Source organism: Dromiciops gliroides, chromosome 2, assembly GCF_019393635.1.
Source record: "Dromiciops gliroides isolate mDroGli1 chromosome 2, mDroGli1.pri, whole genome shotgun sequence".
In the NCBI taxonomy this organism is placed as follows: Eukaryota; Metazoa; Chordata; class Mammalia; order Microbiotheria; family Microbiotheriidae; genus Dromiciops; species Dromiciops gliroides.
In genome coordinates, this window is record NC_057862.1 from 242,901,483 (window position 1) to 243,023,378 (window position 121,896).

General features: G+C 39.8%; 1 protein-coding gene and 1 pseudogene across 2 annotated transcripts; both read right to left on the minus strand.

Moving 5' to 3' along the window:
* Window positions 1–10,262: 10,262 nt before the first annotated feature.
* On the minus strand, window positions 10,263–116,676 carry LOC122740857 (cytochrome c oxidase assembly protein COX16 homolog, mitochondrial). 2 transcript variants are annotated; one of them, XM_043983653.1, is made up of 5 exons: window positions 116,395–116,676; window positions 84,406–84,464; window positions 69,766–69,777; window positions 44,981–45,043; window positions 10,263–10,628 (listed from the first exon to the last, which is right to left on the minus strand). In XM_043983653.1, exons 1-5 carry the CDS (start codon window positions 116,465–116,467, stop codon window positions 10,512–10,514), a joined length of 324 nt encoding a protein of 107 aa, XP_043839588.1. In that variant the 5' UTR covers window positions 116,468–116,676; the 3' UTR covers window positions 10,263–10,511. The 2 variants fall into 2 exon arrangements, 1 of the variants encoding a protein (XP_043839588.1); XR_006354777.1 differs by lacking the exon at window positions 69,766–69,777 and having other exon boundaries at window positions 84,393–84,464; window positions 116,399–116,674.
* LOC122740854 lies at window positions 18,684–19,814 on the minus strand (annotated as a pseudogene).
* Window positions 116,677–121,896: the final 5,220 nt, after the last annotated feature.

Below are 121,896 nucleotides of genomic sequence, written 5' to 3' on the forward strand. Positions count from 1 at the left end.
GGGGCAGTTAGGTGGCGTAGTGGATAGAGCACCAGCCCTGGATTCAGGAGGTCCTGAGTTCAAATCTGGCCTCAGACACTTGACACTTACTAGCTGTGTGACCCTGGGCAAGTCACTTAACCCCAATTGCCTCACCAAAAAAAGAAAAGAAAGAAAAAAAAGAAATTCAGCGGAACCAGCCAACAGATCAACAGTGTTTGATAGCATTTATAACATTCCATAACCATAGTCCCACACCTCTGCAAAGAAGGGAGGGAAGTCCATTTTGTCAATTCTGTTCCAAGGTCAATCTTGCCTTTAATAAATACAGTTTTGTTGTTATGTTCTCTTCGTCGCTGTAGTTGTAGATATTGTTTTCCTTATTCTGCTTACTTCACTATATATCTTACTGCACATTTAAATCATATGTCTTTCCATGTTTCTTTGAATTCTTCATGTTTGTGGTTTCCTATGGTACAGTGATATGGCACATTCACATGCAACAATTTGCAGAGCCATTCCCCAATTGATGGTTTGCAGCCTTAGTATCATTCATGAGTCCTTGCTCTCATTCACTTGAATTAGAAAATCTGTTGCTAAATCTTGGCATTTCTGTTTCCACACATCTCAATTCTGCCAATTTCTTTCCGTTCTTATAACCATCATGCTAGTTCAGGCCTTTATCCCCTCACAATTTAACCTCTAAGTGCTTCTCTCTAAGTAACTCTCAATTCTCCTTCACCCAGAAGGGTTTTTTTTTGTCTGTTTTGTTGTGGTTTTTTTGCAGGGCAATGAGGGTTAAGTGACTTGCCCAGGGTCACACAGCTCATAATGGCAAGTGTATGAGGCCGGATTTGAACTCAGTTCCTCCTGAATCCAGGGCCAGTGCTTTAACCCACTGTGTCACCAAGCTGCCCCCTGAGTAACTAAGACAAAGGTTCTTAATCTTTTTTTGTATTATAAACCCATTTGGGTAGTCTGGTGAAGCCTTTGGATCTCAGAATGTTTCAAATAGATAAAATAAAATTCAGAGGATTACAGAGGAAACAGAAACCAATTAAATTGAAATGAATATATTGAAACAATGATATTGAAATGACAGTTATAGTTATCAAATTTAAAAAACAAAAACAAGTTCATGGGCCCAAGCTTTAAGAATCCCTACATCTGATGGCAGAGGAAAGACATTAAATGTACAGAGCTCCTGACACAATTACCCCCCCCAAACAGCAATAAAACAACCCCTGGAGCAACAAAACCCACAAAAAGACTGGTTGAGATTATTTTCCAACCAAAGAAAGATTAGAGGGGGCCATGCTGGGCTGCAAGAAGAGTCCAACCCTATGATTGCGCCAACAGAGACCCCAGGCACACTGTGCCAGAGGAACTTGCCCCCAAGACTCCAAATCAGCTGCAGCACCAGCATCTTAAGGAACTAAGCTTGTGTTCAGGTGAGAGGAATGAACGGCTGACCAGGGGGGAAAATACTGAGGTGTCTGTAGGACCTAAGGAGGAATTCAGCTATCCCAGCCCAGCAGGAAACCCGAAAGAAATCTTGAGTGGCGGGAGGCTCTAGGGGTGGGGGGAGGGGCTCAGGCCTGTCAGAAGCTAAGAACCACAGCACACAAAGTTCTGCCGGCTGGTTAATTAGCAAGTTGGCTTGAGGTTATCTTCAGACCAGAGAACAGGCCAGGTGAGAGAAGAACCTGCCCTCCCTCAAACTGAAGCACATGGGATCCTCTGAAGCTTGGGACAGTGTAGCCTGGAAGTAGGGGTCCACTGTAAGAGGGAGTTAAAAGTCAAGTAAAAAAACTGCAAGATGAGTAAGCAAAGAAAGTTGAGAACTATAGAAAGTTTCTTCAGCAACAAGGAAGATCAAGGTGCACCCTCAGAAGAGAATAACAACCTCAGTGCCCCTATGTCCAAAGCTTCCAAGAAAAATATGAATTGGTCTCAGGCCATGGAAGCACTCAAAAAGGACCTTGAAGAGAAAGTAGGAGAGATAGAAGGAAGATTTAGATAGGTGGAGGAAAGAATGAAAGAGAAATGAGAGCGGTGCAGGAGAGTCATGAGAAAAAAAATCAACAGCTTGAAAAGCCAAATGGAAAAGGAGATACAAAAACTCTCAGAAGAAAATAATTGCCTTAGAATTAGGATTGAATAAATGGAAGCTAGTGACTTTATGAGAAATCAAGACACAGTAAAGCAAATCCAAATGAATTAAAAGATAAAGGGCAATATGAAATATCTCCTTGGAAAAACAGTTGACCTGGAAAATAGATCTAGGAGAGATTATTTGAAAATCATTGGACTACCGGAAAACCATGACCAAAATAAGATTTTAGACAGCATGTTCCAAGAAATTGTCAGGGAAAATTTCCCTGATATTCTAGAAGCAGAAGGTAAAATAGAAATTGAAAGAATCCACTGATTACCTCCCAAAAGAGATCCCAAAAGGAAAACCTCCAGGAATATTATAGCCAAATTCTAGAGCTCCCAGGCTCAAATACTGTGGAGCTACAATAAGGATAAAACAAGATCTAGCAGCATCTACATTAAAGGACCAGAGGGCATGGAATATCATATTCCAGAGGGCAAAGGAACTGGGACTACAGCCAAGAATCACCTACCCAGCAAAACTTAGTATAATCTTTCAGAGAAAAAAATGGGACTTCAATGAAAAAGAGGACTTTCAAGCATTTGTGATGAAAAGACCTGAACTGAATAGAAAATTTGACTTTCAAATACAAGACCCTAGAGAAGCATAAAAAGGTAAACAGGAAAAAGAAATCATAAAGGATATTAAAAAGTTAAACTGTTTACATTCCTACAAGGAAAGATGAAACTTCTAACTCATAGGAAGTTTCTCAGTATTAGGGTAGCTGAAAGGAATATACTTAGAGGACACAGGTCTGAACTGAATATGAAGGGATGATATCTGTAAAGAATTAATTTTTTGTTTATCCTTGTTTTTTTTGTAGGGTAGACAGGGTGGGGTGTCTTATGTCTGGGGCTGGATTTGGGCTCAGGGCCTCCTGGGTCCAAGGCTGATACTTTGTCCACTGTGTCACTTAGCTTCCCCATGATGACATCTTTAAAACAGGGTTGAGGGGTAAGAGGAATCCACTGGGGTAGGGGGAAGGGGAGAGGTGGACTGGGGAGAGGTGGCTCACATGAAGGAAACAAGAAAAAGCTTATGGAGGGGAGGGGAAGAGGGGGAAGGAGTGGTGGAGTGAGTAAACCTTACTACCATCAGAACTGGTTCAAAGAGGGAATAACATACATACTCAAATGGGTATAGTAATATATTTTTCCCTGAGGGAAAGTGGGAGGGGAAGGAGATAAGGTGGGGGAGAGAAGAGGGGAAGGAAGAAAGGACGGATTGGGGGAGGGAGCAGTAAAAAGCAAAACACTTTTGAGGAAAATGAAGATGTTCTGCATAACTGCATAAGTAGGACATATTGAATTGCTTGATTTCAGAGAAGTTGAGGAGGGAGAGAGGAAGAATATTTAGAACACAGAATTAGCTCAAAGACCTTAATCTCATCAGAGTCTCAAGGAGGGAATAATATACACACCCAATTGGGAGGAGTAATCTATCTAACTCTACAGGAAAGTAGGAGGGGAAAAGGATAAGGAAGGAAGGGTTAATGAAAGGAGGGCAGAGCAGGGGAGGGGGCAGTCAGAAGCAAAACACTTTTGAGGAGGAATAGGGTAAAAGAAGATAGAAAATAGAGTAAATATCACAGGAAGGGAATAGGTGGAGGGAAATAGTTATGATGACTGATTATAATGGCAAAACATATGGTACCTACTTTGCAGGGCTATTGTGAAGAAAATTCTTTGTCAAGTTTAAGGAACTATATAAAAGTTATGATGAACAGGAAGCTATCAGAAAAACCTGGAAATACCTACATGAAGTAGTTAGCTGGCTGTATCTCAAGCCAAAATCTTGCCTGTGAGTTTTAGTTTGTCATCATCAATTGCCTCTTGGACATTTCAAACTGCATGTTCTAGAGACATCTCAAACTCAACAGGTTCATATTTTCCCCTCCCAACCAATCCCTTCTTCTAAACTTCTCTATTTCTGTCAAAGTCACCACCATCCTTCCAGTGTCCCAAGTTGTAACTTAAGCATTATTCTCGACTTCTCACTCTACCTCACCCCACATATTCAATTAGTTGCCAAATCTTGCTGTTTTTATCTTCATAAAATCTCTTACATTTTATCCATTCTATAAAATCCCCATCCAAGATCAGGCCCTCATTACCTCTCACCTAAGTTATTCCAAAAGCCTCATAATTGGTCTCTAAGACTTCTTCACACTTGCTGCCAAAATAATTCTCAATAATCTCTCTCTCTCTCTCTCTCTCTCTCTCTCTCTCTCTCTCACACACACACACACACACACACACACACACACACACACACGCGCGCGCGCATGGAGTAAATTTATTTATTCAAGCAAATAGTAAACAGAAATTGGAGAAATTCTATAGATTAGAGTATGTCCAAAAATAAACAAGAATAAATTAGTTCTTTAGTTGGGAGCAAGATACAATCTAAGTTCAAATCAAGAAAAAAACCATCTCACCAAAGTCCATCTAAACAGTTTCTAGAGTTCAAGGAACATGATGATGCCAATTTCCTAAAAATGTCTTGTGCTCTGAGGGATGCAGTCAAATATTCAAGAGTTCCCAACTTATCTCTCTCTGGCTCAATTCCCTTAAGGTCCTCTCTTGAAATGTCTCTGCAAGCAATTGAAGGGAAAGACCTCTCCCTCCCCTATCTCCTTTAGGTGGGAGCGGGTGTTACACTGACATTACCCGCTTCTCTATCTAGCTGGTCTCAGGCTCCCAATGCTTCACCATCACCATTTTTTACCTTGTTAATGATATCTCTGCTACTACTACTGTTCCTTCTTGTCTTGGCAGATGACAGCTCATCCGATGCTGTTAACCTACTTAACCATCTCTAGTGGCTTCCCATTGCCCTGATGATAGAATAGAAATTCTTCTGCTTAACTTTTAAAGCCCTACACAAAGTGGCCCCAGTTTCATAGGACATCACTTCCCTTCTGGTCCAGTATTCTGCAGTCCAGCTAAACTGGCCTTCCTTAGTTTGTCAAATAGGGCAAACTATTTCTCATCTTCCATCTCTGTTTCTTCACACTGGCAAGACACAAATGTAACTCCACATGCCTGAAATGCACTCCTACTTTATCCTTTACCTTACAAAGTGCTTCTTTTCCTTGAAGAGATAATCTAAACACCATCTTTTGGTGGTCTTTCCCAATCCTCTGCCCTTCCCTGCAATTGCTAGTGTTCTTCCTCCCAAATTCTCTTGTATTTAATTACCTTGGGGGGTGGGGGCAATGAGGGTTAAGTGACTTGCCCAGGATCACACAGTCTGTCAAGTGTCTGAGGTTGGATTTGAACTCAGGTCCTCCTGAATCCAGGGCTGGTGCTTTATCCACTGTGCCACCTAGCTGCCCCCATATTTAATTACTTTTTATGTATTTGTATTTATACATTTTATATTTATGCTGTATATATTTATATACATACTTGTCTCTCCCATTAGAGTGCAAACTCCTTTAGAGTAGGGATTGTTTCATTCTTTGTACTTGTATCCCCAGCACGTGACACACAGCACCTGGCACATAGTAGGCCCTTAATACATATGCATTGATTGATTCAAGTCATTTGTCCCCTGAGCTCAGATTTTTCATCTGTAAAACGAGGGGGTTGGAATTCTTGTTTAGTTGTGTCTGACTCTCTGTGACCCCATTTGGGGTTTTCTTGGCAAAGATACTGGAGTGGTTTGCCAAGTCCTTCTCTAGCTCATTTTACAGATGAGGAAACTGAAGCAAAGAGGGTTAAGTGATTTGTCCAGGGCCACACAGCTAGTGTCTGAGACCAGATTTGAACTCAGGAAGATGAGTCTTCCTGAGGTCTGGCGCTCTATCCACTGTACCACCCCTAGATGATCTCTAAAGTTCTTTCCAATTCTAAGTCTGTCTCCTTTAAAACCTCAGTTATCTTTTCATTCTTTATTCCTGAGATGGCTCAATCTGGATCCAGTCTATTTATAATTTAAAAGAAAAAGAAACTGTATGTGAATAGAGGTGGGGCAAAGGATGGGGGAGCATTATTTCATTATTTTACTGTCAAGGGCTTGATCATTTCTTAGCTTTAGGAAGAAATTAAAGGGGCTTTAAAGGCACAACAGTGGGAACAGGAATTGTTTGCTCTATGAAGAAAATTTCCTTGGAAGTCGTCTAAAATAAACATCTGCCCTGGGCTCCCGCTCAGCCACCTGGCTGCCTAGAAGCAGGGAAGGAAGCTGTTTCTTTACTTTGTAGACCTGGATTTGTCAGAGTCTGGGCTGGAACTAGTAGTTAAAAGGCTCCAAAGATCTAGACATACCCTAGGGGTATAGACTTGGTTGCCTTGGCAGAGTATAACTCCCTTTCTAAAAGGTAGTGCCTGGAGGCAGAGACTATGTCCTCCCTCGGGAAGAGGAGGAGAGTCTAAAGAAGAGACCACCTTTCAGCAAAGTTGAAAGATGGAATAGATTTATGAATAATTCACAATAACTGGGGCCCTATGCTGTGACCCAATGGTTAAATCCGTCTGCAAACACACCATCAAAGGATAAGCATTACTAGCAGGTAATCCAGTCTCCTTTAATTATGGAACTAGTAAGAAGTTGGAAATCTAGTGAAATTTTGCCAGTTCCCAGTAAAGTGAAAAAAAAAATCGTCTTATACCTTGAGGGCTATGTTTGCAGCAGGTAAGACTACAGTGGGGTACAGCTGCATCTTACAATGTAGATGTATGGCTATGACATACAGAGCCAGAGATTACCTGTCTGTTTTCATGTAATAATATTCATATGTAATCTCAGTGTTTGAAGCAGGAAAAAAGTGGATGGGTTTGGATGCCACGTCCACTTTTTATTTTATTTTTTTTTGTGGGGCTATGGGGATTAAGTGACTTGCCCAGGGTCGCACAGCTAGTGTCAAGTGTCTGAGACCAGTTTTGAACTCAGGTCCTCCTGAATCCAGGGCTGGTGTTTTATCCACTGCGCCACCTAGCTGCCCCCCATGTCCACTTTTAATCAAATAGAATGGAAGCTCCTAGCAGGGAAGGATGAGTTTTTCTTTTTTGCTTCTGATTCTCCAGTACCTAGCCCAGTGACTTCCACACAGTACTTTAATTTATATGTGTCTTTAACACATGTATGTTGAATTTTATGTAAGTCTTTTGTTATGGGGGAAATTGATGGGGGTTTGGGGTAAGGTTCTTAGGAATTCCTCTTCAAAGAATTATACCCTCTTGCACATAAATTAAATTAGAATAAAATGATATTTTATTTAGGTGCTAGGGAAAGGAAACTAAGAGAGAAGTCCTTGGACTTCTCATGGGGAGAAGGCATGACACAGAGGCGTGGCTCTCTGAGATACCTATCTCCTCAAGCAGAAGACAGGTAGATACTTTTATAGAGGACCAATGGTGGTTCGATGAGGTGATCATCTGACTGTGGAAAGTTCCCTTATTGGGGGAGGACCATCCCCCACTTGTGGTGGCTGGGGGAAGTTGGGTGAGGGGCAGCTCTGGATCTCTCAAGCCATCTCTGACCCCTCATCCCACAAAGGCAGCATCCATATCTAATCTTATCTCCCCAATGGGTGGGGGAGACTGGAATGAAGGTTGGTGGTCCTGGAGTTAACTTAGTCCAAATCTGGTGCCATTTATCTCTTTAGGTGTGTCTGTCCTATGGTTTAGTTTCTCAAGGAGAAGGTTCCAGAAAACTTTAGAGGTACCCCAGGTCCGTAACACTTTTAATATATGTATGTTGCATTGAACTACCATTGGCCCTTGCCATGAATATTTACCCCTGTGAGGCCCCTATTTTCCCCAATTCCTCCCAAGCACCTTGATCACCACTACTAGGAATTCACAGTATATCATGGTAGGCAACTTTTAAGAAATCAGCTGCCATATAGTTGATCTCAGTTTGGAGAAGAACAGAGAGGATAGTAGGAACTTGTTAGGAATACAGTGGCAGTTTTCTAACTCTTTTAAGTATGAAAATAACTTCCACCCTTTCTAACAATTAAGAGATACATTTGTGTAGGCAATTGCTTTTTAAAAATGTAACCCCCCCCCCCAAAAAAAAAAACCAAACCCAACCCTGAGGAAGGTATGGTCTATAAATGGTCTATTTGTTATTCACACTAAAGTGTAAAAGACTAATATTCTATTAATTAATTTCTTTTTGGTGAGGCAATTGGGGTTAAGTGACTTGCCCAAGGTCACACAGCTAGTTAGTGTTAAGTGTCTGAGGCCAGATTTGAACTCAGGTACTCCTGAATCCAGGGCCAGTGCTTTATCCACTGCGCCATCTAGCTGCCCCAAAAGACTAATATTCTAAATCAATAGTTTAACCACAGTGCTTTGGACAAATAAGTTTAATGTTTGTTAAATTGAATCATCAAGGCAGGAAATAGAATACTGGGAAGAGAGAAGAATGGTTTGGCTTGAAATAGAATTCAAGTAGGGAGTAATGGATAATAAACCTGGAGCCTATTAACCGTAAAGGCCCTGTTCTCCTGCATCTGGGAAGCCCTGAACTCTGTACAATCTCCAGTTCTAAGTGATTATCTCTGAAAAGACCCTCTCTCCCTCTATTAAAAGAAAGTACCCCCCCCAAAAAAGACAAAAAATTGTGGGTGTCCCTCAAGGCTCTGCCAGGGTTCTCTTCTCCCTTTATACCATTTTGCTTGGTGATTTCATCTGCTTTCATGGATTCAATTATCTCTATGCAGATAATTCTCAGCTCTGTCTCAGTCTTGATTTGTCTAATTTCTATTCTGATCTCCATTCTCTCATCTCCAATTGCCTTTTAAACATCTTGAACTAGATATACTATAGATATCTTAACTCAACGTGTCCAAAACCGGGCTAATGAACTTTTCCCAAACAACCCCCTTCCAAACCTCCCCATGACTGTTGAGGACACCATCCTCATAATCACATAGGATACAAACCTTTCTCACTCCTCATATTATCGGCACCTCAGTTGCCAAGTCTTGAGTATGTCCCTTTCTCTCCTCTGATACTGTACCACCTAGGGACAGGTCCTCATAATCTCATGCTTGGACTATTGCAATAGCTTGCTGGTAAGTATCCCTGCCTTAAGTCTCTCCCTATTCAAACTTCTGCTCAGCTGTCAGACTGATCTTCCCTATGCCCAAATCTAACCATCTTGCGTCATCCAATAAATTCCCCTGGTTCCCTATTACTCCGTTTGGTTTTTTTAAAGTCCTTCATAACCCAGTTCCTTTCTACCTTTCCAATCTTCTCACACCTGACTCCCCTCCACGTACCCTATGATCCAGGGGCCTCCTTGCTGTTCTTTGTACCAAACACCTCGAGGAATGTTCACTGGCTGCACCCCGTGCCTGGAACTCTCTCCTTCCGCATCACCCCCTTCGGCCTTCCTTCAAGTGTCCACTAAAGTTCATTTTCTGCAAGAAGCCTTTCCCAGTGCTCCCTCTGAGTCTTCCCCCTGAGATTATGACCAATTTATCCCACATATATCTTGTTTGTTTATAGTTGTTAGCACGCTGTCTCCTCCGTTAAACTGTGAGCTCCTTCAGAGCAGAGACTGTTTTTTTGCCTTTCTTTGAATTCCCATGCTTAGAATGGAGCCTGGTACATAGTAGGTACTAAATAAATACATGTTGACTTGATACTGAATGCCAAAAAGAGGATTTTGTGTTTGATTCTAGAGGCAATAGAGAGCCACTACATCTTAATACCAAATACTAACATTTAAATTTCTGTGGATGCTCATTTCATCTCAATTAGCAAAAAGCTGAGTTTTGCTAATGAATGTAAAGCTTTTTCAAAGTTATTTCTTAGTTCCAAATATTACACTAAGAAGCTCTACAGAGAAACGTATAGCCTGAAATAGTCTGTAGATCAAGTACTCACAGAGACTGATCGCATTTAAATGATTGCCATTAAACAATCACTTACTGACACTGCTGTAACTGATAAATAAGCCGAGTTCTAAAAATAAACCAAGAACGTTAAAAAAAAAAAGTGTTCAATGGTGCTTCACAGAACAGGAATAGCCACGTCTTCCTGGTTTCTGTAGTTTCTATTAGTACCCAGAATGTTCTCATTACAAAGAGGTCTGAAGTGTCAAAATGTTGTCCCAGCAACTCGAAAGGGGAAAAATGGAGAAAGAGCCAAAAAAGTCCACATCCTTCTCAATGAAGTAGACTTATTTATTGAAAAGTGCCCATTCAGTGCAATTACTTCCATTTGCAAATGGGTCAGATGGAAAGTACAAAGAACTCTGCTATTTGATATTTTTTTTAGACATGTTTGCCATTCAATTACTCATGTGTTGGCTTATTCCGGAACGTAATAGTCTCTTCCTTAGACACAGGAGCAGATGAGGATAGCTAGGTAATGGCATTCTGATTTAAGAAGAGCAATCTGAGGCAGCACACTCAGGCTTGCTTGGACTTAAGAGTTTGTGGGTCTCGTCCTTGGAGGAGGTCAGGATCTTCCCATGGTCGAGGTCCTCGGATGTTCTGCCAGTCATCAAAGGCTGAATCTTTTATTTTCTGCAGGAAAACAAAAATGAGAATATGCGTATTAGTTCAGGAACTCAAGGGACTGGAAGCATAGACTACTAAGGCTTTCGTTGTATTATAAACTATTAAGAAATAATATCACGAGGGTCCTTGTCCTTGGTGTCGCTTGAATGAAAGACCTAATCAGTCTTCCATGAATAGATGACTAAATCAATTTCAGGAAGGCATCTTGATTCCCTAAAACTCAGGGACGTAGTCTTGTTTATGGTGACCAAACCGAAGAGTGAAAACGTTTTTATTTAATGCAATTAAAAGGGTTCACCTTTGACAAAACTGAAAGGAGACTAATTTAAGAATGAGCTACCTTAATATTATTATTGTTTGGTAAACTAAAACAACAACAACAACAACTAAAACTAACCTTAAGCCACATACCTTTGTTTTAGTTTACTGTAGGATTCTTTTATTTTAGAATTTCTATAAATTTAAGTGGAAATTCCTTGGGTCATAGAGAATTCCAATTACCTGAAGAAACTCGGGCCCTTTGGACCTCTCCTTCAAGCAGGAATGGTTGTTTAGCTAACACATAGAGTGTATAGTTTTTCTTCCACAATGGCTTTCGAGGGTAAGTCTCTCATATATGTTAAAGGTCAATGTCACCTCAAGAAATAAGAGAAGCCACCATGTGGCTCTCCACAAACCAGCAGAAGGTCAATTAATAGGTTAAGCAAGGGATACTTATTCTACATGGAAAGATGAGACAGCGTTCCAGCAGAATACAAAAAAAGTTTTAGCATTTTTTGCATCTGGACCTAATCCATATTAGTGTTTGAACCATTCTATCTTTTGCTTTGTTCTAAGTGGTTGACCAGCACAGGGCTTGAGGTGAAGAAAAAAAGAACCATGATGTTTCTTCCCTTCTCTTTTCTTCCTTCTGAACCAAGTATGATTGATCACCTAACTTTCCATATCTCGCCTCTTTAGTCTTCATGGTAGGATAAAGTAAGAGGAAGAAAAAAAATAGAGCAGAAAAGGATGAGGCTTTTTTGACATTTGGTACAAGTGGACCCGTTGAGAAATAAAAGAAGAGAATTAATGCTACCAAGAAATCTGGGTTTTAGTTCCAGCTCTGCAACTTTGAGTAAGTTAGAAATCAGAGTGAATAGACCACTGGTCTTGGCTGTGTGACCCTGGGCAAGTCACTTAACCTCTGCCTCAATTTCCTCTTCTGTAAAATGGGGATAATAATAGCAAATACCTCCTAGATTGTTTTGAGGATAAAATGAAGTATTTGTAATGTGCTTTTCAAACCTTAAAGTTATCATATAAATATATGATATTTGCATATATTAAGCTAAGTATAAATCCTAGCTACTACTAGAGACCCTTCAGAGGTAAAAAGGACTTTATAATCTATCTTATCCATTTCCTCACCCCTCTACAATATTCTTGGTATTCAGCCTGTGCTAGAACACTTCTGAAACTGGGGAACTCACTACCTCATTATGCAAGCCATTCTATCCTGGGACAGTAAAAGATCTTCCTTATCTTGAACTGAAATCTACTTCCCTATCACTTGTCAAGTTTTGTTCTATGGAGCTATGCAGAATAAACTAAATACCTCTTTCAGATGACAGCATGACAGATATTTTAAGACAATCACCACATCTCCCTAAGTCTCCTCCTCTCTACAATAAACATCTTCAGTTCTCACACCACCTTTAACTTCCTTGGGTTTCAGTTTCCCTACCTGGGTTGGGGTTGGCCTCATTTTAAAATTTTTATGTTTTCATATTCCTTTCATTTCCAAATATATTTTCCCCCCTCTCCCCTATCCAAAGAGCAATCCCTTGTAACAAATGATGGACAAATGCTTTCTAAGACCCTTCCCAGCTTGAAGATTCTGCAGTTCCTTTCTCCAGAGCCTTCTCTTTGCCAGATGGTTGTCCTAGAATTGGTGTTGTAGTTACCTATTGGCAGGTTCCGGACTAGAAGAAGAGGAAACAGCAAGTAGCACTTTTCACCAGGATTATGCAGTTTGTACAGGGTCATTGTGAAGATCAAATTCGACAAGGTGTGCAAAGAGAAAGCCATAAAGCATTATTTCACTAATGATGATAATTCCATCACTGCTTTGTCTTGCCTGACTGGGAACTGGATCTGTTGTTATACATGGTGGATAACTACAGTGCCACTGATTCACACTGACAGTTCAAGGGGAAATTATTTCAGGCACAGTTATTGAATCTCTACATAGAGAGGAATTTCGTGTTCTTATATCACAGAAGAACAAGGGAAGATGGTTGCCTGGTGATCAGAGGAAATAGGAACTGCTAAGATTCTTTTGGTGAGATCAACTATAAGAAGGAGAGAAGAAGCTCCGTAAGCCCCATCCCCCAACCCTGCAAAAAAACCAAAACAAAACAAAACAAAAAACTACCCTTGAGTAAATACCTATGACTATTGTTTATAATTAACTATGATTTATTGCTTTAGATCTTCCCAATGGTTAACTGCTACAGAACAACATAATTACCACTAGATATAAAACATCATAAAGAAAAAGCCAGAAAAACAGTATAAGATATTTGTTTATGTATTTATTTATTTTGAGGTTATTTAATTAGGCAAAGAGGGTACATTAGTATCCAGCTAAGTTGCATGAATAAAACCTTTCCTCTAAAAATGACCTTCTCTAATGTGTGTGCTTGTACTGTTGCTCTATTTAGTTTTGTCTCCCTCCCCTCCTAAGCTGTCACTAGTATAGGAGTTAAATCCTTACTTCCACTTTCTTTTCTTTTCTTTTTTTTTTTTTTTGTGGGGCAATGAGGGTTAAGTGACTTGCCCAGGGTCACACAGCTAGTAGGTGCCATGTCTGAGGCTAGATTTGAACTCAGGTCCTCCTGAATCCAGGGCTGGTGCTTTATCCACTGTGCCACCTAGCTGTACCCCACCTTTTTTCCCTTACTTCCGCTAAATAGAACTACATATATGTACTACATCTGATTTTCAGAATAACTACCTCAGATGTATCAGATATGGGGGAAATGCAAGAGACAACAGCAAAAGCTCGGAATTGTTTTATTGACTTGATAAGACTTCCTGACATCATCAATAAAACTGGTCTCTAGAAGCTAAGTAAATCTGGCTCCCCTGGCAGGCATGGTGGGAAACATGTAGCATTAATTGTCAGGCTCTACTATTAATTAACTTCATGCCTTGGGTACAACTTCTCTGGCCTCCAGTTTCCTGAGGTATAAAAGCAAGGAGTTTGAACTGGAAGAGCTCTAAGGTCCCTTTCAAAATGAAGATTCTAAATGTTGTGATCCCCTAAGTTATCATACTGAAAAAAAAGGGGGGGGTTTGAAATGTTAATCATTCCTGTCTTTTTTGAAAATAGAGAGTGGAAGTATTTTGTGAATCCCTGAGAAATAAACTATATGAACCCGGTGAGTTATAGCTGTACAGTTGTCATTTAGGAAAGGAAGGTTGCTGGTAATCTATTACTGATCAATAGTATGTATTGTGCTACTTGCACACCTGGAAAACACAATGTGATTATTCATAATTCTTTTTAAAATAAATTTTTGTTGATCTTTTGTTTCTAACCTCACCTATATTTCCTACTGAAACCTTCCTTCCACCCCTTTCTAGAGAGCCATTCCTCAGAGTAAAGAATTTTTTTTGAAGGGGCAGAAAGTTTAGCAACACAAGTCAGCACATCAATAAAGTCAGACGTTATAGTCTGTGTTTCACACTTCAACAAAGAAGGGAGAAGTATCTTTTTTTTTCTATCTCTTCTTTGAGGACAAGATTGGTCATTATTATTTTTTGCACCCAGTTTCAATTGCTTTGTTGGTTTTTTTCTGTTTATATTGTCGAAGTCTCTGTGTACATGGTTTTCCTGGTTCTAACTTACTTCACTTCCCATTGGTTCATATAATTCTTTTCATGTCTCTCAGTATTCATCACACTCATAATTTCTTAGAGCACAATAATATTATGCTACATCATGTACCACAACTTATTTATCCATTCTCTGACTGTAGAAACTGGACAACCACCTAGCAGTTATGTTTGGTGGGTATTCCTTTGTGTATGAACTGGCTTAAATGGCCAAATTCTCTGATGCTGGGATTCCGATTAAGTTGAACTTTCATTTCCACCAGAAGGTATATGAAATAACAAGAAAAGGAAAATAACAAAGAAAGTTTAGCCACCACCATCAACAGCCAGAGCCAGAAAGACATACCTGACTCAAAATGGGAGAGAACCATAAAAAAAAGCTTAGTGATTTACAGAATTAAACTATTAGACCTGCTACCAGTGAACACAAGCATGAGCTCCTGCATGTTTTGATCCTCTCTCTGTCCTTAAAGAAGACAGAAAAGCACCTCTTTATAGCAGGTGGCCATAGAAATCACTAGCAATCCTAAAAAATGCTTTCAAAGTATAATAATTAAGGCTAAAATAGATCACTTTAATAAAATATATATGTGTGTGTGTATACATACATACACACACATACACATACACATACACACATTCACAGAGAGAGAGAGAAAGAGAGAGAGAGAGAGAGAGAGAGAGAGAGAGAGAGAGAGAGAGAGAAATGATTACATCTTTGGTGCCTCAAGCTACATGGAAAATAATTCCTTGAACTTCTTTCTTCTAAAGAGTCCAGAATACTTTGTATACATTATCTTAGAGAAGAGATTATTTCTTTCACTTAGATACAGAAACTGAGGTGCTGAAAGGTTAAGTAACTGGTAACTGACTATAAATTTACTAAATTAAATTCCTTCAAAGTAAGGGCCATGTAGCATCTAAACTTTTTATCTTCTCTCCAGTGCCTAGCATGATGTTCTGCTCAGAGCTGGGATTCAATATTTCCTGTACTGTACTACAAGTACAAATTTCTAAGTCTATAGATTTCCATAAATACCAAGTTCAGTTTTTTTCCCACTTGTGTTGGTTCTGTGTCCCTGATGTCTATGATTTCTCCCCCCTCCCCCTACAGAACCTAGGAAAATGCTTTGCATGTAGTAGTCACTGAAATCATGCTGAGTGACAAGTTATCAGATGCAATAATATAAAAATTCCTCCCTTATTATATAAAAATAACGAAGGTATATTAATAATTACTGTATTCTTGATCTTTTTAAAGGACTTTAAACTATAAAAGACATACTTGAGGGGCAGCTAGGTGGTGCAGTGGATAAAGCACCGGCCCTGGATTCAGGAGTGCCTGAGTTCAAATCCGACCTCAGACATTTGACACTTACCAGCTGTGTGACCCTGGGCAAGTCACTTAACCCCCATTTCCCTGCCAACCCCCCCCCAAAAAAAACCACAAACAAACAAACAAACAAAGACATACTTGAGGACCTTTTACTTAAACAGAGAACCATCATTGGCCACTCAGGTTATTTGAGTTTCCTCAGACTTTTTCAATGTGTCTTTCTCCCACCCTGAGGAAGTTGGGGAGAAGGATGGAGTCTAGAATAGGCTCTAGCCGTAAAAGCACTGAAGAGTAATTCCTGGCTGATACCAGCAAGGAAAGAACCATACAAAAGCCACCTTTGTGTTGGGAGGCGTAGAATCATTTCTCAAATTACCCTAAGAAATGAAAAACTCTCTTAGAACTCATTCAAGCAAATGGACAGTACAAATATTGTATCTATATTCCTATCCTTTGCTTCAGCTAAATTATTTAGGTTAATGATGAACAGTTCTTGGTTGGAACCTTTTCTGAAAGCAAATACAGATGACCAGTGAGAATAAGGCTGCTACAGTGCCTTCCCTCATTCAAGCACCATGACTAATAGGCAGAGGTAGGAGAGAAGAGTACCAATAGTTGTTGTCTTAAAGGAGGGTAAATTCTTCATCTGGAATCCATGAACTTGTTTTTAAAAAATATTCTGATAACTGTATTTTAATGCCATTGGTTTCTTTTGTAATCCTATTTGTTTTATTTTATGCATTTGAAAGCATTATTCTGGGCTTTTTTGTTTGTTTTGGTTTGTTTTTTTCGGGGCAATGAGGGTTAAGTGACTTGTCCAGGGTCACACAGCTAGTAAGTGTCAAGTGTCTGAGGCTAGATTTGAACTCAGGTCCTCCTGAATTCAGGGCCAGTGCTCTATACACTGCACCACCTAGTTGCACCTGAAAGCATTATTTTGAAAAGAGATCATTGGGCTTCACCAGACTTGCCAAAATGATAACCCAAAATTAAGAACTCCTTTCTTAAGATTGTTTTAAGAGATTCTTTCCTACTCCTTACTGACAAGAGGGTTCAAGAGATAGTATTGACAGTAACCAGGGAACAGGGAAAGTGACAGGAATGGATAAGTCCCACAGGAAAGAAGGTGGAAGATGAGAGAAATGGAATTGGCTGGATGACACTGGAGGCCCTCCCCATCCTTTTGCTGCCATGTATGGAAGAATCCTTGCTCTACTTTTGTCTACAAGTTGTCCTAAATGGAGTACAATAAAATGAGTTTGATGTTAAGCACAGTACTTTCCATAATTAATTTTACCTAGAGTACCTCTATTAAAGTCCTACTGTAAGGTCTGTGGACCAGCCAAGCTAATCATGGGAGACTCATCACCAGGTTGGCTTTAGGCTCACAAATTCTTGACCAGAATTATTCTTGAATTAATCAATAAGCATTCATTAAGGCACCTATTTTGTGCTAAGCACCTGCTAGGTTCTGGGGATACAGGGGCTTACATTTCCTTCCTTCCTTCCTTCCTTCCTTCCTTCCTTCCTTCCTTCCTTCCTTCCTTCCTTCCTTCCTTCCTTCCTTCCTTCCTTCCTTCCTTCCTTCCTTCCTTCCTTCCTTCCTTCCTTCCTTCCTTCCTTCCTTCCTTCCTTCCTTCCTTCCTTCCTTCCTTCCTTCCTTCCTTCCTTCCTTCCTTCCTTCCTTCCTTCCTTCCTTCCTTCCTTCCTTCCTTCCTTCCTTCCTTCCTTCCTTCCTTCCTTCCTTCCTTCCTTCCTTCCTTCCTTCCTTCCTTCCTTCCTTCCTTCCTTCCTTCCTTCCTTCCTTCCTTCCTTCCTTCCTTCCTTCCTTCCTTCCTTTTTGAAAATGCAAACCACCTCTATTTCATTTTAAAAGGAAGGAATCACCCCAGTGCCACCCCACCTCCTTCTATAGAACTGGTGTCTGAGAACCCTGAACCTTCACTAGATGCCCAAATCAGAAAAGGTTCACGGGATAGGGAAGGAACAATGACCTCAAATACCATTTCTCTCATTCCCTCATGCTGGAAGTTGTTTGTCCTTCATTCCTGAAGAGGACTATGCTATTGGGGTTATGTCATGACTTGCACTGAATTGGATTTAAGTGAAGCAGGACTGTGCAAAGTCACCAACCTCACTCTCTCCTCCAGAGCCATCTGGGTCCAGTAGCAAGATATACATCGGGATGGCTGGAGATGGCCCCAGATGTTCAAAGCAATTAGGGTTAGGTGACTTGCCCAGGGTCACACAGCTATTAAGTGTCTAAGGTTAGATTTGAACTCAGGTTCTCCCAACTTCAGGGCCAGTGCTCTATCCACTGCACCACCTAGCTGCCTTCTCATGCTGGAAAGGAGGACACTGAAGCCCACAAATAGAGCCTGCTTCACTCATAGAGCCCAAAGGATGCCATTTTCTAGGCAGTGGGAGTGGGGGGTTAGGGAGGCTTTTGGAATAATCCCTTAAGGCCAATATTCACAGCAAGGTCACAAAGTAGATAGAGCACTGGGCCTAAAGATAAGATCAAATCCCACCAAAGACATCTACTAGTGGTATAGCCCTGGGAAAGTCACTTCTCTCTTTCTCAGTTTCTTCATTTATAAAATGATAAAAGGCCCTACCCCTACAGATTGTTGTGATAACCAAGTGAGGTATATGTAAAGTTCTTAGCACAATGCCTGGCACAAAGCGAACACTGAACAAATGCTCCTTGTCTCCCTTTCTCTAGGCTTCTCTGAAAGCTACACTAGCCAGACAGCAAGAGTAAAGGCTTTTTGAAAGAACCAGGGCCTGATTCAAGAACAGAAAACAGTTTGGTGGGGACTGAATCTCTCTCATCCTTCACTCTAAACTTCTGTCCCTTCTTTGCCATAGATCAAGTTGTTGACATGGAAGTTATGAAAGCTAGTGACATGAACATTCATGGGTTGGGACTGAGCCTGGGGACCAAGTTGCACGCCATACCCCCATGGCAGAGCAAGCTGGGAAGGAGCTGAGGCCAGAGCTCACCTGCTTCCCCAGTGCTAAGTCTCCCATGGGTCCCCTTCCTGCTACTGGGAGGTGCCTGGGGAAAGACTCCACATGCATTAGCCAGGGGCCCCATGGTGGAAGCGAAGTCAGAGAAGCAAGAACTGGGCTCTTTAGCTAGCAGGGAGGGTTTAGAGTCGGGCCCAGAGCTGGGTGAGGTGAGCAGCTCTGGGGAGGTGGAGTCAGTGAGGCCTGGGTTCTCCGCTGGGCTTTGGAGGGTCCCAGAGCTACTGTCTTCAGACTTAGAGAAAGCTCCTAGTGTCCCTGTCCCATTGGGGTCCCCTCCTCTTTTCCTCTTTCTCCAGAAGTTTCCATGATGATCAAACATTTTCTCACAGTTTGGGTCTAGTAATTTCCTTTCCCTAGGTCATCTTCGTGGTGGGGCACCTTCTTGAAGCAGTCGTTGAATGAGAGGTTGTAGCGGATGGAGTTCTGCCAGCCAGCCTTGCTCTTCTTGTGGAAGGAGAAGGTGCCCTCCACATACTGATAGATCTGGCTCAGAGTCAGCTTCTTGTCCAGGGCATTCTCAATGGCCATGGCGATCAGTGCCGAGTATGAGTACGGCGGCCGCATGACCTTCAGGAGCTCCTGCTGGCTGGACAGCGAGAGCCAGGTGAGCTCCGTGGTGAAGCCGGGCGAGGTGTGCAGGAACAGCCGCTGTCCAGGGCCACCATAGCCGGCCAAGTACGAGGACTGGCCGAGGGCCGGCCTAGGGCCGGCGGTGCATTGAGACACAGGTCGGGGTGGACCTCCGACCCGCCATAGTCAGAGAGCCCGAAGCCGGCCGAGGAGGGAGCTGAGGGGGCTCTCGATGGGCCGTGAGGGGGCTGGGGGAGGAGGCTCAGCTGGTCTCCGTAGACGGCCACGTCCAACAGCTCCTGGGTAGTGGGGACATGCTGCTGGCCCGAGGAGCCCGGCGGGCTGGCTGATGGCTGCCCCGGAACTTTCATGATGGTCCCATGGAACCCTGTCCTGCTTTAACTCCTGGTCACGACCCTGGGGTGTGGGGATCACCCAGAAGATCCGGGAGCTGGCCAGAGGGGATCGACTACAGAGAGGATGGTGGCGACCTCTGTCCCCTGGCTGAGCACCCGGAGCAGTGCCGGTAGGGGCCAGGGGCTTACATTTCTAAGTCCATGACAATTAAGTCACCCCATCTTTGCTGACACTAGTAGTGTTCTAGTGAGGCTATACGGTTATAAATCTTAGAACACCTCAATCTATGAAGAATCAAAGTTGTAGGTGACACAAAAAGAAAAGTGAGACAGTTTGGTGGCCACATGTAGGGTACACAAATCTCCAACGATAGCCCCCATGCAAGAAATAAATAAGGAATGTTATTAAGAAAACATATGGGGGCAGCTAAGTGGCACAATGGATAAAGCACCGGCCCTGGATTCAGGAGGACCTGAGTTCAAATCTAGCCTCAGATAATTGACATTTACTAGCTGTGTGACTCTGTGCAAGTCACTTAATGCTTATTGTTGTTTGTTTGGTTGGTTGGTTTTGTGGGGCAAACAAATAAACAACAACGACAACAACAAAACTATATGATCAGAAGAGAGATGGGCCACTCATGTAGTCAGAGGAAGGGATAAAAGATGAATAATAGTGTGTTTTACTAGAATCCATGTTATATAAAAAACCTAGAAGAAGGCCTCTGGTATAATGGATAAATTCTCTGTAGAAGTTGTATAAGAGAATATGGCCAAGAATCATATGGGATAAAATATTGGATGGCTGTGATCTATACCAATGGAAGATATACCAATATTAATAAAATAACATACCTCTGAAATAAATCAGAAGACCTGGGTTCAAATTCTTTGTTTTTTTGCAGGGCAATGAGGGTTAAGTGACTTGCCCAGGGTCACACAGCTAGTAAGTGTCAAGTGTCTGAGGCCGGATTTGAACTCAGGTCCTCCTGAATCCAGGGCCGGTGCTTTACCATTGCGCCACCTAGCTGCCCCTGGGTTCAAATTCTAACTTTAGTTTTGCTACTTGTGTAACTTTGGGCAAGTTACTTAACTTTTCTGGGCCTCAGTTTCCTCCACCATAAAATGAGAGGGTTTGACTCTAAAATGACTTTCCAGTTCTAAATCCACAAGCCTAAGAATGGCCAGAGCTGCAGAAGGGATAATGGAGTGAGTTATTTTCCTACCAAAGGCATTTCTTTTTTGCCCTTTCGTGTTCTTCTTGTATATCTGAGTTGACAAGGACTTGAAATATTGATAGGAAGGAAAATTCAAAGTATAGGACAGAAGATTTTCATTTCAAGATAGGAGCACACGTCTGGAAATGCTCTGTCAGAAGGAATATGCTTCACACGGCTTTGCAGAGCCAGACTCAAGAGGGGCTGGAGCTCAATTTACAGGAGTAACTTTTAAAGCATATTATCATTCATTCATTCAACCAACAAATATTTATGAAATAGCCACTAGATGTGAAGTACAAAAAGATTCCCTGATCTTCCCTGCCTGAAGCACTTTTGCTGGTTGGTTTAGAGGGAAGGTCAAGGAATGCTAAAATCTACATAGACGTGAGGGCATTAGAAAATCAAGTGGCAGTGGGAATTGGGTGAACCACATCATCTCTATTTTGTGACTCAATTCTGTAGGTAGCTCAATTCCCTTTCCATTCAGTTATGGATCTAGTCCAATTTCTGTCTTATGAGGAAACTTTATTCAATTGGGAGAATTGGGAGAAAACCTTATTGCATTGTTTGAACCTAGCCCAATGTGGCCAGGAAGCTGAATCATCTCTGCCTGCTGCTTAGAGACCCTTAGCTAAAGATTTAAGTTTTACTGACCAGAAACCTGGTCAGAACTGAAGACTGATGCAGAGGGGTTTTTTCCACAATTATACATCTCAAGCAACCCATGTGTCTTATCTGAAAACTGTCCCTGTATTGATCAATTGATTACTGTTTCCATGTTCTTTATTTGTTTACAGACACTTGGGGGGAGAGTGGGACACCTCCTTTTCTGATTTCAAGGAATTGTACCTGTTTACTTTCCCCCTCCCAACTTGGAGTCCCTAATCTTTCCTCCATTTAGAAATCAGATTACTTCATTTTGTATCCTGATTGCTTCAATTAGTTGGTCTTATTTGATTAATTGTTTTGAATATATAAAATCTGTCTCTGTCTGTATTTGTGATCCAGGGCTAAAGCTGAGAAGGCCTGGTCCTTGTATGTTGAGCAATTGGCATGCTTTGCTTAATAAATCGATATGCTCAATATACCCTTTGTTTCCTCAATCATTTCATCTTTCACCCACAACAAGCATAATTAATATGCATTTAAATTCCTGTGGAATAAATGAATTAATGAAGAATAATAACACATGGCCTATATGATAAAAATAGTGTGGTAGATAATGCCCAAAATTAAGACTCCCAAAGGTTAGGAATGAAAAGTCTATTTGTATTTAGGTCTAGAAACACAGTGATTACTTAGACAAAGAGGTGGAGCAGTAATATGCAATGCAAAGGGACTAGTAGTCCAGAAAGGCCTCTCCCTTTACTCTCAGATTTGTTTGGGGCTCATCATAGATATAGATAAATCTCTGTGTGCCTCAGTTTCTGCCTCAAGGCTTATCTGGCCATTATTTTTAGTCTCCACCCCCTCCCCAAAAAAGCATTATGAATGCATACAACAACAACAGAGTCAACAACAGATCACTCAGCTTGAAGATTGTATAATGTATACTTCTTGTTTTTTTGTGGGGCAATGAGGGTTAAGTGACTTGCCCAGGGTCACACAACTAGTAAGTGTCAAGTGTCTGAGGCTGGATTTTAACTCAGGTCCTCCTGAATCCAGGGTGGGTGCTTTATCCACTTCATCATCTTACTTTGTGTGTGTGTGTGTGTGTGTGTGTGTGTGTGTGTGTATGTGGCAATTGGGGTTAAGTGACTTGCCCAGGGTCACACAGCTAGTAAGTGTCAAGTATCTGAGGCCAGATTTGAACTCAGGTCCTCCTGAATCCAGAACCAGTGCTCTATCCACTGCGCCACCTAGCTGCCCCACACTTTGTCATCTTCATGTAGTGGAAAAAGCACTGGACACAGAACCAATCAGACACTAAGCATTTATTAAGCACCTACTACGTACTGGGCCCTGTGCTAAGTGCTGGGGATACAAAGGCCCTGCTCTCAAGGAGGCCGCTTATCTAATGGGGGAGATGACATGCAAACAAAGGTATAAACAAGTTATCTACAGAAATAAATAAGAAATAATCTACAGAGGGGAGGCTTCCTGTAGAAGGTGGGGTTTTAGTTGGGACTTGAAGGAAGCCAGAAAGCCAGGAGGCAGAGATGAGGAGGGAGAGATTTTCAGATATGAAGGACAGCCAGAGAAAATGTGCAGAGCTGAGAGATGGAGTGTTTTGTTCTGGGAAGAGGAAGGAGGCCAGTATCACTGGATCAAAGAGTATGGGGGTGGGAGGGTGGGGTCAATTAAAAAAAAGAAAAAACCCAAGATAGGTGGAAGGGAGGTGAGGGAATGAAGAGCTCTGAACCCCAAAGATTTTATATTTGATTCTGGAGGTAACAGGGAATTATTGGAGTTTATTGAGGAGGAGAGTGGCAGGAGTCCTGCCCTGACTACTTACATGGCTTTGGGAAAATAATTTAATTACTTGCAACCTCAGTTTCTAGATATTTAAAATAAGGGTGTTAGTGGAGATGAGCTCCAAGATTGCTTTTCCCCATTAAAAAGGTTTCTCCCATGATCCCACTCCTGAGTCCACAAATGAGCCATTCCTTTCCTTTGAGAACCTTCACTGGAGAAGGAATGAGGTCAAGAAAGAGAGGTCAGACTCAAAGCAGGCAAAACAGGTCAAATCTGTGGCAACTGTCAGCAGCATTTGTGAGTATAGAAAGCAGAAGGTGGGAGAGAAAGGAAAAGGGGGGGATGGCTGAAACCAACAGCTAAAATGAGGTTTCAGGGAGTTTTATTTATTCCCAATATTCCCCCCTCCCTCAATTATCTGTACCACAGACAACTGAGAATTGACACTATGTCTAAACAATATGGAAAAGCCAATTCTTTATTTCATATTAGACAGGAAAAACCACAACAGCTAGGCTTAAATACAAGAGCGTTTGCTGATTTCACCATGACTGAAAACTCTAGATTTAAACTAAGGAAGAACTGGAAGAAATTATACTAGTAATATGGAAGAACCCAGGCTTGGGACCAGAACAACCTGAACCCCAGACTCTACCTGACCATCAGCTCCCCGAGTTTAAAGTTAAAATCACTTCACTTCAGCTTCCTCACTACATGAGTTTTGCTATTACAGTTCTCACAAAGCCAAAAGCATAGGGCTTCAGTGCTAGAAGAAAATGTAGAGTATCTTGGAAAGAGTAGTGGTAATGTGGTGTAACAGAATGGGTGCTGGCCTTGTGATCAGGAAGACCTGGGTTCAAATCCCACCTCAGACAGTTACAGTGTGTGGCCCAGGGCAAGTTGCCTCTGTTTCCTGTGATTCAGTTACCTCATCTGTAAAATGAGAAGGTTGGACTCATTAACATTAAAGGTTCCTCTAGGTGTAAAACTATGATCTTATGATCCAGATCAATCCCTTCATCATTTTAGAGATGAGGAAAGTGAAGCCCAGAGCGATGAAGAGACTTTAAGGTCATGGTGTTCTAGTTTTTTAATATGAAATGTCATTTTCCCCATTAGAACTATGATTTATTTGGTGTGAGGAGCTCCCAAGGAGGAATTCCCTCTACCAATGCAGACTGTCACCTTCTCTGCAATAGGTGGTCTTAGATGGCTACCTTGTTATGGCAAAGAAACTCAAATGACACCCAGAATTAAGAAAAAAGCTGGTTTATTATGCATGCGGGCTCAGAGGAGTAATTCTCCTGGTCTGAGCCTCGAATGATTATAGAAGCATGTTTATAGGAGTACAGGGCAGGAAAAAGAACTATGGTGGTATAGCTTCTGTATTCCAAGGGGTTAACACATACGTGATGTTTTTGCAACATATGTTGCTCCAAGGTCTTGCTACAAAAAAAGGGGAGAGTCTAAAGATATCCGGGCTCCAAGTTGCACCTGGTAGCTGACAAGAGGAGGGAGTCTGATGTTAATTTTAACCCTGAGTGCCTCTACACCTAGGATGTTAAGAAGTTAAGGGTCAGGGCAGCTAGGTGTCACAGTGGATAGAGCACCAGCCCTGGAGTCAGGAGTACCTGAGTTCAAATCCGGCCTCAGACACTTAACACTTACTAGCTTTGTGACCCTGGGCAAGTCACTTAACCCCAATTGTGTCACTTCAAAAAAAAAAAAAAGAAGTTAAGGGTCACAAGGTCAGGATGTACCAAAGGCAGGACTTGAACCTGGGTCTTTCTGCCTCTGAGGCCAGTTCTCTATCCACTACATCATGATGCTTCTTATGAAGTATCTACTTTCTCTATTTTATATTAAACCACCAGCAGTGTTATGAAACTTTAATCAAACCCTTTACCACTCATTTTGATTTCTATATCCATAAAACAAGCTGCCAACAGTACGGCGGGGTTGATCTGGAAAAGACAAAAGAAAACTAAAACTAAAAAACAAAAACCTAACACTAGAAGCCAGGAGGAGGAAGAGAGAAGACTTGATTTAAGTCTTATATGTCCCTGCAGATAGCAAGTATTCAAACATTTCCCCAAGGAATTAATGCATATACAAAATTAATTTCCTTGAATCCAATGTCAATATCAAGCTGGAAGAAGTGTTTTGTGGATTCGTAAAAATCGTACTATTTAGATTTTCCAGTTTATCCTCCAAGTTTACTTTTCAGTTTCTCTGTGGTTTTGATTCAAAGGTTTCCAACAATGAAGCTTCCTCGCCTTCTTTGTAGAGTCCAAAAATAAGGTGTCTTATTGCTAGGAAAATATTTACAGAACTTGGGCCCAAGTTTTCCACTCTCTGGAGTATCAACACTATAAACCCAAAATAATCTTGGCTTGAAAAAGATGTCATAATTAACCAGCCCACAAAAGACAAATCTTTAATTTTACCTCTCAAATCATTGTGTCTCTGGATACATAGATTCTGTTTATGTGTGTGCAAATTATGAGCTAGCCTTCTGAGTCTGCTCAAGGGGTGCCATTCATTCACACAACTTTCTACTGGGGATAGTGTAGAAACGCACCCTGCCCTTCCAAAAAAAGGGAATTTGGCCCTTTTTGGATCCTTTGGCTCTGAGAGGTACAGCTCATTCTTAGACTCCAACCTGACAAAATAAGGGGAGAAATAAGCCCCAAATGGCTCCCAACAGCCATAAGGTGAGTCCTTTTGCAGTTAGAAACATATGCCTATCTTAGGATGTGCCCTTGGGTCCTTTCCTTTCTTCCTCTGGACTCTGCTTTTTAAGTTTGCCAAGTGAAAATAAGATATACAACTGACCTCTATTGCCCAGGACTGTCCTATACTATTAACCTATATCAAGGACATTAATGAAGCAGTGTTGTCTACAACATCTAGAAAGCAAAAAAACACTGCTTTAATCCATTCTTCTTCTTCTTCTTCTTCTTCTTCTTCTTCTTCTTCTTCTTCTTCTTCTTCTTTTTTTAAAATTTGCTCATTCATCCCCCCACCCACCCCGCAACTGCCCTAGGGCAATGAGGGTTAAGTGAGTTGTCCAGGGTCACACAGCTAGTAGGTGTCAAGTGTCTGAGGTTGGATTTGAACTCAGGTCCTCCTGAATCCAGGGCCCGTGCTTTATCCACTGCACCACCTAGCTGCCCCCTTTAATCCATTCTTGATGGCACACTTAAGTGCCCAATATTAGTTTATTTAAAGTGATAAAAGTTGGTCCTTGCTGCTATCTGTCTTCCAGGCAGCTTTGCTTCTCCTTGCTTTCATAAAGTATTTCTGTGTGTCCAGCTGGACGCAGAGTCCAATCTTAAGTCCAAACCATACAATTTTTTTCATCATAGTAACTGAGCTTGGCCGTGCTCAACTCCACAATGATTCCAGTTCTTTTGGCAATGAAGTGTTTTGTGAACTAAATCAATTTTTGCCTTTTATTCAGTCTGGGCTACAGAGAAAATTCAGAGCAAAGTATGGTAGAGCATGCTACATCTTTCTAACAGAATGTCACCTTTCTCACTCCATGCTGGGCTGCTGATAAAACCTGTTCTACAGAGATGGGAGAGGAGCAGTTAGAAGCAGCACTCTGTTGCTATTATTGTTACCTTTACCAATAAGTGCGATTCTTCTAAGCATCAGGAACTAGGGACATTTGGTTCTAAGCCAGGAAACCAGGGTTCTCTTCTTTATTTAGCTTTCAATGCTGCCTGGTGTTCTAAAAGTAAGGCTGACATATGCTGATAGGTTAACCCATCTGCAGTGAGAATGATGTTTGCCAGGAAATTTGGGAAGGCCTTTGGCTAAACATGAAGATAGCTTTGGCTATCTGTGATGTGCTAAACCACTGTGAGTCACTTAGGGCAAAAAGCAAATCAAAGAACCACAGAATCTTACTGTAGTAAGGAATCTGAAACCTCTTTCTACCTCACAGGATACCTATGCTAGGATGAGATGAACACATATGGCTTTTTAAAATGTGAAGCACTATATAAATTCATACAAATATTATTATAACTATTCCTAGCTGACATTTATATACAGCATTTTAAGGTTTACAAATAGTTTAACATACATATTATCTCATTTAATCCTAATAACAACTCCAAAAACTAGGTGCTATTATTATTCTCATTTCACAGATGAAGAAACCGAGGGTCAGAACTGGAACTAAGACCATCCTGATTCCAAGTCTAGCATTCTCTCTGCTACACAACCCTGCAAATGACAATGCCCAGTCCAAATCCTGATGCACGATGATGTTTCAGCCTGCTTCCTTTCCAAAACTGAGTATTGCTGAGACATTCTGGTGTGATAAAGGTAAAGAAGGAAAATGTTTGTATCTATTAACAGTTAATCTTCTGGTCAATAGATAAAAGGTAAAACACAGCCCACTTGTATTTTGGTACAGAGTTACAGTTGTTGCTTAGAGAGCTCTAGAGCAATGAAATTTTGTTGGTGGCTGAAGTTCAAGTAGTCTAAGATCACCAAGAGGTTTTACCCTGATTGGTTTTCAAAGACAAACACCTCTCCACCAAAGACATTCCTCCTCTCCACCCTGGCTCACCTCCTAGCCACCCACTCACTCCCCCACTCCTCCACCCCTGCTACTTGACAGTAGAGATGAGAATAGGTACTTTCCTTTTTTACTTTTGAAAGAGAAATTGAGAAGCTGACATCATGTCTTACTTTTATTGATTCCACAGGAGAGGAAAATATGAGACCCTTGGAATAAAAGTGAAAAAGTAGGCAGCAAAAGAATCAATTTGGGAGAAAGTCTGTTAATATGGCCCTGGAAGAAAGAGTAAGAAAAAATAGACATTGGTGTAGTGGAAAGAGCACTTGCCTGGGAGTTAGGAGGCCTATGTTCTATTTCTAGTTCTGTTTCTGGTTCTGGTTCTGCCAGAACCAGAATTAATTGTATGACCGTGGTCATTTTACTCCCTAGGCCTAGTTTCCTCATCTGAAGAATGAGGGGATTGGACTAGATCAGTGGTATCAAACCCAAATGGAAAAGAGGCCATTAAACCCCACAGAAGGATGCCCGTAGGCCATAGACTGATTTAGAAAGCAACACATTAACATTATCTATGTTCTCTTGTACTGTTATTTATTTTGTTAAATATTTCTCAATTACAGTTTCATCTGGGTCAGGCCACACAGGGAAGTGTGTTTGATACCTCTGGACCAGATGACCTCTAAGGATCTTTCCAACACTTACATCCTGTGAGAATCTCTCTTGTCCATTTACGCATGGGAGGGAAAAAATGAGGCCATAAATCAAATAATAGAGAAAAACACCAAGTAAGGTGTGAGAAAATAATTAATGATGAATTTCTTGGGGGCACCCAGAGATTAATTTCAGTTCTTTCTCAACTCTTGCCAGGGACAAACCCAAGGGAACAAAAGGAATGGATATTGATTCTTTTGTCTAGTTCAGTGGACTGATTGGATCGAACCACACATAGATACTGGACTTTTGCATACTCTTCTCTTATGTCATTGGTAGAGTTCATTTTAATTTAGACCACCCTCAAGTCATGTCAACCAATGGAACTGAATGATGCTAAACAATTAGCTTTGATCGATGTATGATGACCCACCTCTATTTTGATAGAGCTGGACAAAAGAGGATAAAACCCTTGGCCACGCTAGGGTCACCTTGGCTTGGAATGCTTTCTCCTGATGTGAGCTCTTCCTCTTAGGACTATGTAGGTATGAAGGCCTGAGACCATGGGAAGTTAGGAGACACGTGGTCAATAGTTTACTAATATATAATATTAATTAATAATAAATGCTTACTACCAAAACTGGTATAATAGTGATTAATATATAAATTAATTAAATTAATTTATAAAGTACAGTAGTAGCAATAATTTTAAAAAACACAAAGGGAAGATTCTATTAAAAAACCCAAGGGCTACTTTGTTTTTAACAAACATATCATTTTCTTTTCCTCTAGATGCTAAATATAATTTGGTCTGACCATTCCCTGGGAAAAGTAGAATTACTAAAGTGTGTAAAACAGAGATTCTTAACCCTTTGTGTCATGGACCCTTCTGACAGTCAGGTAAAAACTTTGGTCCCCATCTCATAATAATTCATTTGAATGTATCAAATAAAATACATAGGATTACAAAAGGAACCAATTATAATGACACATAGCTACCAAAATGTAAAAATAAAACAAAAGACAACTTCATGGATCCCAGGTAATGAACCTCTGCTCATATGGGGGGGCATGTTCTACAAGAATTTTTTAAAAAGCCTTGAAATCCTTTTCACCTTATTCTTTTACAGAGAACACCGAACCATAGAGAAGTGAAACATCCTGCTGAAGGTCTCAGAATTGATGGAGATAGAACTAAAACTCAAGTCTTAACTTCCACCTGCAGTGTTCTAACCACAACTCCATATGATGATAATGGTCTAATTTGTTCTTCTTTTAAAGAGTATTAAAGACGGGAGAACAGTATTGCATCTTAGCTTTAGATGTCCAAAGCTTAGTACTTGATATTTTATTTAGTATCTCTTCAAGAGATGGAGGATAAAGAAATATTAGGTAGGCTTCCTTCCGGGACATAGGGAGATCATCGATGAGAGTTTTTTACACCTATGGTCATCAAATCTACCAAGTAAGACAGACAAGGAAGAAAAAGCAGGAATAAAAATCAGAAGACACAGAGAGTGAGAACTGAATGTAATTTCAAAGTTTTAATGTGTTCATCGAATTGAATGTTTAGATATCTATTACTGGTAAGACTGAGTGTAGAAAAAAAGACCTTAGAACTGTTAGTCAGGAAACTGAAGCCCAGAAAAGCAAAGTAGTTTGCCAAAGGTTACATGGCCAGCAAGTAGCAGAAATGGGATTAAACCCAGGTCTTCTGACTACAAATCTGGTCTTCTATCAATCAATCATTTATTGAATGCCAACTATGTACTCAGCACTGTGTAAGATGCTATGAAGATGCCAAATTAGTATGAGATATACCCCTAACATACTAATTAGAGACAAGGCAAATGTTTGAAATAATCCAAGAACAAGACAACAGATATTGGGATGCTAAACAATGTGATGTTGAATAAAACAGGATAATTAGAGAAAAGGGCAGTTTATTCATGTATTTGACAAGACAAACAAGAAGAATTTAAAAATGTGTTCAGGAGTTACCTAGCAAAAACATTATTCAGGAATTGGTTTTGATCTACCTTGAAGGAAGGTTTTGGACAAGTGGAGAGAATAAGTAAAACAATATTTCAGGTAGGGATAACCACAGGGCTAAAAACATAGGGATGGAAGTAGGGAAGTTGTATGCAGGGTATAGCAAGTAGAAAAGGCAGTTTGGGGCCAGATAGTAGATGTCCTTAAATGCTCAGGTAATAGTAGGTTGAACTTTACTCCATAGATAATAGGGAGCCATTGAAGGTTTTTGAGTAGGGAGATAACATAATAAAATGGTATTTTGCTGACTCCAGTATGAGGGGAGAGGGCATAGTGATAGAGAGGAGGAAAGGAGCTGGAGTTAGGAAAACTGTTTAAGAAACTACTGCAATCATCTAGGCATGAAGTGATTTAGGCTGGATTAAGATGCTTGCAGTGGAGGTGGAAAAGATGAGCCAGATAATAAAAATGAAGACTAAAAAGGACTTGGTGACTAAATGTCTCAGTTCTTCCTTGTAGAATTATCTCAGTTCCAAACCTGACCTGAATGAGGTGTTCAAGCTTTGCGGCTAAGGCCTCTGACAAATGAATAACAAGTTGGCCAAACCATGATTACAATTTTTTGCACATGGTCATCTTTCTATTGTCACAAATTCACTTGACCTTGACCCTCACAGAACAGTTTACTAATTCTTCTATGGCAACAGCTATCAGTCATTTTCATCCTAGATGTAAATCTTTGAACTTCTCTCCTTTGAATGTATTTCTGAATAAATTTGCAGGCAGGTAAAACTAAAATATTTAAAGTGTTCTGCTTTCAGCCAAAGGTGCATGTTTTAGATCTCAGTTTAATCTTATCAGGATATTAAAACCCTTAAGGACATTTAATTCAGATGGAAATTAAAACCTTGTGAATTCAAACATGCTACAAAGGGATTTCTTTTTTTAATTCTTCAGAATGGTTTCTATCCTTGCTTGTTATTCTTGTTATTAACCCTATCTGAGAAAGAATTCACCACCACTAACCAAAACGAAAACTTTGTGCACTTCTGACAATTTCTCTTATATGGTTGAGAATACTTTCTAGACAGCAATTGGGGGAATGAAGAGGGAACAGAAGAAAGGGACAGATGTAAGCTCCAGTCCCTATTTGGGTTTGGGTTTGTCGTTGTTGTTTGGGGGGGGGGGGCGAGGGGGGGGGGGAATAGGTAATCCTATAATGTGAAGTGGATGATTCATTTGTGACTTGATGTTTCACCAGCTATCTTGGCAGAATGTCAAGTGTATGACATGTGAAAACTAATGACAGAATACTACTAATACATTTTTCATCACTTATGGAGGAAACTTATGGGGTAACATTAGAGACCTTTTGTTCTTCCTTTGTTTTCCCAATAACCTCTGCACCATAAAATTCTGCTTAATGAAGACATCTTGCCTCACAACCATTGGACACCTCATAGGACTGCTCTGTCTAGGTTAATGCTGCCACCTTGAGGGAAAGCAACAGTACAGAGTAGCAAACTAGAGAGAGGAGTAATGGGGGTCTGTCACTGCCAAAAAGGAGAGAGAGAGAGAGAGAGAGAGAGAGAATTAAACCCCTTTCTACCTCAAAGGGAGTACTTCCCTTTTGCATCTGATTCTAGCACTTCTCATTTATATTTTCCCCCTTTCCTTCTTACCTCTTTAATAGGACTTATGAAGGAGAGAAAAAAAGAAAAAAAAAAGATGAGATTGTAGAAATATTTTGATGAATAGGACTAATTTGGGGGGCTAATCTGACTGGAGGACTAATCTGGGGACTGTTGACTAGCTGGCTGACTACTGTTAATTTAATGTGGGCCATTTATAAAGTTCCACCACACTGCTCCACTCCCAAATTGATAAACTACAGATTAAGAGGCCTCTTAACTAAATAATCAAAGCGGAGTTTCTTTATGAGATACTATTTAAATTAAGAATACAGGGAAATAAAATGTACAACCTGACTGCATTGCCATGGGTCTCTTTCCCACCTGCTGTGCTTCAAACTTTTTGAATACAATAAGGGCATTAGCCACCTCTCGCCTCAGGGTATTCAGGTCCTTTATTCTAACACCGAGCCCCTTTCACTTTGTAAATCCCCCTGCTTCTAACTTTCCTCTCCTTACTGCCACGAACCCCTGTGTTTCTCTCTCATCGACCTTCTGTCTGTCTGTTCCATCAGTCTGCCCTTCGGCCTCTCTTTTCCCTGCTCCTAGTCCTTCTCGTTTTCTCCTGCATCCTTGTAGCCCCGTCTCTACTCTGTCTTCTTCCGCTCTTTGCCGGCTCTAACCTCTCTAAATCTTGTCAGCTGCCGCTTGACCTCTTCTTGTTCATCTGAACCTCTTCTCAGCCTCTCTCATCTGCCCCCTGTCTGACCGAACCCCCCTGAGTCTAACCCCCAAGTCTATATATACATTGGCTTCCTGCGCCCCCATAGACCAAGCTAATTTGCTAGCCAGGGCTGCAGCTGGTTGGGGAGGGGGGGGTGCTCGAGCAGCTTGTGCCTCAGCACAGGCTAGCCGGGATCTTTCGGATAGCTCCGCTCAGGTTGGAGGGAGCTGGGGGCTTTTTTTTCCCCCAGCTGTCTGACTTGGCGTCTTGCACAGCCCACAGGGCTTTCTGGCTCAGCTGAAGCAGAGGGGGAGGGGAAGAGACCCTGAAGGCCTAAGGCTTTCTAATCTCAGCCTAAAGGTAGGGTCCCCAAATCAAAATAAATTTCCACAAGATAAAAGGGTAAGAAACTAGGTGGCAAAGTAGTCAGTATACGATATTATTTCTTGGGGGGGGGGGGGTCACAGAAAACTTTCCTGATGGGTCACAGGTCATTAGAGGTGTAAAGGAGTTCAAAGATGATGAGATTTAGAGCTAGAAGGGACCTTAGAGATCACCTAGTTCTAGTATAACCCTCTCATTTTTATAGATAAGGGATCTGAAAGCCACAAAGGTTAAGTAATTTGTCAAAGGTCTCATAGGCAGGGAGTGGGAGAGATGGGCTGAAATCCAGGTTTCTTGAATCTTAGTCTTTAGATAGTCTTTAGATAAGCCTTAATGCTAACATGAATCTGACCTAGATGATCGTTGTATATTGGCCAGGTGACTAAAGGGAAGAAACTTCTCATGTGAAAGGGCCTATATACTATATGTTTTAAGTTCAAAGAGAGAGATCCATAATACCTTGGTAATCAGCCCAACTTCCAGGAGCTACAACTGTCATATACAAAGAGGAGAAAATTCTTTGAAATACCCATGGCTAAGGCATAAAGCAGTGAAGTAAATTGAGCACATTTCTGGAACACTGGTACAAAATACTAGGAATGTGGGACTGTGACAAGTTTTGTTACAGATGCAGAAATTAAATAATTTTCTATTTAGATAATCTGTTGGCCATCAAATATCTCAAAGCCATTTTTCCCTTCAAGGAATTCTTGAATATCAGTGCTTCTTCACACTCAAGAAAAAGAAAGAAATTATGTCTATCATTTATTATTTGTTGCTAGCTCTAAGAAAAGTTCAAGTCTTCTATGATCTGGTAATGACTGTTCTGTCCTACCCCAGAGATAAAGGAATTTCATCAGTGTGAAATGATGCATTTATAATTAGGTTGCAAAACTTTAAAATTGTTTTAACATGACAAAATACATGTATTATTAATTATATTGAGTAAAATAAAGCATCACCTTGAAATTAACCTTTTAAAAAAGTCAGCTAACAATTTGGGGGCAATTTTATGTTTTTGCTTGTTTTTTTGTGTGAGGCAATTGGGGTTAAGTGACTTGCCCGGGGTCACGCAGCTAGTAAGTGTCAAGTGTCTGAAGCCGTATTTGAACTCAGGTCCTCCTGAATCCAAGGCCAGTGCTTTATCCACAGCACCACCTAGCTGCCCCCTAATTTTATGTTTTTAAAACAATGATTAGAGATATATTTTATGTGTATGGCCCGTGTACTTGATGAAAGCCCAGTTCCATTAACACCAGTATCAGTTTCAGTTATGGAGAAGGTCATGATTATGCAAATGGGAACCACAGGCACTTTCTGAAAAGTCTGGTTTGTTGTGACACGAGTTTGGGTGGAGTACCTAAATAAGGCAGATGGATGTGTGTGAAGTTGGTTTATCCCTCAGCATGTTTGAGGACACCAAGTGGATGAAAATTCAGAGGGAGTTCAAGAGAGCAAGTGGGTACAAATTAAGCAAATTGATTTGGCAAAATTTATGTGTACTAGAATGTTAAGACTGCAGCTTCTGCACAGGCTCTGACTAAGACTTTCCTCATTCTATGTGGGAATATCACAGCTGCCAGAGGCTTGATTCATCAACAGCTGCTTAAACACTTACAATAAGTCTAACTCATGATATTGTGAATGTGTGTGGTGACTCTATTTCAGTAATCCTTCAGTACTTTCAAGAGATTTAACCTTATCACATCTCTGTCAGAAAAGTATCATTCTCTCCAGATGATACAATTAAGAAATTGAGGCACAGATTCAGAAGAGGAATTCCAACAAAGGTGATTATAAAGTGTATTCTATTTTTTCCACTGATTTCCAACATAAATTTTTTTATTGTATTCTTTTTTGTTTGTTTGTTTGTTTGTGGGGTTTTTTGGGGGTTTTTTGGTTTTTTTGCGGGGCAATGGGGGTTAAGTGACTTGCCCAGGGTCACACAGCTAGTAAGTGTTAAGTGTCTGAGGCCGGATTTGAACTCAGGTCCTCCTGAATCCAGGGCCAGTACTTTATCCACTATGCCACCTAGCTGCCCCCATTTTATTGTATTCTTATGAGTAAAAACCTTCCAATAGACTGGCTCAAAAACATGCCAAGGAAAAGGTAAAGCTAATGACCAGCCCCCTAGCTGTTGGGCAGTACAATACATTAGCAGTTACTTATTCTTTAAGTCTCCCTTCATCATCTCCATGTGAAATTATTTCTCCTTCTCCTGGATTCATCCATCCATCCATCCACCCATTCACCAGAAATTTATCATACAATGTAAGGCTCTGGGCTAAGCACTTTGGGGCATACAAAGAATATGACTGAGAAAGTTTCTCATCTTGAGAAGCTCTATGGCCTAGTGTTATAACATTTATTATCCATACCATACATGATACTTACATATTGGCTTGTATGTGTGTACATTTAAAGGCTTTAGAAAAAGGCTAGGTAAAAAGATAACTTAAAAATTCTATGTCAAAAGACAGGCCAAGAGATAGGAAGCTCCCAAACATGAAATTCTGATGGCAAAGAGAAAAACAATTCTGATGTGGAGGAAAAGTGAAGTCATCCAAAGAGACGCCTTGAGTTTCTTCCAAAAGACTTAATTCCAAAACCATGTACAGAAGATGGAGGCAGGAATAAGTAATGGAGGAATAATGCAAAAGCATGGCATGATTTTATATGCACAGTGTCAAAAGTGCTAAAACTCAGAATGAGTTGAGGCTGGAGAGGAAAGCTAAAAAGAAAAAAGGGGCTATTTTTCAATATGGCTAAGAAAAGAAAATCACAGAAGAGATAAGATGACTTCTTGGGGTACAATGGAGATAATGAAGAGAAAGAAGACTTAGTCAACTCTTATTTTACTTTTGTTTTCTCTATTCAGAAGAATAAAATTTGGAAAGTAAAAGACAAAATAAAAAGCAAATAGGGAATTGATACTCTTGGATAAAGAGAGTTGTTGTTTGTCCTTTGGTCTTGAAGAGGACCATGACGTTAGGGTAATGTCATGACTTGCAGTGAATTGGATTTAAGTGAGGGGAGGTTGTGCAAGGTCACCAACCTCACTCTCTCTTCCAGAGCAATCTGGGTCCAGTAGCAAGATATATATCAGGATGACTGGAGGTGGTCCTGGATGTTAAGGTAATTGGGATTAAGTGGCTTCCCCAGGGTCACACAGCTAGTAAATATCTGAAGTGAAATTTGAACTCAAGTCCTCCCAACTTCAGGGCCAGTGCTCTATCCACTGCACACCCTAGCTGTTGAAGACTATATATATTATAACTAGCAAACCTAAGATTTGAACTCAGACCCTGTGACTCCCAGTTAACATTCTGTACTGTGCTGTACTTCTAGCAAGACAGAGTACCTGGGCCAGAGCCTGGGCCCAACTACCTTTTCTGCATTGTTTCCTTTCCTGAGTAGGTGACTGAGCAGCAACCTTGAGGAGGATGTGTCCAGGTTTATGTATTTTAGAGGCAGAGAGAGCCTGTGCTCATTGAATGAAATTGACTGGTTACAAGGGTAATTTCTTCTTTGGAGAAGATGGCCACAAATAAGAAATGGAGACCAGTTCTCTGACCTGGCTTGCCAAGAGACATGGATTTTGAGGGAGTCAGAGCACAGCCAAGGTAAAATGTGAAATGCCTAGTCAGCAGCCCTGTAAACTGCTTCATGCTCATTAGAATGTAAACTCATTGTGAGTAGGGTTCATGTCCTTTATACTTGTAACCCCAGCACCCATTGATGAGAGTCAAGTTATTACTTCCTGAATTCTGTTTTAACTTATTCTGTCAATTTATGCTGAGTCATATGTTCACCAGAAATAAAATATATATTGCCTACCTGATTCATACTGTACACTAAGTACTTTTCTCACTTCTTTTAGAGAAACCCTAGAATTGAGGCTAAGCCTAAGCTTTGAATAACTGTAGCTGGGGGCACTGTGATGGCAGGGTTTAATAGGCCAAAGAACATGAGAAAAGGGAGCCTGCCCTCCCACGCCTTTATTAGGGTCCAAGGCTCCCCCCAGAACTGGATCCAGGACTAGACTGCATGCCTGGGTCCAGAACACAGGGTTCATTTGAAAGGGAGTAGGTGTAATGACTAAAGCCTGTTGGGCCTAGCAGTGTTTTCTTATTGTTACATGTCCTTGGTAATTTTTCTTCTTGAAACTGTGGTTCTGTATTTTCAGTGGGAATTTGAATAATATTTTAATTCTTCCTACTTTTTTTTCCCTACTTCTTTTTTGCAGGGCAGTGAGGGTTAAGTGACTTGCCCAGGGTCACACAGCTAGTGTCAAGTGCCTGAGGCTGGATTTGAACTCAGGTCTTCCTGAATCCAAGGCCAGTGCTTTATCCACTGCGCCACCTAGCTGCCCCTTCTTCCTACTTTTCAACAGCAGAATTCTCAATATTATAGCTGTATACCTAGACTACAAAAAATGGAATTTTTATTTTTCTGGATTTTAATTTTTATGCTTTTATGTTAATTTATTATGTTAATTCCTTTACAAGCCTTGTGTTTAAAGTGGAAAAAATAGTTAAACATTTTTGTTCATTTTAGGAAAAACTACAGATTATTAGTTTTCTTCTAATTTTAAATTGGTTACTTATTACATTTCTTTTTTTCATAATTTAATTCCCTCTTGATACATATTTGTATTTCCTGTTACATTATTCTACTTTCTTCTCTCTCACTGAAGTTATCAGTTGGACTGTTTGCTTATTTGCTTTGAATACTATTTCTATTTTTGGATTTCATTTATTTAGGAGTTGTTTTGCTTCCTTTCCCTTCCTGGCTTTCACTCTGCTTGATAGACTGTACCTCTATATTGCATTTACAATATGAATGGCTGTTATTTGATAACGTTAAAGTAACCATTTTTAGTAACTGTCTATCAGTGTGGTAAAAGAATACTGCTGCTGTTATTACTTAAAATTTGTAAATGTGCTTCATATTTATCATGTCAATTGTCTCAGAACATTTCCCTTGATTCAGTATAGTATGACTGGTTGAATGTAGGCATTACGGATCAATACTGTGAACATATGAGTTTGGCAGTTGGAGAATTATTCATTAATCTTAACATCTTATGAATATTAACATCTGTCAGAGATTACTCATATTTAGGGGTAGATGTTGCATTCACTGAAATATTATAAAAGTGTGAAGGGTGGAATACAAGAGTTGGCGGACTTTTTGGTCCAGGGACATGGGTCTACCTGCTGTTCCTCAGACTAGATACACACTCTCCTGATTCCAGGCATTTTCTCTACCTGTCCCTCATGCCTGGAACTCTCTCCCTCTTCATTTCCACTTCTTGGTTTTCCCACATTCCTTCAACTTTCAGTTAAAGTTCCATCTTCTTAAAAAAAAAAATCTTTCCTGATCCTTCTTAATCTTAGTCCCTTCCCTATGAGATAATCTCCAATTTATCCTGCATACATCTGGTTTGTACAAAGCTGTTTGCTTTCTCTCCCATTAGACTGTGAGCTCCTTAAGAGAAAGATCATTTATTTATTTGTTTGTTTGTTGCCTTTCTTTATATCCCCAGTGCTTAACACAGTACAGGACACATAGCAGGTACTTAATAAATGCTTGCTGAACTGACTTGACTTGAAGAATGGGCAGTGGACAAGAATAGGAACTCTACTGAGGTTATAGGCCATCACAAAAAAAGCTGTATGTGAGAGTGCTTTTTAGGTATATATGAGTACTCTTCCTTTTTCTTTGATCTTTTTGGGATATAGACCTAGTAATGGTACTGCTGGGTCAAAAGGCATACCTACTTTTTTTCTTTCTTTCTTTCTTTTTTTTTTTTGTGGGGCAACGAGGGTTAAGTGCAATAGCAGAAGGGCAAGGAATGCAGTTATTTTAAAGCACATAAAGCCTTTCAGAGCTTGTTGGACAGAGAGATGTGAACAAGCTTTCAAAGACTCAGTCCACTGCCTCACACATGCTCTTAGCGGTGGCTTATGTGGATCCAAGCAAGACTTTTGCCCTATATGCCAATGCCAGCTTGGAAGGCTTAGGAGAAATTCTCTACTAAGAAAGTCATGGTCATGAGAAAGCAGCTGAATGTAAAAGCAGAGGCTTTACTGATGAGAAGACTTGTTAGCCCAAACACAAGCTGGAATGCTTGGCTCTGAAGTAGGTTGTCAATGATAAGACTCATATTCTGATCAGTGCCAAGTTGGATGTGGCTTGCCAGAGCTGGGTAGCAACACTAGCCAAATACAAACTCAGTATGACTGCCGGAGAAGACTAATAGGAATGAAGTTGCCCTGTCCATGAGGACACAGAACAATGAAGCTGTGATGCTACAGAAAGGAGTGAAAGCTACATATGATACTCAAGGAGATGGATTACAGGCAAATGGCAATACAGAGGACAGTATGGGACTCCCACCAGACAGCATGCCAAGAGAGTATACAAACTTCATTCAAAGGTCTGTAGGATCGGGGGCAGCTAGGTGGTGCAGTGGATAAAGCACCGGCCCTGGATTCAGGAGGACCTGAGTTCAAATCCGGCCTCAGACACTTGACACTTACTAGCTGTGTGACCCTGGGCAAGTAACTTAACCCTCATTGCCTGGGGGTGGGGGTGGGGGTGGGGGGCGGGGAGGACTGTAGGATCTAGAGTTGGAAGGAATTTTAGAGCCCACCTAGTCCAAACACTTCATTTTACAGATAAGGAAACTGAGGCCCAGAGAAATTAAGTGATTTATCCAAGGTAATATAGGTAGCCAGTAGGAGTGGTGAGATCTCAACCCAGCTCCTCTGACTCTAGAGCCAGTCACAGGGGAAGAGAACAGTCTGATTAACATCTGTGGGAAGATACAAGCCAAGAAACAAGGTGGCAATGCCACGGGATTCCCCTGAAGGCACCTTATTGCTGAGATAATGGCAGAAATTATGAACGGTGCAATAGAGCACCAGACTAGGATATTCCTAATTCCCCAAACAGTATAAAGAAGTAGCTATAAAAGCACAGAATGAAAAGGAAAAGGGAAAGGGAATAAGCACTTATATAACACCTACTATGTGCCAGACACTGTGTTACGCACTTTACAAATCTTATCTCATTTGAGACTCACAACAATCCTGAGAGGTAGGATTTTACTATCTCCATTTATAGTTGAGGAAACTGAGGTAGACAGAGGTTAAGTCACTTGCCCAGGATCACACAGCTTGTCAATGTCTGAAGCCAAATCTGAGCTCAGGTTTTCCTGACTCCAGGCCCAGGGCTCTATCCACTGTGCCACCTAGCTTCCTCCTATGGGTCAAGAAAGGATCCTAGAGTTAATAAGAATAGGTTTTACTGGCCTAATATGGCTACAAGTGTCATCAAGAAGTGTGAGATTTTAGCTGCTCTTGTGGTACCAAAGAATTGGAAATTGAGGGGATGCCCACCAATTGGGGAATGGCTAAACAAGTTGTGGTATGTGAATGCAATAGAATACTATTGTGCTGTAAGAAATAATAAGCAGATGGATTTCAGAAAAACCCAGAAAGACTTACATGAATTGACGCTGAGTGAAATGAGCAGAACCAAGGGAACATTGTACACAGTATCAACAACACTGTGTGATGATCAATTGTGATAGACTTAACTCTTCTCAGCAATACAATGATTTGAGACAATGCCAAGATTTACGGTGGAAAATGCTTTCTACATCCAGAAAATGAACTGTGGAATCTGAATGCAGATCAAAGCATACTATTTTCACTTTTGTTGCTGATTTTTTGTTACCGTTTATGTTTATTCATCTGTTTTTTCTTTTCTTTTTGTTCTGATCCTTCTCTTACAACACGACTAATGTGGAAATGTGTTTAACATGATTGTAATGTATAATCTATATCAGATTGTTTGCTGGCCTCAGGAGGGGGGAGGGAAGGGAGGGTGGGAGAACAATTTTGAACTAAAAAAAAAACACTTCACATGTAATTGTAAAAAAATTTAAATAAAATAATTTTTAAAAAAAGAAGTGTGAGACTTGTGCTTATTGTATATAAAGAAAGTACTACCAACTAGTGCTACATATTTATCAAACATAAGCACTAGTAAACCTTTTAAAACTGTCTACATTCATTTCCTATCTCTGGAAGGAGATAGGAAGAGCATAAGGCATATATTGATGGTAGCCATGCACTTTACAAGGTTTGCAAAGGCAACATTATTGTTCAGTCATTCAGTTGTATCTGACTTTTAATGATGCTGCAGACCATAGAATGCCAATGCTGTCCATGGATTTTTTTTGGCAAAGATACTTGGAGTGGTTTACCATTTCCTTCTCCAGGGGATCAAAGCAACCCAGAAGTTACAAGACTTGCTCAGAATCACACAACTAGTAAGTGCCTGAGGTCAGATTTGAACTCAGGTCTTCCTGATTCCAGGCCAAGCCCTTTATCTACTAAGCCACCTAGCTACTTCTTGTAAAGGCATACCTGACCACAAAACAGACAACTTCCAAAAGTGGGTAAAGAAGTATCTCTCAGGGGGCAGCTGGGTGGTGCAGTGGATAAAGCACCGGCCCTGAATTCAGGAGGATCTGAGTTCAAATCTGGCCTCAGACACTTAACACTTACTAGCTGTGTGACCCTGGGCAAGTCACTTAACCCTCGCTTCCCTGCCAAAAAAAGAAAAAAAAAAAGAAGTATCTCTCAGTGTGCAAATTTCCTATCAGGATAATTCAAACTAAGGCCAAGATAATTAGAGTACACTACTCAAGATGTTAACTTTGCTTGGCATCAAATAGTCTGGAACAACACCATACCAACCTTAAGAGCACCTCCAACTTGAAGAGTTCAAATGAATACTGACAAACATATTAGAGGCAATAAGAGTAGAATAAAAATTTCAGTTGAGCCAACATGGTGCTCTCCTGGAACATCTGTACAATTCCACCATGAATAATGCCACTGGCATTACACTCTACCTGCTGATGTTTGGGCATGTGCCAAGGCTTCCTACTGACTTGTTTTTTGAAGTCTGAGTAATGGAGAAACTGAAGATATTCACAACCAAGCACATCTCTCAACTAAGAGAAAATCTAAATGAAGCTTACCACCTAGTATCAGCCCAGAAGAATACCTACAGAAAATAGTGGTACAATGCCTGAGTTTATTGTCAAGACCTTCAATAAGGTGAGAATTTTACTGAGCAATCAAGGTGTCCATAGGACACACAAATTATCTAACTGATGGAAAGCTACTCTATACCTAGTTGTGGAGAGCCTGGACAACTTGCAAAATCTCTCCAAAGACTGGAATGGACCCTTCAAAGATAATCTATGACAGCCACATATTGACTATAGGTGAATGAGCCGGATTTCATGAATAGACACTTACCTTGGCAGATGCTAAACAAAACTGACTCTACTACTAGGGCCAAGACTTCCTAACCCAGACAACAGCTAATACACAGACATTTCATGAGAAGATTGGAACAGCCCTCTGCCAAACTGGTCCCCTTCTCCCACGGATGAGTTCTTTCCATGACCTCCATTTTGGGGATAGGTCTAAGCCACTTTATTCCCCTTCAAGCAATGTTTCCAACTCTCTGGACTTGTCCAATAACCTTCTATTCCCCAACTCCCACCTCTTCAGTTCTCTTTTTTTTCCCCCCTAATTAGAATGTAAAGTCCTTGAGGGCAAAGATTATCTTTTTTTTTGTCTTTTATTTGTATTCCCACCAATTAGCATATAATAAACACAATAAATGCTTGTTGCTTTGCTTATCTCAACCAATACTTGATTCTATATTGTGTCTTTTTATGTATTGTCAATATTTATTTGTTGTAAATAGCACCTGGGACACCCAAATTAATCATATTTGTTCTATTATATGTTGATGTTCATGCTGATGCTGTACTCTATAATTACACATGTCAGGTATACTGCAGCTGATTTGCAAGGAACTACAAAATCTCAAACCCCAGGGATAAACATAGTGGGCTTTTGAGATGGGATCTGGCTGCATGGATTCATGGGGAATGTAGCTTGAAGGAGAGGGAGTTGATTTCTTGTTACTCTAGAAGAGACTCAGGGACTCTCACAGGAGTGGTGCTCAATGACAAGCATAGGAATTTGGAGGCTTGTGGCAGAAGTGTCATAGAGCTTTGAGAAGATCACCAGGGCAGCTGGAGCCTTCATCCTACCAGTGCAGGTGGTACAGCTATACCTAGAGTATGGGGAGTATTTGATCTTTGGTGAACATTCTCCTAGCTGAGAATCTAGGTGGCCAAGGAAGCCATTTTGTTCCTACTCCCATTTCTGTATGAGGACAGATATATAATCCAGACTTTCTTTTTCTTTAAAGTAGTTTTATTGGGGGCAGCTAGGTGGTGCAGTGGATAGAGCACCGGCCCTGGAGTCAGGAGTACCTGGGTTCAAATCCGGCCTCAGACACTTAACACTTACTAGCTGTGTGACCCTGGGCAAGTCACTTAACCCCAATTGCCTCACAAAAAATAAATAAATAAAATAAAGTAGTTTTATTTGTTGATAAAGTAGTGCTTTTAAAATCTAGCTCACTGTAAATAAAATCCGACATATTTTCATTGCATTTGATTCACCTGTGTTCTTAATTGCAAATGAGTATTTAAGGAAAAGTGTTGAGTTCTGGTATGCAGAGAGTCAGAAAGGACCAAGGATTTAGACCTGGTCCAAAAGTGCCAGGTTTTCTCCTCACTGGGAGGCAAATGAAGAGAGAATCATAAAGTTTTGATTGATTGGTTTTGAATCCCAAGAACCAAAGAAAGAACCAAACTGGATCTGGGGTTTTCCTTTGGCCTCCCTCCAGCTAAACCAACTTAGAATACTTTTTTTGTTGTCTGGGATAAAGGCTGAACTATTGGGTCACCTGGGTTCATTCAGCCTTTCCTCCCAACCCAAACACATGTGCAAAGAAAAAATCTCTGCAGGAGTGGAGTCAAAGGTGGAAACCAGGGAACAAGAACTGTCCTATGGAAAGGGAAAACATGTGGCTATTCCTGGCTAGTAACATCTACATTCCAAAGGTGGGGGGTAAGAAGGAAGGAGATTTTTTTCTCCCTTTCACCATCAAATTCAAAACCAGACAACTATAATGTCACATAAATATTCTATGGACTTCAGCCTGGGTTTTTTCCATTCCTACTCAAAGAGATGGGATCTCTCCTTTCCTGAAGTAACTCAGACCAAAACCATCTGAAGACCAAGAAGGAAAGGCAGGCATATGACCAAATTTGCTACCAACTTGTTTTGGCAGCAATTGCCTCCTTGACTTTTTCCTTTGCCCAGGCAGAAGAAATCTGGCTGGGATTTAGAACAGAGCTAAATGTGCAAATGCAAAATCCAATATCTTCATTAACTGGTAATCAATACACTTAGGTATTAGTAAAGTGTGTCTGTATCTTCAGTAATCAGACATCAAAAGACCTCTGCATTTAAAGAGGCACTGCATGATCAAAAAACTGTACCCAGAAAAAAAAAAAAAGAAGAAGAAGAGGTTTTGCTGGAAGGAAAATAGGCCCAAGGGAGTGGGCACAGTCTAAGTTTAGCCATAATAGGCAGCAGACACTCCCTGATGCTGGCTAGAAAGGACAGTCAAAAACAGGCCATTAGCCCTTCTAAATAAACATTATACTCTACCTCATATTCAGATTCCAATGACACCTTATTCCTTTTCAGTTTTTCTTCAAGTTCAGGATCAATCTGTGGGCAAACAGAGAAGGAACCACATGAGTTATTTAAGCCTGAAAGGACTGATTTTATTTTGTAAAAGTTAAGAGGAGGTGATTGTTCTAGGGGTAAGAGTGGAGAGAGCTTGAGGTGGGATGCTGTGTGCTATATAATTTTGTCCCTTTCCAGTCTGATCTATTATTACCCTCCAGGTAAACAAATAATGCGATCCCAGCAGGTTTTGGGGTTTTTTTTAGAATGAAAGCATAAAGCATACTTTTATAAGAAAATCACCTCTATCATAGCCACTGTGATGTGGTAGAAGCTTATTTGTGCACAGTACTACCAAATGTGAAGAAAAAGGGAAATCTATTTTTTTAATTTATTTTTTAAAATATAATGAATTTGATAACCACAACACACTGATCATTTCCATATACATTGAAGAAAAGAAAAAGATTGTACCTGAATCTAAATTTCTATTACTTAGAGCTTGTTTTTCTTTAAGTAAATAACAAATATGATAAGGTAGTTCCACAACTGTTTTATTTGTATCTTTCTGACCTTCCTTCTGCTCTCTTCTGTGTATTTTAAAAATATTTCATTGCTGGAATTTGCTTCTTTTGGGGGGGTTTTTTGTGTCCTCACTATCACTACTCCTCCCCTCATAATAATTAAAGCTCTCTCTTATAACATATATGCATAGTCAACCAAATCAATCCACACACACACACACACACACACACTGTGTCTGAGGATGCACCTCTCATTCTTTATCTCTAGGTGATTACCTCTATGTCATGGGAAGTATGATTTCATCATTGGACTTCCGAAGTTTTGGTTTGCTCAGAATTCGTGTATCTTTCAAAGTCGTTTTCCATAATAATGTTGGGATTACTGTAGAAATTGTTATCCTGATTCCGTTCACTTCATTTTTTATCACAAAAGTATTTTATTATTTTCTAGTTACATGTAGAGATAGTTTTCAACATTTGTTTTTATAAGATTTCTTGTTCCAAATCTTTCTCCCTCCCTCCCTTCCCTCCCCAAGACACCAAGCAATCTGATGTACATTATATATCTACAATCACATTAAACATATTTCTGCATTAATCATGTCATGAAAGAAGAATCAGAACAAAAGGGAAAAACTTCAAAAAAGAAAAAAAAAGTAGAAACAGTATGGTTCAATCTGCATCTAGATTCCACAGTTCTTTTTTCTTGATGTGGAGGGCATTTTCCATTGTGAGTCCTTTAGAATTATCTTGGACCATTGTATTGATAAGAAGAGTTAAGTCTATCACAGTTGATCATCACACAATGTTGTTGATACTGTATACAATGGTCTCCTGGTTTTGCTCATCTCAGTCAGCATCAGTTCATGTAAGTCTTTCCAGGTTTCTCTTAAATCTGCCTACTCATCATTTCTTATAGCACAATAGTATTCCATTACATTCATATACCACAACTTGTTTAGCCATTCCCCAATTGATGGGCATCCCCTCAATTTCCAATTCTTTGCCGCCACAAAAAGAGCAGCTATAAATATTTTTGTACATGTGGGTCCTTTTCCCTTTTTTATGATCTCTTTGGGATAAAGACCTAATAGTGGTATTGCTGGGTCAAAAGGTATGCACAGCTTTCCCAAATTGTTCTCACTTCATTTTGCATCAATTAACACAAGATAGCTGAGGTTTTTCTAAATTTCTCCATATTTCTTATACTGTAATAGGGGCAGCTACGTGGCACAGTGGATAGAGCACTGGCCCTGGAGTCAAGAGGATCTGTGATCAAATCTCATTTCAAACATTTGCTAACTGTGGGACCCTGGGTTGGTCACTTAACTCCAATTGCCTTAAGTATGTGGGGCCATCTTCAGTCATCCTGACGTGTTGTTTAAAATCTAAATTGTGGGTTCTAATCTGCCCCCCCTGTGAGTCTTGGGGGGAAGCTGGCTAAAATCACTGATAAATTCAACAAGAGTTTAGGCTTTTAAAGATTTATTAAAATATATATTATAAGTTAGTGAAGAGAGAGAGAGATTGAGAACAGATTCCTTATAGCATGGAAATCCTAGCTTAGATCTAATTCGGTATAGCCAGAGAGAAAGAAAGCAATTTCCTTTCCTAGCAGCCCACGTGAAATCTCTCACCACCACGCCAGTGTCCAAATGACTAAGAGACAGCCCCCCCCCCCAAACTCAATAGATCCAAAATAAGACTCATCTTAGCTCAGCATTGTGCCTGAAACTTAGTGGACACTATTTAAAGGCTCCTTTCCTTCCCCTTTTCTTCCTTTTTTTTCCCTTTCCCCTCAAACTGTCCCTACTTCCAAACTTCCCTATCATTGTCAAGAGCACCACCATTCTCCCAGTCACTCAGGCTTACAACCTCAGCATGTATTCTTCAGGTGAACTCACTCCATATAGTCAATCTGTCACCCAAGTCTTCTTGTTTCTACCTTCATATCTCTTTGACCTATCCTCTTCCCTCTAACTCAAAAAGCTGCCACCCTGGCAAAGGCCCCCCTCATCTGATGCCTGGACTATTGGAATAACCTGATTGTATAAACTCTTCTCATATATCTGAATTATGAGAAAGAACAAATTCCTCAGTCTTCTCCCTCATCTCTTTCCTAAGGCATTCCTTTTTCCTTTCCTTTTCCTTCCTCTCTTAAAGCCATCAAAATAGAACAAAACTGCTACCACTCTCTCTCTCCCACAAGCCTTGTATTTTTCTATCTTAATTTCCTGTGACCCTTGGAAAAAAACAGTTTTGAAAGAACACATGTCTCTTCTCACCCATTATAATGTGTGATAGGAACAATATCCATCCTAAGGCCCTATCTCACAAAAACTAGACTAGTTTTTCCTTAAAACATAGTGAAACTCGGTATCATCAACATTATGTGTTGATCAACTGTGATAGACTTGATTCTTCTCAGCAATACAATGGTACAAGATAGTTCCAAAGGACTCATGATGGAAAATGCTCTCCAAATCCAGAAAAAAAAAAAAAAGAACCGTGGAATATGGATGCAGATTGAACCATACTATTTCTTTTGTTTTTGGTGCTGTTGTTTTTCTTTTTTGAGGTTTTTCCTTTTTGCTCTGATCCTTCTTTCACAGCATGACTAATGCAGAAATATGTTTAATGTGATTGTACATATATAACCTATATCAGATTACTTGCTGTTTTGGGGAGGGGAGAGGGAGAAAATTTTGAAACTAGAAATCTTATAAAAACAAATGTTGAAAACTTTCTCTACATGTAACTGGAAAACAATAAAATACTTTTATAATTAAAAAAAAAAACCATAGTGAAACTGCCCTCAGATTTCATCAGCCTAGTGGAGCAAGGTGCAGATCATGTATATAGCTTCCCAGATAACTAAAACAGCACACAGTTAAGTCAGGAGCTCCTTCCTCAGCTTTCTACCTGGCATTGAGAACACAAAGGTAGGGAAGATATGCCAGTTTCATTTCTTTGCTCAGTATCTTTTTCCTACTATGTCTAAGTAAACCTTTTAATAACTGTTAGATGGTCTACAAGTATCTCATTTCATTCTAATTCTCAAACTAAAGCACCATACTGGCCTAAATCAGGCCAGGCTTACATCACTTGGTAAATTAGCAAACTAGGATCAGAGTGGCCTTGCCAAAGTTAGGGAGGTTAGAACCTAAACTTGGGTCCTAAATTGAAACTCAGGGATTATCTCAGGATTGGACTGAAAGAACTGCTTGGGACTTTTTGGGAGGGCACTGGGAACTGCATCAGGTAGTCTTTGTTAGGAGTCTTTGGTGCAAAAGACTAAGGAAAGCACTTGAAAGGACAATTCTTGATCCTCCCCCAAGAACCCAGACACCCATCCAGAATTGGTGATATGAACAAATGTGCCTGAGCTCATTTGGAATTATGCAAATAAAATTACTAAAATGTCCATACCCTTTAATTCAGGGATTCTCACAAAGGAATGCAACCCAAGGAGTTCAATGACAAATGGAAAGGCTTCATATGCATTAAAATATTTATAGCAGTATATTTTTTGTGATAACAAATAGATGGAAACAAAGCAGATGCTGCCTACCAATTGGGGGAATGGAGAATATTGATGACTAGAGAATCATGGGAAGATGTGCATGAACTACTGCAGAATAAATTAATAAGAGCCAAGAAAACAATGTATACAATGTCCACAACACTGTAAATGGAAAGAACAACCATCATAAAACAATCCAAAGTGAACATTAAAAAAAATGCAAAGACTAAGCATAAGCCGGAAGAAGAGATATGAGACGATACCTCCCCCTCCTACTCCTTAGCAGAGGTGGGAATTACAAGAGTGTGGAGCACTGTATACATTGTCAAGTTATTTCAAGGTATTTTTCAGTTTTACTGATTTTTTTTTACTTGTTTATTTCTTTTTTTAAAAATTCTCTTTTATATAGGATGGCTCTCTGGGAGATGAAAGAGGGATGGATATTATGAGAAATTTAGGCAATGTAAAAACAAAAGATATCAACAAAATTATTGTTATTATCATTATTATTATTATTATATTTTTGTGGGGCAATGAGGGTTAAGTGACTTGCCCAGGGTCACACAGCTAGTAAGTATCAAGTATCTGAGGCCAAATTTGAACTCAGGTCCTCCTGAATCTAGGGCCAGTGCTTTATCCACTGCACCATCAGCTGCCCCAATAAAATGTTTTTAAAACATTATTATTCTGTAAAAAAAAAAAAATTATGACTATCATGAATATGGAGAAGTATAGGAAAACTTCTATGAACTGAAGCAAAGTAATGTAAGCAGAGTCGTGGAAGTAATATAAATAATAACTACAATAATACAAATGGAAAGAACAAACTGTAAATGAAATAAAATTGAATGCTGTGAAATTATGCTTGGCCCCAAAGAAAAGATATAGAAGATGTCTCCTTCATCTTCTTTACCCAACTGTGGGGGTGGAAATGGGGGTCCATACATAAGGATAATTGCCTATTGGGTTTTTTCAGTGTTCATTGGTTTTCAGCATTTTTTTTCCTTTTAAAAAAGTAATTTGTTATATGAGATGGTTCTCTAAAAAAGAGGGTAGAGGGACTGGTTGCCAAGGGAAATGAAGGCAAAATAAAAACAAAAGATGGTGATAAAAATCTATTTTGTGGAGGGGGGAGCTGTATCAATTTTAAAAATTTAAAAGAAGAGAGAGCTTTCTTTCCTTCCTCTCCCTCTCCCTCTCCCTCTCATAAATTGTAATTCTTTTATTTCCAACTTCCAATGAGGAGTAGATTACAGAGAGCCCTGTAGAATGGGGCCTAGGGCAAGGCCCATCATAGGAGGCAGCAATATTGGTACCCATGGCAGCCTCAGCCACAGGGGGCAATATTCAGAGTCCATTACTGGTTGTCCTTCACAGGAGGGCTTGGCTCAGCAAAGCAGAGAAGAACTCAGACTCCAGCAGTGTCAGGGACTACAGCGGTACTCAGCCTGAGTACAAAGTGGGTAATGGCAGTGCCCACAGGATAGTGTTCTACCAGGCACAGGGAGCAGGGCTTAGGGCCCAAATGCTGTAGCACCTACAACAGTACTCAAGCCTTGGCAAAGAGAAACAGTAACAATGTCTTAGAACATAGGTCCAGTGCTTAGCCCTGGCATAGCTAAGAGTGTATGTGTAATGAAGGACTGTTCAGGGGGATGGGGATAGGAAGGTGGGGTAGGAGTGAAAATCACTTGATCCCTGCACAAGTCATGGCAAAGCCTCCAAACTGAAGGGGTCTATCAGACTGGCCTGAATTCCTGAAATCATCAGATTGGTTTGAAAAAAGCCCAGTGTACAAAAGAATATAACTATACAGAATGTAACCCTTCTGAGTGATCAAAAATACTTGGCTTTCTAGGTTTCTCTTTGAGTACTGTGTGTGCAATGCAAAGCACTGTTCAGCTTTGATCTATTCATCTTTGACTCAGAAGTTCTGGATTTTAATTTTGATATTCCCATGTTATTCAATTTCAGGTTCTTTCAGGAGGTAACTGCTGCAATCCATTTCACTCTGCCCTCTGGATCTAGGTAATTCTTGCTTTCTTGAAATATGATATCCAGTTCTGGGGGACTTAGTGGGAGGTGGGGATGGGGCAAGTGAGTTGGTCATAGTTTTTAGAGAGTTAGATTCTTAATTATCCCTCCTTGACCTGTTTTCCAGGTCAGTTGTTTTTGCTAGTAAAGATCTTAACATTTTCTTTTCTTTTTTTCAATCTTTTGACTTGGTTCTAGTATTTCCTATTGTCACCTACTGTCACTGAGTTCTGTTTGATCCAATCTATTTTTCAAGGAATCTGCCTCATGGATAAGGCTTTCTACCTTCTCTTCTAAGCTATTTATTCTGCTTCCAGTGTTATTTTTCCTATTGATCTCTTATTTCACTGATAATCTGATTTTTTTTTAATCTCTTGTTTTACTTCTTTCAATAACTCTTAGCATCCTTAGCATCTGCACTGGCCATGCCAAGTGCAGAAGCTCTCCGTACTTATAGATTTTATTTCTTCTAGGTTTGCCTCTTGGGATTCTTTCAACCCAAAGTATTTCTTCATTGTGTTCAACATTTTCTTCAGTTTACTCCTATCTTTTAGCCTCTGCTCCTATTTTGAAACTATTTGCCAGGGCCAGGCTCTATTTCCTCTTACACACTTGGATACAGTGGTTAGGATCTATCTGCTTCTGTCCCAGATTTTTATTTCCAGGACTTTCATTCACCACTGAGTTCCACCTCACCTAGTATGTTTGAGCTCAGAGCACCAGAAAGCTTTAAGACTCACAGAGCATTCCTGGTAAGAGCAGCACAAGCCTCCAGCCTCCAGGGAACAACCCCTAGCAAAGTGATACTGACTTCAGGCCCCACTGGAGCATCTCTGGTCTTAATACTACAGGATTCAGGTCTCCTGGTGCTTCTTTAATCAGTGTCACAGAGGTCACCCTGGAGCATCTTTGTTCAGGAAAACAGTCAAGTTTCAAGATTGTTTACTTAAGCTCATTTTGAATTCCTCAGCAAGCTCACCTTCCCTTTGCTCACATGCTTGTTGCTGTCTTTTTGTGTAGTCCTGAACTGGGTGGAGGTAACCCTGTTGAGATGATGAGATGTCTACATATTCACTAGCCATACCACCCTACTTGAGTCTTATTTTTTTCTTAAAAAGTAAAGGTCCGGGGCGGCCAGGTGGCGCAGTGCATAGAGCACCAGCCCTGGAGTCAAGAGTACCTGAGTTCAAATCCGGCCTCAGACACTTAATACTTACTAGCTGTACTAGTACTAGCTGTGTGACCCTGGGCAAGTCACTTAACCCCAACTGCCTCACTTTAAAAAAAAAAAGGAAAGGTCCCCCTGCCCATGTTTAATTTATGAAACAAACTATTTGCAGAGTTTTAAAGAATACATTGTTAGATTTTTAGTTTCTTTTTAAAATACCCTTGCAGATTCTGCTTTGTTACTTTGTCATTAAATAGCTAAATTCCACAGAAACAGCTGGAGTTTAAAATCTTTGGATTTCTAGGCACCTATGTTGTTCAATGGACAGAGAAGACAAGTTCAAAGCCTGCTTCAGACATTTGCTGTATGTACAACCCTGCTTCCTCAACCATAAAATAATTAAACTAATGTAGGTAAAGTGCTCTGTAAACCTTCAAGTTCTATATAAATGCTAGTTGTTATTAGCTATTATTTCTTAATTATCAATTGATCTTCTTAGAACTTTGATGAGATATATGTGAGAGAGATGGCCTCCTCTATGAACTTCCATGTCACATGCTGTTTTTCTATGGAATAAATATTTTTCAGGCTCTTTTCTCACTCAAGGGTATCAAGCACTGACAGCAGTGATATCTGCCCTCTTGAGATCCAACATGGGTCTCTAGATTGTTTTCAAAGAAAGCTATATTCATCCCGCTCAGCTCTGCTCAGGCTGTCTAAATCCTTGGTCTCAATTACAGAGCCACTTGAAAAATCCTACTTTCATTTAAATGGTAACTCTCATACTGAATTAATGTTCTTTCTCTCTTTAAAACTATTAACACGTATATAGCCTTCACTATGCATATAAATAATCTTATACTATGTACTAGCTTTAATAATGATGACAACCATAGCTTACAGTTGTATAGTACTTTTATATTTTACAAAAGCACTTCAATATACATTAAGAACCCAAATAGAAAATCTGATTTGCTTCTCCATCTTTTTGGTCTCCAAATTGTATTCATTTTGCTACAGTTCAAAAGCACAAAAGGAGTAAGATATATATCATTTCCCAGAAGCCAAGAAAACTTTAATAGAGCATCAAGATGCAGAACAAATCTGAGTTTAAATATTTGGGAAATCAGCTTTTAAAAAAAGAGTCCACCTTTCTTTTTTACTCTTTTCTCTGCTCATTCATAAGATCATAGATTTAGATAGATGTCTTTATTAAGGTCCAGAATGACTCCAAGGGCTCAAGCAGGCAGTAAATGGCAGAACTAGAAACTGAACCCAGGTTCTGAACCCATCACTCTTAGTGGTGGAGAGGAAGAGTTTTGTTTGTCCTTCACAAACAATAACAAAGCTCAGAAGTTGGACTGTTCCTTAATTCTAATGCAGATTTTATTCTTATTTTTTCTTTAAAAGACTGGATTTCCAAGTAGGAGAACCTAGTAGGAGTCTATGAATTAAAGAATTAAAGTATTTTGGGGTCATGGTCAAGGAAAACAGATAGAAATGTCCCAGTGCATATGTTACTATGCTCCTTAAATCCTCAGTACTTCAAAGGAAAGTGAAAATGAAACCAACAAAAGGCACAATTATGACCTTTCTAGCGGGAGATGCCCACAGAACTGGAAAGGATACAACTCTATTTGTGAACTGCTTGTTAACCATGATCAAAAGCCTATATGAAATGTGGTTATTTTACCACATAAAAACAGAATCTTTATTGCATGGTGGTGGTCCCTGAATGCCTTCAAGCTTTCCAGGGCTTATTTTTCTAACCCCAAGTTTTGGCACTAAGTAATACAAATTATGGGGAAGGTTTCTACTGCACTTATTATACTTTGCATATTCTCACTTAGACTATCAGATATAGTTCAATGGTTCAAAGTTTATTACTAGGGTCAACATTATTTTTTTTAAATCATTTGGCTTTTTGAAGCAGTTTATGGGACTGGCAGATAAAATTTATAAATGGTGCTGGCTTGAACGTAAAAAAAAAAAAAGTACATCTGTTCTCAAGCATTTATTTGCTCCACTACACTATAATCACATGTTCAATTCTGAGTAAATGGTGAAGGATTAAAGGCAAAAACTGAATGAATTAGGTGTGTACTTCATTCTTTCCCCTTCATCTCATCCATCCTACAGTAGCTGGTGCAGAGGAGGCTAGCTATATGGTGTGAAGAGACTGGGGACACAGGCACTCGCTCTTCTGCCTTGCCCCCACCATTGCTATTTACATTCCACCTCTGTTCTCCGCCATGTAGCCCTTCCCTGCCTCCCATCTCCAGTATCCTATTAACTACTATAGGCTCCTACCATATGCTACTGTTTTACTGAGCAAACTCATTTGTTTTCCAAATGAAACAAAGGGGGAAATGAGGTAAAAAAACAGAAGTTTTAGCTTAATCATTTGAGAGTTGAGCGCGTGCTACTGAAGCAGCTTTTGAAGGACCGCCCTTTTGGGGAGGAGACCTCGACGAACAGCGGTGCACCTGCTGCTGCCTGGAGAGCTGGCCAAGCATGCCGTGGCCAAGCACGCCGTACTTCTGGGACGACAACTTAAAACTGAGGGTGGAACAGAAGCTTGCTCTCACTCTGGCTTATCAGCTTAGCGGTGGCAGCACACACGTCTGGCGTTTGGTGCTGGTTCTCGGCCTGGCGGGCAGTTTGGGATTCGGTAAGTTTTATAAAAGAATATAGACTAAGCTTAGATCTAAGATTATTCATTTGTATTTCTACTTTCCTATTTCCCTAATCGGTATCACCTTTTTGTTGTCTAATTAATTCCCAAACAATAAAAGCTAATCCTTCACTGATTAAAGCTCAGAGGCTTCTTTTTCTTAGTGGTCTGGGAGATATATAAGGGAAAAGTTAAAGGGGGAATTTAATGCTCTTATATCCAATTTTAAATCTCACAATATAATGAAAACCAGAATGGTTTCAGAATTATAATGGAAGAGGGGGCAGCTAGGTGGTACAGTGGATAGAGCACCGGCCCTGGAGTCAGGAGGATCTGAGTTCAAATCCGGCCTCAGACACTTAACACTTACTAGCTGTGTGACCCTGGGCAAGTCACTTAACCCCAACTGCCTCACCAAAAAATAAAAACAAACAAAAAATACACACACAAGAATTATAATGGAAGAGTACAACATGATCTTTGTTCCATGCCACACATCATGAAAAGTTAAAAAAAAAATGCATCCAAGAGATGGAGATAAACTTGCATCAATGACCTTACAATTCACCTGATTTAAACCCCCAAAACCCATAGACTATTATAATTAAGGTTAGACTTCAAAAAATGGATAGCTTGTTGAAGGTATGCTTAATATCCAATGTTATAAAAATATGGTTTTCATGATGAAGAATTAAAGAATATATGTCAGGGCAGCTAGGTGGCACAGTGGATAGAGCACCGGCCCTGGAGTCACGAGTACCTGAGCTCAAATCCGGTCTCAGACACTTAACACTTACTAGCTGTGTGACCCTGGGCAAGTCACTTAACACCAATTGCCTCACTTAAAAAAAAAAAAAGAATATATGTCAAAATTTATGAAAACAAGGCCAAATCATGTGGGGGAAAGTAATTGTAACAAAGGAGGACATACAGTATGTTGAAAAAAATTTTAAAGATGTAAAAAGTTATAAGGTTTATTATAAATTATAAATTTAATAATTTTATGTTTTTCCTCATTCATTTGCATACCACTGTGGTTCTGGCCCTCATTACTTCTTATCTAAGCTACTATAACAGACTCCTATGTGTGATAAAATAATGGGACTTGGCAGATGCCCAGGGGCCCCACCCGAAGATTGATTTGGAATTGACTGAATTGGGTGAGACTGAGAAACTGAGAACCTACTTAAGAATGATTAAATCGAGACCATACCTGGCTATCCCTGAGTTTTGTTTTCAGAGGCTGTGGACTACACCATCAACAGGAGACCACTCAACCAGTCAGCTTGAAGGACCTCCCCTTTTGGGGAGAGAGACAGGAAGTAGGAAGTTGAGGCTGGCTCACTGAATCTCTCTCTTTTTGTCCAAGATTTTAGCGTGGTGGTGGCAGGGACAGAACCGAGTACAAAGATCTACTCCATGTGTTCTCTATAGAAGCGTGGATAGCTAAATAAAGGTGACTTTCTCAACTTCTCTCTCTTCACTAACTTTTAATATACTTTAATAAATCCTTTAAAGCCTAAAGTCTTGCTGAATTCATTTAGTAAATCTTAGCCAGTTTCCCCCCAAAATGGGGGGGGGGCAGGTTAGGATCCACATTAGATTTTAAACATGACATATGTAGTCTTCCTTTTTCTTGTCTCCCCCTTTTCAATTAGTCACTAACAGAACTGACAACCATGCCTCTTTTAAAAAACCTTCATTGGTTTCCATTTGCTTATAGCATAAAATACAAATTTCCCAGCCTTGCAAGGTGGGCCACCTACAGTTTAGCTCCCATTTTCCTTTCTGACCTAATTTCATATAATTCCCTTTCATAAACTCTTTGTTCAGAACAAACCTAACCTTCAGGGTAACATATTAAGAGACTAACAGTTTGCAGCGTCTAAGCAGAATTCAAATTCTGAACTTTTCCCATTTAGTCTAGTTGGAAGATATGAAAGTTAGGGAAAGAAGAGGTAATTGAAAGGGCAAGTTCATGGTAGACAGAATCATTTTACATGATCAGTAAAAGTACAAAGAAATATATGATGGGTATATATGAAAAGTGTCTACATGACAAGTGAGAAGAAAAGACCATTACCAACTTAGGGAAATTTTTAAAAAGCTTTATGGTAAAGGTAGAATTAATTGGGCTGGGCTTTAAAGAGTGGGCAAAATGTCAACAGGTAATGGTGGGAGGAACCTTCCAGACTCAGAGGAAAATATGATTTAAAGAAGAGAAGCAAAAATATGAAGGGTATGTACAGACAATAGCATGTAGTCCAGTTTTACTGGCAAACAAAATACAGGGAAGGAAACAGTGTTGGAAAAGTAAGAAAGGACCAAATTGTGGAAGGTTTTGAATGCTAAGATAAAGAGTTTGAATTCATTGAAATATCACTGGGAAGTAAGCTGGAAAGACAACAAAATTTAGTGATAACTCTTACTTCTTTACCCGTGATCAATAATTTTGGCTAGGTGAATTTTCATGTACTTAGTGCTTCCAAATTCCTGACTGATAAGATTCAGAACCAAGAAATCAGAATTCCTTGAAATATAAGTTTATTCTGTATTTTTAATCACATTTTATTTTCATGGTTTTAAATAATAAGGACTAGCAATAATAAACAGGAAATTACTTTTCTGTGATAGGGGTATACTAAACATTTGTCAAAAAATAACAATAAGTGCATGGTTTATTATTATTATTATTATTAACCAATTTATTGTTACAATGACTTAAAACATATCTGGCAATAAGCTAACTGATTTCTTCTTTCTTTCTTAAAATATTTTCAACATTCTTCATGTACTTTATTATTACAGATATCTAAAAAAGTGTTTGATAAATAAGAAATATTAAATTTAGTAGTACTTACAAAGAACTGCAGATTACAGCAAATATTCAAACACTAGAAGATGCTAGAGAACATGACCGGGTAACATATGAATAACCTAACATTCAGATCTCCTAGCAAGGTTGACAGCACCTACATGGAACCCCATGTCAAAATTGCCAATTTAGGTACTTATTTTGTTTCCAAAATTTGTTATTTCTTGGAACACCACTATGCCTATAAACTTATTAATATTTATTTTATTTGCAAGAATGACTCACCATTAGCTGCAGACAGGGTCACAAAGACATATAACATGGCAGCAGTTACAAGACTGACTGATTAGAATGTGACTGCTTCTCTCCTACATGTTCCTGGCCTAGTTCCCAGAAATGTCAACCTTAACCTTCTACTCCACATGTCAAGAGTTTCTTGCTCTTTCTTTTAACCATGTCAGTTGATTCCTTTGAACTAGTAACATCTCTATGTTGACTATTAACCTTTAATTCTTGTAATAGAATTATGATAGTTTTTCTTGATTTCCTGACTGATTTTTCTTGGAATTTGGAAAAACATATAAATTTCCTGAGAAATGCTGAAACATTATTTTAACTATATGGTTATTATCAGTCCACAATGTTACTCTAATTCTGTAGCTAGGCAGTGTAGTGGACAGTGCCAGGCCTAGAGTCAAGAAGATGAGTTCAAATCCAACCTCAGAAACATACTGTGACCCTGGGCAAGTCAGTTAACCTCTGTTTGCCTTAGTTTCCTCAGCTGCAAAATGAAACTGATGTAAGAATCAAATGAAATAATAATTATAAAGGGCTTAGCACAGTGTTTGGCATATAGTAGGTGCTAAGTGCTTATTTCCCTTCCCTTTCTACCTCACAAAGTTGTTGTAAGGATAAACGAGATAATATTTCTATAGCATTTTGCAAAACTTGTGACACCTACATAAAGATTAGTTCCTATTATTATTATTATTATTATCACAATTACTTGTATGCATATTGTGCATTCCCAGATAACATCCTTGAAAACCTGAGTTAATGTTCTTAGCCTATTAGATTGAAAACACTTTCTGGTAACCTGGAAGGATGTTCTAATATTAGCTTCCAAATTCCTTATTGTATCCAAAGGCACAACTACATAGAATATGTTAGTGAGATTATACCTATAGGGCACCTCTACTTAACTCCCTTGATTAAAAGGAAATAGTAACAAAAGCCACAGACATCAGGGATAATGGGAAGAGCAATGGACTGAGAAAGAGGAGACTCAAGCTGAGTTCTATTTTATCCATGAACTCATTGTATGACTTGAACAAATGACTTTCCTGGACCTCAGTTTTCTCATTTATTAATGGGGCTTGGATGGGATGGTTTCTATGGTCCCTCCCAACTCTGTAGCTCAGACAATGCTGAATATACCTTCATATTATAAAACCTTAAGAGTTTAGTCAACTTCCAAGATAGCCAAACTTCTAGGTATCAATTTTGTACTCTGGATATCAAATGCCTGTCTCAAATGAGCTCACCCCTTTAACTATTCTCTCTCTCCCTAATTAATTCATAGTGGCCCTTATCCACTGGCTAATAACCCTTTTGCTAACAATCATGCTCACATCTCTCTGTCTCTCTCTGTCTCTCTCTCTGTATCTGTCTCTCTCTGTCTCTCTCTCTCTCTCTCACACACACACACACACACACACGATCCATCATCTTAAGTTAGCATTCTGTATCTTGCATCTTGCATTTCTCAGGAGACAACCAAAACCTCAGGAAAAGCTGTCGATACTTGTTGCCTCCCTTTTCTCATCCTTATACTCACTTCTTAAGCCTCTGCAATCTGACTTTCTACCCTCTCTCCAAGATGACTTATGTAATATTGTGATCTATTAACTGCCCCCCAAATGGCCTTTCCTCAGTCCTTATCCTTCTTAATTGTGTTGAGGCATCTGACACCCACTAGACGCAGCAATCTGTTGGGTGGGTGCGTGCGTGGATAATTCTGCCGGGTTCCCAGGGCTCTCTTCTCTATGGACTCAATTCTCAGTTGCCTGGGCTATTTCTCTTTTGAGTCCCTAGTCAACTCTTCTTTGCAGTTTCTCTGTTTCTATCTGTCTACGAAGGGGGTGTGTATCTCTGTTACACTGCAAAATGTTATAGCTGATGTTGTGGCAGAGGAAGAATGGAGGAGAGAGAGGCCCACCCCACCTGCTGCCCCCAAATACAGGTATAGATTAACTCTGCAAAGCTGCCCCTCTCAAGGGGCTATAAAGGGTCACGGCCAATTATTCCTGGACTAGTTCAAACTTCATAAAGGGATAACTGGCGGCCACATCTCTAAACTTTTCTGCCCCTCAGTTTCTCTGACTACATTAACTTGGCCCTAGCTTCTTAAACTGTGAGTCACAACCCCATATGGGGGCGAATAAAAATGGGGGGGTTGTGAAAAATTTGGCAACAGTAAAAGGTTATGTATGCCTATTTTATATTGGGAGGGGGGTCACATACTACATATTTTATATGTGGGGCCACATAAAAACCAATAAGACTCAGCAGTTGGGGGCAGCTAGGTGGGCGCAGTAGATAAAGCACTGGTCCTGGATTCAGGAGGACCTGAGTTCAAATCCAATCTCAGACATGTGACACTTACTAGCTGTGTGACCCTGGGCAAGTCACTTAACCCTCACTGCTCCACAAAAAAAAAAAAACACCAAAAAGACTCAGCAGCTGATTGAATCTAGAAACTGAGGGCAATAGAGTGTTAGAATAGATTATGCAGTTAATTTGCTGACCAGGTTTCCAGTATCCATTCTGACATTAACCTGCTAAGTGACCTTGAACAAGCTCTCTCTGGGAGTCACCCCTTCTGTAAAATTAGAAGATAGGATTAAAAACTTCTAATACTGCTGGTGGTGAAGCAGATAAAGGGCTAGGCCTGGAGTCAGGAAGACTCATCTTCCTGAGTTCAAATCTGCCCCCAGACACTTACTAGCTGTGTGACCCTGAGTAAGTCACTTAACCCTGTCTGCCCCAGTTTCCTCATCTGGAAAATGCACTGGAAAAGGATGGCAAACCACTTCAATATTTTTGCCAAGAAAACCCCAAATGTGGTCACAAAGAGTCAGATACAACTCAAACAAATGGACAACAACAAGAAGATCTCTTCCAGCTCCAACATTATGTTAGTCAAAGATAATTTTGAGATTTTTGACCAAGAGGCCTAGAAAAACAGTTGCATTTATAGAAACAGGGAAGCCAGAAAGAAAAGCTGATTTGGGTTAGATTTTCCAAGAATCCTCTATATAAACTCTCTGCTCTAGTCAAACTGATTTGCATTGTCATCCCCCAAATAAGACTTGGGAATTACTGCCACTATATAGTTATTTAAGTGTGCTGTCACCTCATACCAGTAAGATACTACTGACCCTTTTTTTTGGGGGGGGGGGTTGGTGAGGCAATTGGGGTTAAGTGACTTGCCCAGGGTCACACAGCTAGTGTCAAGTGTCTAAGGCCGCATTTGAACTCAGGTCCTCCTGACTCCAGGGCCAGTACTCTATCCACTGCACCTAATGAAATCTTATCCCTCCTTTAAGTACTATTTCAACTCTTATCTCTTCCACAGAATCTTTCCTGCTCCTCCTACAGGAAAAAAAGCTTTTTTCCCTCTTCTGAATTCCTATAGCACTTTTGACTATAATGTTTATAACACCCAACAAATATGACCTCATAGGATAATTTTTTAAACTTTATACATATGAACTCATACTTCAAGCTATAGGAGGATGGGAGCCATGTTATATAGCATCTTAAACATAGTAGTACAGTAGTAGTAGTAGTAGTACTACTACTACTACTACTACCACCACCACCAGCAGCACTTTATATATAGTACTTTAATATTTACAAAGCTTACTTCATTTTATTCTCATAACAACCCTAGGAGGTAGGTGCTATTATTATCCTCATTTTATACATGAGGAAACTGAGGCAAACAGAAACTAAGTGACTTGCCCAGGAGCAGAGATTCAATAAGTATTCAAGTATTGAATTCAAGTCTTTCTAACCTAACACAGTAGGTTCAGTGTTCCTATTGATATAGGTAGTTTGTTATTGTTGTTGCTGAACGTGATGATGATGACAATAAAAAGAATAAAGGAAGGTATCTCAATTTAAAATAACAAAACAGTATTTTCCTCAAGGTATCTTTTAATATGCTCTGTCTAGTTTCAAACTGTTTAGAAGACAAAAAGGTAGCATTTACACCAATGCCCTTAAGGCAGGAGTTGGAAAAGAGGAAACCTTTATGTAATTCTGGATTTTAAAACTTTCTCCTTTTCTTCCACCTTGAAATGGGCATTGTGTTATGAGAAAGATAGTGATATTTTCTGTTACAAAATCTGAAGTGCTTAAAAGGTAGAAATTTAATATGTATATGTGTGTGTGTGTGTGTGTGTGTGTGTGTGTATATATATATATATATATATGTATCTTTTATGAGTCTCCTGCAAATAGACTTTTGAGGTTGGTTTGTTGGGAACATCAAAATTGTCTTCCATATTTTTGCTGTTAATTTTGATCCTGCATTTACTTTTCCAAATTGCTTTCATTACAGCTCAGAGTGTTCTCAGGCATAGACATATTAAGAATTGAGTTAATAATCACAGATGCATAATTTCTTGCTACAAAGAATTGTTTCCATAAAATTATTGCAAAATTCTGCCTGGTTTATTGGATATAATACTGAGCAGAGGATCAAGAGATATGGATAAATTTCTACATTCAGTCATAAATTGAAATTGAAATGTTCAAGGTTATAAAATATACTGCCCTTCATATTCAAAGATAACTCTAATAGGCCCACCATCAGTTGGATATTTATTCACTCAGGGATTCACAGAATCATAGGAATTAGAGCTGAAGGGCTCTTAGAGATTATCTAGTTCAAACCTTTTGTTTTAGAGATGAAGAAAATGAGATCTAGAGGGGTTTAAGTGGCTTTCTAAATATCATTCAGCTTGCAAGTTGCAGAGCCAAGATTTAGTCATTTCCACAAACATTTACTGAGATTTTTTTAATGAATATAATAATACTAAACTAGGTCCCTAAGAAGGTAACAAGAGAAGACTACTGCCTTCAAGGAACATAAAGTCTAGAAGGGAAGACAAGGAAAGCATACAAATAACAAAAGTATACAGCAGAGCATAATAACATTAGATACAGCGTTCCAAAAGCTTGAGTGAAGTTTCATGCTATTAAAACTTATATATAATAAATTTTAAATTGTTTCTAATATACACAAGTAATATGTCATATTTTAAATTGTGTAATATTATTTCATATATACAGATATATATATTTCTATATTATTTTTTAAATTTAAATAAGTAGTTATTTAAACTATTAAAGCTTAATATTACACTAAGACTTTTATGACATCTTGACTAAGCAAAGTGCTACTGAGCATTGTTAAGGGATATAAAAGAACATGTGCTCTGTAGTCAGGGAACACGATTATTTAATTTTAAAGACTAGAGATACATGGATAAAGTATTTAAATATTGGATGATATGCCAAAAAGAGTGCTATTGACAATAAGTATAATGAAAAGTCTTTCTTTGCCTCTTATCACCAAAGTCATCTATTTGTAAGCAAGGATTACAGTCAAGGGGCAGATAGGTGGCATAGTGAATAGAGCACTGGGCTTGGAATCAGGAAGATTTATCTTCATGAATTCAAATTCGGCCTTGGACACTTACTAGCTATGTGACTCTGGGCAAGTCATTTAGACCCGTTTGCCTCAGTTCCTCATCTGTAAAATGAGCTGGAGAAGGAAATGACAAGTCATTCCAGTATCTTTGCCAAGATAATCCCAAATGGAGTCATGACCAGTCAGACACGACTTAAAAACCATTGAACAGTAACAACAAAACATGACAGTCAATCAATAAACATTAAGTCCCTACTATGCGCCAGGCACTGTGCTAAGTATGGGGATATTAAGAAAGGCAAAAGACAGTTTCTGGTTTCAAGGAGCTAGTGGTCTAATTAAAGAGATATCAAGCAAACAACTATATCCAACAAGATACGGACAGGATAAATTGGTGAAAAACAGAGGGAAAGGACTAGAATTAAGAAGAATTGCAAAAGCCTTCCTATAGAAGGTGGGATTTTAGCTGGGACTTGAAGGAAGACAGGGAAGCAAAGAGGTGGAGATGAGGAAGGAAAGAATTCTAGACATGGGGGTACAGATAGTAAAAATGCACAGAGATGGTAAACGGAGTATCTTCTGGGAGGAACAGAAAGGAATCACTGGGTCAAAGTAAGAAAGGAGGAAGATATAAGAAGACTGGAAAGATAAGAAAAGAGCCAAATTACAAAAGGTTTTTACAAAGCTAAACAGGATTTTATATTTGACCATGGAGGTAAAAGGAAGCAACTAGAGTTTACTGAACAAGGGAAAGAATATGGTCAGACTTGGACTCCAAGAAGATCAATTTGATAGCTGAGTGGAGAATGGACTGGAAAGAGGGGTGAGAACAATCAGCAGACTATTGCAATAGTCGGGGCTTGAGGTGATGTAGGTCTGCACCAAGATGGTGTCAGTGTCAGAGGAGAGAAGAGGGCATATGTGAGTGATGTTAAGAAGGTAACTGGATATGGGGGTGGGGGGTGGAGTGAGAGAGTAAGGACTTGAAGATGACACTTAGGCTGCAAGCCTGTGACACAGAATAGTGCTACCTTCAATAGTAATAGGGAAGTTAGGGAAGATGGAGAGTTTTAAGGGAAACATCATGAATTTAGTTTTTAACATTGAATTTAAGATGCCCATGGACCAACCAGTTCAAGATGTCTAACAGGAAGTTGGAGATAATAGAGTTCAGCAGGGAGGATAGGACTGGAGAAGTAAAGATGAGAGTCATCAGCTTAGAGATGTTAACTAAATGCATAGGAGCTAATGAGATCACCAAATAAGATAATATAGAAATAGAAGAGAGCTCAAGACAGAGTCCTGTGGAACACCCACCATTAGTGGGCATGCTCTCAGCAAAAAACCAGCAAAAGAGACTGAGGAATGATCAGATATGTAGGAGGAGAACCAGAAGAGAGTACTGTCAAGAAAACCTAAAGAAAAGGGAATATCAAGGAGAAGAGGGTGATTGACAGTGTCAAAGGTTGCAGGGAGATCAAGAAGGATGAGGTTTGAGAAGAAGTCCTTAGATTTGGCAAATAAGAGCCTGCTGGTAACTTTGGGGAAAGTAGTTTCAGTTGAATGATGAAGCCAGAAGACAGCCTACAGAGTTAAGAAGAGAGTGAGAAGAAAGGAGGTGAAGACACTTATTACAGACAGCATTTTCAAGTTCAGCCACAAATGAGAGAAGAAATATGGGATCACAGCTAGCAAGGATGGATGAACCAAGTGAGAATTTTTTAATCATGGGAGAGACACAAATATGTTTGCAGGTAGTAGGGAAGTATCCAGTAGACATGTGTAGCCTGTGTCCATAAGACAAAACCAAATCATGAAGTGATCAAACCCATGAACTTGTCCACATTAGAGTCATACTACTGAGTTAACTGCTCATAGTCATGTAAGATCATGCAATGCTTCTTTGTGCTTCAGTTTCCCTCCCTAAAAATATAACTAAAAGTTTTCACTACCAACTCTACATACAATTTTTATTTAATGTTTTAAAGAAGAACTTAAAAACCCTAACTTCATCAGGATACAGTATCACATAACAGACGTTTGAATCTCTAGTAATTGTGAAGGTCAGAGGATGCACTAATGCATAAAGAAACTTCTGAAGAGCTGTTAAATCCATGTACATCAGAGGCAAAATGGCATAGAGAGCATTGGATTGGGACCCAGCCAGGGGACCTAATTCAAAACTCAGCTTCATCACTAGCTGTATGACCTTGAGCAAACTTCCTTAACTCATTGGGCCTACAAAACATCTTAAGTTCCATCTGGATCTTTATCCCATGATCACAGAATTATGTAGCCTAGGGGGCAAGCTAGGTGGCATAGTGGATAAAGCACCAGCCCTGGATTCAGGAGGACCTGAGTTCAAATCTGACCTCAGACACTTGACACTTACTAGCTGTGTGACCCTGGGCCAGTCACTTAACCCTCATTGCCCTGAAAAAAGGGAAAAAATGAATTATGTAGCCCAGGCTTACATTGTCAATAATCAAGTCAGTTCTAAAACATATGGCATCTAAGTTTTCTCATGAACTTGGGAGGGAATTAAAGCTGCACTGAACAGATATTAGATGTGCAGTCTCTTTCCCACCTGCCAACTAAAAAGAGTTCCTTCATCAATTTAAAAGAGTACTCAATGATGAGATTAAAGGGCATGGCCCTTGGTTTACCAGTATCTATGAGTCACTTTCCCATGAAGGTAGACATGATCACTGAGGATATAAATGACTCCTGTGACCGGAGCCAAGATTTAGTCATTTCCACATTTCTTTTGTACTATCTTCCCTTCTATTGCTTCCCTTAAGAAAGGGATATACAGCCTCTAAAATAATTGACTAATTGGGACTCAGAGGAATGAGTTCTATGTGGACTATGTAAGCAAGCTAACAGATCAGATCTCTTTCTCTTGCTTTCTTTGAGAAAACAGTCCAGCACATAGTGGAATGGACTTGTGTTCAAGGGTAATTTGGAAGGAGGGAAGGAAGGAGGGGGAAAATAGTATACTTTGGTGTGTGTTCAGATGACATCAGTTCTTTCTTTGGAGGCAGACAGCATTTTTTATCATGAGTCTTTTGGGACTGTCTTGGATCCTTGTATTGCTGAGAATAGCCAAGTCATTCACAGTTCTTCAGTGTACAATATTGCTGTTACTATATACAAAGTTCTTCTAGTTCTGCTCACTTCACTTTGTATCAGTTCATGTAAATTTTCCCAGTTTTTTCTGAAGTCATCCTGCTTGTCATTTCTTATAACACAATAATATTCCATTATAATCATGTACCACAAGTGATTCCCAATTGATGGTCATCTCCTCAAATTCCGATTCTTAGCCACCACAAAAAGAGCTGTTATAAATATTATTGTACAAATAGGTTCTTTTGAGAAGGAAGCCTTTTTGAATAGCACCAGCTTTGGAATTTGTCTCATTGGTAATACCCATGAGAGTTTCCAAATACGAGAGTTTCTAAATTTAAACTTTTTATACAGATAAGGGGATTTCCTGATTCCGTATGCTTCCTGGAAGAATAGGTTCATTTACATAATTCTGAGCAGCATCTTCCTTAGACTGTACAAGTGTGATTGAGGAAGGGAATTTCTTATTATGCAGCTTACAAGGTTGCATTATAAGTTCAGAAAGAACTGACTGTAGCAGAGAATTTGCTGAAATGTCAAGGTATTGTTTAATAGTAACTTCAAATTCTCTTCCCAGGTTGGAGGTCAGTGTTTTATTTCAGTGCTTTATGTATTTTCTGCAGCTATTCATGGGCAAATTTTATGAGTACTTTGTATTTTATATATATTCTGTGGAGTGAAATAATGGCTGTCCTAGACCTAATTTGTATCTGCTACCTTGAGTGCTTATTCAGAAGCTGGAGACCCCTTTCCCCCTACATTTTCTCCACATTTGGAGAGATTTAGATTGAGAAATACCATCCATATACCAGGAGATTTTCCTGGAGAAACTCCAGGGAGAGGTGATAAGCCAAAAAGAGAAAATGACCCTTTTAGAGTACCTCCTCAGGAATAGATTTAATCACTGACAGACCAGAGCTTCATACTGTAAGTAGGGAATGAGGAAGACAGTCTCAGATCCAAGGCAAACCACAATATATAAGCCTCCCAGCCCTTAACATTTTTCATTCATTTAAAGTAAATGTCAAGGGTGGCCTTGAAGGGAAAAAGGGAAGATAGTACAAAAGAACTGATATAAAGACTGAAAAGGAGTGTGTGTGTGTGTGTGTGTGTGTGAGAGAGAGAGAGAGAGAGAGAGAGAGAGAGAGAGAGAGAGAGAGAGAGAGAGAGAAAGAGAGGTGTTAAAGTCTGGCCCTTCACTGTACCAACCCTTTATAAGGGGATCATAAATAAAGGCATACCCCCACATATCTTATTCCAAGAAAACATCTTAGTGAAAAGACATGATAGAAGAAATTATTTATAAATGCTATAAATGGGTCACTGGTCAAAGGATGCAATGGTAACACTTTACAACTTCATGGTAGTGTTTGGTGATAATGTATTACTGTATTATTTTGAAATCACATCAGTCAGGACAACACTATATGAAACAAGCCTGTGTGGGTTTAGTCTTTTTTTTCTTTTGGTAGTACCAACCGCTAAGTACTTCCTTATCCTTACCCCTCTACATGCGGCCCCTTCATCATAGTTTCAGTCAGCTCATTCCATGAGCTGTATATCCCTTTCTTAAGGGAAGCAATAGAATACAGTGCAGTGAAAAAAGTGTTACATTTGGTGTCAGAGGCCCCAAGTTTGCACCTTGCTTCTGCTACTTAACCACCTGTGAGATTTTGGACAAGTCCACTCAATCTCTTTGGATCTCAGATGCCTAGTTGTAAACTGAAGGGATTGGACTGGATCCTAGCTTCTTAAACTGTGGGTCGCAATCCCATGTGGAGTTACATAATTCAATGTGGGCTTATGAAAAATTTGGCAACAGGAAAAGGTTATGTGTACCTATTTTATATACGTATATACCTAGGGTCACATAAAAATTTCTCAGGCAAAAAGGGGTCATGAGTGGAAAAAATTTAAGAAGCCCTGGACTAAATGACCACTTAGGTCCCTTCTACTATGACCTACGTGATTCTTCTTTTTCCTCCCCTTCACAAAGCAAAGATCCCTGGACAATCACCCCAATTTACCAGACCCTAGGGAGAATTCTGACCAAAAGATAGATATACATATAAAATAAATACCTCTGTCACTATAGCAAAAAAGGAATGGAGAAAATAGGTCTTCAAAGTTTCCTGGAAACGATCTTTCTCCTAATTTTATATGAATATTAACAGTGCTAAAAGGCTGATAGTCTTTTTTTGTATAACCTCTCTATCCCCATAAAAACCTATCAGAAGAAGATAATCCTGTTAAACAATACATCTCATACCAATAATATGGATGCAAAATCCTTTTAGTGGGCAACCTCTCACAAAAAAAGCAATAGGAAGAGAATTAAGTTTGCCCTAAAGTTCCTGCAATCACAATAGGGTGACCTCCACATCCCCTAAGGCACTAGATTTTGACTATGGCAGACTTTGCCAATTTCACAACAGCACAGTAGTTAGAACTGCGCCAATATAACCACATAATTGTGGAGTATTCCAAGCTAGGACAGAAATAGATGTTAAATATTATTTATCATTACAGCCTACAATCACCCTCTTCCACCCAGATAAGGCTAGGAAAAGTCCCATGTCAGGCAAAGGGACCTAAGTTTTATCAACAAAACTCAAGTCTAAATTGCTGGGTATAGAAAAACTGGTACCCTCCCGAGGTAATACTGTCTTCTAACCCCCTTCTCTACTGACAGAGAAGCAGTGGATTTACTCTTCTACAGGAAGCCTTCTCCAATCCCTCTTAATTCCAGTGCTTCCTCTCTCTTATTTATTACCTATTTATCCAGTATTTAGCTTGTTTTGCATATATTTGTTTGCATGTCGTACCCCCCATTAAATTGTAAATTCCTTGAGGGCAGGGACTATTTTTTGCCTCTTAGCACAGTGCCTGGCACATAGGAGGAGCTTCATAAATGGTGACTGATTGATTAAATGATGTTATAGTCTTCACCTTTCCAATAATTTGCTGAGCATATCCTATTAATTTGGTTTACCTTTCCAATTCTAATTGTCCTTATCTGCAAAATAAGGGAGTTGGACTGGAATTCTATGAATTCTATGTAAATGCTATCTCTTCCACATAAAGCTTAGAATCAGGGGGTTTATAGCTGGAAAAATCCTTAGAGATTATCTCCAACCCCCTCATTTTATTTTTTAAAGTGTATTTTATTGAGGACTTTTGTTTTTATCTTGTTTAAATTTCTCCCTGCCTTCCTTTCTGAATTGATAATTTATGGGAATTATGAAATGGGGCTGGGTACTTGCCAGGAAAGACCACAAAGGCAGTAGGAAATGGGACTGTAATCACACTTTCATAAGGCACAGAGGGAGTAGGGGCAAATGGTACAAAAAGTACAAAGACAAACAGTGAAAAAGAGTACAGAAGCTATGGGGAAGCTGGTGGGGTGGTGAAGGAAGACAGGCAGGGTGAGGAAGAGGAGGAGGAGGAGGAGGGAGAGAGAGAGAGTATCACTCACATATTAGCACCAGGAGCCTCAGCAGCATGGACCTGTTAGAGATGGGGGAGTGCTCCAGGGACAAGAGTTTGAGGTCTCATTTTATCTGGTTTTGACAGTGAACAGACTGGCTCTTATCCGTACCATCTTGGGGTTAGCTCATTAACATATCCAAACCATTTCAAAATTGTCGGTTAAACTTTAAAGTTATATGTAATCTATCCAAATCACCTCAAAATTCTCAGCCCCTTTTGGTGTTCCGTAGGTTTTCTGCAACTTGTCTGAGATTTACATAGCATAGAAGCAGAAAGCCCTGAAGGCAAAGCCTGGATGGCTTCCCCAGATTCAGCACATATCACCATTTTGTGATTTGGGGCTAATACAGACTGTTCTCACTTTACATAAATTAGCATTATGCAAATTTGGCTTTATGTAAAGAACTCTGAAAAAGATCCACATTCCCAAACAAAAATCAAAAACCTGTGTTAATTTTACTGCACAGTAGTACCATGCTCTCTCTCTGCTCCTGCCCCTGGGCTCAGCACTCTAGGGCCTCCTACCCTCCACCCCCATCACAAAAAAACTATTTAAAAAAAAACCTCCAGGGGCAGGTAGGTGGCGCAGTGGATAAAGCACCAGCCCTGGAGTCAGGAGTGCCTGAGTTCAAATCTGGCCTCAGACACTTGACATGTACTAGCTGTGTGACCCTGGACAAGTCACTTAACCCCCATTGCCCCGCAAAAACAAAACAAAACAAAATAAAAAAACAAACCACCTCCAAGTGAAAGCAGAAGAATGGAGGGGTGGAAAGGTGACCACAGCTGTGGCCACCTGATGGGTTTGATGGTTTGAACCCTCCTAAGAGGACACCTCTGCCCAGCCCTGCCCACTTGCCTACTTGCCCACACGTCCCCCTCCCAGCATGCCTTTTGTTTTTTTTAGTGAGGCAATTGGGGTTAAGTGACTTGCCCAGGGTCACACAGTTAGTAAGTGTTAAGTGTCTGAGGCCAGATTTGAACTCAGGTACTCCTGACTCCAGGGCCGGTGCTCTATCCACTGCGCCACCTAGCTGCCCCTGTACATATTCTTTAACCCAGTAATATCACTACAAGACCAAAGGAATCAATCAACAAATAAATAAATATTTATTGGATACCTATTATGTGCTAGGCATTGTGCTATGCACTAGGTATATTCAAAAAGAGGCAAAAGACAAATCCTGCTTTGAAGGAGCTTATGATATAATGGGGGGAGACAACAAGCAAATATATACAAACAGGATAATAGGAAATAATTAACAGAGGGAATAAGAGGGGTTAGAAAAGGCTTCCAGTAAAAGAAGGGATTTTAGTTAGGACTTAAAGGAAGCCAGGAAAATCCTTAGACAGAGTTGAGAAGTGAGAATGTTCCAGGTATGAGGAAGAGTCAGAGAAAATGCTCAGAGCCAAGAGATGGAGTATCTCTTTGGAGCAGAGACCATCTCTGTGCCAGATAGCAGTGGATTGAAAAGTATGTGTCAAGGAGTAAGGTATAAGAAGACTAGAAAGGTATGATGGGGCTAGGTTATAAAGTCCAAACAGAAGATTTCTGTATATGATACTGGAAGTGATAGGGAGTCACGGAGGGTGACATGGTCAGACCTTCACTTTAGAAAAATCATTTTGGTGGCTGAATGAAGAATGCTTTGGAGTAAGAAGGGACTCAAGAGAGGCACACCCATCAGTAGACTATTACAACCACACAACTGTTCTTACTGGGTTCACCTTGAATTTGTGCTACGTAATTCAACTAGGCCCTTGTAAAGGGGCTAAAATTCTAGCTAGTCTGTCTAAAATACCTAACAAGTGGTTGCCAATAATTATAAGCTTTAGCAAGAGTTAGGACTTTAAGCATTTATTAAGGAGAATTAAGAATTTGGTGAAGAGAGAGAGAAAGGCCTAGATTCATCTATCAAAGGGAGAGCGCATCTTTAGCTCCACTCTCCACCAGAGTCCTCACAAAAGCAAGCGAGAGCTAGCCTTACCCCCTCTCCTCCAGAAGCAAACATCACTTCCTGATGCCAAAGAAAAGCCACAAGTCTTGCCCTCAGACAACCTTCTCCTCATGGCAGGGCTTTCCTACAGTAAGTCTCCAGCAGGAGGCATCATTCCAATCATTACAGCCTTCACTGCTGCTAGACAATCCTACTGTATCTCCCTTATCAAGGCACCATCCCCCTCTTCACAAACCTTCCCATTCTTTCCTCAAACCTCCCATGGTCCCCCCTCTCCCCTACTTCTCTCTCTTTTGGGGGGGGGGGAATGAGGCAATAGGGGTTAAGTGACTGCCCAGGGTCACCACAGCTAGTAAGTGTTATGTGTCTGAGGTCAGATTTGAACTCAGGTCCTCCTGAATACAGGGTTGGTGCTTTATCCACTGTGCCACCTAGCTGCCCCCACCCCTACTCTCTTAACTGAGAAATTGCCTCATATTTTACAGAAAAAAAAAACGGAGGCCTATTACCATGAACTCTCTCTTTATTCTCGTCTTTCTTATCTCCTTCACTCAAGTGCTTTCTGCCACTATCTCCTCCTTTACCCTGTCTCATATGATGAAGTGGCCTTACCCCTTAACCCTACTACTTGTTTAATTGATCCCACTCCATCCTGTATCCTCCAACAGATTGCTGCTTCTACCTTCCCCACTCTCACTTATTTTTTGATCTCTTGCGCTTATTTTCAGTCTGCTGGTCCATTCCCTTCTGCCCTAACTAGAAAAAAAAAATCCCTAACTTGAGCCTTCTATCACTATTAATTATCATCCTATTTATCTTCTGTCCTTTAAAGCTAAACTCCTCAAAAAGGCTGTCTTCACTTTAGCTTTCTTTACCTATTCCCTTCTTAACTCCTTACAAGCCAGCTTCCAGCCTTATCATTCCACCAAAATCACTCTCTCCAAAGTTACCAATGATCTCTCAGTTGCCAAATCCAGTAGCCTTTTCTCCATCTTCATTCTCCTTGACCTGTCAGCTGCCTCTGACATGGCTGATCACATGCTCCTCCTTGAAACCCTGACTTGCCTTCTACCAATCTGACCGCTCCTTCCTGTCTCCTTGCCGGATCCTCTTCAGATCATACCACTAACCATAGGTGTTCCTCAGGTTTCTGTCCTAGACCCTCTTCTCTTTTCCCTCTATACTACTTCACTTGATGATCTCATCAGCTCTCATGGATTTTTTAATTACCATCTCTATGTTCATGATTCTCAAATCTACGTGTCCTGCCCCAAATTCTCTGCTGATCTCCAACTACATTCAGACATCACAAACTGACATGTCTAAAATGGAATTCATTATCTTTCCTCCCTAAACTCTGCCCTCCCAAATAGAAGTCATCCTTGACTCCTTACTATCTCTCACCCCCCCATACCCAATCTGTTACCAGGCTGTCAATTTTACCTTTGCAATAAGTCTCCAATACACACCAGTCTCTTCTCTGACACTGCCAGTTCTCTGATACACACCCTCATCACCTCACGCCTTGATTATTCCATTAGCCTGATGGTAGGTATGCCTACTTTAAGTCTCTCCCCACGCCCAATCCATCTTCCATTCAGCCACTATAAGAGATTTTCCTGAAGCACAAGTGTGATCATATCAACCCCCCCCCACACTCAATAAATTCCAATTCTGCCCTTTTAAACCAATAGGATCCAATACAAAATGCTCTGTTTGTCTTTCAATGACCTTAGTAACTCAGCCCCGTCCTTACATCTCATTCCCTGATACATTCTCTTCAATCCAGTGACATTGGCCTTCTGATCATTCCATAAACAATTCCAATTACAGAGGACTGATAACGAAATGTGTTACTTCATGATAGAAAGGAGATGGACCTAAGAGTAGAACATAGAATAAGACATTCATTTTCAAACATCCCCAATGTTGGAGTTTGTTTTGCTTGACCACATAAAGGCTTTGCTTTGGTTTTCTTTTCATCACACGTATAAAAGAAAGGAAGAACAGGCATGCAATAGCAAAAAGAAAAAAAAAAAAGTTTAAGATTAATGGGGGGCATGGGGGCAGGCTAGGTGGCACAGTGGATAAAGCACCGGCCCTGGATTCAGGAGTACCTGAGTTCAAATCTGTCCTCGGACACTTGACACTTCCTATCTGTGTGACCCTGGGCAAGTCACTTAACCTCCATTACCCCGCAAAAAAAAAAAAAAATTAATGGGGGGCAGCTAGGTGGTGCAGTGGATAAAGCACCAGCCTGGATTCAGGAGGACCGAGTTCAAATCCAGCCTCAGACGACTGGACCCTTACTAGCTGTGTGACCCTGGCAAGTCACTTAACTCTCATTGCCCCACCAAAAAAAAAAAAATTAATGAAGCTTTTTTTTATCAATGAACCAGAAAGGAACAGAAGGAAGGTGAGAAAGAATTATAAACAAGAAAGTTTTTAAGGTTATATACTGAATTTATTATATGTTAATAGCAAAGACAACGATACATAATAGAAATCCACAATGCCATGTACAAAACTCTTCTGTTATATTATATGTCAAAGGTAAGCATTTATATATGTTTTAAAGTTTACAAAAGCACATTACATGTTATCTCATTTGATACTCCAACAACAACAACCTTTTTGGGGGGGGCGGGGCAATGGGGGGTAGTGACTTGCCCAGGTCACACAGCTAGTAAGTGTCAAGTGTCTGAGTCAGATTTGAACTCAGGTACTCCTTGAATCCAGGGCTGGTGCTTTATCCACTGCGCCACCTAGCTGCCCCAACAACAACCTTTTAAAGTAGATTTATTATTATCACCATTTACTAAAGATTAAGTGACAAAATGAGGGCCACTTAGCTAGGGAAGTGTCTGGGACAGGATTTGAACTCATTCTTTCTGACTCCAAGTCCAACATTCTTTAGATGCTTATGTAAATGCCCCTTTTTATCTTATATTGTTTAAGTTCAGAATAAAAATAAAATAAATTTCTTTAAAAAGTGATTAGATAACATAATTGCATAGTGTACCCAGTTAGCTCAATTGCATGACTTCCTTCAGGTCAGCAACAGCTGCACTACAGACCCTCAATCTTTTTTCTGGCTATCAACACTTCATGTTTTGTGCTTTCCATCCCAGAAACCTTGATAACAAATGTCACTAGCTATTCTCAACAAGGTCAAATCCCATCACATTCTCAAAGCTAAAATTATTTCAGGCTGTTGCGGTTTTAAATTGGCTTTTTAAACTAATCATTTCTCATGCTATTACAGCAATAAATGGGATAAATAAAGCTAGGGCTTTAAGGTTTACCTTCCATAACACTTTCCTACTATATACATGCATTAGAACTAAGAGACTCTGATGACACTAATCACTGAGTCCTCTCCAGCCCTAAATCCTATGATCTGAAGTCACACGGTAAGAAGCAAATATTCTCCTATACTAGTGGCACAATGGGAAGCCTTTATACTTTCACAGGGGACATTTTCAATTTCATCTCAGTTTTTCAGAGGACAAGTTGCACCCAAATTATTTTTAGATGTTATCTTAGGCTACTTCAGAGAAGTGATAGAATTTTGGATAGGCTATATAACACATCCCCTTACTTACTCTCTTGGCTCCTTATCCATTACAATCAGTTTTTAGGATATAAGCTCCCTAAAGGGGAGGGGGAAGAAGAGAGGGGAAGTTCTAGTCTAGATGCTGTTCTATCCTCTCAGCCTTCTCCCTTTTCACCGTTTTTCATTCGGATTCTATTCTATGAACGCTCTTCAACTCCTACTCCAGGGACACTCTCAAGATTCACCCTGAAGAGAATGAAGTGTCTAGGGAGGCAGATATACAGGCTGAAGAGTATTTTCAGATCTAGGAAAGAATCTTCAGCGTCACTCTTAACCTCAACCCTAAATAAAGCTGATATCTCTAAAGGTACTGTGTATTGTTTCTGGCAGCTTTGATCCTGGATCCACTTGTCTATTATAAGTCTTTAGAAAATTGTTTAGGTCAAATCACAAGACCAGCTAATGGCCTTCAAGTTACATTAAAGATGCTTTAAGTACATTCCAATCCCAGCTGAAAACCAATAAGGAAATAGAACGTTAAAGGAAACTTGGTAGGTCTCATTATTGGTGAGGAGGGAAGAGATCCTGTAACTGCAGAAACAATAGGTTTTGCTTTCCTTGATTAAAAAAAGTTAAATTCTCCTAAGAATAAAGGACTGTCCCCCACAATGATCGTATTAGTTATGGGATTTGGGAGCTAGATGGGGTCCCAAAAGATGAGAAAACTGAGACATTGACAGGGTGAGATGATTTCCTTAAGAGCACACAATAAATAGAGGATTTGAATCCAGAGTCCTTTATTCTAAATTCAGTCCTCTTTCTAGTGTGCTATAGAATGTTAAAGTTCAAAAGCAATATGGGATCAAAGATTCAGGAGAGGGGGAACTTTATTATCTAACACCCTCATTTTACCAGTTGATGAAGGAAGACACAGAAAGCGTTTATTGTTATTGTTTGGCCAGTCTCAAAGAGGACATATGAAATCGGGGTGATCACCTATGGCACAGAGAGTTAAGGTGATGGAGCCAAGGTCACAAAGCTAGTAAATAGTTAACCAGTCAAGAATTTATTTTACGAATATATTATTTCCTCTTTTGTTAATAGCCAGGTCCTGACTAGTGCAAATAATAAATTTGTGAAGTTGTTGCATGTATTCATATTCATACTGCTAGAAGCTATCATTATTGGTTCAATCCATTCAAAATATGCAATATAAATCTGAATTAATGTTACACTTCACATTATTTGTATTAATTATCAGGCATGGGCCATGGCATTATTGTACCAGGAGGTACAAAGTTAGGGGACGGGAGGGGAGGGGAGGGAGAACACAAGATAAGACAAGACAAGACAGAAAAAGAAAAGAAAAAAGGAGTTAGAAGAGACCTCAGTGGCTATTTAGTCCAACACCCTCATTTCACAGACCAAAAAAGGTTCAGTGATTTACCCAAGGTCACACAAATCATAAGCTTCAGAAAAAAAATTTGAACCCAGATCCTCTGATTCTAGAACCAGCATTCTTTCTGCTATACCACACTTGTTCTGTTGGGTTTCCTTACTTTGGTTAAGTAGGAAGTGAAATCCTAAGGCCATACCTTGGATAACTGGCCCATGGAGTCAGGAGGATCCAGTGAAGAAAAACAGTAAGGCCATGAATGTTTTATATAAGCCAAGCATGTTTTACATAAATTTTCTAGTTCACCCTAGTGCCTAAAAGAGCATTCTATACATACTAGATATATAATAAAAACTTGTTGAAGTATCTAGGTTTTTGGTGAGGATTCTGTGGTCTGGTTTCTCAATTGTAAAAGGGTATATGTCATGGATAAGCTAGCAAATATTTAACAACTGGCTCTCCAAAAATAATAATAATAATAACAAAACACACACACACAAGACACTTTAAAGTTTATATACATATATATATACACAGATATATACACACACATGCATACAACATACTTTTAAGTTTGTATGTGTGTGTATATATATATACACCACACTTTAAGTTGATATATAATATATATTTTATACCACACTTTTGTCAAGGGGCTAAAATTCTAGCTAGTCTGTCTAAAATATCTAATGAGTGGTCCGCCAATAAATTATAAGCTTAGCAAGAGTTAGACTTTAAGCATTTATTAAGGAGAATAAGAATTTGGTAAAGAGAGAGAGAAAGGTCTAGATTCCTATCTATTAAAGGGAGAGCACACTTCTAGCTCCCTTCTCCGCCAGCGTCCTCAGGAAAGAGAGCGAGACTGAGCGCCAGTCTCTTCCTTCCTCCTCCCACTAGTCGCGTCACTTCCTGATACCAAAGACAAGACTCCTGGTCTTGCCCTCAAAGACCTTCGCTTCATGGGCAGAACTCTTCTACAGTTAGTATCCAGCAGGTGGCGTTATTCCAATCGTTACACTTTTAAGTATACATACACCCCCACACACCTAAGTTTTACTCTACATTACCATTTTCTCCATTGTTTTCTTAAATCTAGACAATACAAAACAAATTAAATACTGAAGCCCTAATTTGTAGATGTGCTCATTCCTGAAGTATGAATGTTCACACTGAAAATTTAACAATCAAGCTCTCCTGACACATCGCAAGCTGTCTCCAGCACACCAATGGTATATATCAAAGTAGCCGCTATGTTTTCTGCGGGGGATGAAAAGTATGGAAACTGACTGCCTAATTGGCGTGTCCAATGAGTCATTCCTGGTTATAAACAGAACCCTGTTGTATAGTTATAATTGACCCTATATGAGGAAGGCTATTATGCTGTCACCATCAGGTTGAAATAAGGTAGACTAGCTGCCAGAAACCAACTTCTTTCTATACAGGAAATGTTAAAAGGCAAATAGCATTGCTTTTAAGCTTGAAAGTGGACCATGGCTCCAGCCTGTTAAGGAAGTCAGGAAGGGAGACTATATGGCTGCCCCGACAATTCCTCTGGGGAGAACAAAACACAGATGGATGGTAAAGGAGGTGAGAGATGGGCATCTCCTTTATTGCTTCATAAACCTTTGCATTTTGGCACAGTAAAGGCTGGTTGGAAGGAGAAGATGAAAAAGTAGAGGCTCTATTAGAACTGGAAAAGGGAACATAGGCAATTCCTCATGTCCTGTTGATTCCTTTTGGTAGCTAAAAGCCTTTTAAAGACTCTTAAGCAGCAAACAATGGGGATCGATCACCTAACATAACAACTGAAGAATAACACTTCCATCCTAGGAGAAATAACTTGCTTGTCTGTGTCCATTTTGAACTTTCCTCTGTTCCCCTTTGTGTATTTTTTAATGTTTCATAGCTGTTTCATTTTCTTTTTCTAGCCTCATTATCACTAACCATCAACTTTCTTCCTCCTCCTCCTCTCCAATATAGAAGTTTTCTCTTCTAAAAAGTCAGTTTTGTCAAGCAAAACAAACCGACCCATTGGCCAACTCAGAAAACATATGTCTTCCTCTGTACCTCTAATCTATCACCTCCCCCTCAGAGGTGGGAAGTATGATTAACACCAGTCTTTGGCATCATGGTTGGTTACTGCATGGATTGGAGTTCTTAAATCTTCCAAAGTTGTTTTTCTTTACAATATTTTATCATTATATAAATTATTCTAATTGCCCATTTTACTCTCTAGCAATTCATACAAAAGTCTCACCCCCTGGCTTCTGGCTTTGTCCTCCTGGAGGCTCCATACAAAGCCCCACCTCAGTCCCATCTCTCTGTCTCCTTGTGCCAGCACCTACCAGAAGCTGCCTTTGTCCCCTGGTGCTGCCCTGACAAGCCCCACCTGAATACAAATGAGCACGCCAGTTTCATACTTCCTGAGGTACCCTTTGCCCTATCTCATCCTCCTAGAATAAGCACCTACTTAGAACTGGTTTTGTATCTGCTATGGCTCAGACAGGCTGGGACCGAGATCCTACTGGCTCAGGCTCCATTTATCAAAAATCATTCTGGCTGCAGCCCCCTATCATGGTTTCCAACCAGAATCCCCACAGGCTTTGTGCTATCTCACTATGTAGAGCTGGACTGGATGGAGGAGATTACTGGTATTCCTCTTGGGTTTTATTGATCAATTCATCTGTGCCAGGTATATCTCAGTGAAGGTGAACTGAAACATTTCTTTCACATAGCCATTTCCCCCCCCAAATCCCCAAGCAACTTCCTCAGACTACAAGTTGCCAAAGAGCTGCCAATCAGGATTGGTATTAGGAGCTTATCCTAAGCCAATAGAATGACCAAGATGGACTAAAAGAAATCCTCCTACTGATCAATAGAATATGATTCATTTCCCTCAAAATAATTAAGGACATGGAGTCCTCACACACAAAATGGCTTAATTATTCTCCGACATCCAGAGGGAGGCATTTTTAAGGATGAAGTCTTCCCTTGCTAATAAGATGGAAACCAACAGTCATTATTTAAGGCCCTAAGCATTTAAAAGTCATCAAGGTCATATGAGATAACATGTTCATTTAGACCCCAGTTTCATTGGGATCCTATTTTAAAAGCAGAATCTTATGCAGAAGTTTGGATACACTGGGGATATATAATGTTCTCCTTCTGGAAATAAATTTGATCTCTTAAAATAAAGTAGAGAGGGTAGCTAGGTGGCACAGTAGATAAAGCACCGGCCCTGGATTCAGGAGGTCCTGAGTTCAAATGTGGCCTCAGACACTTGACACTTACTAGCTATGTGACCCTGGGCAAGTCACTTAACCCTCATTGCCCTGCCTCCTCTCCCCACCACACACACACACACACACACAAAAAAATAAAGTGGAAAGCATCCTTTTTACTTGTATTGTTCATTAGTAAGGGCTCCCAAAATTAATATGCTACTCAACTTTCCAAATGTATTCTAGGAAGTGACTTATCTTACCAAAAAATTAATCCCCACTTTTGGAAAGTGGGTACTTTCAAATCACATCTTATAAACAAGAAAACTCAAGTTAAATTATTCTAAAAAGAAAGCCTATGTAGCCCAAACCCTAATGACATTATCTATATATTTCAACAAATCAATAAACATTTATTAAACATATATTTGTGTGTAGAGCATTAGCCTAAGCAATGACTAAGATAAACTACTTAGCTAAGACATGATCATTGCCCACATAGAGCACACAGCGTAATGGGATATTGGATTTGAGGAACTACACAAAGCACAAATAACGATAGTCAAAAATAAGATGGGATAATGACGTCTGAGTGGTTCAAATCAAAGTGCTACATGGAATCTGACAGAGGTATGGTCATAACTGACTCAAGAAAAACTTCCCGAAAGTGGTTGCCCTTGAATATGAGTGCAAAACAAGGACAGGGATTCAACAAGCAGATATTGCAAGCCTAGGGAAAAACAAAAGCAAAAGCATGATGAAAAAGTGGGAAGCATATGAAATGTTGGTGAGTATCTCACAGGGTTTATTGGGAGAAAACTATTTTGTAAACTTTAAATCGCTATATAAATGTGTATCACCATCACCACATCATTGCTCCTGTTACTACAGTTTGAAGCACAAAGTACACAGAAGAGAGTACTATGAGATAAAAGTACTACTATAAGTAGTATGAGCTTTGGCAATAAATCTCACTTGGAATATGATGCCTTTCAGATTATAAACATTTTCACACAAATTAGCTCATTTGAGTATTGTAGCAAGTCAAGCTTTTTAATTAGTATTTTACAGATAAAGAAACTGGCTCAGGGAGATAGGTTAAGTGTCTTCTTGCCAACTGTAATACAGCTAATAAGAGGTGGATCCTATTTGAGAATCTAGGTCTTCTGTCACTTACTCCACATCCTTTCTTTCTTTTCTTTTTCTCTTGATAAATGAGACTTTTCACCCTTAATTTTTTTATTGGTTCATTTTATTTTGATACATCAATCACTTCCAATTAACCCCCAGAGTACTTTTCAACAACAACAAAAAAAGCAAAAATCTGATTAGTGACCAATGTTATTTTACTATACATGATATGCTAACAGAATCCCTCCCAATACTATTACTAATTCCCTGCAATAATTCTATATTTTCTGATCACAGAAAAGGCATCGCTATTCCTCATTAAGGCTACTCCTTCTGCCTGTGCCCCTGGCCCATTCCCTTCTGCCTCTGCCAAGACCTTGCTCTCGCAATCATGCCGCTTTAATTTCTATAAAGGCTCCTTCTTATCTACCTAAAAACATTCAAGTCCCCACAATACTTTAAATAAGTATATGCATATTTTTCTTGATCTTTCTAGCCTCCCACCATCCATCTCCTTCCTCTCTTCCAACTTCTTGTGTTGTTTACACCCAATGCCTCCAACTCCTCAGTATCCAGTCTCTATACCATCACCACTACCTCCAACTAAGCTTCTGTCTCATCCATTCTACTTTAAGCTGCTTCTTCATGATCATAAATTGACCACCTAATCAACAAATCCAACAAGCTTTACTGGGGGTGGGGGGTGTCTCATTCTTTGTGACCCTTTTTCCCCCCAACATCTGACCACCCCCCTTCTACTGGAATATTCCCTCTTGCCCTTGGCTTTAGAGTCCGTATACTCTCCCGGCTCTTCACTCATCCCTCTTAACACACCTCTGTCTCCTTTGATGGATCCTCCTCCTCTCTCCAACCCTTTTGTGTGGATGTGGCCCAAAAGCCTACTCTTTGGCTCTCTCCTCTGGCGATCTCATTCACTCTCCCAGTCTGAACTAACCACTTCTATGTAACTCAGGCCCAAATCAGTATTTGCAGTTCTGATTTCTATTCTGGGCTTCAGACCAGCCGCTCAACCTGGACATTCCAGCAGTGACTCAAACTGGACACGTCCAAAACACAATTTATTGCCTCTCCCCTAAACTTGCTCCTCTCTCTCACTTCACTATTTTGGTCAGTGGAAACACCACTTACTCTGCTTCCCACATTCCAAACCCTGAGGTTATACAGGGCTGTCCCAAAAGACTTGGTGAGGGTTTTGTTTTGTTTTGTTTTTTTATTTTATTTTATTTTTTGCGGGGAAGTGAGGGTTAAGTGACTAGCCCAGGGTCACACAGCTAGTAAGTATCAAGTGTCTGAGGTTGGATTTGAACTCAGGTCCTCCTAAATCCAGGGCCAGTGCTTTAGCCACTGTGCTACCTAGCTGCCCTCTTTGGTGAGTTTTAAGCTTAAAACTACACTAAACTTTATATATACCAAGGCAGATCAGCAACTGGGCACTGAGGTTTATCTTTGACTGTTCCCTCTCCTTCATCTCTTATAGCCAATCAGTTACTAAGTCTTACTGATTCTGACTTTACAACATTTCTTCTATCTTCCCTTCGCTATTCTTTTTTTTTTTTTTTTTGCGGGGCAATGGGGGTTCAGTGACTTGCCCAGAGTCACTCCCTTCGCTATTCTTAATGCCACCACCCCAGTCCAGGTCTCCATTACTAACTACCCACCCAGTACAAGTAGTCTCCCAATAGATCTTTTGCCTCTCATTCTCTCCCTCACCTCCAACATAGCCTTCATATATCTGTCAACATAATTTTTGTTATCTAATGGTTATATCACTCTTTCAACGAGAAATCTTCAGTGGCTCCCTAAAGCCTCAAACTCCTTAAGCTGGCAAATAAGGCCTTCGACTGGCATTATCAGCCATTCCTATTCCATTCCACTCATTCTTAATGTCCTAGTTAAACCAAATCCTCCTCGCTAATATACTCTATGTTTTCTCACTTCTGTACCATTACTCACACTGCACCTTTTACCTGGGATGTCCTCCCAATCCTTTAAAGCCTAACCCAAATGCCACTTTCACCAAGATATCCTCCCCAAAACCCTGTATTAATAACAAATTTCCTCCACTGACCTCACATAGCACTTTATTTGAATTCTAATCATATATCAAGTAATAGTGTGTATTATACTTATTCTGGCTCAATTTCTTAAACAATACTAGACTATCAGCTCCACGAGGACAGGAATAATCTCTTCTAACCTCTGTCTCTCTCAGTACCTAGCATACATCATCACTGGAGCTTAATAAATACTGGCCAAATGAATGAGCCCACAGTTTTTTTGTCTTTAAGAACAAATTGATTCTATTCTCAAACCCAAACTTTACTTTCCCACCGACAATAATTGAAGTTTGCTAAGAAAGCTTCCCCAAGGGAAAAACTCAGAAACTTCTCCCTGTCTATGTTATGGACATCAAATGTTCACCTCTGGATAAAGGTACATAGCAATCTTGTGTAAAATTTGGTCTGAATTTACAATAATTGAATTAAATACTCATGTAGCAAGTTATAGAATGTACAAATCTGTGATTACTTAAATAATCCATTGCTATTGTCTTTAATTAGCTATATTCTTAGGAACTAAAATAAATGTCTCTACATTCTTTGGTCTTCACTCAAATCTAACACCAACTCTGCTGAAGCTTGTTTGTAGCAAAATACCTTCATACGTAGATTCTTTCAATAATAGAGTCCAGAATTGCTGAATACCTTAAAACACATCATAAATCTTTACAATTGACCTTGTGTGTGATAACTATTGTCATTTTAAAAGATTAGGAATAGACCCAGGCTACCCAGTGACTCAGAAGTGGCAGGAATAGAAACCATAAGCAACAGACAGATGCTGCTTGGAAAGGAGTTAGCAATGGCCACTAAGTCCTTGATAAAAGAAGCTGTCCATTATAAAAGCAGAATTTCCACTATTAAACAATTATTCTTCCTGTAAAACACTCATCAAATACAACCACACGCACACACACACACATTTGTCACCTCCAATTAGAATAGCTGTTTTCCAACAGACCACTCCTACCTTAGGCCTTCACTGCATCATAACGAATTTGAGAAAACTCCCGGAGACCAAAAGAACCTCCAACATGAGTACCTAAAATATGTAAATAAAGGGAAAACACAGTCAGAAAAGTAGAATAAGAATCTCTCTTTGCATTCTTATCCTAATGGCAATAGAATCAGAGCCACTGTACGGGCCAGGAATGGATAAAATGATAAGTTTAAAAGATAATAAGTAATAATAATAAGATGAGAACAAATAGGCTACTGCTACTCCAATTAAACTTTATCCATCTTTCCAGCTTGAGGTTTTACCTTCAGATCTTTATGCTGTAAGATCTTTAGGAATTGCTCTCAGACTACTATGTGTACACCCCAAGGACATCAAAGAAAGAGGAAAAAGGGATCATACATGCAAAAATATTTATGGAAACTTTTTTGTTGGGCAAAAAACTGGAAACTAAGGGGGTACCCATTAATTAGGGAATGACTGTACAAATCATGGCATATGAATGTAATGTAATACATTTTTAAATGATAAAATGTATGAGTTCAGAAAAACCTTGGAAGATTTGAATGAATTGATGCAGAGTAAAGTAAGGAGAACCAGAGGAACAATTTATATTATAACAACATTTTTAAAACCAACAACTTTAAAATATTTAAGAACACTGACCAATGCAATGACCAACCAAAAATCTGAAGGACCAATGATGAAACCTGGTACCCACCTTCTATGTGATGGATCATGATTTAGAATAAAACATACACACACATAGAATAAGACATATATGTGTCTTATAATATATAGACATATGTATGTATTATATATGCATGTGTGCATATGCATGTACATGTGTATGTTTATGATTGAACATGGACAGTAAGGGTTTTCTTTTCTTTTTTTCCAATGAGGGTGGGAGGGAGAGAAAAGAAATGCTTTTTAAATGGAATTTATAAAAATGTTTTAATGATGCTCTTAGAATGTGGCTTCTTTACATACAAATCTCCTAAGCAGAAATAATCTTATTACTTATGAGACTCTCATGGAGCAGGCCACAGTTCTCTTCAGCATTATGTCTTAAACAACCCCTCTCTCCACATAACTAATGCTGCTTGTGAAAATACTTGCATTTTCTTGTCCTTCAGTAACTTAGCTGGAAGTCTATATTCTGGACTTCAGTTTTGTGTACTTTCTATTGCCAGAGAAGTAAATAAAAAAATCCTTAATAGAATCTATCAAAGCATGAATACATAAAGCTCATATTCTTGTCTTGTGAGCTCCTCAGAACAGGACTTTTGTTTGATTATTTCTCTTATTATATAACTATTTACATGAAAAACACTCTGCAAATATTAATTAACAGTAAATTTCTGGTGAAGCTTTTATTGTCAGTTCAATAAAAAATGAGCATTCAACCATCTGAGGTTTTTACCTTGCTAAATAAAAACAAGAAATAAAACACTATAACCAACCCAACCAGCATGCATATCCACATAATTAGCATAGTTTCAAACACCTCTCTACAACTTCTACTTTGTAGATAGTAGATATAACAGAGAATTATGAAATGAAAGGCCAGAAGCTTGAGGTCTTTTCTAACTAACTCATTATATAATAAAAGGTCCAGGTAATTCTCAAACTCTACTTATTCTTGAAGACTTACTCAGTTAATTCCACAAGCCTATGGTCACTCTCTTACTCAGGCACCCTTTCCACACCTATGTGCAGTTTGTACTTTATTAAATCAGTTCAACAAACACCATTAATGTGAGATATTTAAAGTTTATATAAGATACCTTGGAGCTTACAGTCTGGTGATAACATGGAAACAACTATAGTTAAGATGCATTTATAATTGGTTACTTCATCAATGTAGGGATACCCTTTGTTGACAGAATCCTTCCACAAATTAGACGCTTTTGTTGTGAATTACTAGGGCCAAAGAAAGGTGCCATCTGGTGGAGAAGCTGGTGATAAGCCTCTCTGCACTTAGCCTGTTGCTTGGACACAGAAACTATCCATTGCTACAACACTGTATCTCTAAAGTCATTCACAAGGCCTTATGCTTTTGGCATAACTGTCCACGAATTCCATTTTAAGATGTGGCATCAAGACAGAACTGTAGCGGAGAAATCAACATCTCTTAATGGCAATTACCACATGAGAGGTACCAAAAGAAAAATGGTTGATATTTATAGATACCAACTCCTGAACATATCTCATTAATCGAACACAAAATGTTATATGAGGTCTAAGGTAGGAAGGAGGAGAAAGGTATTTAGCAACAAGTGGACTTGATTCACGAAGGAAATTTCAAGCAACTGACAAATAAAGGAAATTTCAAGGGAACAGATGGAGCAAAATGTGGAGTATATAAGGGGATATCAAGAATATCAGACTCGGGGCAGCTAGATGGCACAGTGGATAGAGCACTGGCCCTGGAGTCAGGAGTACCTGAGTTCAAATCCGGCCTCAGACACTTAAAACTTAACTAGCTGTGTGACCTTGGGCAAGTCACTTAACCCCAATTGCCTCACTTAAAAAAAAAAAAAAAAGAATATCAGACTGTCTGGATGTTAGCACACAGGGAGGGGTGGCAGTATGAGATAAGGCTAGAAAAGTAGGATGGCACCAAATTATAGACAATCATGAATGCCAGTCAAAGGAGTATCAAGTAACTTGATAAGCCGTAGGCTTGAGGGGTTCTGACAAAGTAACAGGACTAGGTATCCGTAAGGAAGAGAAGCTGATCTGCCTTGGTATATATTCAAAGTCTTAGTGCAGTTTTAAGTTTAAAAACTCACCAAAGGGGGCAGCTAGGTGGCGAAGTAGATAGTGCACCGGCCCTGGAGTCAGGAGTACCTGAGTTCAAATCCAGCCTCAGACACTTAACACTTACTAGCTGTGTGACCCTGGGCAAGTCACTTAACCCCAACTGCCTCACCAAAAAAACAAAAACAAAAACAAAACAAAACAAAACAAAACTCACTGAAGGGAGCAGCTAGGTGGCGCAGTGGATAAAGCACCAGCCCTGGATTCAGGAGGACCTGAGTTCAAATTTGACCTCAGACACTTGACACTTACCAGCTGTGTGACCCTGGGTAAGTCACTTAACCCCCATTGCCCAGCGCCCCCCCCCAAAAAAAAGGGGGAAGAGAAGCTTGACAATAGAAAGGAGAGAGTAATTTTTTTTTTTAGATTTTTTTTTAAGTGAGGCAATTGGGGTTAAGTGACTTGCCCAGGGTCACACAGCTAGTAAGTGTTAAGTGTCTGGGGCCGAATTTGAACTCAGGTACTCCTGACTCCAGGGCTGGTGCTCTATCCACTGCACCATCTAGCTGCCCCTGAGAGAATAAAGTTAGGAAGACCTATAAGAGCCCAGCAGTATAAGCAGGTAGTAATGAAAGCCTATATAATGGTAGCAGTATTGAAAATATACCTTGGGTTGGATGGTAGAGAGCTGGTAAAGGCAGAACTGATAGTACTTGATAAATGATCTGATCTTAGTAAGGCAGAAGGAGGTATGAAAGTTACTCTACTGGTCTCAACCACTGGGTCAAATGATAGAAGGGGAGTTTTGGAGAAAACCAATAAGCATAGTTTTAAACACAGTGAATCGAAGGCATTAGCAGAAGATCTATGAATAGCTATCTTACAGGTAGCTGGAAAGGAACTCTGAAAGGTGAGCCATCTCCTACCTCCTGACTGAGCCCTGTTACTCCATGTACCATATTGTCCACTGCATACATTTGCAATAAGGTGGAGCTCCTGAGATCTCACAAAACAGAGCAATGACACCTGCCGAAAGAGACCCTGAATTTAATAATCACCTACCCTCCCTAAATGGACCTGTCCCCATTTAATACACGCACCCCTTTTTTACTCTCCTGCTGATTCCACTGATACTGAACCTCAGACTACTGAAGAATAAACTCTCCTCTTTGATTCCAGATTTCTGCTCCTTTCCTTTACAAACCATCTCAATTCTACCCTATGGATCTGTCTACTCTTTTCACTATTCCCTCTGCAATTCCTGCTCCATAATAACTTCTCATCTTAACACTAGAAGGATGAGGCAGGTCAATTGATACCAAAAAATTATAGTTTTACTTTTAAATTTAAATTTCCTCCTACTATCTCTATTTTCTTTGTCTAATAAATATTTTTAAAGCATATTGGGTTCATTAAAGCATCTTGGTCCTTTGAGGCATTCTTTTTTTTTTTTTTGGAATGATAATAAACATTTTTATTTAAAGTTTTGACTATCTTTCCTTCCCTCCTTTCCCTCCTCCCCTCTCTGAGGCAGTAAGCAATCAGATAGAGGTTATACATATGCAATTATGTAAAACATTATTTTGAGGTATTCTTAATTTCTGGTCCTTTTAAGGTTAAACCTCTCCAATTTGAAACATGGCCTTTACCATCATTACCATGTAAAGCTTAAAAGGGCACTAAGACTTTTGACATACCCTGTATATTAACATTTTCTCAAATACTATAACTTTTCCTCAATCTAATCAACTCCCATAACTCCACCCCCACCTCCCCATATCTATACACAGAGCTGGTCATACCCTTGCTCTAATCAAATATCCACAAGTGTTCCATTTCCATGTGCCAAATTCCTTGATTCAACCATTATCTTTTATCATTCTATCTCTCCCTTTGCCTACTATTCCCTAAACCTATTCTTTGTTGTCACCTTCAGCTCCAATCCCTACATTCCTTTCCCAGGCTGTCACCTGTAAACAATCTATAATCCTCCTTCTAAATCTGGATGCCACAGTGAACCTGTTTCAGCTCAATACTGTCCTTTTCCTCTCAAATCCCTAAGTCCCAGGGGCAGCTAGGTGGCACAGTGGATAGAGCCCCAACCCTGGAGTCAGGAGGACCTGAGTTCAAAATCCAGCTCAGACACATAACACTTACTAGCTGTGGACCCTGGGCAAGTCACATAACCCCAATTGCCTCACCAAAAAAAAAAAATAAAATCCCTAAGTCCCCTTATCCTATCACTGATTAGACCTGCAAGCCTCAGCCTTAGATTACTACGGGGGGATCACCAGCACCAGCCCTGGATTCAGGAGGTCCTGAGTTCAATCCAGCTCAAACACTTGACACTTACTTAGCAATGTGACCCTGGGCAAGTCACTTAACCCTCAAAAAAAGAAAAGAAAGAAAAAGAAAAGAAAAAAAGATTACTCTCACCATTTGCTGCCTCCACTCCTACTCATTTGCTGCTGAAAGAAGCAATAATGAAAAATGAAAGAAATAAATGAAACCAAATACATGGGTTCACTACAAATTTATGTGAAAGAAATCTCAAGTGGTCTTTCTTTGTGGGTAGGCAATCCTTTCACACCTCCTTAATTAGCCCACTCTCTCACTCACCACAGCAGCTTTCTAAAACCTATTCCTCCTTCCTTAAACTCCAATTGTTTCCTTTCCCTACCCTTTCCCCCTCTCAGCTAAGAACTTTCCCTCCTAGTTTACTAAAAAAAACTGAGGGCATTTGCTGAGAGCTCTTCTCACTTTACCATGATGCCTTCTGTCCCTATTTCCTACTTCACCTTTCTCACACGAAGAGGTGGCTCTTCTCTTTGCCAAGGCAAACTCCTCTACCTGCATAAGTGATCCCATTCTATCCCATCTTCTCCAGAAGATTGTCCCCTCTATCATCTCTCCCCCACTCTCTCACTTATCTTTAATCTTCCTTGTTTACTCACTACTTCCTTACTGCCTACAAAATGTCTCTTCCATCCTCAAAAACCCTCATTTGATCCATCCATCCCCACTAGCTCTCATTCCATATCCCTCCTCCCTTTTGTGGAGGAGGCCTTCTTCAATAGGTGCCTCCACTTCCTTTTCTCTTCTTTGTTTTGTTTTTGTTTTGTTTTTGCAAGGCAGTAAGGGTTAAGTGACTTGCCCAGGGTCACACAGCTAGTTAAGTGTCAAGTGTCTGAGGCTGGATTGGAACTCAGGTCCTCCTGAATCCAAGGCCAGTGCTTTATCCACTGCGCCACCTAGCTGCCCCATTTCTCTTCTTAACTCTCTACACTGGGCTTCCGACCTCATCATTCAACTGAAACTACTCTCTCCAAAGTTACCATGATCTCTCAGTTTCCAAATCTAATGGCAATTTTTTTTTAGTCACCCTTCTTGACCTCTCTGCAGCCTCTGACACTGTGAATCACTCTCTTCTTAATGTTCTCTTCCTTCTAGGCTCCCATGTAAGTACTCTATCCTGATTCTCCTCCTACCTATCTGATCACTCCTTCTCAGTCTCTTGCTCGATCTTGGTGCAGGTCAGGCCTGCTAACTGTGGGCTCTGCCCTAGGTCCTCTTTTATTTCTCTGTACCACAGGTCAGCAAACTACTGCTCACTGACCAAATCCAGCCCACCTGTTTTTGTAGGCCAGTGAGCTAAGAATTATTTTTACATTTTAAAAGTTTTACTGCATTTTACAATGTAAAAACCATTCTTACCTTACAGGCATACAAAAACAGGCAAGATGGATTTGGGCCCTCTCCCTTGGTTTGCTGACCCTGCTCTATGCTATTTCACATGCTAATCTCATAAGCTCCCACAGATTCAATGATCATCTCTATGTTGATGATAGTCAGACCAACATATCCAGCCCTAACCTCTCTCTTGATCTCTAGTTAGTCTTGCATCTCTAACTGCCTGCTGGATATCTCAAACTTGGCTGAACTCATCATCTTTCCCTCCCCAAACACTCTGTAAGGGCACTACCATCCTCCCAGTCACCCAGGCTTACAGCCTCCCTCTCTCTTTACCATTTCCATGCCCCTTTCTCTTCTCTGACACTGCTGCCACCTTGGTGCAGGTCATCATCACCTTACACCTGGACTAGGGTAACAGCCTGCTGGCTGGTCTCCCTGACACAAAATGCTTCTCACTCCAGTCCATTCTCCACTCAGCCATCAAAGTGATCTTCCTTAATGCAGAGGTCTGACCTTGTCACTGCTCCTATTCAATAAAGTTTAGTGGTTCCCTATCACCTCCAGAAGCAAATATAAAACCTTGGTTGGCATTCAAAGCCCTTCACAAACTCATCCACTTCTACTACCTTTCCAATCATCTCTTCTTCTCCTCCCTTCCCCTGCCCTCTACCACAGAGTCTGCAAATCAAGGATATGGGCCTCCTTGCTCTTGTTCAAACAAGACATTCGATCCCCTGAGCGCAGGCATTTTCAGGGGCTGTCTCTTCCTGGAATTCCTCCTTCCTCATCTCTAACCTCCTAACTTTCCTGGCTTTCTTCAAGTCCGAGCTAAAATCCTACCTCAAGGGGGCAGCTAGGTGGCGCAGTGGTTAAAGCGCTGGCCCTGGATTCAGGAGTACCAGAGTTCAAATCCAGCCTCAGACACTTAACACTTACTAGCTGTGTGACCCTGGGCAAGTCACTTAACCCCCATTGCCCCGCAAACAAACAAAAATAAAATAAAATAAAATAAAATCCTACCTCAAGAAACCTTTCTTGATTTCCCCTCCCTTCCTTCTAGTGATGACCTCCATTTACCTTGCATAGATCTTATTTGTACAGAGTTGTCTGCATGTTGTCACCATCCATTAGATTGAGTCCCCAAGAGCAGCATACTGTCCTTTGCCTTTATTTGTATCTCCAGTGCTTAGGCACCATGTGTAGCCCTGTAGTAGGTACTTAATAAATGCTAACTGGCCAACTGACTTCATTCCAGTTTGATTGATTGATTGATTGATTGATTAAACAAATAAATAAATGGGGCCTTTCTTCTAGCCCAGGCAACCCCACCCCACATGCACAATTGAAGCCATTCACTGAGAGCTCCCTCTTCTGTTTCATTTCCTACCCCACTTACATTATCCTCATTACCTTTCTGCACTCAGCTGTGCTGAAGATGTAGCCCTTCTTCTTGCCAAGGACAACCCCCCTATATGGAATAGGGATTCCATCCCTTTCCATCTTCTCAATAAACTGCCCCCATTCTCATCTCCACTTTCTCTCTAATCTTCCATCTCTTTCTATTTACTGGTTCCTTTCCTTCTGCCTACAAATATACCCATGTCCCCCCCCTATCCTTAAAAAAAAAAACCCTCACTAGATCCTGCATCCTATCATCCCTAATCATCATCCTACATCATCCTACATCTTTCCTTCCTTTCTCTGCTAAACTCCTTGGAAAAAAAAAAACATTTCTACATCTTTCTTCCACTCCTTTTTTTCACTGCTTTCTCCATCCAACCTGGTTTCTGACCTTATCTTTCCAATGAAACTACTCTCTCCAAAGTTATCAATGACCCCATATATGATGGCAATTTTCTCAATCCTCTTGAGCTCCATGCAGCATTTAACACAGTGAAACCATCTTCTCCACCTGAATACTTTTTCCTCTCTGGGATTTTGTTATACTGCTCTCTCTTGATTTTCTCCCTACGTTCCTGACTGCTCCATTCCAGCCTCCTGTGATATATCTTTATACATGTTAGTTATCCATAACTAGGTATCTCCAAGTTTCAGTCTCAGTCTTGGACCTTTTTTCTCCATATATTACCTCATTTGGCAACCTCATCAGCTTCCATCAGTTCAATGATCGTCTCCATAGGAATGATTCCCAGATCTTTATTTGCATCCATATTCTCTACTCTGAGCTTTAGCCCTGCATCACCAATTGCCTATTAGATATTTCAAATTAGATGTCCTGGAAATATCTATTCTGCATGCATCTTGTCTGTACCTATTTATATACATGTTGTTTCTCCCTTTTTAGCATATAAGCTCCTTGAAGACAGGGATTACTTTTGCCTCTCTTTATATCCCCACTGATTAGTGTAGTACCTGGCCAGCAGTAAGCACTTAATGAATGCTTGTTGATTGATTGAGAATTGCCTATATAGAAATGATTACTGAAGCTGTAAGAAAGAAACACGATTGCTAAGGGAAAGAGTGCAGAGAGAGAAAAAAAGAAAGCCCAGGCTTGGGAAGAAGTGGTTAAAGCTGGAAAGTGTGGCACCTTTGAAATCTTCAGGTCAAAAGGTCAGAAAGTTAATAATACCATAATAATTATTATTCATAATTCATATGGAACTTTAAGGTTAACAAAGCATATCCCCTATAAATAGCTCTGCAAATTGGCAGTATGAATCGGATTCCCACTCTCCGGAGATTAAGGCTATCATGGCATGAGGGGATAGTTTCTACTCAAAACAAACTTAGCCAAGGAAGAGAAGGTGCTTGGGCTCCAACGACCAACATTGTCAGGCTTCCAACTATATCCAAAGTCACCTATACAATGACCTGTGCTATTATGTGTAATTTCCTTCCTCTTTAGGGAAAAAAAGGTTGATAAATGATAAGTTTCGTATTTACCCTGTTTTTGATGTACTACATCTCAGATTCTTCCATTTAATTGTATGTCAAAGCCAAGGTGTTTTTTGGGGGGTTTTTTGGTGAGGCAATTGGGGTTAAGTGACTTGCTCAGGGTTATACAGCTAGTAAGGGTCAAGTGTCTGAGGCCGGATTTGAACTCAGGTCCTCCTGACTCCAGGGCAGGTGCTCTATCCACTGTGCCACCTAACTGCCCCAAGATATTCTTTTTTTTTTTAAATAAAAGTTTAAATTTGAAAGTATGATTATCCAAAATGTTGCAAACAAGGAGTTTGAACATAATAAGAAAGAAAAGCTTGGATTTTCACTTAAAAAATATTACTGCTGGGGGCAGCTAGGTGGTGCAGTGGATAAAGCACTGACCTTGGATTCAGGAGGACCTGAGTTCAAATCCAGCCTCAGACACTTGACACTTAACTAGCTGTGTGACCCTGGGCAAGTCACTTAACCCTCACTGCCCTGCAAAAAAAAAAACTATATTACTGCTAAAAGAGATTAAATAACTTCAAAGAGTCACCCGATCTCTGCCCACTACATGCCAGGTCTTATTGCTAAGTACTTGGGCATACAAAGTGGTCCCAGACATCACCTAGTAAAACCCACACCTAAGTCTCTTTGAAGAAGTTCAGAAATAGGAAACCTACAGTCTCCCAACGCAGCCCATTCCAACTGTGGACAGCTTGAATTACTAGAGAGCTAAGCCTAAAGCCGCCCATCTGCAAATTCTACTAATTGATCCTTTTTCTCTATCTGGAGATGAATAAAACAAGTGTAATTTCTTTCCCACATGAAAGCCCTTCAAATACTTGAATGCATCTATCACATCTCCTGTAAGTCTTCTCTTCTTCAACGTAAATATCCCCATTCCTTTCAAATAATTGTTAAGTGGACAGTTTTCAGACCCCTTCCCACCTTGGCTGCCCTCACCTTGAAACGCTGCCCTCTGTCAATGTCCCTCCTGAAATGTAGCAACTAAAACTAAGCGCAATAAATAGAGGAGGGCAGATGGTATAATGGAATTATCAGTTCCCTAATTCCGGACTCTATGCCTGGCTCCCATCCCACAATGTTGAATCATACTGAGCATGCCTCCCACTGAATCTCTGACATCTTTTTTTCAGCTGAACTTCTATGTAGCCCTTGCCCCGCTCTCAAGGACTTTACTAGGTGCTGAGAGAGATAAAAGAGAAGCAAGTAAAGTACCTGCTCTTAAGGAGCTTGCAATTGAGTAGAAAAGATGAAACATATATACATAAATGAAATACAAAGTAATAATAATTATTATAAAATTAACTTGTAAATGTTATAATTATAAATACAGTATAATTCTAGATAAGAATTATATAAAAAAGATAAATTATAAATAAAGAGATGTGATCAGAACATAAGAAAGGTTGCAGTTCGCCTGAGAGAAAAATTGGTTTTAGTGAGAGAGACAAGAAGGGCAAATGGGGTAAGTTTCATGGAGGAGGTGGAGGAAGGCTTGGCCTTCAAGGATGGTCACCCACAGGCACACCTTTAATAAGTGGTAGGATCCAGCTGTTCTGATTCCAAAGTCAATGTTATTTATACAATATTACTGCCTTTCCAGTACTATGGACAAAGTCAAAATGATGCAGAAAAGTCAAGAATGCTGAGCAGTGAAAAAAAAAAATGGTATTGAATTTGATGTTACATCAATGGACATTTATTAAGTGTCTATTGTTTGCCAACACCGTATATAGAAAACATAACCGTTCATAAATATAAATTGCATATATGTATATATGTGTGTGTGTGTGTGAACATATACAAAGTAGTTAAATACAAGGCAGTTTGGAAATAAAGGCACTAGTATTAGGGGATAGGAAAAGCCTTCATAAAGAAAATGGTGCCTGAGCTGTAACTAAAAGGAACAGAGGGGCTCTGTATGGCAGTCAATCAACTAGCATTTATTAAGTGCCTACTACATGCCAGGCCTTATCCTAGTATTTCTGGAGCTACAAAGAAGGGTAAAAAAAGAGATAAACAAGAGGTATATTCCAGGCATGGGGGCCAGCCAGTGCAAAGGCATGGAGAGGAGATGGCTAGATCACAGAGGACAAGAGGGAGAATAATGAAAAAAGGGCAGGAAAGGTAGAGTGGGGTTAAGTTATGTAGGGCTTTAAAAGCTTAACAAGAGAGTTGATATTTCATCCTAGAGGTAGTAGGAAACCACTAGAGTTGGCTGAGTAGAGAAGTCAGATCTGTACATCATCATTATAACAATAACAATAATAATAACTAGCATTTACGTAACATCTCAAGGTCTGAAAAGCATCTAACAAATATATTTCATTTTATCCTGACAACAAATGAGAGAAAAAGTGCTATTATTATTATTATCTCCATTTTAAAACTGGGGAAACTGAGGCAGAGGGAGGTTAAATGGCTTGCTCAGGCTCACAAAGCTAATATATGCCCAAGTCCAGCACTCTATTCTCACACCACCTAGCTGCCTTAAGGAAAGGTAAGAGAATTAAAGTAGAGAGACAGGTTAGAAGACTGTTGCAATTTTCAGTGACTTTTGTGACAGCCATTTCAGGAAAGTAAAAAAGCCAGATTGCAAAAGATTAAGGAAAAGTATGATTGGTGAGGAAGCTGAGGCACTTGGCATAAACAACTATGTACAGTTATGAGGGGGAGGAAGGATACCAATGATAGCTGGATGGGATTTTTCAAAGGTCAAGGAAAGGCTTTTATTTATTTATTTATTTTTGGCGGGGCAATTGGGGTTAAGTGACTTGCCCAGGGTCACACAGCTAGTAAGGGTTAAGTGTCTGAGGCCAGATTTGAACTCAGGTACTCCTGAATCCAGGGCCGTTGCTCTATCCACTGTGCCACCTAGCTGCCCCTAGAGGCTTTTATTTTTTTAAATTGGAATGACCTCAGCACACTGAGCCTGGAGTCAGGAAAACCTGAGTTGAAATATGGCCTTAGACACTTACTAGCTGTGTGACCCTGTAATGATTGGAATGACGCCACCTGCTGGAGACTTACTATAGAAAAGCTGCGTCATGAGGCGAACATCTCTGAGGGCAAGACCATGGGGTCTTTTCTTTGGTGTCAGGAAGTGACGTTTGCTGGTGGGAGGAGGAAGGGGGAGTCAGGCACTCTGCCTCTCTCTCTTTTCCTGGGGACGCTGGTGGAGAAGGGAGCTAGAAATGTGTTCTCCCTTTAATAAATAGGAATCTAGGCCTTTTCTTCTCTCTTTACCAAATTCTTATTCTCCTTAATAAATGCTTAAAAGTCTAACTCTTGCTAAAGCTTATAATTTATTGGCGACCACTCATTAGATATTTTAGACAGACTAGCTAGAATTTTAGCCTTAACAACCCTGAGCAAGTCACTTACCCTCTGTCTGCCTCAGTTACCTCACCAGTAAAATGGTGATAACAAAACCTACCTCCCATGGTCATTGTGAGGATCAAATGAGATGATATTTGTAAAGCACTCAGCACAGTGCCTGACACAGAGTAAGCGCTATGTAAATGTTAGTTATTATTATTATATTTGTGGAAAGATAGCAAAAAAGCCAGGGAATATTCAAAAATGAGAGCAAGAGGATGATTACAATATCCTGAAAAAAGTAGAAGGAACTAGGACCTAGGTGGCATTATGAATAAGTGACAGGACTTGAAGTCATAAAGACCTGAGTTTGAATCCTGATTCAGACACTTCTCATTAAGTCTCTGTTCCTCAGATTCCTCACCTGCAAAATGAGGGTTATAACAGCACCTACCTCAAGGGATCGTTGTGAGAATCAAATAAGTTAACATATGGAAACTGCTTTGCAAACCTTAAAGTGCTATATAAATGCTAGCTATTATTGTTATGATTCGTTATCAAGGGTACAGCTACAAGGATCAGCATTAACAAGAAAGTCTATCTTTTCTGGGACAAGAGAGAAAGAACTGAGAATGATAATGCTCAAAGACTGACACAAGAAGAAAGGGGAATTATGGGAATTTCCATAGAATAGCCTCAATCTTCTCAACCAAATAGATTATTAAGCTACCTGTGCTTATTTATATATTGGCTTGATAAACATTCTCCATCCCTCCCCCCATATACATCTATTGCACACTGGAGGAAACCATCTCTCTCTCACCCTTGGATCCCAGCACCTACTTTCATTTTTAGCTGGTTCTATAGTCTACCCAACTAGACTTTAGATCTCTACAGGTGGGACCACCTTTCTCTGCTTTTTTCCATTTGTTGAAAGCATCCAGTGTAGTGATCTCTGCATTGAGAATATGGTTAACAAATGCTACTGACTAAATTCTTTAAGAAAACTGAAGGTACTCACAGACACAAAAAAAAATCCTGAAACAATTTTTCCATCTCCCTTCATCTTGTTATAGTTTACCTGCTAGAAGCATGGATTGTTCTGTTCCATATTTCTGCTCTAGGGTCACAATGATTTCAATCTCTTTGCCCAACTATCTACTCTAGTTTATAAGGGTAAAAAGTACCTTAGGAATGTAGCGACTTAGACAGAAGTCTAAGTTGTTGTTTTTTTAAATTCTGAAACTTCTCAAAAAAAAAAAAAAAGAAGAGGAAAGAAAGAAAAAAAATTCCCTGGAAGAAGTCAAAAGCTGTATTTTGCTATATTCAGGGTGTGGTGAGGGGTCTTTATTAGAAACAAAGTTTCTAAGTATATTTATTTAAGTGGCTGGCAAGTAGGCATACTTGTCATTATTACCCACAATGATTTCACATGGATCATTACAAAGCCACTAGAAACCAAATAGAAACATGTTCATGTTGAAAGCTGTATTTCATTCATTTAGGTAACAAGACACCCACATGTATACAATGGGCACAATTTTTATAAGTTAAAAAGGAAAAAATGAGTAGAGAAAGAGGATAAATCAAGTGAAACAAATGTAAAGCAAGCATCCAATAAAAAACAGCTGAAGCCATGTGTATAATATCCTGATAATACCCTCTAATATTGTATGTGAGCTACATCTCATTGCTCATCTGTATATTTCTTCTTGACTGTCAAGTTTTGCAATTTATTTAAATATTACTGTTTGATCAGAGCTCTACAATGAATTAATCACAGTGGTATCATTACAATTAACCAAAGACAGAAGGAAGCCCTAAGACCATATAAAGCAACTCCTTCATTTTACAGATAAGAAAACTGAAGTTAAGGCAAGTGAAATGATTTTCCCAAGGTCATAGAAATAGGGATTCAGAGTTGGGAACTCAAACTGAAACCACTCCTGCTGATCCTTCAGATAGCCAATGACAATTGGCTACCCTATTATTCAACCAGTTAATAATAATTTACTGTACAAGTTCTGGAAATACAAATATAGGCAAAAACACATAGACCCAGCCCTAAAGGAGCTTACATTCTAATATGGAAAGACACACATTAAAACAAGCTGAAAAGGGGGAGAGGGATGTGCCAAGGATCTCAGCTATGGTGAAGTCTAGAGTGGAGCCTGGTGAGAAAGGAAGACCTGTCTGGCCTGGGTTCCCTCATTAAATGGAGCTTCTGGGAGGAGCATCCATTCAGAGAGGGGGCCACACCTAGAGTGCTTCCTTGGCTTTTATAATTTAAGAGGCTGGCTTTTGGGAGTTTATATCTGCTTCTCAGTTTCACTTGGGACTTTCTAGTATTTTAATTAGTGAAGAGACAAGGTGTTGTCTGTTTCCTCTTTTCTATTTTGGGGTTTTGGAGCATTACCATTGGTTGAGGGGGTCAAGAAAAAAAAGAAATAGGGGCAACTAAGTGGCACAGTGGAAAAAGCACTGGCCCTGGATTCAGGAGGACCTAAGTTTAAATCCGGCCTGACACTTGACACTTACTAGCTGTGTGACCCTGGGCAAGTCACTTAACCCTCACTGCCCTGTGAGAAAGAAAAGAAAAGAAAGGGTATAGTGTCTGATTTATCCCGTCAATATGGCAGACTGAAGAGACATTGTGGGGCTGTTCTTAGGGCCTCAAGCTAGAGACAGGTGGGCCATCATGTGAGCTGCTAGCATTTCATAATCTGTGGAATTTTCATGGTCATCAATGGGTAAGTGGCAGGTTTCAGAGCCAGATAGGAATGTCTTTTAGCTCTTATCCTTAAGCAAAGACCTAGTCAGTTGTGTCAGAGTGGTAAGCTACTGGCTATAGAATCAGCAATACTGAGTTCAAATCCTAGTCTGACACTTATACCTAGGTCACCTGGGGAGAGTCGCTAAACTTTTTTGGGTCCCAGTTTCCTTATTTTATAAAATGGGGGTGTTGGACTTGATAACTTCTAACATCTCTTCCCTAGCTCAGAATCTATGATCTTGCCAGAATACCTGAGTTCGCAGGACAAACATCTTTTCACTTCGATGGAGTGCTGACAGATATCACATAACCGTCCAATCAAGGTAGCATTTGCTACTAAATGGTGGGAATTGGATAAGAGAGACTAAATACCTCTCCAAGTTCCAAAAAATAGCCCCTTGATCCCAGAACAACTACCTCACAGATTCATTATAAAGAAAATACTTTGTAAAAAATTTTATAAAGAGCTATATGAAAAAAATAAAAGTGCTATATGAATGATTACTATTACTCAAAGAACATTTTATTTAGACAGGCATTTGTTTAGTCCAGTCCCATATTTAATAGTAGTAGATCAAGTTTTGAAATCTCATTTGGTAATTTTGCAATATATATCATTATCATGCCATAAAGTTTCCAGAGAAATAGATGGCTAAAGAAATCAGATCCAAAACTTCTATAACCTGCTGCTAAGGACAATTCTCGTGCCATATTATCTATTGTTGCCTGTGATGATGGCATGCCACCATAACTAATCAAAACACTAATTATTTGGTATCTTTCTGAAACCAACTAATGGCATACATATGTTTATATATACCATCTGGGCTTAGTATTTTACTTTCAGCCTTGAGTTATGCCAAGAATAAGAGGAGCTGAGAAGGTTCAATAAGAATCTTATGCAATAACCTGGAAAGCCAAAAACAACACAAGGGTACCAAATGACCATGCTGCCTTACAATTACCTGGTATAATTTCCATTCCATAGTAATTTGTCTATAAAGACTTCTAAGTTTCTCATTTACACTGAAAGATCTGAAACAGATCTGAGCTTTTGTCTAGGCCTCCATTCTTGTTTCTATTTTTACCCAATATTTCTCTCCCTTTGCCTTTTTAAATTTACTAGCATTGGGGGAGCTGTAATTTCCTAGATGTAGGATTTATTTTCCCCATTTTCAAAATTCTTATTGGGAAACTAACAACACCCTGTTGGCTAATTCTAACATCACTATATAAAGAACCTAATTAAAGTCTTACAATAATCCAGCAGAAAGGGGGCTTGCCAGGCTTCAGAAATCAAACTTTTGGCACCTGGGTCTTCATTATTGCTCCATTAGTTTTGCTACAGGTCCTACTTTGTAAGTGAAGCTTATGAAAATAATAATAAACTGCAAGGCAGACACTAGCTTGTGATTCACATGTCAGCAGGAACTAAAATATGAAATCATTCTTATCTCAACAAACAATGTTATAAAACCCAAGAGTCCCTGATTGTTGCCACCTCTCATTTGCATCTGAGAAAGTTTCGGCATTTAAATCAGGAGAGTGTCAAAGGACCCCTTCCTTTAAAAGAGGCAGTGTTGCCATTCAAAGCCATTCAAACAAAGAAGACAGCATCTATGATGTAGCTATGGCCACATATTTGGTGTCTGACAGATTATATTAGAATGAGGAAAAACAGCCTTTTCTAATAGTGTGGTGATGTTGCAAACCAACACTTACCAACCTAAACACAGATGTGTATATTTTATGCATCTTAGAGGAACTGTCAAACATTTCAAAAAGCAATACTACCTGATGAATTCTAGGGAGTCAAATGAAATACAATGAGCTAATTTTAAACATAAATGTTTATTAATTGATTGACTGAAATGGGTAAACAAGAAATTATATTTTCAAACTGAGAAATCTTACCTTGCTGAGAATAAGACCTAACATATTTTAAAACCATTAGATGGCAACTCATTTATCAGAAGGATGAAGTTTTAAATTATTTTCCCAAGTGGTGATGATAATATCATCAAGCAACAACTAGCATTCATATAAGCACCTTAAAATTTTTAAAGTGCAGGAGCAGCTAGGTGGCACAGTGGATAAAGAACAGGCACTGGATTCAGGAGGACCTGAGTTCAAATCCGATGACCCTGGGCAAGTCACTTAACCCTCACTGCCCTGCTCCCCCCCCCCCAAATTTAAAAGTACTCTACATACATAATCTTATTGGAGTTTCACAACAACTCTGTGTGGTAGGTCCTATAGGAATGATTATTCCCATTTTATAGATGGGGAAACTGAGGTTCAGAGACTTGACCACAGTCACACTGCTAATAAATATAAGATAGAGGATTTGAGCTTAGCTCCTCAACTCTAAGACCAATAGTCCATCCACTGTGCTACTTCTTTAAAACAGATCATTCATATTCTCATACTGATGACTACAGGCACAGATAGGTAGGTAGGTAGATAGACAGACAGACATGTGCATGTGCATGTACATATATACATATGTATATGTGCATATATGCATGTACATGTATACAAATGCAAGCCCCAAATGCATATACTCATGTACGGGTATATGAATGTGTGCCTATGTACATATGCATGCATACACATACATACACACACTCTTACACATCTCCCCTGGCTACAAGGGTTAGGAGCACAATCCATGATTATAAAAGGAGTTTTCCTATGAGGCTGATCATGCCCTCTAGCGTCACACACTGAATAGGTGAATTAATGCCCCAGTGCAGTTTCATTATCAAGAATGACAATTCTGGCCTGTCATCTGGAAATAGAGAAGGCAAGCGATCAAATAAATTAATAAGCATTTATTAAGTTCCTGTCATATGCTAGGCACTGTACTATGTGCTGGAAATACAAGAACTGAAAATGAAAAAATCACCACTCACAAGGAACTTACATTCTAATAGCAGAAACAACAAAGACATACGTAAATATAGAACATAAATACAAATGTCTGCTGCAAAGATACAAATACACAAAGCAGATTGGGAGAGGGCATTAGCATTTGTGGGAGCCAGTAAAGGCTCTGTGCAGAAGATAGTGATCGAGTTGCATCTTTGAACACTTTTTTTGTTTGTTTTTTGTTTATTTATTTGTTTGTTTGTTTTTGTGGGGCAATGAGGATTAAGTGACTTGCCCAGGGTCACACAGCTAGTGTCTGAGGTCAGATTTGAACTCAGGTCCTCCTGAATCCAGAGCTGGTGCTTTATCCACTGCGCCACCTAGCTGCCTCAAGTTGCATCTTAAAGGAAGAGAGGGGCTCTATTAGGTAAGGAGGGAGTGGATTCCAGGACTAAGAGATGCCCAGTGCAAGCACCCAGAGACAGAAGCTAGAGTGTGAAGTGTGAGGGACAGAGAGGAGGCCGGATTAGTTGGACTGCAAAGTGCAGATGGAGGAGTAACGTAGGATGAGGCTGGGAAGGCAGGCTAGGGCCAGGCTGTATTGGGCTTTAAAAGCTAAACAAAGAAGGTTATTATTTTTATCCTAGAGGCAACAGGAAGCCACTAGAGATGACTGAATAGAGGAGTCACATGGTCAGTTCTGTGCTTAAGGAAAATTACTTTGGCAGCAATGTGTAGGATAGACCAGAATGGTAAGAGACCTGAGGTAAGGGACCAATTAGGAATCTGAGGCAGTAATCTAGGAGAGGAGATGAGGGCCTGTACTAAAGTGGTAGCTGTATGAGAGGCCAGAAGGGCTCAGATGCAAGAGATGTTATGAAGGACTGGATATGTGGGGTAAAGAAGAATGAAGAGTCCAAGATAATTCCAAGATTAGAAACTGGGAAAATGGAAGATGGTTGTGCCTTCAACAGAAATAAGGAGGATGGAAGAAGAGAGGATTTGGGGGAAAAAATGAGTTCAGTTTTGGACATCTAGAATTTAAGATTTCTCTAGGACATCCAGTTTGAAATGTACAACAAGTAAGTGGTTATACAGGGCTGAAGCTTAAGGACAACCACATATTTGTGTATATGCATGTGTATATTATTACATATATTATTTATTGTATACACATATATGTATATATTCAGGGCAGCCAGGTGGCAGAGTGGATTGAATGCCAGGCCTGGAGTAAGGAAGATTCATTTTCCCGATTTCAAATCTTATCTCAGACACTTACTACCTATGTGACCCTGGGCAAATCACTTAATCCTGTTTGCCTCAGTTTCCTCACCTGTGAAATGAGCTGGAGAAGGAAATGGCAAACCACTCCAGTATCTTTGCCAAGAAAACCCCAAATGGGGTCACAAAGAGTCAGATGTGACTGAAAAACAACTAAATAAACAATAATAACAAACAATATGTGTGTGTGTGTGTGTGTATATATATATATATATATATTTATATACACACACACACACACATATTACATATGCAGGCATACCTTGGAGTTATTGCAGGTTCAGTTCCAGACCACTGTAATAAATCAAGTAACAAATTTTTCTGGCTTCCCAATACATATAAAAGTTAAGTTTATAAAGTTTATGTTTATGTGGTATATTAAGTGTGCAATAGCATTATGTCTTAAAGAATGTGCATACCTTAATTAAATATACTTTATTGCTAAAAAATGCCATCCTCGGAGCCCCCAGTGAGTGGCAGCTGAAGGATGAGGTGGCTGTGGCAATTTCTTTTTTTGTGTGTGAGGCAATTGGGGTTAACTGACTTGCCCAGGGTCACACAGCTGGTAAGTGTCAAGTGTCTGAGGCCGGATTTGAACTCAGGTCCTCCTGAATTCAGGGCCGGTGCCCTATCTACTGCGCCACCTAGCTGCCCCGCAATTTCTCGAAATAAGACAACAATGAAATTTGCCTCATTGATAGACTCTTCCTTTCACTTGAACACTTAGAGGCCATCATAGTTCCCTGGCCTAATTTCAGTATTGTTGTGTTTCAGGGAATAAGGAGGCCCAAGGAGAGGGATAGAGGGAAAGGCTGGTTAGTGGAGCAGTCAGAACATACACAACATTTATCATTTAAGTTTACCATATTACATGGGCACAGTTCATGGTACACCCAAACAGTTATAGTATCAAAGATCACTGATCAGGCAGCTAGGTGGTGCAGTGGATAAAGCACCAGCCCTGGATTCAGGAGGATCTGAGTTTAAATCCAACCTCAGACACTTGACACTTACTAGCTGTGTAACCCTGGGCAAGTCACTTAACCCTCATTGCCCCAAAAACAAAAACTAAATAAATTAATAAATAAATAAAAGATCACTGATCAAAGATCAACATAACAGATATAATATAAAAAGTTTGAATTACTGCTAAAATTATCAAAATATGACATCTGCAGTTGGAAAAATGACACTAATAGACTTAATTGATTACAGGGTTGCCACCAACCTTCAGTTTGTAAACAATGTACTATCCTGGCTAATGGAGATATTTTGCATGACTACTCATATATAACTTCTATTGAATTGCTTGAGTTCTTGGGAGGGAGGGAGGGAGGAAGAGAAGTTGGAACACAAAGTTCTAAAACTCTGATGTCAAAATTTGTTTTTACATGTAATTTGGAAAAATAAAATAAAAAACCAATGTACTATCTGTGGAGTACAGTAAAATGAAGCACAATAAAACAAGCCATGCCTGCATGTATACAAATGTATTGCATATATAATACATATATGTTTTGTAACACAGCACCTCTTTCTGACATGGAGAAAAGCATATAAGGAACAAAGTTCTGATGGCCAGAATAAAATTCTTTAGCTTGTCAGGATCAATTTAGCTTTTCAGACTAAAGTGGAACTGAGTGAATTCTAAAGGAACAAGTATTGCTTTCCCCACCTCCAACCTAAAGAAGAAATATTGCAGGAGCAGAGAACAGGGACCCCAGAGTATGATTAGCATTGAGTTCAAGCTGGCAATTCAAAAGAGAAGAGAGATTGGAAGCAGCAGCCAGGATGGCTGAGGTTGAACTGCAGATAGGGCTACAGTGCTGAAACCCTGATTTTTAGCTGCCCAATGGAACAGCCGAAGTTTGTGGACTGATGGTTGCAGAATTTTCCCCCAGAAAGATATGACACAATGTGGTGACCTGCCTATCTCTCCTCGACCCACTTCTTCCTGGTGAGTGTGGGGGAAAGCAGGAAGAAGGAAAGGGGAGACATGTTAAATCCAAAGTTCTTCTGTTCTTTAAAATGCCTTTGTATTTTCTATTTAATTAATTTTACCTCCAGCTTGCATAAAACTTTGATCTATCTGCTTCTGGTTTCAATGATTTATTAATTGTGAATGGGATAGTAAGGCCTGTAAATGCACATAGGAAGAGAGAGTCAGAGAAGACTGAACTGTGGTGGGACAGTTCTTCTCAACTGGGAGCTCCCAATCTATATATAAAACGGAGATTCTTACTGATTATATAAGAGTAACAAAGCAGAGTAACTAAACCACTTTAATCTGGACCTCATGATTCCCTCCCCTCCCCCACCCCCACAAATACACACACACAAAGGAGCTAAAATAGTGGCCTGGGAAAACGAGGTTGGGTAAGCAGGAGGAAACCTTTCTAAGGGGCAGTTAGCCTCTAACAATTTTACTATAGTTGTTCTCTTTTCAGGTCAGGCCAAAGGAGGAAGGCTAAATAGTTGGTAAAGAGTGGCAGTGACCACTAAGGTTAGATTAATTAATAGGGATTAGATAGTTTTTCTGCCAACAAACACCTCCAGCCCAGACTAGGCAACTCCAGCAGTAATGGGAATAGAGATAGAGAAGGAAGGTATTTTCTTAGTAGTTAATGCTGGTTGTTAATAACCCTAGCATTTGCCTCACTAGTTAAAGTGCTAATGAGCTGGAATTCAATTAAGTTAGTTTTCGAAGATGTAATTGCTATTATACATTACAGCCCACTGCTTAGAGCCAGTCCTAAACCAAATGAAGTATGAGAAATGCTGCAGGAGTCTCACCGGGGAGGTATTTTGTACCTGGTCAACAAACAGTCCAGAAAGCTATACTTAATCCATATTAACACACAAAAAGTCAAACAATTTTCTATAACTACACCAAATAGAAAGTAATCAAGGAGGGCAGCTAGGTGGCGCAGTGGATAGAGCACCGGCCCTGGAGTCAGGAGTACCTGAGTTCAAATCCAGCCTCAGATACTTAACACTTACTAGCTGTGTGACCCTGGACAAGTCACTTAACCCCAATTGCCTCACTAAAAAAAAAAAGTAATCAAGGGGTATCATGAATTCAACATTCAACAACATAATAACATCTTTTTATGGGAACATATGCTCTAGATGCATGAGTAAGATGAAACGAGAAATTGAAGTCACATTTTGAAAGCATACACCCAGATAAAATTAAGTGTTCATAAGTGAAATAAACCCTTTTTTATAAAAAACCATATCCAAAAGAACAAAAGGATTATTTGCATCCCTGAGATTGTTTACAGAATTGCCTAGTATAAAAAAAGCATCAACAAATTTGAGAACTGTTGGTGCTACCTACAACTAGTGATAATGATTAAAATAATGTTCGATGAATCATATGCAAAGCAACTCCAAATGGTTCCACTTTGTAAACTGGCCTGGGGCTCCGCAAACTGCATGGTGCTCCACCCACTGGTTGTAGCTGTTGCCAGGGCTCTGGCACCTCAAGTCATCACCACTCACCAATGCCTACATGGGCCTGGCAAAATTATGATTGGAAGCCTAGTGAGGGCAGTCATGTGACTGTCAGAGCGGCCATCCCATTGGCTGGGGCTGTGTAGGGTGTTTCTAGGTTTGGGGGAGGAGAATTGGGTATTCTAGGTGGAAGCTGTTCTGCTGCATATTTTCAGCTGATTCCTGGGCTGTGGTATTTTCAGGTATTATAATTTCCCTTTCTCCATTTTATTTCCTTTCTCTTGATCCTAGTGATCCTGTTTGTGGTTTGTTTTTTTTTTTAAGTTCGTTCTTGTTAAAATAAATCTTATTCTGTTTTGAGGGAGGCTGCCAGTCTCCTTCCTTGCCCCAATATTGTGGCGAGCTGCTTAGCTAGCACTCCCCAATTAAAAATTGGTCCCCACAACTTGAAGAAAATATAGTGGGAAGGAGCATTGCCTGTATATATGAAGAATTTTGTTGTCAATTAATTGAGGAATTGAAATCTTCCAGTTTTGCACTGAAAAGGAAATGGAATAGATGTAGTTAAAGATGGTCATTTATATGAGAGCTTCTTAAACCTTTTCCATTCGCAACCCCCTTTCACCCAAGAAATTTTTACAAAACCTCAGGTATATAGGTATATAAATTAGGTATACATAACCTTTTACTGTTGCCAAATTTTTTGCAACCCCCCATTCAGTTAGGTAACCTCATATGGGGTCGCAACCCACAGTTCAAAAAGCTTTGATTTATATATACACAAATAAATAATATGTTGAAAATTATGTTCAGGAAGTTGTGTCACTTTACATATCTATTGATAACAATGCTACCTCATAATAACATTTCAACATAATTGACAGGATTTTGATTTTCATGAAATAGTATAGAAAATAATATAACATACCCGCCCAGCATGGATGGAGTTCAATTTGTGTCAGGATGAAATGCTGGTCAAGAGGCACAGATCTGACAATATCACTCTCCTATATGTATGCATATACGTAGTATGTAATTATCTTTTGTTTTATTATTTCCTAGATTTCTCCCAGGGTCTCTACACTGCCTGGTCACAGAAAGCAACTCATTATAACAATTTTTTTTTTTTTTAAGAAAAAAGAGGAGGAAGCTACTCAAAATTTTTCAGTGGCTTCCTTTTGCCACTAGGATAAAATATAAAATTCTCAGCCTGGCATTTAAAGCCTTCTGTAATTTGGCTCTAACCTACTTTTCCAGTCTTATTTCATGTTATTCCCCTTCCTGTACTCTCTGTTCTAATCAAACCTGTCTGCCAGATGTTCCCCATACATTACATTCCACATCTTCTAAGCTCATGCCTTTACACAAGTAGTGCGAGGTGTGACTAGAATACAATCCTTTCTCATTTCCACCACTTAGAATACCAAGTTCCCTTCAATGCACAGTTCAGATGCCACCTGAAAGATGACTTTCCACATCTCCCAGCTGTTGTCCTTCATTCTTTAAATTTTTTGCAATACTTTACATTTATTTTTTCTTGCCTACTGATATACATGCATGCACACTTCAAACACACAACCCCAGAAGAATTCAAGCTCCCTGAAGGCAGGATCAGTTTCATTTTTTTTTCTATAGATCCCCAGCAACTAGTACAGTGTCTTGCATATAACAGGTACTTAATCAATGTTTCTTGACTTGAAAATGAGTATGGCATCAGGAACATATAACTGAGAAAAAATGAAAACAAATTCAAGAGAAGCACAGTCTTATAACAATAGTGTCAGAAAATCCCAGCATGAAAAGAGTTTTATGAGAAATGCTAAAGACAGTTTTCACAGCTGGGAAAAGATGACAGGTGGACAGCTAAAGTGATCCACTGGTATCCTCAAAATGTCAGGAAAAAGCAAAGAAGGCCTCCAGCACTAGACAGAGTTGGATGCACCTCCTGTGACAAACTTAGAGAAGGAAATGGACAAGAGTTGCAAAGGTTGGGCTGACATAAATAGGCTGTGATCTGCATCACTAGAGGGAACTCTCTAATTGAAGAGAACGTAGATCCATTTGGATTCCACACGGGAGTGGGGGGGCGGGGGGGGGGGGGGGGAGAACATGTGGGAGGGATTGTCAAAAGATAGGCAAACTAAAACACGGATGGTGAAGCTGTGAATTGGTTCAACCATTTCGGAAAGCAATTTTGCACCACGAAAAGAAAGTAAAATAGCCATACCCTTTGACCTAGTGATTCCACTGCTAGGCATATGCCCCAAGGAGGTCGATGACAAAAAGAAAAGCTCCATATCAACCAAGTAGAGCAACACTTTTCAAGGCAGGAAAGGACTGAGAACAAAGTAGATGTCCGTTAATTAGAGAATACAAATGTGACACAAGTGCCCAATCTGTCACACGTTTTCTCAGCTTCATTAAATACATATATATCTATACATGTATGTGCATACACCTATCTACATATACACATGCGTGTGCATATATGTAGATATACACATGTGTGTGGGTTCATGTGCATGTTGTGATCTATGAAAGTAACAGGATATTAGTGTGCTGTAAGAAACAATAAGGTAGAGTTTGAAATTGGTTTTAACTGGCTTTTTAAATCTAATAATGTTTTTTCGAGTTTGCTGATTCTTAAATTACCTCCCTTATTCTATTTCCTAGGTAGGCTGTTCTTGATAGTAGATAGCTCATATGTTTTTCTAATATTTCAACCTTTTCACTTTGTTCTAGAACTTCTTGTCTTATTAAATCAGTGAATCGTTTGCTCTATTCTATTTTTCGAGGAGTTCACTATTTGAATCATGTTTTTCACCTTCATTTCTATTCTCCTTTAGCTTTTTCCTCAAATGCTCTAATTCCATTTTTTAAATCTCTTGTTCCATTTCTTCCATCTCCTTATAGTCTTTGGGGCCAAACCTTATTTCTGAAGCTCTACTTAGACTTATTTTGGAGCTGTACTCTTCTTCTGGATTTTCCCCTTAGGCTTCTCTTAACCCATGGTATTTCTTCTTTGTGTTAGGATTCTAGTTTTCCTTTTTCCTCCTATCTCCAGCCTCCATTCCCAAGTTAGGACTTTGTGTCTGAAATAGGGTCTTTTCCTCCCAAACTCTCAGACAGGGTACATGTTCCCTCTGCAATCTATATATCACCACCCTGACAAAATTCTCAACAGGGTGGCTGGGACCTAGCATCCAACCCAGTCTTCTTCCTTGGCCTTGGCCTGGGAGAGGAAGCTATATTTTGAGCTTGAACCTGTCCTCTTTTTGCCTCCATTCCTGTTTTCTGCTTAGTAATCTGCTAGCACAACCCAGGTATAGCTTCAGTCCTGTCTCCATCACAATCAGCCAGGAATTTACTTTGTTCCCTACCGTAGCTCCAAAAAGTCAAGAGTAGGTTCCCAACAGCTTTACCCACCTCCCATCCCCTCCTCTCAGATCAGGCACACCCCTGGGTTTCCAGTCATCTTTATTATGTTTACATTAGATGAAAGAATATACTGGTATCTCTTTTTTGTTTTATTGGACCATTGTTTCAAATGGTTCCCTTTCAAATCTTTGCTAGGGTATTTCTAACAGGACCTGGACTCATTTGGAACCTTTTATATCACTATCTTTGCTGAAAGCCTAACTTGGGTCTCATACTTTACAGTACATGAAGATTTTGAGCACAGAGTAGTCACAGATTGGAACCTGTAATTTCAATTACAGAACTGAGTCCTTTCAAATTATAGGTCTCCAAAATGACAGGAGTGATTAGACAAAATACAAGTGTTCTGTCACTTAATTGGTGAAATCTAGTCACTGTAACATCTCATCATAAGAGCTCTGTACCATGTTGTTTCCTCTATGAATAGCAGAATGTTTGAAACTTGTTCTAATGGCTTTATTTACAGAATATCTTTCCTTTTAAGGAAATAATGCTCCAGACTTGTGATGTCTTTAGTCTTCACAATTTCCCCACAGGGCAAGCATTAGGGAAAGGAAGGAATGGTGCAATGAAATTACTCATTTTATCTTTTTTTTATTTATTTTTTTTTTTAGTGAGGCAATTGGGGTTAAGTGACTTGCCCAGGGTCACACAGCTAGTAAGTGTTAAGTGTCTGAGGCCAGATTTGAACTCAGGTACTCCTGATTCCAGGGCCGGTGCTCTATCCACTGCGCCACCTAGCTGCCCCAATTTTATCTTTTTATAAAAAAAAAAATGTCCTTCTTATTATCATGAACTTAACAAACATCAACAAACACGAACAATTCTCTATACAAAGAACAGAAAAAAAGAAACAGTATATGAAGCTGTGAATCTCCACTAAATAGATACAGCTTGGATTTTTGTTTTGTTTTGTTTTGCTTTATATGTAGCACAGGGTCTGGTGACAACCTTTACTCTTCTGTCTCTGAGCTGGTTCTTTAACCCACTCTCCATTCATGCCAAAAGGCTAAGGGTTTCCAGAGGATCTGCTATACTGCGAAAACTTACTCTCTCATGCTTCTATGGCCAACCCAGGTCAGGGGTGGGGAGGAGGAACACGTTCCTATTACTTCCAACTGTAGCTCCAGAACCCCCACTGGTATACTTCCCATTTTACCAATCAGCCAAGATGAACCCATTGATGCTTAATCAGAAGCATTAACTGAACAGAGGGCAAAGCTGAAGCAGTGTGAACCTCTTCCAGCAAAAAAAGGTACCCTAAGCCTGAGATCTACAGAGCTTTCCCAAGCTGACTCCTTTGACAGGGCTCAGAAGATTCTATCTACTTCTCTGGGTGGCAGTGCAATGCTAGCTCTAAGGCCTGTACCCAAAGCCAAATGGAAGTATTCTGAGACCTAAGCTTATCGAAGCAGCAGTTAGCAAATCTTCTTCTTCCCCCAGTTAGCTCTAGCCTTTGTTTCTCCAGTCAGCTCTTCCATGAAGCAAATGGCCGGGCAGGCATTGAGGTCTTCCTGTTAACCAACTCTGAGATCACCTCTTGGTCCTAGCTCTGAGGTCCCTTCAGACCCACTCAGACCACTGTTCTTGACTAAATCTCCTTCTCCAAATCAGTCTTCTGTGTGAAATGACACTTCGATCTCAATATGAGAAACCACAATTCACATTTCTGCCAGTCAAGTCCCTAAGTATCTCAGTTATCAAAAGGTTCTAGGTATTAGGATTTATCAGCTATCTACCTCACAGTCCTCATATAAATCATATACAGAGGGCAGCTAGGTGGCACAGTGGATAAAACACCGGCCCTGCATTCAGGAGGACCTGAGTTTGAATCTGGCCTCAGACACTTGACACTTACTAGCTGTGTAACCCTGGGCAAGTCACTTAACCTCAATTGCCCCCCCCCCCCACACACACACACACACGAACAAGAAAAGAAAAGAAATGGGGCATTCCAGTGGTTTTTTTTGGGGGGGGGGGAGGTTAATTTATTTATTTTGATATGTTTTGTTTTCGTTTGATGTCTTTTCTGTTTCTTTCTGTCTCTTTATCTGTGTTCTTTCTTAATGTTTCCCTCACAACTATGCTTTCTTCCTCTATTAATAAAGCTTTCCAAATCAGAAAGGAGCACCAACTTTCATTTTATTTTAAATTTAACATAGTTTCAGCATCACCTTTCTGTAAGCTCTATTATGCTTGAAAATTAAAGTAAACTGAGGCACAAAGTTCCAAACACATTCAATTTACTGATAAGTCTAGCAATTACCAATTAAAAGGGTCTCTTGACTCCTTAGTCAGTCAAAAGTCAACAAGGTATTTTATAACGTTAGGGATGATACAGAATAGAATCAATTTTAAAAGATAATTAGAATAAATTTTATTTTCTCAGCTCTCTTCTGGAATTAACTTCTTTTAGGACACACAGAAAGTCTTTAGTTTAAACTCATATTCCAATTTAATTAATTCCAAAATTATATCAAATTCCAATTTTTTTTAAATTTTTTTTGGGGGGAGGGCAATGAGGGTTAAGTGACTTGCCCAAGATCACACAGCTAGTAAGTATCAAGTGTCTGAGGCCCATATTTGAACTCAGGTCCTCCTGAATCCAGGGCCGGTGCTTTATCCACTGCAACCCATAGCTGCCCCATCATATTCCAAATTAATCTTTTCCATATTTGCTTAAAGTTACATGTTCCCAGAACAGAGAGTAGTAACTACAGGCCCAGACAATGTTGAAATTGATTCATTTTTAGAGAATTCAGTATTTCATGGTCTAGGTGTTTTTTCTTTCTCTAACTGTAAGAAGAAGCTTTCATTTACCAGTTATTTTCATTGAGTAAAAGAAAGAAAACAACCTAGATCAATGAACCAGAATTTACCTTCCTATTCCCAAACAACCTCAAATTCACAAACAATCATTAGTTTTCTATCTTAAAGACCCTCCTGACTACATCATTAACCAAGAGTTTGTCATCCAGACACAGGACACATATTTTCAAAATTCTGAAGAAACTGGAAAAGGGAGAAAAGTCAATTGTATCATGTGTAATACTGGCAGAAAATGTTCATTTGACTTCCTAATACATCATTTGTCCAAAAAATTTTGAAGTCTAACGTACTTTTCCTTACTGTTTTTCATTCCCAGCACCTTCAAGGTGCAGGTTAGAGTTGGGACACATGCACAATCACATGTGGCATGACCAAAATTACCTGACTTTCAAGGGAGCCAGAGAGATGTCTTACAGAAACCTGAACACCACTACAATTCCATCCCCTTCTGAGGTCACTATAAAATTGTAACAGTGCCAGCTGTGTGTATTTCCTTCAGCAGAATTCTTTTACCCATGGTGCCTTTACTTAAAAACAGCTGATGATATCTAGGGCTGAATCACTCATTTTTTTTGTTTGTTTGTTTCAGTGGATATGCAGATAAGCAGAACAGAGCTAATGTAATTAATTAGACATGCAGAGAAGGCTAAGGGTTGCAAAGCAAAATGAAAAATCAAATGTGACATAAGTGCCCAATCTGTCACACATTTTCTCAGCTTCATTAAACAATTTTGTGTAAAAAATGACATGAAATGCTCCCTGACAACCACCTTTTTTTCCTTGTTTGAAAATCTAGAGGGGGGGGGGGGAAGCATTTCTCTACTGAGATACAGGTAACAGAAACGACTGGTTTGATACATGGCAGGAGTAGGTGGAGTAATTAGAATATGTTCCAGACACAAGAACAGAGACACTCACTAATTATATCTTTTCAGCAAGCATTTCAGTGTTTGGTATGTGCAAAGAACAGTGCCGGGTACTGAGAGGGACAACAAAGATAAATAAGAAATGGTACCTGTCCTCAAGGAGCACCGATTTATTCCTTAACAGCCTGGGGAAAGAACAGTTCTCTTTAACCTATCAGTTTACCCAATGGGAGTAGTCTGAAACAAAAAATGCTGTATTTTTCCTTGGTGCTTAGGCTTAATAAGAAATTAAAAGTAATTTATCTTACTTTATTAGATTAGATTTACTATTTTACTGCAAAAACCAAGGTGCTTTTCTTTCATAATTATTAATGGCAGCTAGGTGGCTCACTGGATAGTGTCCGGCCAGAAGTCAAGAAGACTCAGCTTCCTGAGTTCAAGTCTGGCCTCAGAAACTGACTAGCTTTGTGACCTCGGACAAGTCACTGAACCCTGTTTGCCTCAGTTTCCTCATGTGTAAAATGGGCTGGAGAAGGACATCAAGCTATCCCAGTATCTTTGCCAAGAAAACCCCAAATGGGATCACAAAGAGTCAGATACAACTGAAATATGAGTGGACACCAAAATGTCAGATAGTTATTCAACAAATTTATTATAAAGCTACTATATGTAAGAAACAGTGAGGGCCAAAGTTATGAATAAAACAAGGGTTCTTAGCCTAGGGTCCATGGGTTTATTAATTTAATAATCTGATAACTGTATTTCAATCTAAGTCAATGTATTTTATTTTATGTATTTAAAAGCATTACTTTGAGAAGAATCCACAAGTTTCACCAGACTGCCAAAGGAGTTCACAACACACCAAAAAGGTTAAGAATCCCTGGAATGAGATATGAAGATTGCTCCCAGAATTTTCAATATTTCAATAAGGATGCAGAGCATTGGCATCATGGATCAAAAATATAGATTAGAAAATAATTTGCTTTTGTTTCCCCAGCTCTTAGCATAGTGACTGACACATAATGAGTACTTAATAAAAGCTTGCGGATTGTCTCACTAAAGAGTTGAGACCCCTAGAATTGCTCAATTTCTGATTCCACCAGCTTCCATGGCTTCAATTACGATCTCTATACAGGTAAGAAACAAGCATTTTAAAAAGCACCTATGTGCACTTTGTGCTATGTCACTTAGCATTTTATAAATTCGATTCAATAAACATTATTAAGCACCTAGTATATGCAGGGCACTGATTTTACAAATATTTCTTTTGATCCCCACAACCTCCCTTAGAGGTATGTACTATTATTACCATTCCCAATTTATAGCTGAGGAAATTGAGGCAAGAACAGTGTCATGAGGAGAATGCTACCCCATTTTGCCCCATGACAAGAGGTTACGTAGTTTGTCCAGGGTCAGGTGGCTACGTGTCTAAAACTGGATTTGAACTCGCGTCTTCCTGACTCCACTGCACCACTAGCTTCCTCTAAGGGAGAGAAGGTAGCAACAGACAAGGTAGCCATGAAAGGAAGCTTCAGGAGTCTCCGCCCCGCAGCTCCCTTCGCTGGCTCCCTCCCCTTCTAGCAGGGTGACCCCGGTATCCTCCCAATCTCGGAAATCCTCAACAAACGGCACCACCTCCTCTTTCAGGAATTCCTGCTTCATCCCCTCCCCCATCTCCGCCCCACCCCAGCCAACCAGCTCCCGCATCCCCGGAAGCCCCGCCCCATCCATCTCCCTCTCCGGAAGTCCCGCCTTTCTCAACCCGGGCTCCTGTGTTCTCCGGTTCTAGTTACCCTAGTCACGTTTGCACTCACTATCATGGGCACACCGTAGCGCAGCGTCTTGCTCTTCTTCAGAGCGCGCCTCACTGCAGGCGCGAACATGATTTCTTTTCCTCTTCCGGCAAGCGGCTCCCCGCCCGATCAAGCCGTTCAAATTCTGGACATAAAACAAAGGAGTCCTTGCACGCTCGCATTACCTCGGAACTTCCGGGTGGGGGACTAGATACTCCCGAAAGCCTTTCCGACCGGAAAAGTCGGCGAGCAACTTTTACGTTCCGAGGGACCTCTATAGTCTGGTTACTGTGACCCCGGGGAGGGGCTGCGTCTGTCCGAAATCAGCGTCCGAAGAAGCACTGAGGCTCAGTACTTTGGTTCCTACCTAACTTTGTATAAAGGCTGCGTAGTGTCACGGGGAATAGGGGCTGAACCTAGGATTTACTTTTAAATTATTGATCCTATTTCTTCAAGAAACATTTATTAAGGTGCAGCTAGGTGGCGCAGTGGATAGAGCACCGGCCCTGGAGTCAGGAGGACCTGAGTTCAAATTCGGCCTCAGACACTTAACACTTACTAGCTGTGTGACTCTGGGCACGTCACTTAACCCCAATTGCCTCACTAAAAAAAAAAAAAGAAAAAAGAAAAAAAGAAACATTTATTAAGCACCCAGTAATATGTTGTGGGCAACACAAATAACATATCCCAGTGCTCGTGAAGCTTATGGTCTAGCATAACTCTGCTGTAGAGCCTTTTTTAATTAGAGGGATAGGAACTAGACCTGTGATTTCACCGGGAATTCCCTGGTGAGGAACATCACTCCACTGATGCAGGGCAGCACTTTCTTTGTAATTTATGGTGTTCTGAGGATTGCTAAGTGCATAGAGAGATAAAATTGATTTGTCCAGAGACATCACAGCCAATATGTGTCAGAGGCTGAAACTGAACCAAGGATGGCTTTCTATCCACTTTGCCATGCAGCATCTCTGTATGATTATGTGAATAATAAATAGGAGTAGCTGAAATTTATATAGCATTTCCTGCAGAAAAGTTAGGTTATTTGCCCTTGACCACACAGATAATAAGTATGAGGTGGATTTCAACTTAGATAGATCTTCCTACTTCTAAGCACATTGCTTCTGTAAGGTGGGAAAAAAACCTATTGACTACCTATATGTGTGTATATAAGTACATATATAAGGTTACTTAATTTCCCATTTATTACTTTTATACAGAAGAAATTTCTGAGTAGAACTATTGTAATACAGACGCTATCACACGATGGTGATGGTGATAATGACAATACTGATAATGAATCATGCCTTATCATAGACTCACCATGTAACTACAGACAAGTTTTCTTTGTATAGTGGATAATTTCATCTGTCAAAAGATGGTGGAAGCAATATGGGAAAATTCTAGGCTGCTTCTGCTTCTTGCCAACCGGGAAAAATTGGCTGGTGAAGTGGAAATGATCGTTCCCTCTTTTAGTGTGTAATCAGGAAGGAAAATTCCAGATATAGTCTGACATACATACTAGATTTGGGAAGAATAGATTTAAACCGTTCAAAGGTGTTGGGGGTGGGGGGGGAAATCTTCTAAAATTCTACAAGAGAAGTCAGACCAGGAAGGATGAGTAACCTCTCAAGAATACAATATTTCCTGTTCTCCAGGAATCTGGTGCCTACATAATGAATGAATCAAGCAAGCGAGCACTTTTTAGGTGGAAAGTGTTCTGCTTAAGAACTAGGATACAAATTGAAAAATAAAATAGTCTCTGGTCTCAAAGAGCTCATATTCTTTTTTTTTTCTATCCTTTTTTTTTTAAGAGCTCATATTCTAATTTTGACCTCTAGCTGTCCAAGGCACCCCACTGCCATGTCCAACTGAGGATCAATTTCTGAGTAAAGCCTCATGCACTGGACCTTTAATCTGGTCTGTCTCCAATTATCTGTGTGTGTGTGTGTGTGTGTGTGTGTGTGTGTGTGTGTGTGTGTGTGTGTGTGTGTGTGTGTGTGAGGCAACTGGGGCTAAGTGACTTGCCCAGCGTCACACAGCTGGAAATGTTAAGTGTCTCAGGCCGGAATCAAACTCAGGTCCTCCTGAATCCAGGGCTGGTGCTCTAGCGGCTGTGCCACCTAGCTGCCCTGTCCCCAATTATCTTAAAGCCCAGCTCTCTATTAATACCATTTAATAAGTCCAATCTGTGATAAAGGAACAAATTCCTATGCTCATCATACTTCTTGAAGCAGTGCTGAGTTTTGGACTGATCCTACACATGCAAAAAGCTTATCAAGCCAGAAGCAGGATAATATAGTCAATCTCCTGCTTTTAAGCAAGGATCTTATGTCTCTCAAGTAACCACTAGAGGGAGCGTTCTTTATGCTAAATGAACCCAAGTGTCCCAATTGAAGAAAATATCTAGATTTTGACAAGGGCGGTGAAACTTAGAATACAGAGATGAACAGCTAGTCCTGAAAATGCTTATTCCTTACCCCCAAAGGAAAACATTTTTGAGATCCCAACAAAATTCTTCATTCCCCATAAATATATCTTCATTGTTTTGTCTGGATCTGTTGTTTTGTTTTATTTTGTTTTAATAAAACAAATTCCTCCAAATTGCCCGTGTAGAGGTTGATTCTTTCTCTACCTGGCTTTTGTCTTCACTTCCCTATTCTATCTCCTGACAACTTTGCATACTCTTCTGATCTCTCCACCCACTCCCCAAACCCATGGAGAAGCAGGATGTTGTAGTAAATGGTGTATAGAACCTAGAGTCAGGAAGATCTGGCTTCAAATCTTATCTCTGATACTTTCTTGCTAAGTGATCACAGACAAGTCACTTAACCCTTCTAAGTCTCAGTTTCCTCATCTATAAAATGAGGGAGAAAGACTTGATAACCTCTAAAGTCTCTTCAGACTCATCTATGGTCCTATAATCTATACCTCTTCCAATTTTCTCGTTTCTAATGAAGATAGCATTATTTTTCACTTGCCCAGGTACACAACCATATCTCATACTTGACTCTTCCCTCACCACAATGTCCAATTCTATATCTAATCAGTTGCCAAGTCTTGTCAATTCTATTTCTATGACAACTCTTGAATTTATCCCTTTCCTTCTATTCATATAGCTTCTACTGTAGTTCAGACCTTCACTGTCTCTCACTCAGACTATTATAATTGATCTAGCTGCTTAAAAAAAATCTCTCTTTTTTTAAACCATCCTCAACACAGATATCAGATTAATGTTCCTAAAACACAGATTTAGCCAACCCCCTACTAAAAAATCTTCAGTGGTTCCCTATTGTCTTAAGGCAAAAATAAATCTTCAACTTGGCATTTAAGCCACCACAATCTGGCTCCCACATAACTTTCCAGTTTTACTACATATTAGGACCTCTTTATTCCATTCAAATTGGCCTTCTAGCTATTCCCCACACAGAACATTCCACCCCCCACACACATTCGTGCCTTTGCATAATCTGTCCCCTAAGCCAAAACTGCTCTCCCTCCTTACACCCACCTCTTGGAATCCTTAGTTTTCTCCAAGACACAGCCCATGTGTCACCTCCTTCACAAGGCTTTTCCTGAAGGCTTCAGTTGCTACTGCTCTCTCCCTCTTCAAATTTATTTTATTTTGTGCATATTTATATTTTTGTTGTTGTTCAGTAATTTCAGTCATGTCCAACTCTTTGTGACCCCATTTGGAGTTTTCTTGGCAAAGATACTAGAGTGGTTTGCCTTTTCTTTCTCCAGTTCATTTTACAGATTAGGAAACTGAGGCAAACAGTTACTTACTAGCTAGTAAGTGTCTGAGGTTAGATTTGAATTCAGGACTTTCTGACTCCAGGACAAGCACTTTAAGCACTGAGCCACCTACCTGCCCATGTTTATAGTTACTTAGTGTATATGTTATATTCTCCCAGCAAAATGTAAACTCTTTGAGGGTAGAGACTTGTGAAGTGGACTATAAGTCAACAGTGTGGTATGGCAGCCAAAAACTTACCACAGAATCAGGCTACATTAAAAAAAGAGGTAGTTTCCAGAATATTTAAAGCACTTTAAAAAACTGCTCTAAACTACCTTTCCAGCCTCATTAATATATATATATTAACTTCTTATATATATATATAAACTTCTTTTAACACACTCTTTGATCCAGCCAAAGTGAATTTCTTGGGGTTTTCCTTACATGACTCTTCATCTTTTGTTTCTAGGACTTCACCTAGGCAGCTAGGTGGTGCAGTAGATAGAGCACTGGACTTGGAATCAGGAAGGCAGTTCAAATCCAGTCTCAGACACTCACTTAGCTGTGTGACACTGTGTGAACCTGTCTGCCTCAGTTTCCTCAACTGTAAAATAGGATAATAAGAGCAGCTACCTCTCAGGATTGTTGTGAGGATCAAATAATATTTCTAAAGCACTTAGCATAGTGCCTGGCACATAGTAACTGCTATGCAAATACTCGTTTCCTTCCTTTACACCAGCAGTCTGCCATGTCTGAAATGTTCATCTCTGCCTCTTAGGATCCCTAGATTGCTTCAGAACTCGACTCATATGCCACCTTCTATCTGAAACCTTTTCTAATCTATCCCTTTTCCCATGACTGCTAGTGCCTCCTCACCCCACTATGTTGTTGTTCAAGCATTTCAATCCCATCTGACTCTTCATGACCCTGTTTGGGGTTTTCTTAGAGTATACTAAAGTGGTTTCTCATTACCTTCTCCATCTCATTTGACAGATTGAGAAATTGAGGTAAACAGAGTTAAGTGATTTGCCCAGGGTCACACAGCTAGTAAGTGTCTGAGGCCAGACATGAACTCAGAAAGGTGAGACTTCCTGACTTAAGGCCCAGCACTCTATCTACTCCACTACCTAGCTGCTCTACCCTACCATAGCTACTTTGCATTAGCTTGTGTATATTTTCATATACTTATATATGTAGATTCATCAACTCCTTGAGGGGTGGGACAGTTACATTCCTTAGCACCTAGCACAGTGCTTGCCCTATGATGAATACTTTATAAATGCTTATTGGTTGACTAATAGTCCCACTATATGATCAACCCTAGTCAAACCACATCTCAAATTTTTAATCTATTTTTAGATGTCAGGTTTTTCAGAACTTTAATAAAACAAAGTACATCTAGAGAAATATAATGTTGGTAGTAAAGGAACTGGCTGTCATGGTATATAAGGTTCAGATGAAGAAACAAAGGCTGCATGACCTGGAAAAGATAAAACATGGTGGGATGGACATGATAGCTATGTTCCAATAGCTGAAAGGTTATCATGTAAAGGGGAATAGCCCCAGAGAGGCAAATTCATCAAAGTAGGAGAGACATTCTAACAAAATTATCTAATATCAGACCATAGCAGATTCCTCTTCAATAGGAGTTGTTGAAACAGAGGCTGGAAGGTGGAGCCAAGATGGCAGAGAAAAGGCAGGCACTTGCCTAAGCTCTCCCAAATTCCCCTCCAAACAACTTTAAATAATGCTTCAAAACAAATTCTAAAGCAGCAGAACCCACAAA

What these genes read in the sequence shown, in the direction of transcription:
- LOC122740857 (XM_043983653.1), bottom strand. Translation starts at nt 116,467, where the DNA reads ATGTTCGCGCCTGCAGTGAGGCGCGCTCTGAAGAAGAGCAAGACGCTG. An exon ending in CGGTGTGCCCATGATAGTGA is followed by an intron (nt 84,465 to 116,394) that starts GTGCAAACGTGA and finishes TACATATTTTAG; the next exon opens with GTACTCATGTTGGAGGTTCT. An exon ending in CATTGGAATCTGAATATGAG is followed by an intron (nt 10,629 to 44,980) that starts GTAGAGTATAAT and finishes GTTTTCCTGCAG; the next exon opens with AAAATAAAAGATTCAGCCTT.